Genomic DNA, 143,695 nt, shown 5'->3' with positions numbered 1-143,695 from the left:
AAGGTGTTCAAAACTAGAGAGCATAGGTTTAAGGTGAGAGGGGAAAGATTTAAAAGGGACCTAAAGGGAAATGTTTTCACACAGAAGGTGGTGCGTGTATGGACTGAGCTGCCGGAGGAAGTGGTGGAGGCTGGTACAATTACAACATTGAAAAAGCATCTGGATGGGTACATGAATAGAAAGGGTTTACAGGGACTTGGACCAAGTGCTGGCAAATGGGACTAGATTAATTTAGGAAGTCTGGTTGGTATGGACGCGTTGGAAAGAAGGGTCTATTTCTGCAATGTCCATCTTTATGACTCTATAAACTGAACTGGACTAACCAGATAAATGTAGTAGCTATAAGAGCAGGTCCATGAATTCTGCAGTGAATAACTCACCAGACTCCCCAAAGCCTGCTCACCAGCTACGAGGCACTAATCAGGAGTGTGATGCAATACTCCCCATTTGCCTGGATGGGTGCAGCTCTAACACTCAAGAAGTTCGACACCATCCAGGGTGAAGCAGCCCCCTCTTGATTGGCACCACATCCACAAGCATTCACTCCATCCACCACCAACACTCAGTAGCAGCAGTGTGTACCATCTACAAGGTGCACTGCAGAAACTCACCAAAGATCCTTACTCAGACAACACCTTCCAATTCCACAGTCTCTTCCTTGAAGGACAAGAGCAGCAGATACATGGGAACACCGCCCCCTGCAAGGTCCCCTCCAAACCACACACCATCTGACTTGGAAATACATCACCGTTCCTTCACTGTCACTGGGTCAGAATCCAGGAACTCCTTCTCTAAGGGCATTGTGAGGCTAACTACAGCACATATACAGCAGTGGTTCAGGAAGGCAGCTCATCACCACTTTCCCAGAAGCAACTGGGGACAGGTGATAAGTGCTGGCCTAGCCAGTGATGCTCACGTTCCACGAATGGAAATTTAACCCCTTCTCACACCCCATTCTCCTACCCCCTCGCTCTATGGCCCTGCTCCATGATGTTCAGAATGCAACACGCCAAGAGTTCACTGACCAGACTGGACCAGAAAATCCTAATTTCCTGATAATTTAGCAAAGTCTCAAATTCTGGCAGAACAAGCAAGAGATCTATTGAACAGGAAATCACTACACTTCACTCTTTTGTCTCATGTACACCCTGTGCCTGAAGAATGGCAAGTAAATTAAGTAAAATGTTTGCTCACTGGCTTGTGGGCTGCTGGAGTTGGAGGTATTAGGTGGAGAGAGATGTCACTGTGAGGCCACGTTCAAATAATCTCAGGAAGTGTCTCTCAGTCAGACAGGGAAAGTCAGCCTGCATGTAAGCCTGCATCATCATGTTCAGCAACTCAGTTGTGACACTGTCAGAAATGTACTTGTTAGGTAATACTATAGTATGTCACAATTGCTGTTTATATCGCAATTTGCATTGCATGTTGTTCCTGTGATGGGGCCTCATCAGTCATTGAGCTTCAACAACATCTGCCTCCCTTTGCAGTCAATACACGCTCTGTTTGAGTTTTTATCTAACACAGAGAACTGTTACAGTGAAGCAGTTTACATATGGACAGTACCAGGCAGGACAACTTCAACCCTGGTGAAGCACTTTTTGTATGGCAGAGCTGCTGTCAATAGTTCATGTTTTGCTTGAGAGACAGCTTTTACCAAGTTCTGAGAGGACAGTATTGTCTGCTGAAACAGGATGGCTGCGGGTTCGACGCTGGCTGTGGTAAGCAGTGTTCTGCATCAGGTTTTGTTTAAAAGTGAAAATCTGAAAAGTGTCTAAAAGCTTGATGCTGACTGTGAGGGGGCTGTTAGGAGGGAACAGCCAATCACTGCATACTGCAACAAGACCAAACTTAAAAGGCAGGTCACTATTGTTTTTTTAAAATAACAAACCATGCTGTCACTTCTTACACTTGGTGAAGGAAATTAATCTGATGAGGGAAATGAAGTCACTACAATCCCAGACAGCTGCTCTCTCATTAGAGCGGGTGGTTTAACCTGAGGGTGAGGGGAAGAGGTTGAGACAGAATCCTTCATGGTAACCTAGCCAGTGCAGGAATTGAAACCATGTTGTTGGCATCACTCTGCATCATAAACCAGCCATCCAGCCTACTGAGCAAGCTGTGACTTAAAGCCACAACCCAGGGTGCCCTCTCAGGATGTCACGGCTCAATCTCAGAGAAGAGCAGAGAGAGGGTTCTGGTCAGTAATTGTTTCTCATTAAACATCACTAGAATACAATTGGCCGCTATCTGTTTGTGGGAGCTTGCTGTGTACAATCGACTGCCTGCATTAGAACAGTGACCATCCTTTCAAATATGCTCTCTTTACTGGAAAGTGCTTTGGGTTATCCTGAGGTCATGAAAGGTGCTACTGAAATACAGGCATCAATTTCTTTAAGTGTTTGGGAACACTTGACATAATGTATGAAAATGTGCACAGCAAGATCCCACACACAGCCAACCTGACCATCTATTTGCATTGACATTGCTCAAGGATAAATATTAACCATAACACCTATTCTATCCCCATCACCCACATTCACCATGGCTAACCCAACTAACCTGCACATCCCTAGAAATGGCCAAAGCACCTAGCCTGCACATCTTTGGACTGTGGGAGGAAACCGGAGCACCCGGAAGACACCCACACAGACTCAGGGAGAAGTTACATACTCTACACAGATAGTTGCCCGAGGATGAAATTGCACCTGGGTCCCTGGCTCAGTGAGGTAACAGTGCTGAGCCACCATGCTTCACATTTAAGTGAGTTGATTGAATTCTTTTGATGAGCTAACAGATAAACCTAACATCAGTGGTGGGGCTAATTCTCAAATCCATTATCAAGGACTTTGTAGCAAAGCATTTAGAAAGCAGTGGCAGGTTCAGACAGAGTTAGCATAGATTTATAAAGTCTGCTGGAATTCTATGAAGATGTAACTAGTAGAGTTGACAAGGGGGAGCCTGTCTGTGTAGTATATTTGGACTTCAAGAAATGTTTGACAAAGTCCCACATGAGAGATTATTGTACAATAGAAAAGCACATGGGACTGGGTGAAGTGTATTAAGACGGATAGAAAGCTGGTTGGCAGAGAGGAAACAAAGCATAGGAATTAATGGGTCCTTTACAAATCGGCAGGCAGTAACTAGTGGGGTGCCCCAGGGATCAGTGCTTGGACCCCAGCTACTCACAATATATATTAATGATTTGGAAGAGGAAACAAAATGTAATATCTCCAAGTTTGCAGGTGATACCAAGTTGGGTGGGAGGGTGAATTGTGACGAGGATGCAGCGATCCTTCAGCATGATCTCAACAGATTGGGTAAATGAGCAAATCAATGGCAGATGCGGTATAATTTGGATAAACATGAGGTTATTCACTTTGAAAGCAAAAGCAAGAAGGCAGATTACTACCTGAGTGGCTGTAAATTGGGAGAGGGGAAGTGTGCAGCAGGACCTGGGTGTCCTTGTGTACCAGATGCTGAAGATAAGCATATAAGCGCAGCAGGTGGTAAAGAAGGCACATGGTATGTTGGCCTTCATTGCGAGAGGTTTCAAGTACAGAAGTGGGTGCCTGTTGTTACAGTTATACAGGGCCTTGGTGAGACCACACCTGGAATATTATGTACAGTTTTGGTCTTCTTTTCTGAGGAAGGATGGCCTTGCTCTCAAGGGAGTGCAACAAAGGTTTATCAGGCTAATTCCAAGGATGGCGGGATTGACTAGTTTGGATTGTTTTCGCAGGAGTTCAGATGAATGAGGGGGATCTTATAGAGACTTATAAAATTGAAATTGGATTGGATAAGATGCAGGGAGGATGTTCCCGATGGTGGGTGTGTCCAGAACCAGGGGGTCACAGTTGGAGGATTTGGGGTAGACCATTTAGAACAGAGATGAGGAGATATTTCTTCCCCCAAAGAATGGTGAACCTGTGGAAATCATTATCACAGGAAGTAGTTGATGCCAAAACATTGAACGTGATCAAGAGGCAGCTAGATCTAACACTTCGGGTGAATGGAATCAAAGGTTACAGGGAGAAAGCAGGATTGGGCTATTGAGTTGGATAATCAGCCATGATAGCGATGAATGGTGGAGCAGGCTCAAAGGGATGAATGGCCTCCTCCTGCTATGTTTCTATGTAAAGCATTAATGACACTGTTGTGATCTTCCAAAGAAAAGTTTGACAGAATGTCACACAGTGAACTTACCGGCAGGTAAAAGCCTGTGGAATAAAAGGTGCAGGAACAGCTTGGGGCTGACATCAGCTCAGAGCCGGGAGCAGATGCAAGTGATGCTCGTCAGTCCCTGGAGGGTTTATCACTGGATTCCAACCCCTCACCCTGACCTAGGGGTTGGGGTTAGGACCCTTACTTTTCTTCAGTGACATTAATGAGCTCCACTTGGATGTGCAGGTCACAACTTCAGCGTTGATGGTACCAAATATGGAAGGACTGTGATAGACCCCAAAAGGGACTCTGTGTCTGTCTGTCGCAGCAATGCTTTTGATCACAGTTACTCAGATGATATTCTTTTCCCCCCTCAGGGGTAAAAAATGGAAAGGCAGAATATGCAACTGAGTAGCCAGGGGATGTCATTCCTTATCTAGAAGTTAGAAAAAAAAACTAGCCAAACAAACTGATGGGCTTCTCTCGAGCATATTTTTAATGACACGCCTTAGAGGTGAAAATTGAACCATCATTCAGATTTAGTTTACACGAACAACATTGATTTGTGTGCACTGTTTGTTTTCTATACCGATGCATTTAGACTGAACACCCTGAGGGATAGTATATACAATTCCCACTAAGTTGAATGTCAGATTGAAAGAGTTTAGACGAACTGTTGAGTGGTGTGTGAGGAGGCTTGATTTTCAGCTCTGTGGAAGTCACTTAGTCTCTGCTAATAATCTTTCACTGAACCGTGACAAAGGTTCAAAACTCAAATGCCACTTGAGAGTTTGTTCATAAAAAGTCAATCTCAGAAAACTGGCTAACAACCTTCAAACCGCAGGATAACTGGACTTTTACAGTCTTGTAAAAAAAAGAACATGAAACATCTCTCAGCCACTAATCATGTTGTTATCTGGTGATCTCCCCTACCCCCACTGCCTCCAAGCTCAGTTCCCAACCCCGCACAACCCGTTTCTACCTCCGTTCCAAAATCCACACACAGCACTGCCCAGACAGACGCAGTGTTACTGCCTGCTCCTACCCACAGAACTCATGTCTTTCTACTGCAACTCTATTTTTTTCTCCCCTTGTCCAGTCCCTTCCCCCATACATCCGTGATTCATAGAATCCCTACTATGTGGAAACAGGCCCTTCGGCCCATCAAGTCCACCAGACCCACAGGCACCTCACCCAGGCCCATTCCCCTTATAACTCTCTCTGACACTTTACATCAGTTTAAGAATTTCCAGTTCATGGACTCCAGCTACCCCCTGTTTACCATGGACCTATAAAGGAATTGCACATCCACCCCCCATCAGGACAGTCTCAAGGCTGTCTGCTTCTTCCTGGAAAAAAAAAGGCCTGAGCTGGCCCCATCCACGACCATGCCAAGCCCAGCCTCACCCTGAGCAACTCATTTCTCCTGATCAAAGCTGTGGCACGGGCACCCGCATGTGCCCCAGGTATGGCTGTCTCTTTGTGAGGTACATGGAACATTCCTCGTTCCAGTCCTATTCCAGCCCAACCCACAACACATCCTCAGAACATCATTGATTCTGCTTCCCCCTCTCATTTGGAATTGCAAAAATTTAATCTACTTCTCTTCCAATTTTCACCCTGCTCTAGTGTTCACCTGGTCCATCTCTGACTCCTCCCTCCCCTTCTTTGACATCTGTTTCCATTTCTGGGATACTGTTGGCCAGCCTATCCCATTACAAACCCAGTGATCCAACAGTCACTCAATCCATTCTACAATATTTGCTGCTCACAGTCTGCTCTCCTCTACATTCGGGAGATTGTTTTGGGGAACACCTACATTCTGACCACAAAAACAACTGGACTTTCCAGTTGGGAAGGCTTAAACGGTCTGGCAGCATTTGCGAAGAAAAGAAATTCGGAGTTAACGTTTTGAGTCCGGTGACCCTTCTTTACAGATGCTGTCAGACCTGCTGAGCTTTTCCAGCAACTTCTGTTTTTGTTCCTGATTTACAGCATCCGCAGTCCTGTATTTACTGAGCTTCCAGGTGGCTGCTACTTTAACACACCACTGTGTTTTCCTGGCCAACACCTCTGGCTCAGGCTTGTTGCAGTGTTCCAGCAAAGCTCATTTGCCAACTGGGGACCCTGCAGTCTTCAGGACTCAATATCAAATTCAATGGATGTGAGTTTGCTCGCTGAGCTGGAAGGTTAGTTTTCAGACGTTTCGTCACCATTCTAGTAACATCATCAGTGAGCCTCCGACGAACTCCATCAACAAACACATTGGCTCCAAATCAATCTACCATCCACTGAGAAAAAGAACAGGAAATGACATCACCAACACAGGAAATGACATCACCAACCCAAGGAAACCTAAACAGTTAAATAGAAAGTGATGATGTTACCTAGAATGGTGACGAAACGTCTGAAAACTAACCTTCCAGCTCAGCGAGCAAACTTACATCCAGAAACTCAACCTGAGCTACAAATCGTCTCAAAACTCGCTATCAAGTTCAATCATTTTAAGGCTGGAACATCTTCACTCATGCCCTTAGCCCAAACTCCACACACCGGGCCATCACATGTTGCTACCACAGACAACCCATTCATTGTCAGCTACTAATGGTCTGCATTCGCATCTATTGATACAGCCAGGCTGACCTTTACCTACTTCCTTATCTGCCCAGATAACAAAGTGTGGAGCTGGATGTACGCAGCAGGCCAAGGAGCATCTTAGGAGCTCAGAAACTTTTGTGCTCCTAAGATGCTGCCTGCTGTATTCATCCAGCTCCACACTTTGTTATCTCAGACTCTCCAGCATCTACAGTTCCCACTATCTTTGTCTGCCCAACTGTTTCTCTCTCTCTCTCTTTCCCCACTGCCCCCAACCCATCTTCAGCACATATACCAACCTTTTCCCAGCTGCAGACAGTTCTGTAGAAGGGTCACAAAGTTAACTCTGCTTCTCTCTCCACAGTTGCTGTCAGACCTCTTCAGTTTCTCCACCAAATTCTGTTTTTGTTGCTAGATGTGAAGCATCTTCCCCAGTTGGAACTTTGTCTCTTTGAGACTCCTTCCACTGTCTTTTCGGATTTGATCTCTCCCTTTCTCTCACAGTTAATTGCTTTATCTTTCCCTCTTTGAGGAGATATTTTCACTGGAGCCACATTAGGACGGTGATGCTCATCCACTTCGTTTTTGACACAGCACTCAAACCAATCTGTTGATGGTATAAGGTTCTTGCATGCAGGAATTTACCAGAGTTTTGTACTGCAGAGACACACCAGTATCTCTGGATAAAAGCTTATGAAACCAAAAACACTTGAGAGACAAGACAACAAGGTGACAAGGTGCAGAACTGGATGAACACAGCAGGCCAAGCAGCAGAGGAGCAGGAAGGCTGATACTTCGGGCCTTGGCCCCTCTTTCAGGCCCGAAGCTGCAGCCTTTCCCGCTCGGTCTGCTGTGTTCATCCAGCTGTGCACCTTGTTGTCTCAGATTCTCTAGCACCAGCAGTTCCAACTATCTCTGAGAGAAACCACACCCTTTAAAAGAATCCAGTTAGGCTGGTCCTGGGAGTGTCTGGGGAAAATGTCAATTCAATGTGGCCAGGGCTCAAAGTCTAAGCACAAGTTAGTACCTGAAAGTATACAGGGACGGGACATGGGATTGATGCTCTCAGCAACAGCTTGTAGTGGCCTATTTCTGTTCTTAAAATGATAGGGAAGGAGAAGTAAAAAGAAAAGAAAAGGGGAAATTATAAACATTTTCAACTTTTCCTGAAGATTGATCTAAACAAAATTAAGTGCCTGACACTGATAACAGCATTACATTTGGAAAGACATCTTAGTTTGTTTTCAGGTTTCCATACGTTAACACATCTCTCAAGGTTCCGACTGGATACTCCGACATTGAGACAAATATAAAACAATGAGATATGGAATGTCACAATTAAGCAGTTGTTAATTCAGTCTTCGCACCACATTGACTCATGTCAGCAGCATTTCCAGGCTATTGCTTGTTCCCAGAATGGGACAAAGTGGTCAGCATGAATCTGACAGTTGTCAGAATGTGTGTGTCTGGCAGCAAAATGTGCAGAGACAGAGATGGATACACATTGCACAGGGGGGTTTGTGGAAAAAAAAATTATTTTGATAAATGCAGCGACACATATAAATAGGAAGGTTGCGCAGCAAACCAAATATTTCTGTTCCAATTGACATACGTGCAGAATCCTGAATGCAATAATCACAAAATTAACGTGCTGTCTTCCAGCAAAGCCTCTGACATAATACTTTACCATAAAACACAATCACTAATCTCTCTGACTGGATCTATCAATTCTCAAAGTCTGTTCTTTTCAGTGACTGAGAGCAAAAGCTTGGTTTGCTGGAAGTATGTAAAATATCAGACATTCAACTGCCCTTTTAGTTGTTTTACATTTAGAAACTTTAATTTTGTGAAACATTATGTAAATTACACTAACCAATAGAAAACGCAGTTCCTGCTGATACCAATCGCTCTAAGAAAAAGCTCAGTTTAGCAGATTAATTTAAAACATATTGAAGCAGAAACTACATGATATTTCCCAGAAATAAGATATTTATGACCAACATTACAGATTATGCAGTTATATTTTAGAAATTATTATTGATAGGAACACCTGTTTCATTGCTTCCAATCAATAAAGTTATTAATAAGTTATGAGTATCGAGAAATATATCTGTAATTTACAGATTCTAACTAGATTAACTATCTAATACAATCATTTGCTAACATTCCAATGGTTAATGCTTCTTTAAGACTAAAAGAAATGATGAATATAAATAAGTATCCAGTGTTGTATATAACACAAACCACACCATTCATGTTACATTCTACAAAACCTATTTACAGTCCAGACAATACCCTGATTAGTTACATCCCTTTTTTTAAAATATATACTTGTTAATGAGTTGTGCTGTCATTTCAGTGCAGAGGCTGTAGTGCATGGTATAAACAACACAAAAATTACTCCATTCAACACCGTTATGCTCCCACCCCACCCCTTTGTGTAGTTGCCCCACACGCAGAACAATCAGAATACATTATGCTGGCAGTCTCAGCGCTGTCATAAATTGGAATTTACTCCCGTCCTGAGTGCTTCCCCTAATTTCTACCCCAAGTGGACAATTCCCCGAATCAGTTACACTGCCAACGCCTGAACAATGGTTCCATGTTTCCTCTGGAACAGTAGATAATGGAGCCTAGCACCGAGGCAGCGCAGACCCAGCTGGCACTGCCATAGTGTGACGGCAAGAGTTTGACCAATTGATACAAAACGTCACAGTTCCTTCCGACAATCCCAAAAATATCCTAACCCAGTTTGGTCAGCTGCAAATCACCAAAGATTTTTATCTTATCAATTCCTGACAAGTCAGAGACACGATGGTGAAAATCAAAGAGCTGGTGCCCATCGACAAATATACGGAATCGCTGGTACTCGCAGTGCATCTCCAGCTGTAAAACATGCCAAACAAAGAAAGTATCTTTGAGAAAATCCCCAATTATCAAACAAGTGTCATTATTAAAATACATTCCATTTTTATATTCAACTCGTGTCTCCCTGCGATAGGAAGGAAATTGTTAAACTTGAAAGGGTGCAGAAAAGATTTACCAGGATGTTGCTGGGGTTAGAGGGTTGGAGCTATAGGGAGAGGGTGGATAGGCTGGGGCTGTTCTCCCTGGAGTATTGGAGGCTGAGGGGTGACCTTATAGAGGTTTATAAAATCATGAGGGGCACAGTTAGGGTGAATAGTAAAGGTCTTTTTCCCAGGACAGGGGAGTCCAAAACTAGAGGGCACAGGTTTAAAGTGAGTGAGGGAAGATTTAAAAGGGACCCAAGGGGCAACTTTTCCACACAGAGGGTGGTGCGTGTATGTAATGAGCTGCCAGAAGAGGTGGTGCAGGCTGGTACAATTACGACATTTAAAAGATATCTGGATGGGTACAAGAATAGGAAGGTTTAGAGGGATATTGGCCAAAAGGGAGTCGATGAATTTAGGATATCTGGTCAGTACGGTCAAGTTGAACCGAAGGGTCTGTTTCTGTGCTGTGCAGTTCTAAGACTCTATTTACCCAGAATATTAAACAGAAAATATTAGCCATAATTTCATGGGAACAAAATGCCATGCAGCAAGACATCACTGATCTATGCCCTAACTCCAGATACACTCAACTTTGTCCAACTCTCCTTAACACCTTCTAAAAACTGCTATGTCAGATTTCACATTCACAACTGGTCTAGCATCGACTCACATTTGCAGAACATCCTACAAACTTCCACTACCCTCTGAAAACAGAAAGGTTTCATCATTTCACTCTTAAATGCTCTCCTTCTGGGTTTAAGGCTACTTTAATTCGGTGCACTATCACAATACAAACATGACCAATGCGAATTCCTTCAGTCAAACCAGTGAATAGAAGTAATAATTAGTGTGGCACAGAGCCATACAAACTAAGGTATATGAGAGATAATGGGAACTGCAGATGCTAGAGATTCCAAGATAATAAAATGTGAGGCTGGACGAACACAGCAGGCCAAGCAGCATCTCAGGAGCACAAAAGCTGACGTTTCGGGCCTAGACCCTTCATCAGAGAGAGGGATGGGGGGAGGGAACTGGAATAAATAGGGAGAGAGGGGGAGGCGGACCGAAGATGGAGAGTAAAGAAGATAGGTGGAGAGGGTGTAGGTGGGGAGGTAGGGAGGGGATAGGTCAGTCCAGGGAAGACGGACAGGTCAAGGAGGTGGGATGAGGTTAGTAGGTAGCGGGGGGTGCGGCTTGGGGTGGGAGGAAGGGATGGGTGAGAGGAAGAACCGGTTAGGGAGGCAGAGACAGGTTGGACTGGTTTTGGGATGCAGTGGGTGGGGGGGGAAGAGCTGGGCTGGTTGTGTGGTGCAGTGGGGGGAGGGGACGAACTGGGCTGGTTGAGGGATGCAGTAGGGGAAGGGGAGATTTTGAAACTGGTGAAGTCCACATTGATACCATATGGCTGCAGGGTTCCCAGGCGGAATATGAGTTGCTGTTCCTGCAACCTTCGGGTGGCATCATTGTGGCAGTGCAGGAAGCCCATGATGGACATGTCATCAAGAGAATGGGAGGGGGAGTGGAAATGGTTTGCGACTGGGAGGTGCAGTTGTTTTTTGCGAACTGAGCGGAGGTGTTCTGCAAAGCGGTCCCCAAGCCTCCGCTTGGTTTCCCCAATGTAGAGGAAGCCGCACCGGGTACAGTGGATGCAGTATACCACATTGGCAGATGTGCAGGTGAACCTCTGCTTGATGTGGAATGTCATCTTGGGGCCTGGGATGGGGGTGAGGGAGGAGGTGTGGGGACAAGTGTAGCATTTCCTGCGGTTGCAGGGGAAGGTGCCGGGTGTGGTGGGGTTGGAGGGCAGTGTGGAGCGAACAAGGGAGTCACGGAGAGAGTGGTCTCTCCGGAAAGCAGACAGGGGAGGGGATGGAAAAATGTCTTGGGTGGTGGGGTCGAATTGTAAATGGCGGAAGTGTCGGAGGATAATGCGTTGTATCCGGAGGTTGGTAGGGTGGTGTGTGAGAATGAGGGGGATCCTCTTGGGGCGGTTGTGGCGGGGGCGGGGTGTGAGGGATGTGTCGCGGGAAATGCGGGAGACGCGGTCAAGGGCGTTCTCGATCACCGTGGGGGGAAAGTTGCGGTCCTTAAAGAATGTGGACATCTGGGATGTGCGGGAGTGGAATGTCTTGTCATGGGAGCAGATGCGGCGGAGGCGGAGGAATTGGGAATAGGGGATGGAATTTTTGCAGGAGGGTGGGTGGGAGGAGGTGTATTCTAGGTAGCTGTGGGAGTCGGTGGGCTTGAAATGGACTTCAGTTACAAGCTGGTTGCCTGAGATGGAGACTGAGAGGTCCAGGAAGGTGAGGGATGTGCTGGAGATGGCCCAGGTGAACTGAAGGTTGGGGTGGAAGGTGTTGGTGAAGTGGATGAACTGTTCGAGCTCCTCTGGGGAGCAAGAGGCGGCGCCGATACAGTCATCAATGTACCGGAGGAAGAGGTGGGGTTTGGGGCCTGTGTAGGTGCGGAAGAGGGACTGTTCCACGTAACCTACAAAGAGGCAGGCATAGCTGGGGCCCATGCGGGTGCCCATGGCCACCCCCTTAGTCTGTAGGAAGTGGGAGGAGTCAAAAGAGAAGTTATTGAGTGTGAGGACGAGTTCAGCTAGGCGGATGAGTGTCGGTGGAGGGGGACTGGTCGGGCCTGCGGGACAGGAAGAAGCGGAGGGCCTTGAGGCCATCTCCATGCGGAACGCAGGTGTACAGGGACTGGACGTCCATGGTGAATATGAGGTGTTGGGGGCCAGGGAATTGGAAGTCCTGGAGGAGGTGGAGGGCGTGGGTGGTGTCACGGATGTAGGTGGGGAGTTCCTGGACCAAAGGGGAGAAAAACCTGCCTGCCCTGGTCGACCCATCGTCTCAGCCTGCTCCTGCCCCACCGAACTCATCTCCACCTATCTGGACTCCATTTTCTCCCCTTTGGTCCAGGAACTCCCCACCTACGTCCGTGACACCACCCACGCCCTCCACCTCCTCCAGGACTTCCAATTCCCTGGCCCCCAACACCTCATATTCACCATGGACGTCCAGTCCCTGTACACCTGCATTCCGCATGGAGATGGCCTCAAGGCCCTCCGCTTCTTCCTGTCCCGCAGGCCCGACCAGTCCCCCTCCACCAACACTCTCATCCGCCTAGCTGAACTCGTCCTCACACTCAACAACTTCTCTTTTGACTCCTCCCAATTCCTACAGACTAAGGGGGTGGCCATGGGCACCCGCATGGGCCCCAGCTATGCCTGCCTCTTTGTAGGTTACGTGGAACAGTCCCTCTTCCGCACCTACACAGGCCCCAAACCCCACCTCTTCCTCCGGTACATTGATGACTGTATCGGCGCCGCCTCTTGCTCCCCAGAGGAGCTCGAACAGTTCATCCACTTCACCAACACCTTCCACCACAACCTTCAGTTCACCTGGGCCATCTCCAGCACATCCCTCACCTTCCTGGACCTCTCAGTCTCCATCTCAGGCAACCAGCTTGTAACTGATGTCCATTTCAAGCCCACCGACTCCCACAGCTACCTAGAATACACCTCCTCCCACCCACCCTCCTGCAAAAATTCCATCCCCTATTCCCAATTCCTCCGCCTCCGCCGCATCTGCTCCCACGACAAGACATTCCACTCCCGCACATCCCAGATGTCCACGTTCTTTAAGGACCGCAACTTTCCCCCCACGGTGATCGAGAGCGCCCTTGACCGCGTCTCCCGCATTTCCCGCGACACATCCCTCACACCCCGCCCCCGCCACAACCGCCCCAAGAGGATCCCCCTCATTCTCACACACCACCCTACCAACCTCCGGATACAACGCATTATCCTCCGACACTTCCGCCATTTACAATTCGACCCCACCACCCAAGACATTTTTCCATCCCCTCCCCTGTCTGCTTTCCGGAGAGACAACTCTCTCCGTGACTCCCTTGTTCGCTCCACACTGCCCTCCAACCCCACCACACCCGGCACCTTCCCCTGCAACCGCAGGAAATGCTACACTTGTCCCCACACCTCCTCCCTCACCCCTATCCCAGGCCCCAAGATGACATTCCACATCAAGCAGAGGTTCACCTGCACATCTGCCAATGTGGTATACTGCATCCACTGTACCCGGTGCGGCTTCCTCTACATTGGGGAAACCAAGCGGAGGCTTGGGGACCGCTTTGCAGAACACCTCCGCTCAGTTCGCAAAAAACAACTGCACCTCCCAGTCGCAAACCATTTCCACTCCCCCTCCCATTCTCTTGATGACATGTCCATCATGGGCCTCCTGCACTGCCACAATGATGCCACCCGAAGGTTGCAGGAACAGCAACTCATATTCCGCCTGGGAACCCTGCAGCCATATGGTATCAATGTGGACTTCACCAGTTTCAAAATCTCCCCTTCCCCTACTGCATCCCTCAACCAGCCCAGTTCGTCCCCTCCCCCCACTGCACCACACAACCAGCCCAGCTCTTCCCCCCCACCCACTGCATCCCAAAACCAGTCCAACCTGTCTCTGCCTCCCTAACCGGTTCTTCCTCTCACCCATCCCTTCCTCCCACCCCAAGCCGCACCCCCCGCTACCTACTAACCTCATCCCACCTCCTTGACCTGTCCGTCTTCCCTGGACTGACCTATCCCCTCCCTACCTCCCCACCTACACTCTCTCCACCTATCTTCTTTACTCTCCATCTTCGGTCCGCCTCCCCCTCTCTCCCTATTTATTCCAGTTCCCTCCCCCCATCCCCCTCTCTGATGAAGGGTCTAGGCCCGAAACGTCAGCTTTTGTGCTCCTGAGATGCTGCTTGGCCTGCTGTGTTCGTCCAGCCTCACATTTTATTATCTTGCAAACTAAGGTATATACCATGTTTAACACCAATCCACCCATAGTCACCTCCTAGTTCCTGTGTTGGAAGGTGCTGGCATGAGGATGTAGTGAGACAGTGACAATCCTTTCCATAGTTGAAGTGGTTTGTTAACACTGACTGTCTGGATTAACATGAATGAGCAGTAATGGGGGTTGGGGACTAGAGAGCTGTCAACAGAGGATATCAGTGTCTTTCAGGAGTGGAGACACAAAGTAGAAAAAGACAAGGTATTTCTGTAAGAAATTTAGTCATAATTTTTAAAAATTAACTTATTTCTCCATCCGTAAATATGATGTGTCCTGTTTTCAGGTCTCAAAAGTTAAGTACCATATCTTGTTTTCTGAAATGGAAAATTATTCTCACTTTTGACAGTAATTTATAATTATATTAAACCAATGTATAATTCCAAACAAGCAACATGTTCCAATTTGCTCTGTTTCAAGGTCAGCCACTATCAAAAATAAACCACCGCTACTTCTGTGCACTAAGAGCCATCACTCACAGCAGAGGATAAATTCACAGGAAGTGAGGGTGTTTGATCTATTACCCACAGTGCTCAGCTTTTCACAGGGTCTGGACCTTGTAGATACCTGAAGGGGAACAGTTGTTGTGTCAAGTTATTCTGCTCCTGGTTATGTCGCCCATATATAACATGTTATACAGAAACTCAAGGGCAGCTAGACACAGGCAATAAACACTGGCCTGCCAGCAGTGCCCACATCCCGTGAGTGAATGAAAAATAACACTTTGTTCTTACTACAAACAAAATCCAGCATTTGTAGAACTTGTGTCTCATGACTTTCCAAGTCTCAGCTGAACAATAACAAATAAAGTGACAAAAAAAAATTTTAGTACCAATAGTGAGATGGTTTAAGTATTTTCACATGAGCGTATAACTTCCAAGCCATGTCACTGATGGTTGACAATCTACAGGCTTTCTTGCAAGTTGTGGAAATGTTTTACAGTTTCTATAATCTTATTTTACAAGGCTCCTCAAACTTGGGATTTCACCCCTGCATGGTCAGGGGACGGGCGATGTATCAGACACACCCCAGCTAAGGTTCTAGGACAGAAGTCCCAATCTCATCAGGGCCAGTGGAAATACTTGAATTTAACACAAATGTAGAATTGAAAGCCAGTCTCATGGCAACCACGTAGGCACCGATCATTGTAAAACTCTCTGGATATCTGCCATCCTTACCTGGGCATAGAGTCATAGAGATTTACAGCATGGAAACTCACCCATACTGCTCAGGTTACACAAGTAATCCAGCCCCGTTTGCCTGAAATTGGTCCATACCCCATCCCATCCATGTACCTGTCAAACTGCTTCTTAAATAAAGAAATTGTACTCACTTCCATCACTACTTCTGGCAGCCCATTCCAGACACTTAACCACCCTCCGTGTGAAATAAACTGTCCCTCTAGACCCTCTTGTATCTCGCCCCTCTCCTCGTTAACCTATGCACAGTCTGACCTATGCGTCACTCCAGACCCTTGGCAATGGGGCCGAGTCTGAACTGTCCTTTGAAATGACTCAGCAAGGATATTCTGATCCAGAGCAATTAGGAATGGCCAATAAACACTGGCCTAATCAGTCATGACTGAATTAAAAAATTACTACAATGTCCTCACATAATGGGCCCAATTGTAACACTGCAAGTGCATGAGTTTTGGACGGGTTATTGTATAACCCTTTGTTATACGTATTGCTTTGCATCCACTCCCAACTCTCCCCTACTCCAGTCTTTCGCCATGTGAATCCTAGAGAATCATTAGAATAATGTGTTACATTGTTGTAATGGCTAACTTTTCTCATATCATTACTTACGGTGGAATGTGCAAATGCAGAGTCAGAGCAAGATTCCTCGGGTGAGGAATGCTGTTGTTAATTTCCATTCAATTACTGTATGGAATCAGAATCAGCCATCATGCCTCCGATTCACTCCCCAGTTTCCACCAGCACCTTCCAGGCAACGACAGATCGTCACATATTCTTGTTTGTCAGGCCAGCTCTGGTTCTTTGCAATCATCTTAAAAAGTGTTTCTGTGCTACACAATGTAAATAGGGAGCCTGGATCATCACTGATCCACTTCCAGACACTTGCACTGCAGACAGATGTAGTAAAAGTGACTGCGGAATTAATATGAGAACGTCAGTTCACAGATTTCTCTGTGAATCTGTAGACAATGTGCTCTCATTATCTGGATCAGGGCAGAAGGCCCTGTGTAGGCCAGCGAAGTGCAAGCCGTGGACTCAGCTGTAAGTCAGCTGAAAATAGCAATGAAAGGACTTTCAGCTAAATTAACTAAGATGGCCAAAAATACATTCATCTCCTTAATAGCTGTGTCATACAGATTAATTACATCTGGTGTTGTTTAGGTGTCTCAACATGACATTCAGAAGTTGACATAATTCACATTTAAGAGGCAAAAATGGTTACAATAAACTTAAATGCAACAAATAAAACAATATCATGCTAGTTAAATTCTGGAACGTTCTTTAGCCTTTAACCCTTAAATTCTGCTCAAAGAAGCTTCATGCGAATTCACCTTTCAATTGGTGATATTTTTTGTATTTGCGGCCTCTGGTTTTGGTTTCTTTCACTAAGTCGGAATATCCACTCTGTCGAGGAAATCAAAACCTTAACATCATTTTGAAGGTCTTTCTCAATGTGGAAGACGGGGATTTAGAGACCCCCTCAATTTGCACAAGTTTAAAGAAAAGACCAACCTAGTCACAGAAACATACAGCATGGAAACACACTCTAGGGTCCAACTCGACCATGTCGACCAAATATCCTAAATTAATCTGGTCCCATTTGCCAGCATTTGGCCCATACCCGTCTAAACCCTTCCTACTCATATACCCATCCCAGATGCCTTTTAAATGTTGTAATTGTACCAGCCTCCACCACTTCCTCTGGCAGCTCATTGTATACAGGCACCACCCTCTGTGTGAAAATGTTGCCCATTAGGTCCCTTTTAAATCTTTCCCCTCTCACCTTAAACCTATGCCGTCTAGTTTTGGACTTTCCGAGCCTGGGAAAAAGATTTTGGCAATTTGTCCTAGCCATGCCTGTCATGATTTTATAAATCTCTATAAGGTCCCCCCCTCAGTCTCCAACGCTCCAGGGAAAATAGCCCCAGCCTATTCAGCCTCTCCCTGTAGCTCAAACCCTCCAACCCCGGTAACATCCTTGTAAATCTTTCCTGCATCCTTTCAAGTATAACACCATCCTTCCTGTAGCAGGGAGACCAGAACTGAACGCAGTTTTCCAAAAATGGCCTAACCAATGTCCTGTACATTCACAACATGACCTCCCAACTCCTATTGTCAATGCACTGATCAATGAAGGCAAGCATACCAAACACCACCTCCGCTATCCTGCCAAGCTGTGACTCCACATTCAAATACTATGAACCTACACCCCAAGATCTGTGTTTGGCAACAATCCCCAGGACCTTACCATTAAGTGTATAAGTCCTTCCCTAGTTTGCCTTTCCAAAATGCAGCGCCTCACACTGATCTACATCAAATTCCGTCTGCCATTCCTTGGCCCACCTGATTAAGGTCCTGTTGCACTCTGAAATAACCTTCTTCGCCGTTCACTACACCTTCAATTTTGGTGTCCTCTGCAAACATACTAACTATTCCTTCTGTACTCACATGCAAATGTTTAATTTTTGATCACACTTGTAACTTCTCAATGCTAGTATCATCTGTGTCAATGTTTTGTTGTATGTTGGGTGTCTTACATGACATCATCCCCAGATTTACATAAGGAGACCAGAGCTCCCATCTGCTACAAACACATACTCACCCTAAATGGCTGGTCTGGGATGAAGGGGAAATATGGAATTGAAGTCTCCTCCTCTCCCCATTCTCCAGAGACAAAAGCATTTCGGACAAACTGCTGATCAGAAAATCTTGCCTGGAGTTCGACGGCAACATCAGCTGGTGATACATCCGAATCTCCACAGCACAGGCTGATCTCAAAGCTTCAACATTGGGGGGGTGGGGGGGGGGAGAAGAGAGGGAATGTTAGTGTCAGTCACCAAAATTCTTCCCGAAGCTTGCACAGGCTGAAACTGAGGAGCGTGTCTGGATCAACAGCATACTTTTACACAGCAGCCTTAACCTGGTAAATTATCCCAAGGCATTTCAAGAGAGTGATTATAAAACAAAGAGATCAGACAAAGCCATGTAGTAGATCATTTTAAAAGGAGGACAGAGGGAGAGCGCGAGCAAGCAGCACAGAGGGGTCTGTGAGGGAGTGAGTTCCAAAGCTCACGACACAAGTAGCTGAAAGCACGGTCCCCAAAAGCAGAGCAAAATGGGAAAGGGATTGTTTTTAAAAAAAACCAAGGATTGCAGAAGGCATTGTAACGCTTTCAAAAAGCAAGTAATTGAAACTCATTGTAAGTGGTATTTACACTGCTGTTTTGTTCAAGCTGTGTGGGAGGCCAGCACCAGGTGTGCATAAAGAGAGATTCAGCCAACAACAGGTTGCTGATTGGTTTGTGGATGGCATAAGCTATCGGCCTGACAATGATCTGATTGGCTCCTGCGTAGTTGAACAGCTTGTGGGTGTTAACAATACTGGCAGAAACCTCCAGCCAGCTGCAGGGGGAAGTCTTTCTCGAAGTAAAATGCCTGAAGAAAGCCAGTTCACGTTTCCTCACTAGTTGCTTAAGCTGTAGCCTTTAACCAGTAACTAAGAGACATTGCAGTTACTGAACCAAAGTGTAGTGCTGGATGAACAGAGCAGGCCAAGCAGCAGGAAGGCTGATGTTTTGGGCCTAAACCCAGAACGGACTTCCTGCTCCTAAGATGCTGCTTGGCCTGCTGTGTTCATCCAGCTCCACACCTTGTTATCTCAGATTCTCCAGCATCTGCAGTTCCTACTATCTCTGTTACTGTACCAATTGGCTGTACCTCCTGAAAAGTGACAAGAACGCAGACAGAGATTAAAGAACAGAAAATTCTGGCAGGCAGAAGGATTATCTCAGTGAACCCTGTGGACTGGGGCCAGTGTCAAGTTTTGTTTTTACTGCACTCATGAGTGAGTGGGGGAGGGGGGGCATGAAAGAAAGTAGTGCTTAGGAGGGGGTTAGAGTTTAACAAACAGATCTGTGTCAACACTTGACACTTTACCTGTGGTCAAAATTTATTTATAATAAATTGTAGATCTTGTTAAGTACAGAAACCTCGCCCATGTTTCCCCTTAACCTGGTAAATTGGGGACTTTACTAAGTAAACTGAAATGAGATGACATTTCTTCAGCCAGAGAGTGGTGGGCTTGTGGAATTCATTGCCGCAGAGTGCAGTGGAGACGCCTTCAAGGAAGAGATCAACAAATTCTTGATCTCAGAAGGAATCAAGGGCTACGGGGAGAGTGCAGGGAAGTAGTGTTGAAATGCTCATCGGCCATGATTTAAATGGCGGAGTGGACTTGATGGGCCAAATGGCCTTACTTCCACTCCTATGTCTTATGGTCTAAATGTGGTGACTCTGGCAATAATGGGGCTTGGTTTCCAGAATGGTACCACAGACAGGTGTAACAACATTCACAAAAACTTGTCTCTAGAGAGTGCCTTTCACATCAAAAACAAACATTCTAAGGAGCTTCATGAGTGCATTATAAAAATTTTTTTTTAAAAAATCACTGAGCCACAAAGGCTTCATAAACTGTATAATTAAAACTGGGGATGGGCAAGAGGCCAGACTGGAGTAAGGCAGAGGAGTGGAGAAGGTTGATGAGATTCCAGAGTTGGACACAAAGTCACGGGCAGATTTGAAAACAACAGTGAGAAATTTTACAATTACAGAGTGTAATATACAAGAATCTTTCAACACACAATGTACCAAAAAAAATTTAAAATAAAGATTCTGCAGTAACAAGTTAATACAGCCACGATCCAATCACAATATCTCTGACATAACTCCATGTGTGGACAAATTGCAACCAGTTTCTGAACCACATTAACCAGACTGTTAAAGGTCAAATGGCAAAACGTGAATATCTCCCACCTACAATGCAGCTCCATGTTTTTGTCTACTGGCATGACACTGCATGAAGGGAATAATTTCTGGAGGCAACTCCTTTCCTAGCTGCATACTTGAAATATTTGTCAAAAAACAAGATCAGTCCTGCAATGTCTTAGAAACACACAAGTTAAATCAAACTAAAGACGCTGAGTTCTTGTGGAAAACAAAAGGCTGGGGCTCATCATTGACCAGAAACTCAACGGGACTCACCACATAAACACAGTGGCTATGACAGCATGTTGGAGCTTAGGAATATTCATCTCCTGCTTCCCCAAAGCCTGTCCACCATCTACAAGCACAAGTCAGGAGTGTGATGAAATACTTCCCACTTGCCTGGATGGGTGCAGCTACACCATCCAGGACAAAGCAGCCCACTTGATTGACATCACATCCACAAGCATCCACTCCCTGCACCACCAACATTCAGCAGGTGTGTACCGTCCATGAGACGGACTGCAGAAATTCACCAAAGGTCCTCATAACGCCTTCCAGACCCACAACCCATCTCGAAGGGGAATGGCAGTAGATACATGGGAACCCCAAGCTGCCCTCCAAGCCACTCACCATCCTGCCTTGGAAACAGATTGCTGTTCCTTCACTGTCACTGGGTCAGAATCCTGGAATTCCCTCCCTAAGGGCATTGTGGATCACCCACAGCACATGGGCTGCAGCAGTTCAAGAAGGCAGCTCACCTCCCACCTTCTCAAGGGGAACTAGGCAATAAATGTTGGCTGTGATGTCATGCTGCAACTGTACAAAACACTAGTACAGCCTCACTTGGAATACTGCATGCAGTTCTGGTCACCCCATTGCAGGAAGGATGTGGAAGCATTGGAAAAAGTGCAGAGGAGATTTACCAGGATGTTGCCTGGTCTGGTGCGCAGGGCCAATGAAGAAAGGCTGAGGGACTTGGGTCTGTTCTCATTGGAGAGGAGGCCAAGAGGGGATTTAATAGAGACGTACAAGATGATCAGAGGATTAGATAGGGTGGACAGTGAGAGTCTTTTTCCGAGGATGATGATGTCAGCTTGTACGAGGGGGCATAGCTACAAATTGAAGGGTGATAGATTTAAGACAGATGTCAGAGGCAGGTTCTTTACTCAGACAGTGGTAAGGACGTGGAACGCCCTGCCTAGCAATGTAGCCACATTAGGGGCATTTAAACAGTACTTGGATAAGGATACGGATGATGACGGGATAGTGTAGGGGGGTGGGCTCAGATTAGTTCACAGGTTGGAACAACAATGGAGGGCCGAAGGGCCTGTTCTGCGCTGTATTGTTCTATGTTCCTTATCCCAGAAAGGAATAATAAAAGGGGTACCTGGTAGGGTTGGGATCCACTATTCCCATCACCACGATCTTCTTCCCAGGTCTCATTCCTCCCTTTATGGTCCCACCAAAAGGAACAGTCTTAAAAAAGGAAACACATTGGCCTTTGTAAGTGTGGCTCAGACACACCATATTAATGACACCAAACAAAATCTTAAAGGTATTGGTGAAATGAGTTGAAAACAAAAGATGCGTGTTCTTTTACCAAACGCGGAAAATCTTCTGACTCTGGAGAGCTGAGGGAATTATTCAGGTGTAATCCATCCTCCACCTAAAACAAGAGCAAAGTGATAAATTTTCAGGGATTATTACAGCACCTACCCCCTCTCCCCGGGTTAGTAAATACCATCAAAACAACCCAAATAATCCACAGGCAGATACCAGCCTGAGCTCCAGAAACAGAACCAGGATTCAGCCCAGAGATAATGGGAACTGCAGATGCTGGAGAATCCAAGATAACAAAGTGTGAAGCTGGATGAACACAGCAGGCCAAGCAGCATCTCAGGAGCACAAAAGCTGACGTTTCGGGCCTAGACCCTTCATCAGAGAGGGGGATGGGGAGAGGGAACTGGAATAAATAGGGAGAGAGGGGGAGGCAGACCGAAGATGGAGAGAAGAGATTACAAGAGAGTTGCAGTGGGAGCGGGGATTTCTCTCCATCACTGCGGCACCGTCTGTGATCAATTTCAGGAGCTGGCAGCAGGGAATTTCAATTCGACATGGAACCGGAACGGGAATTCCGACAGCTCCACCATCAATAGGAGCGGACACTCCGGGAGTTAGAGAGGGAGTCAGTAATCCCAGAGAATCCCGAAATCCCCGGGACTTTCTTTATTCCCCTTCCCAGGGTATAGTTAATGGGAAAGCGGCTCCTGCCCCCAGGACTGGGATCAGCCCCTCGCCCGGCCCATGTCCCTCTCCGCCCCGCTAATGCCTCCCCATTTCTCCCGGACCCTCTCCCCCCGCTAATGCCCCCCCCCATTTCTCCCGGACCCTCTCCCCCCGCTAATGCCCCCCCCCCCCATTTCTCCCGGACCCTCTCCCCCCGCTAATGCCCCCCCCCCCATTTCTCCCGGACCCTCTCCCCCCGCTAATGCCCCCCCCCCATTTCTCCCGGACCCTCTCCCCCCGCTAATGCCCCCCCCCCATTTCTCCCGGACCCTCTCCCCCCGCTAATGCCCCCCCCCCCATTTCTCCCGGACCCTCTCCCCCCGCTAATGCCCCCCCCCCCCATTTCTCCCGGACCCTCTCCCCCCGCTAATGCCCCCCCCCCATTTCTCCCGGACCCTCTCCCCCCGCTAATGCCCCCCCCCCCATTTCTCCCGGACCCTCTCCCCCCGCTAATGCCCCCCCCCCCCCATTTCTCCCGGATCCTCTCCCCCCGCTAATGCCCCCCCCCCCATTTCTCCCGGACCCTCTCCCCCCGCTAATGCCCCCCCCCATTTCTCCCGGTCCCCCTCCCCCGGCAATGTTCCACCCCCCCAATCTCCCCCGGTCCCTCTCCCCCGGTAATGCCCCCCTCCATCTCCCCCGGTCATGCTCACCCCCCGGCCCCCCTCCCCCGGTCATGCTCACCCCCCGGCCCCCCTCCCCCGGTCATGCTCACCCCCCGGGTAATGCAACCCCCTCCATCTCCCCCGGTACCCCGGCGCCCCGGCCCCGGTAATGCCCCTCCATCTCTCCCGGTCATTCTCACAACCCCCCCCCCGGTAATGCACGGTGCGAGCCGCACTCACGCTCCGCTCTCGGTTCGCCGCCATCGTGCTCCGGGCCCCGGGAGCGGGGGGAGGGAGAGACAGACGCTGCGGGGACGGGGAGGAGGAGGCGGCGCCGGGAGCCCCGCCCGGATCACAGGTGGCGGAAAAGGCCGGAGAGACCGCACGAAGCGGGCCGGATCCCGGCAATGTGGGGGGACCGCGAACCCGGAGTGGATCCCGGATCCGGCGCCACATCCAGCCACGTCACGCTATCAAATGGCTACATTGCGAGAAGGCTTTGAGGGCGAGCACAGAGACAATGGGCCGAATGTCCCCACTGACACATTGTGCCCACCCTTTCACCGTGGGGGGCCAGCATAGGGTCAGTGCTGGGAGCGGGCACTGTCAGAGGGTCAGTGCTGATCGAGCGCCACACTGTTGGAGGGTCAGTGCTGAGAGAGTGGGCACTGTCGGAGGGTCAGTGCTGAGGAAGCGGGCACTGTCAGAGGGTCAGTGCTGAGGGAGTGGGCACTGTCAGAGGGTCAGTGCTGAGCGAGCGCCGCACTGTTGGAGGATCAGTGCTGAGGGAGTGGGCACTGTCGGAGGGTCAGTGCTGAGGGGGGACCGCACTGTCCGAGGGTCAGCGCTGAGGGAGTGGGCACTGTCGGAGGGTCAGTGCATATGGAGCGGGCACTTTCGGATGGTTAGTGCTGAGGGGGCACCGCACTGTCGGAGGGTCAGTGCTGAGGGAGTGGGCACTGTCGGAGGGTCAGTGCTGAGGAAGCGAGCACTGTCAGAGGGTCAGTGCTGAGGGAGTGGGCACTGTCGGAGGGTCAGTGCTGAGGGAGTGGGCACTGTCAGAGGGTCAGTGCTGAGCGAGCGCCGCACTGTTGGAGGATCAGTGCTGAGAGAGTGGGCACTGTCGGAGGGTCAGTGCTGAGGAAGCGGGCACTGTCGGAGGGTCAGTGCTGAGGAAGCGGGTACTGTCAGAGGGTCAGTGCTGAGGGAGTGGGCACTGTCAGAGGGTCAGTGCTGAGGGAGCGGGCACTGTCGGAGGGTCAGTGCTGAGGAAGCGGGCACTGTCAGAGGGTCAGTGCTGAGGGAGTGGGCACTGTCAGAGGGTCAGTGCTGAGGGAGCGGGCACTGTCAGAGGGTCAGTGCTGAGGGAGCACGGCACTGTCGGAGGGTCAGTGCTGAGGGAGCGGGCACTGTCGGAGGGTCAATGCTGAGGAAGCGCCACACTGTCAGAGGGTCAGATCTGAGGGAGTGCCACACTGTCGGAGGGTCAGTGCATATGGAGCGGGCACTGTCGGATGGTCAGTGCTGAGGGGGCACCGCACTGTCGGAGGGTCAGTGCTGAGGGAGTGGGCACTGTCGGAGGGTCAGTGCTGATCGAGTGCCGCACTGTTGGAGGGTCAGTGCTGAGGGAGCGGGCACTGTCAGAGGGTCAGTGCTCAGGGAGCGGGGCACTGTCGGAGGGTCAGTGCTGAGCAAATGGGCACTGTTGGAGGGTCAGTGCTGAGGGAGTGCCGCACTGTCGGAGGGTCAGTGCTGAGGGAGCAGGCACTGTCGGAGGGTCAGTACTGAGGGGGCACCACACTGTCGGAGGGTCAGTGCTGAGGGAGTGGGCACTGTCGGAGGGTCAGTGCTGAGGGGGGACCGCACTGTCCGAGGGTCAGCGCTGAGGGAGTGGGCACTGTCTGAGGGTCAGTGCATATGGAGCGGGCACTTTTGGATGGTTAGTGCTGAGGGGGCACCGCACTGTCGGAGGGTCAGTGCTGAGGGAGTGGGCACTGTCGGAGGGTCAGTGCTGAGGAAGCGAGCACTGTCAGAGGGTCAGTGCTGAGGGAGTGGGCACTGTCGGAGGGTCAGTGCTGAGGGAGTGGGCACTGTCGGAGGGTCAGTGCTGAGCAAATGGGCACTATTGGAGGGTCAGTGCTGAGGGAATGCCGCACTGTCGGAGGGTCAGTGCTGAGGGAGCAGGCACTGTCAGAGGGTCAGTACTGAGGGGGCACCACACTGTCGGAGGGTCAGTGCTGAGGGTGTGGGCACTGTCGGAGGGTCAGTGCTGAGGGGGGACCGCACTGTCTGAGGCTCAGCGCTGAGGGAGTGGGCACTGTCGGAGGGTCAGTGCATATGGAGCGGGCACTTTCGGATGGTTAGTGCTGAGGGGGCACCGCACTGTCGGAGGGTCAGTGCTGAGGGAGTGGGCACTGTCGGAGGGTCAGTGCTGAGGAAGCGAGCACTGTCAGAGGGTCAGTGCTGAGGGAGTGGGCACTGTCGGAGGGTCAGTGCTGAGGGAGCACGGCACTGTCGGAGTGTCAGTGCTGAGGGAGCGGGCACTGTCGGAGGGTCAATGCTGAGGAAGCGCCACACTGTCAGAGGGTCAGATCTGAGGGAGTGCCACACTGTCGGAGGGTCAGTGCATATGGAGCGGGCACTGTCGGAGGGTCAGTGCTGAGGGGGCACCGCACTGTCGGAGGGTCAGTGCTGAGGGGGCACCGCATTGTCGGAGGGTCAGTGCTGAGGGAGCGGGCACTGTCGGAGGGTCAGTGCTGAGGGAGCGGGCACTGTCGGAGGGTCAGTGCTGAGGGAGCGCCACACTGTCGAAGGGTCAGTGCATATGGAGCGGGCACTGTCGGATGGTCAGTGCTGAGGGGGCACCGCACTGTCGGAGGGTCAGTGCTGATGGAGCGGGCACTGTCGGAGGGTCAATGCTGAGGGAGCGCCACACTGTCGGAGGGTCAGTGCTGAGGGAGTGGGCACTGTCGGAGGGTCAGTGCTGAGGGAGCGCTGCACTGTCGGAGGGCCAGTGCTGAGGGAGTGTCGCACTGTCAGAGGGTCAGTGCTGAGGGAGCAGGCACTGTTGGAGGGTCAGTGCTAAGGGAGTGCCGCACTGTTGGAGGGTCAGTGCTGAGGGAGCAGGCACTGTCGGATGGTCAGTGCTGAGGGAGCGGGCACTGTTGGAGGGTCAGTGCTGTGGGACTGGGCACTGTTGGAGGGTCAGCGCTGATGGAGTGCCGCACTGTCAGAGGGTCAGATCTGAGGGAGCGGGCACTGTTGGAGGGTCAGTGCTGTGGGGGCACCGCACTGTCGGAGGGTCAGTGCTGAGGGAGTGGGCACTGTCGGAGGGTCAGTGCTGAGGGGGCACCGCACTGTCAGAGGGTCAGTGCTGAGGGAGCGGGCACTGTCGGAGGGTCAGTGCTGAGGGAGTGCCGCACTGTCGGAGGGCCAGTGCTGAGGGAGCGGGCACTGTCGGAGGGTCAGTGCTGAGGGAGCAGGCACTGTCGGAGGGTCAGGGCTGAGGGAGCACCGCACTGTCGGAGGGCCAGTGCTGAGGGAGCACCGCACTGTCGGAGGGTCAGTGCTGAGGGAGCGGGCGCTGTCGGAGGGTCAGTGCTGAGGGGGCACCGCACTGTCGGAGGGTCAGTGCTGAGGGAGCGCCACACTGTCGGAGGGTCAGTGCTGAGGGAGCGCCGCACTGTCGGATGGTCAGTGCTGAGGGAGTGCTACATTAGCAATGGATCATTGGCAGCCCTCTGGTTGTAAAAATTCCCATGGCCTCATTCAAGGAAGATCAGAGAAGCTGTCCCTCATGCTTTGGCCAATATTTCACCCTCAATAACATCGGTGAAATGAATGGTCTGGTTCTGACATCAGTGTCACTTTTAGGAAGTTACTAAATGTAAATTGACAGCTATCTGTCTGACATTGTAACACTGACATGGCATTGAGACTGCTTTGAGGGTGTGTAGGATCTCACAGAAACACATGGCCTTTTCTATCTTCTTTTGTCAAACCTCAGCACAAGTTTTATTTTTTCTTAATTTTTTTCGTGGAATATGCATGTCACAGGCAAGGCCAGCCTTTGTCCCTTTTCAAGATTGCTCTCAAAGTTGCTGTTTCAGAAGATAGTTAGGTTTCATGCTCACTATGACTGAGACTAACTTTGTCATCCTGATTCGAAAACAGAAATTGCTGGTAAAATGTAGCAGGTCTGGCAGCATCGGTCAGAGAAAGTATAGTTAATATTTCAGGTTTGGTGATCCTCCCTCAGAGCATGTTACCTCTGCTCCTCCCCCCAACAGATACTGCCAGACCTGCTGCGTTTCTCCAGCAATTTCTGCTTTTGTTTCTGATTTGCAGCATCCACAATTCTTTTGTCTTCTCTATATTCCTGATTTATTAATTGGGGGTTAAATTCTAGCAGATGCTGAGATTGTAATTTGAATCCTTGTTCCCTGGCTCTCTCTGGGTTACGATCCAACTGACATTGCCACTGACTGGGCCGCTATCCACTCCGATATCCACCACCTATCCTTCCGTACATGATAACCACCAAGCTACCGTGCAGAAAGTGTGCTATCAATTTTAATGAACATTAATTTGACTTTGTCAGTGATTTAAATATAGATTTTTTTTAAAAAGGAACATCCCATGGGAATTGCCAGCCCATGGTAAAGCTGCCTCTTAAAGTTGTTTTTTTGCTATTACTGGGACAGAAGGGTTTTGAATTGTATCTCAATCAATATCCAAAGGCAATGAAGTGAAAGGAGCCATTCAGCCCTATGACTCTGCTCTGCCATTCAATGAGTTCATGGCTGATCTGATAATCCTCAATTCCGTTTTCCTGCCTTTTCCTTGATTCCCTTCTTGACTAAAATTCCTTCTAAGTCACCCTTGAATATACTTAATGACCCAGCCTCTACAACTCTCTGTGGTAAAGAATGTCACAGATTCAATCCCCTCTGAGAGAAGAAATCCCTCCTCATCTCTGTCTGAAATGGGTGACGCCTTATTTTGAGATGATGACCGTCTGGTCTGATGAAATCTGTCCGTACCCAGGATCAGCATAGTAAGGATCCTCCAGACCGCTTCTACTGCCAGTATACCTTTCCTTAGGTAAGGGGTCCAAAACTTTTCACATTATTTCAGCTGTGCTTTGGCAATAATTTTAGGAAGACTCCCCTATTTTTATACTCTATTCCCTTAGAAAGAACAGTCCATTTGCTCTCCCTGTAGCCCACTGAACTTGGACACTCGCTTTTTGTGAATAACTGGTGTAAATATGTGTGCCAGAACAGTGTTAAACTGTTAATGTTAATTCACTGTCAAAACAAACCACGGGGAAGTAATTCCATTCCGTAAAACTAGGCAATTAATCTAATAGGCTACACAGGCATATCTGTCTATCTGTCTCAAGATTAATGATATGTTCCTGTTTTTGTGCACGATAGGGAAGCTGGTCAAGTCATTTTACTCCCAGCAGCAAAAGTAGATCTGTATCAAAGACTGAACAGTAAACACCCAAAATTAAAATTCTTGATCATTATCATTAGGATATTGTATTGCTGATCATTGCTTCATCAAATCCTTTGCTTTAACTGTGTAGAAGGAGTAGTCTATATGATAGGTTGGCTATGTGTAACTCTGCAGTGCTGTGGCAGACATTTGGAGAGAGTACATATGTTTTACCTCATTGAGTGGTTGGAGGAGGAGATAATGCTGGAGCACAAAGCAGACATGCCTGCTGGTGGGGAGAGGCAGAGAATCAGACTTCCATCAGGGTTGTTGAAATGTTCTGACAGGATTGAGGTGGTCACCGGGGGAATGTTTGGGCACAATCCTGCATCTGCAATCAATCCTTCTCAAATGCGACATCATGTGTCAGTCAATCGTATAATATCAATTTACACTTTAAACTGAAAGACAAGCGGAAAGTGCTGGGAAAACTCAGCATCTAAGGAGAGAGAAACAGATTTAACATTTCAAGTTCAAAATGAAATGTTTGCATGTAGGATTCTGTGATCTCCTGACTGTATCTCTTCAACATTAGCAAGGGAGGATGTGAACAACAACACCTGCATTTAGATAGCACACCCAAGAAGCACATAGTGAGATGAGGCCAACTGTAAACTTTAATGATTTACTTTGTTGGTATGTAAGCCTGCCCACGTTTTAAGATGACACTGCCTTATTCCAGCTTTGCTCAGCAAAGGGAATGTTTATGCCTTGTTAAAACACTCTTGTACCGCACTGTCCCTTTAATTCAATTCAGGAATTGTTCAGTCCTTACCAGTGATTAAACTCTGCACAAGTGTTCAATACAGCAGGTTAATTGCTGACCAGAGAGAGGTGAGGCATTTACTTTTACAGTCAGGGTTTATTCCAACTTGCTCATCAGGAACATCAATGACATTGATCCTTTGTTCGCCATATGTTCATAAATACTTTACATCTACCTACGTCACATATAATGCCACAGAGCATGCAAAACAACACTTTTCACTGTATCTCAGTACATGTGAAAGCAATAAATCAAATCAGATTTCTCACCTGCAGTTAACATATCACTATCACGTGTATTACAGTTCCATTTGGCTTTAAGCACCTCGACCAGAATGTGCAGCTAATAACAGATACATTCTTGAAAATAAACCAACAGAAAAGTACAAAATGACAACATACTGTCCAGAATGATAACATACTTGTGTTTGTTAGTACACATTAAAGTTCCAAAGGTCCTTTTTCCCCCAGTATTTGTCATAGTTTCCGGGAGTTTGCTCCTTCCTTTGTAAGACCTGTTACGGTCCAGCCATTTCCATTCAAGGATTTCCCTGTTCTCCAACTTCTGTTTTAAAACTTCAAAATCAATCCTTTTTTTCATTCACACATTTCATTGAATGCATGTTATCCTATTTACTGATTATTTTGTTATCTACTGATCTATTTTCATTGCAGCACCAAGTATCATCACTGAATTTCTTTTTTAGCATTCCTTCCAATACTCTCACTGAGTAAAATGTCATACCTACCTACTCACTATAAACAAAATCCTCCACAGCTGAGGTATTTTTACTGCCCTTCTGATTTAGTTAGCTTCCCGGAGTAAAGGGCAACATTTACCTCCCTCTCCCACAAGAAAAAATAATAAACTTTCTTGCATTTGATAACACCTCACAGAGATTTGCATCAGAAGCATCACCAAAAAAATAACAATTCTCATGGTCTTGGTATTGCCTATTGATGGAAATTTAAAACACAATGCTCTACTCTTAATTCTTTCCATGTTCTGTTTGCTAGAATAATATCTTCCACATTGATATTATACGTAACTGTACTCTAATACTTTAAAATAAAACAAGAGAAAAAAGCTGTGGATGCTGGTGATCGGAAGCAAAAACAGAAATTGCTGCAGAACCTCAGCACGTCTGGCAACATCTGTGAACGGAGAGAGAGAGACAAAGTTAACATTGGGTCATTGGACTTGAAATGTTAACCCTGTTTCTCTCTCCACAAACGTTTGCAGATTTGCTGAGTTTCTCCAACAATGTCTGATTATGTTTCGAATACTTCAGAACTGCCATCTGGTCTTGTTTGAGTCCGCAGCCAATTCAGCTGGCCAATTAGACTTCGGCGAGCACGAGGGGGTATAGCTTTAAATTGAGGGGTGAAAGATATAGGACAGATGCCAGAGGTAGTTTCTTTACTCAGAGAGTAGTAAGGGAATGGAACGCTTTGCCTGCAACGGTAGTAGATTCACCAACTTTAGGTACATTTAAGTTGTCATTGGATAAGCATATGGACGTATATGGAATAGTGTAGGTTAGATGGGCTTGAGATCGGTATGACACGTCGGCACAATGTCTAGGGCCAAAGGGCCTGTACTGTGCTGTAGTGTTCTGTGTTCTATGTTCTATGTTCTAATTCAGCTGGCCAATTAGACTTCACGACTCCTCCAATTCAGTTTTGGAACCAACTACATCCTTTTGTAAGGCCCTACTTTGAAAAATAGCAATGGGACTAATATTTTCCAAATAAGATTGCTGATGCAGAGTGATATTTACTCTGATTTTGTCTGATTTCCAATTTAATGTAATCAAAAGCCCCTGAAGACTGACTTCCAATTTTGAGTTCTGCTTTAAGTCCACTTATGACAATGTTTTCAGACTCAATGCTCCCAAACCCATGAAGAAATTTCAACATGCATCATTAAGATGCCTGAGAGGTTCTTCTTCCAATGGCTCTACTTTCAACTACAGATGGCCCGAATTTAATAAGATGAACCTCACTGAGATGTGTCAAACACCAGAGGTATCATTTAGGTCAAAAATCAGATTTATTTAACATCCACTTTGTCTCAACCGCATTTGGCACTTCCTTTTGAAGGCAGAGAGTCACTTCCCTTGTAGTTGGAGCAGATCACTATTAGCTAAGGGAACATTCAGACTTGCAGCTAAAAGGTACTGATATGGGCTGTATCCCTGAACCGCGCACAGCCCACACTCCTGCAGTCAATCTGCAAACATTGGATGAACCGTTTTGTCTATTACTGCTTACTTCCTTTCACACACCCATTGTTTGAAAAGCTTTCTGCTGTTGTAATCATAACTACTTCATTAGCATTTCCACATATATCTCTCTTCACCACGAGCAAATTACCCCCATTATCTGTCAGAAATTTTTACCAGTGCTCCAGCTCCAGTCCTTACCACTTTTCCATCTCCTTATCCACAATTATTTCCTTCTATTTACTATGTATTATTGTTGATTGAATTAATCTGGTTGCCAAATCCACAAAATGTAAAACACAAATTCTATTTTCTTTGTTCAATGCCTTTAAATTCATAATCATAACCTCATAAAAATCCCTTGCTAAGCCAATATTTACTATAGAGTGTGATCGTGTTCTTTGGTACTTCAGCTCGAAGCTTAACACAATCTGGGACAGGGCAGCCCGTTTGATTGGCACCACATCCACGAGCATCCTCCCTCCACCATCGACGTTCAGTAGCAGCAGTGTGTACTATCTACAAGATGTGCAGCAGAAGTTCACCAAAGATCCTCAGACAGCACCTTCCAAACTCACAACCACGTCCATCTAGAAGGACAAGGGCAGCAGATTCATGAGAACAGCAAGTTCCCCTCCAAGTCACTCACCATCCTGACTTGGAAATATATCGCTGTTCCTTCACTGTTGCTGGGTCAAAATCCTGGAATTCCCTCCCTAAGGACAATGTGGATCTACCTACAGCACATGGACTGCTGTGGTTCAAGAAGGCAGCTCACCCCCACCTTCTCAAGGGGCAACCAGGGATGGGCATTAAATGCTGAAGTAATTTCATGTGACAAAGAGGCAGCACTCCAAAAGCTTGTGATTTCAAATAAACCTGTTGGACTATAATCTGGTGTTGTGTGATTTCTGACTTTGTATTTTAGTGAATTAATTCCCTATTTAGAAATGTTTAGTTCATGATCATTTAAGTTTGTTTGTTACAGTAAAAGTCTTAAAAAGTGAAGTTTTGTAGTTTGATCCATTGCATTCATAGCCAAGAAATTCATATTTCTTTTCAAAACTTATCAGTCTCCACAGAAATTCTAACACCACACTTAGAAAACTGGGTGGAGTTTTGGTCTCTTTATTTAAGGAAGGATGTGTTTGCAATGAAGACTGTTCAGAGAAAGTTCACTCAGCTGAACCCTCAGATGAATGAATTCTTTTTATGGAAATGTTGAGCAGGTTGTGCCTACAATCATTGAGGTTTGGAAGAATGGGAGATGATAGTACTGAAACATTGACAAGTCTGAGGGTGTTTCAACAGTGTAGATTCTGAGACGATGTTCCTCTTCATGGGGTGGAATTTCACATGAGGTTTTCCATTTAGGATGGCAATGCGGAGGAACATTAGGGTCCAAAGTGCTCCTTCCTCAGAGAATATTGGAGGTTGGGTCTGAGTATTATTTAAGTGAGATTTTTGATTGACAAAAGAGTCAAGTTTATGAGGGCCAGACAGGAAAGCAGAGCTAAGGTCAAGATCAGGGCAGTCATTATTGAATAAAGATCTTGCTTGATGGGCAGAATGGCCTCCTCCTGCTACTCATAGGCTCCTTTAAAGCCCTCGATGGGGCACCCCTAGGCCTTCTTTTCTGTCCTTTTCTGAAATAGATATCCTCACACTTTGTTCTGCATCTTTCCCAGTGCCTTTAAATCCATCTCATACTGTTGACCAGAACTGGACATTTGACATCCGAGTGCATTTGAACCAATCTAAACAGAGAACATGAAAACAGGAGAGGATGTTCAGTCCCTTGAGCCTCTTCTGCATGTCAATGGTGAATCTGCGATCTATATTTTTCTGTGTCCCCTAACATCTGGGATGAGCCATAACCTTCCAACTTTCCAGTTAACATGAACACTTGATCAAGCCTTAACCTCCATTGCAAAGTCCGCTACATCATTGATGGTTTGGAGCTTTTTTTAAAATTATTCACGGGCCCAATTAAAACAAAAGAGAAAACAAAATTGTCTCAAAACTATGTTACATGTTTATCTGTGGTAATATAGAACAAAATGTAGGCAATATCTAAATAAAAACCAAAGTAACTGTGGATGCTGGAAATCAGAAACAAAACCAGAAATTGCTGAAAAAGCTAAGGAAGGGTCACTGGACCCAAAACATTATCTCTGATTTCTCTCCACAGATGCTGCCAGACCCGCTGAGATTATCCAACCATTTCTGTTTTGGTTGCAAGTAACATCCAGCTATTGTAAGGCTCTTTCTCATTGGGAACGTGTCCGAAATGTTTGGTCATCTCCCTGGAGGGCTGTTGCACAAAGGCACCAACATCTTTGGACAATTAAATATGCAACTAGTCTAAATCTTCCCATTCGAATTGCTGACCAATCCCACACTCGGCAATGTGTTGTAGGAGTTATTAGGAATTTCTGCAACTCAGCGTTTCACAGATCTGTCATTTCACTTTTCAATAACAGTGTGATATCCGTGTGTATATGGAATTCCTGCAGTTTTCATTCTGGAATTGTTTCTGATTTTGTTGGGAATGTGAAGGAGGAATGATCTGCGTGCCTTTCTTGTTACGGTACCCTGTGGGAGTGCTTGTTCCCCGACTCCTTTGTCACCAGCACAGCTGCAATGTTTAGTGACTTTTCAGAGTGAACAAGCAAATGTGCATTTTTCTCGAACACTGTTCACATCAGCAGACCTGCAAGGTGTTTCGTGGTCAATAACTGGCCGTAGAGCAGTCAAAAGTGCTTTGTAGGAAAGTGCGATCTCCAATGTACATCCATGTAGCAGGATCTCACTGTGGCATGGCAATTAATACTGACTTCATCTGATTGGTGGTCTCTGCTGTTCTTAATGCAAAGCTTGGCATTGGATCTGTGTCGAGTCAGCTGCTGTGGGCCAGAACAGTTTGTGTGGGGATGAATAAATCACACCATAACACTTAGAGGCAGGAGTAGGCCATTCAGCCCATTGTTCTGCTCCACCATTCAGTGAAATCATGGCTGATCAGAAACCTTTGACTCAATTTTCCTGCCTTTTCCACATAATCTCTGATTCTCCGACTGACTTAAAACCTGTCTCTGTCAACCCTGAATACACTTAATGACCCAGCCTCGACAGCCCGCTGCAGTAAAGAATTCGACAGATTTACTCCCCTTGGAGAGAAGAAATTCCTCCCAAATATAGAAAGCTCATGATTCCAATAACTCTGCAGGTCTCCCATTTGAAAGTAACGATGGAGATCCAGTTAAACTGAATGATAAATACCCTACATCAGCCATGGATGAAGAGGATGCTGATATTAACCACCAAGTGTTAGTTCTTAGCCAAGTTGCCAAGAGAAGAATGCAGTGATATAGAAACATAGCAGATAGCAGGAGGAGGAGGAGGCCATTCAGCCCTTCAAGCCTGCTCCGCCAATCTTCACAATCGTGGCTGATTATCCAACTCAACAGCCTAGTCCTGCTTTCTCCCTGTAACCTTTGATCCCATTTGCCCCCAAGCGCTACATCTAGTTGGCTCTTGATCACATTCAATGTTTTGCATTAACTACTTCCTGTGGTGATGAATTCCACAGGCTCACCACTCTTTAGGTGAAGAAATATCTCCTCATCTCCATCCTAAAACACCCACGCCTAATCCTCATACTGTGACCCCCTGGTTCTGGACACACCCACTATCAGGAACATGGGAAAAATGTTGGGGGAAAAACAAATGAATTTTAATTCATATGTTTTCGTTTCTGTGTATTAAATAAGGTAATGTAACCTTTCACTTTATCTTGTCAACATTTTTAATGTAATCAGTACCAGCAGAAACACCTTCACTGGCTCTGAACCTGACATGCTAACTGTGCATTTGGATTACATAACGAAAATCATTGATCATTAAATCAATAACAGAATGTATTTAATCTGCTTTGAGGTTACCTGAAGGGGGAAACATTTGCAGAGGTAGGGGAAGGGGAAGAGAATGTCTCAGTTCTGCCATTGCGCCAGCACCAAACAATGGGGTTTGTGGCCTCCATTGATTACTGCATTGACCCATGAACCTACAGCCACCCAGCCTGCAAAATGACGTCTGTTCTCCTCACATTTCCAAATTCCCGATCTCATGCTCACCGGTAGACCCCATCAATAATTCACTGAATCGACCCCTCACTTTCTCACTTTGGAGTTAGTGAAATACCAGATCCACTGGCTTCTCATTTTAACAAGCTGAAGGAATGTGTACATTCTATACCAGTGAACTCCTTCTGGTTCAAACCTTACCCGTCCGGTAATTCCAGCTGTTAGTCCCCTATCACAGCGGTGAGAGAGAAAGAGAGAGAGAGCGTAGGATTTATAATCATCCAGAAAATAATAAATTGATTAGGGATAGTCAGCACGGTTTTGTGAAGGGAAGGTTGTGCCTCACAAACCTTATTGAGTTCTTTGAGAAGGTGACCAAACAGGTAGATCAGAGTAAACTGGTTGATGTGGTGTATATGGATTTCAGCAAGGCGTTCGATAAGGTTCCCCACAGTAGGCTATTGTACAGAATGCGGAGGAATGGAATTGTGGGAGATCGGAAATTGGCTTGCTGAAAGAAGACAGAGGGTGGTAGTTGATGGGAAATGTTCATCCTGGAGACCAGTTACTAGTGGTGTACCGCAAGGGTCGGTGTTGGGCCCACTGCTGTTTGTCATTTTTATAAATGACCTGGATGAGGGCGTAGAAGGATGGGTTAGTAAATTTGCAGACAACACTAAGGTCGGTGGAGTTGTGGATAGTGACGAAGGATGCTGTAGGTTGCAGAGAGACATAGATAAGCTGCAGAGCTGGGCTGAGAGGTGGCAAATGGAGTTTAATGCAGACAAGTGTGAGGTGATGCACTTTGGTAGGAGTAATCAGAAAGCAAAGTACAGGGCTAATGGTAAGATTCTTAGCAGTGTAGATGAGCAGAGAGATCTCGGTGTCCATGTACACAGATCCTTGAAAGTTGCCACCCAGGTTGACAGGGCTGTAAAGAAGGCGTACAGTGTTTTAGCTTTTATTAATAGAGGGATCGAGTTCCGGAACCAAGGGGTTATGGCGAAGCTGTACAAAACTCTGGTGCGGCCACACTTGGGGTATTGTGTATAGTTCTGGTCACCGCATTACAAGAAGGATGTGGAAGCTTTGGAAAGGGTGCAGAGGAGATTTACTAGGATGTTGCCTGGTATGGAGGGAAGGTCTTACGAGGAAAGGCTGAGGGACTTGAGGCTGTTTTCGTTAGAGAGAGGAAGGTTGAGAGGTGACTTACTTGAAACATATAAAATAATCAGAGGGTTAGATAGGGTAGATAGGGAGAGCCTTTTTCCTTGGATGGTGACGGCGAGCTCGAGGGGGCATAGCTTTAAATTGAGGGGTGAAAGATATAGGACAGATGTCAGGGGTAGTTTCTTTACTCAGAGAGTAGTAAGGGAATGAAACACTTTGCCTGCAACGGTAGTAGATTCGCCAACTTTAGGTACATTTAAGTCATCATTGGATAAGCATATGGACGTACATGGAATAGTGTAGGTTAGATGGGCTTGTGATCGGTATGACAGGTCGGCACAACATTGGAGGCCAAAGGGCCTGTACTGTGCTGTAATGTTCTATGTTCTTTAACTGTCTCTCAGGCAGTAAACAGCCTTGCCATCAGCAGGTCCCCAGTGGCTCCTCCTTGTGGGGACAAGGCCAGAAATCACATGATACCAGGTTATAGTCCAACAGGTTTAGGTGAAATCACAAGCTTTTGGAGTGCAGCTCCTTCATTAGGTGCAGTCGGACTGTTGAAGGGACTGTGCTCCGACAGCTTGTGAGATTTCAAATAACCCTGGTGGACTAGAACCTGGTGTCTTGTGACTTCTGACCTTGTCCACCCCCAGTCCAACACCAGCACTTCCACACCATGACCTGTGGGCACACACGGAAGCACAATCCTTTGTGGCCCTTCGGGGCAGCTTGCGGAGGTTTGTCCTGTAGATAGGCCTGACTCTGAGTCCACCTGCATGGAGAGCCAGTCTAACCTATCAACAACTGCCAGCTAAGGCGGAAAATCTCCAGCCTGCTAGATCAAGACATCTTTCAGGGCTAAAGGGGTAAGACCCTGACAAAAAAAATCTGGATTGGAGCCCAAACACAGCCTGACATCTAAATAGATCATCTCTCCAGTAATTCCTGCAGCTTAACGGGTACAAATGTAGTGCTTAAAAGTCCTTTAGGGGAAAGTCAGAGTGGGGCCTTCTGATGTTTGAGCTGATGTTCTCCATCGGTTAGGCCTGTGAAGAGAACACTCTGTGTCACTCAGAGCTGAGCGCTGTTGAATTAATCACTGTTTTACATTGTCAGACAGAGGCAACTTGTGTGAATGGATCGGAGAAGCCGATCACAGACTCACAGAACTGTTCCTGCACAGAAGGAGGCCATTCAACCCATGGTAATCGCTCTGGCTCTATCCCCAGTGCCAATCTCCTGCTCTTTTCCCCATATCCCACAGGCTATTTCAGTCCAAATGAACATCTATTACCCTCTTGAATCCCTCAGTTGAACCTGCCTCCACCACATTTCCAGGCAGAGCACTTCACACGCTAACTACTCACTGTGAAAAAAATCTTTTCTCACATCATCCTTGCTTCATTTGCATATCACATTAAATCTGTGCCCTTCTTGTTCTTTTCTCTTTTACAAACAGGAACAGCTTTTTTATCACCTCAATTCAGCCTGCTCATGATTTCAAAACCTCTATCAAATCTTCTCATGGTTTCTTCTCTTCAGGGAGAACGGACCCGACGTCTTCAATTTCTCCTCATCACTGAAGTCTCTCATTCCCAGGACCATTCTTGGAAACAGTTTCTGCATTCTCTCGAATGAATATTCTTTCCCGTAAAATGGTGCCCACAGCTATCCACAACACTGCTACTGAGATTCTAGAAGGTATCGTGTACAGGTTCCACATCACCTCCCTGCTCTTGTACTCTAAATCCTTAGTAATAAAGCCAAGAACAATGCCTGCTTTTCCAATTACAGACAAGACCTACATGATGCAGCTTAAATACTTCTATCTGACCAAGAGTCCTTAGTCAATTCCTGACAATATTTGAGGCACTTTTTTTGGCCACACAAATGTCCAGTTTTGACCACAAGAGGGCACTATTATGACATTTCCGCAGTCCTTGTCTGGTGCAGGCCAGTATTACTGGTAGATAATGGGTGATACGGGGTACCACAACATCTCAAACAGTCAGGCCAAATTGAAGAATGATAAACTTTCTGAGGCCTTGTTGACTGCATCATGAAGTCAGCAAGAGAAAGAGTGGATGTGCGAGTAGCGCATATGTTCACAGTACGGGCTGTTTGATTGATTGATTTGTTGCCAAGTGTACTGAAGTACAGTGAGCAGCTTTGTTTATGAGTGCTACAGGCAGATCACAGTAAGCAAAGGTTGTACAGATCAAAAACACAGAGGCGTCCAGGTTACATTGTACGGGGCACGCACTCAGTGAGACAAATGTTAGAAAGATCAGTGTTATTTCAGGCTAGAGCGTCCATTTATCAGTCTGGTAACAGCCGAGAAGCTGTTCCTGAACCTGTTGGTGTGTGTTCAGGCTTTTGTATCTTCTGCCTCACGGAACAGGATGTAGGAGATCATTATCAGGGTGCGATGGGTGTTTGGTGATATTGGCAGCCTTTCTGTGGCAGTGAGCTGTGTAAGTGGAAACAATGAATGGAAGAGATACCAAGGTGTGAGGCTGGATGAACACAGCAGGCCAAGCAGCATCTCAGGAGCACAAAAGCTGACGTTTCGGGCCTAGACCCTTCATCAGAGAGGGGGATGGGGAGAGGGTTCTGGAATAAATAGGGAGAGAGGGGGAGGCGGACAGAAAATGGATAGAGGGGCAGGTAGGTGGAGAGGAGAGAGACAGGTCAAAGAGGCGGGGATGGAGCCAGGAAACGTGAGTGTAGGTGGGGAGGTAGGGCGGAGATACGTCAGTCCAGGGAAGTTGGACAGGTCAAGGGGACAGGTGAGGTTAGTAGGGAGGAGATGGAGGTGGGGCTTAAAGTGGGAGGAGGGGATAGGTGGGAGGAAGGACAGCTTAGGGTTGTGCTGGTTTTGGGATGCGGTGGGGGAAGGGGAGATTTTGAAGCTGGTGAAGTCCACATTGATACCATTGGGCTGCAGGGTTCCCAAGCGGAATATGAGTTGCTGTTCCTGCAAGCTTCAGGTGGCATCATTGTGGCACTGCAGGAGGCCCATGATGGACATGTCATCTAAAGAATGGGAGGGGGAGTGGAAATGGTTTGCGACTGGGAGGTGCAGTTGTTTATTGCGAACCGAGCGGAGGTGTTCTGTAAAGCGGTCCCCAAGCCTCTGCTTGGTTTACCTGATGGGCTGCTTTGCAGAACACCTCCGCTCGGTTCGCAATAAACAACTGCATCTCCCAGTTGCGAACCATTTCCACTCCCCCTCCCATTCCTTAGATGACATGTCCATCATAGGCCTCCTGCAGTGCCACAATGATGCCACCCGAAGGTTGCGGGAACAGCAACTCATATTCCGCTTGGGAACACTGCAGCCCAATGGTATCTGTGTGGATTTCACAAGTTTCAAAATCCCCCCGGCCTCTACAACTTCCCAAAACCATCCCGGCTCGTCCCCGCCTCCCTAACCTGTCCTTCCTCCCACCTATCCCCTCCTCCCACTTCAAGCCCCACCCCCATCTCCGACCTACTAACCTTATCCCACCCCCTTGACCTGTCTGTCCTCCCTGGATTGACCTATCCCCTCCCTACCTCCCCACTTACACACACCTTTTCTGGCTCCATCCCGTCCTGTTTGACCGGACTGTCTCCTCTCCATCTATCTTCTCTTCTATCCATCTTCTATCCGCCTCCCACTCTCTCCATATTTATTTCAGAAACCCCTTCCCCTCCCCCATTTCTGAAGAAGGACCTAGGCCCGAAACATCAGCCTTCCTGCTCCTATGATGCTGCTTGGCCTACTGAGTTCATCCAGCTCTACAGCGTGTTAACTCAGATTCTCCAGCATCTGCAGTTCCTCCTCTCCATGGATGGAAGGCTGGCCAGCATGATGGGCTGTGCACACCCGCTTCTGTCGTTTCTCCACAATAACACTCAACACTGGAGCCCCAAAAGGATGTGTCCTCAGCCCCCTACTGTACTCCTTGTACACCCACCACTGTGTCGCCAAATTCCGAGAAAGAAGAAGCTGTTCCTAATCCTGTTGGTGTGGGCAGAGCAGTTGCCGTACCAGGCCATTATTGTGCCCAGATAGTACACTCTCAATGGTGCATGTGTAGCAGTTGGTGAGGGGCCTTATGGACGTGACAAATTTCCTGAGCTGCCTAAGGAAGGGGAGACATTGCTGTGCCTTCTTGGCCCTTGCATCTACATGGGAAGTCCAGGACAGGTTGTTGGCTATCGTCACTCTGAGGAACTTGATGCTGTTCACCCTCTGACCCACAGTTCAGTTAATGTAGGTGGGGGTGTGTTGTCCTCTTTTCTTTCTGAAATCAGTGATCGGTTCTTTAGTTTTGCCGATGTTGAGAGAGAGAGAGAGGTTGTTCTCATTGCCCCACGTCACCGAGCCCTCTATCTCCCTTCTGTATTTTGACTCATTGTTAGATATCCATCCCACTGCGGTGGTGTTGTCAGTGAACCTGTCGGTGTTCATTCGGAATTTGGCGACACAGTGGTGGGTGTACAGGGAGTGCAGTAGGGGGCTGAGGACACATCCTTGTGGGGCTCCAGTGTTGAGTGTTATTGTGGAGGAGGGGCACTTCCCTACCCTCACTGACTGTGGTCTGTGGGTCAGAAAGCTGAGGGTCCTGTTGCAGAGGGTGGAGCCGAGACCGAGGTCACAGAGTTTTGAGAACAGTCTGGAGGGGATAACGGTGTTGAGGGCGGAGCTGTAGTCAACGAGCAGGAGTCTGATGTATGTGTCATTGTGGTCCAGATGTTCCAGGGATGAGTGCAAGGCTCAGCATATGGCATCCTCTGTGGGCCTGTTACATCGATAGGCAAATTACAGGGGATCGAGGCAGGCCGGGTGACTGGGGTTGATGGGGACAATGACCAGCCTCTCGAAGCACTTCATGATCCAGATCCAGAACGTGAACCTCTAATCTTGTCTTGAATCCTGGATATTAAGGGGCAATTCAGCAATGGTAGGTCTATTGGACTTTCTGAGGATTCACTTCAATTCTGTCTTGCTGCGAGATGGTCATAGCCTGGCATTTGTAAAGCGTGAACTTCAGTTGCCACTTGTCAGCCCAAACCTGGATATTGTCCAGATCATGCTGCGTTTGAACATGGACTGCTTCAGTATCTGAGGAGTTGTGAATGGTGCTGAATGTTATACAATCATCGGCTGTTTTCTCGTTAAGTACAGAGACCTGGTGAATGTTTTCTTTTAACCTGGGTTCATTTTTAGGGAAATGGGGAACATTGCGATTCGCTGATAGGAATGGTGGGCCTCAATTGCTAGTGCCCTCTCCTGGTGAGTCATGGTAATAACATGAGTCCCATGTTTTATTGGAGATACTGCTTCGGGCTCACTGCTCAAAATGCCCTTCTGACCTTTAAAAAAACAAGTTGCCTTCAAACAACTGAAACCAAAATCCCATTCACTTCACCTTTAGAACCTAAGTTCCTAAATAATAAGGATATTATAAACCATCAATGCAGAAGCTTTAGATGATGGAGGAGAATATCTCAGAGAAATCTCTCTGTGTTGTATCCCACATGAAATTACCCACAGACACCAAGAAAGGCAAAAGGATCCAGCAGTGAGGATCCATCAGGGAGGATCCAGCAGGGAGGATCCAACAGTGAGGATCCAGCAAGGAGGATCCAGCAGTGATGATCCGGCAGTGAGGATCCAGCTGTGAGGATCCAGCAGGGAGGATCCGGCAGGGAGGATCCAGCAGGTAGGATCCCGCAGTGAGGATCCGGCAGGGAGGATCCAGCAGGGAGGATCCAGCAGTGAGGATCCAGCAGTGAGGATCCGGCAGGGAGGATCCAGCAGGGAGGATCCAGCAGTGAGGATCCAGCAGGGAGGATCCAGCAGTGAGGATCCAGCAGGGAGGATTGCTGCTTTAATTGTCAATCCTCATTTTGGGACATGCCTACATGGGCCAGTGCTCAGCTGCATTATGTCTTCCTCCTTTTCTGTCACCTCAGGCCCCTGCACCTGGCCAGGGGCTGCCCCAGCCCTCCCCCCACTGCCTCCCGCCTCCTCAGGTTTACACAGAGGGAGGGAGGAGTGGACATTATCCCCTCTGGATGCCATCCCCTCCCACATCCTTGCTGTGTTGTGGAACACAGAGGCCCCTCACAGGGAAAGCTCTACAGCTGTCCCTGAGCAGGACCAGCTCCTGGAGGCCAATTTTGAGTAAGCCAGGGGCCTCTTGCTTGGATACTCAGTGGGTACAGGGCTGTCATTCTGCTTTTTGTGTACAGGACTTACCTGGGCAATTTTCCACATTGTTGAGTAGATGCCAGTGTTGTAGCCGTACTGAAACAGCTTGGGTAGGGGTGCAGCAAGTTTCATATTTGTCACAAGGCTTGTAGTTTCAGCCCGTCCTTGCAGAGTTTACATTTTGAAAGCCTTTCCTGAGAGATAAGCTGCTCAGGTGCCTGCTTTTAAACAATGTGTTTTGTTTTGACCTGAGTTATTTCACCGAGCAGCATTTCGACATCATGATAACAATGTCATGCCGAAGTTCAGCAACGTTAAAACCCAAAGTTTACTTCTTTCTCTGGGTTATTTCGCTTCTATAATCCTGGGTCACGATCGCTCATATCCTTCAGCTCAGGAATTTGTTCGCTAATCCTTTGTTCTCTAACAAGCTCCTCAAAGTCTGTGATTATTTCACTGGTTAGGAACAGAATGGTTTTCTCTTTCCCAGATACAAAGGGGCGCATTTTGTCCTGGGATCTCAGGAGTGAAGTTCCTCCTCATCACAGTGCTCATACAAATCAGTATTTGTGCTGACTGCTTCACTGAAATGACCCACAACTTCAACATGTAATCAGAGGCAGCAAGCTTTATCTCACTGCACAGTCAGTGGATCAGTTGGAGCCACAGAGCTCTGGCCTCGAATCCCACTCAAGCATATACCTCTAGCCTGACACTCCACAGAAAGCTGGAGCTCCCGTCTTTCACACGGGGTCATTACCAGAGTCACACATCACAGAAGAGGCCCTTTGGTCCATCGAGCCTGTGCCAACCTACCATCTACACCAGAGCCACTTTTCACAACTAGCTCCAGAGCTTTGGGCGTTGTGACATTTCAACTGCTCATCCAAGTCGGTTTTGTTTTTAAGTTTACAGCGGTTCCTAGGCAGGGCATTCCAGAACCCCCAACAACCTCTGGATGAAAACATATTTACCCAAGTCAAAGACAGAAATTTCTGGAGAAACTCAACAGGTTGTAGAGTCATAGAATGATACAGCGCAGAAACAGACTCCTTCAGTCCAACTACTCCAAGTCAAACATAATCCAAAACTAAACTCGTCCCACCCGCCAGCCCCTGGCTCACATCCCTGCAAACCTTTCCCATTCATGTATCCATCCAAATGCCTTTTAAACGTTATAACTGTACCCACATCCACCACTTCCTCAGGAAGTTCATTCCACACACGAACCTCCCTCTGAGTAAAACATTTGCCCCTTATGCCTTTTTTAAATCTCTCTCCTCTCACCACAGAATGTGCCCCTACTCTTGAAACCCTTCATTCTTGGACAAGATAACTACTATTAACTCTATCTATACACCTCATTATTTTATAAACTTCTGTAAGGTCGCCTCTCAACCTCCTACACTCCAGCCCATTTTTATAACTCAAACCTTCTATACCTGGCAACACCCTGGTAAATCTGTTCTGAACCCTCTCCAGCTTATCAACAGGCCACCAGAACTGGACAAAGCATTCCAGATGACATCTCACTAATGTTCTGTACAACCTCAACATGACTTCCCAGCTCCAATATTCGAAGTGCTAAGCAACAAAGGTAGGTGTGCTAAATGCCTTTCCTGGCAGCATCTGTGCAGAGAGAAGCAGGTTAATGTTTCAGTTCCAGGGACCCTTCCTCAGGACACAATTCTTTCTTTTTGTTTTGTTAAATGCCCTTCAAATCTCCAGGCTTCCAACTTAAAGTTATGCCCCCTTGCTGCTGACCCTTCAACTATGGGGATCAGCTGCTTCCTACCCACTCTATCTGTGTCCCTCAATCTCTGACACCTCTGCCAGGTCCCCCGGTCAGTCTTCTCTCCTGCAAACAGCCCGAGCTTATCACAGCCTCTCATCGTCGCTGAAACACTCCATCCCAGGCAACGTCCTGGTGAATCTCCTTCTGCACCCCGTCCAGTACAGTCACATCCTTCCTACAGTGTCAGGACCAGAACTGCACACAGTACTCTAAGCTGTGGCCTGTACAGCTGCAACATACCTTCCCGCTCTACTAATCCATGTCATGATTGACAAAGAGCAACTGTCCCATACATCTTTAACTTGCCTATTAACCTAGCCTGCTGCCTTCTGCTTGGACAGGTATTAAACTGAAGCTCTGTCTACCCCCTCTGATGGATGTGAAACATCCCAAGGCCCTATTTTATGTGAGTCCTCCCCAGTATCTGGATCAAAACTTACCCTCCAATCAACATCACAAAGAGCAGATTATCTGGTCATCACCGTGTTACAGTTTGTAGGAGCTGGCTGTATGCACATTGGATGCTGGATTTCCCACTTTACAAGGGTGACTGCATCTCAAAAGCACTTTACTAACTTAGAAGCACCTTTGGGAGGCTTGTTGTTGGCAAAAAGTGCCAGGGAAATGCAAGTCTATCTTATTAAATTTTAATAGAGCTGGAACTAAACACTCCTCCCTTTGTGTTTTTCATTAATTGCTGAACACTCTTTGATCAAAACTGCAATCATTTCCATCAATCTTAGTGATGACGATGCTTGTGAAACTGACAAAGATGAGATAAGCCATTCTCTGATGATGTAATTTATGTATATATTAATATAAATTATTTTAGAGTTTGAAATTTGAACTAGTGATATGTAGCTTTGGTCTCTGTGTATGAGAGGGTTTAATAATTAACTTGTTAGTCTTTCAGGCACCATGTGTGAGTAAGAAACTCTTGGAGTGAGCTTGAGAATTTGTTTGCATTGGGCATTTTGCAATTGAAGAGATTAAACATTGGAAAGCGTGACCTTGCTCTTGGTTTAAAAGAATTCAAAGAATTGATTTTTTTTGCCTCAGAGAAAACCTGTTGGGAGAAAAGTATTTGGTTTCAGCTCCCAGAAGGGGTGGTTGAGGTTAGAAGAACAGTTTCTCCTGTAGAAAAGTATTTGGTTTCAGCTCCCAGAAGGGGTGGTTGAGGTTAGAAGAACAGTTTCTCCTGTAGAAAAGTATTTGGTTTCAGCTCCCAGAAGGGGTGGTGGAGGTTAGAAGAACAGTTTCTCCTGTAGAAGAGTATTTGGTTTTAGCTCCCAGAAGGGGCAGTTGAGGTTAGAAGAACAGTTTCTCCTGTAGAAAGGAGTTAGCTCAGAACAGTTGTGAAATATGTTACCTCAGTGTAAGGGTGTTACTTTACCAGTTCCATGCCAAAAGTGTTTGGTTAAAACTCTGAAGGGGTTATTTGAAGCCAGGAAAGTTTAAGCTCAGTCATGTGAATAATCAAGGAAAAAGCTATCAAACTGTCTAGACCAAGAATTGAAAGTGACAGTTGAGCCAAAGCTACAAATGTAATAGAAAAGGGAATTCTTTCTGGTGTTTGACCATTGTAAAGCGATGCTGCCGATATACATGGGCTTTTATTTTACACGATGTGTTTTGAAATCTTTCAAGATGTGTTATATGTGAATAACTTGGTTTGTTCTATTTTATCTTCATTTATTTTGCATAATAAACTCCTGTTTTATTGTTAAAACACGCAGCTTATGTTTCAATGAGTGACCCTTTGCTAAATAAAAAAAAAAGCCAGATTTCAAACTGCAATCCAACTTGTCCGATAGTCACATCTGCTCTTTGTCTATGTGTGTGTCTATGTGTCTGTGTGTTAGTGGGGTGGTTGCTCCTGTTACAGCCACAAACTAAAACTAACATTATAATGAACTCACACAATCAGTGAAATCAGTCTCTGACTCCAGCTTGTCGTTAGTACTTCGACCATTTATGTTCTCGAAGGTCATTGCTGGTTAATCTCTCAGTGTCACAATGAAGATGGAGTTTGATTTTCAGGTCGTTGAATTTAGATCATTTTACTTCTGTAACAGTGCCCCTCTGTGACCATGACCCCGCTCCCACCCCCCAATTCACATGCTGCTGAGACCATCATTCTCACCTCTCGACTATTCCAAAAGGGTGGTGTCAGCCTCTCACATTCTCCCCTCCACCAGCTAGAGCTCTCTGGAACTGCAGGATTGTATCCTACCTCCCATCAAGTCCCGTCATTCCCAGATCTCACTGATTTACAGTGGCTCCACTGATGACCATATTCTGCTCACCATCGGCTGTTGCCTTCATTATTAAATTCTTATTCTTGTTCTCAAATCCTCCAATGGCCTGAGATCTCCCTGTCTTCATGACCTCTTATTAGCCTTCCGCGATCTCTGAACTGCTCCAATTCTGCCCCCCTGTGCATCCTCAGCTTTGATCACATTACCATGGATGGGCTTGGTGTCAGTGGCCTCTGCCGTAAGCTCTCAAAATCCCTGCAGCTTCTCCCCCCACGGAATAGGAACCACAGGAGACTCAGCCACTCAAACCTGCTCCAACATTCAATAGAATCTCAGATAACAAAGTGTGGAGCTGGATGAACACAGCAGGCCAAGCAGCATCTCAGGAGCACAAAAGCTGATGTTTCAGGCCTAGTCTGATGAAGGGTCTAGGCCCGAAACGTCAGCTTTTGTGCTCCTGAGATGCTGCTTGGTCTGCTGTGTTCATCCAGCTTCAGACTTTGTTATCTTGGATTCTCCAGCATCTGCAGTTCCCATCATCTCTGATTCAATAGGATCTCAGCTGGTCTTCTTGACATTCTCACATTAACCTGTCCAGAGATGTTCTGACATTCCTCTGCACCTAGTGGGGCTTGATCTTGGGCGCCCTGGCTCAGAGGGAGGAACACTATCACTGTCCCACAAGAGCTCCTTGAAGATCTACCTTGACTCCACATCCTTGTGCATGTCTTTTGACATCCTTAAAAATCTCTCAACGTCTGTCTGAAAACCCACTCCTTTGACCAAGCTGTTTCAGTCACGTGTTGTAATATCTCATTTTGCTGCTGTGTCAAACTTGCTTTAGGATTTGCTCCTGTGAATTAATTTATTAAAGAAGGTGTGGCCCATTGTGAAAATGATTTCTCATGTATTTCCACGTTTTGGGATTTCACCATCTTTCTTTCTCTCAAATCAAAATAACTTTGAGCACCCAAGCTAAAGGGTGTCAATTCAGAAAGTGTACATTCACCTTAAATCAGGGGAAGGGGGTGAGCTGTCTCTCAGTGTCATTGTTCAATGTTTGCATTTCAGAAGTGCCTTCTGCAGCTGAAAAATGCTGATGTGTTTGACAAGCTCTGGCATTTAATCTGTGAACTAAGATGTGGAGAATGTAGAGAGCACACGCAAGGTGACTGGTATAGCTGATGGGCTGCAGAGTAGCTTTGTGTGATTGACAGCTGGAGTTTCAGCTCTGGTTTTAATGTGCTGGATGTAATGACAAGATGTCAGGGATTTGCTGCAGTTTTGGATACACACCCATGGAGTCTGAAATGCAAAGCCCAGACATACAAAGGCTGGGAGTCCTGTGAAGGCATGAACGTTGGAATTAGCCAGTGCCAACAACAGGTGCTGTAGACAAGAAGGTAAGTGGGAAGTTCCATACTTGTAGAATTTACTGAACTAATACAGACCAAGAAACAACTAAATAGACTGTGAATACAAGGTGCGAAGCTGGATGAACACAGCAGGCCAAGCAGCATCAGAGGAGCAGGAAGGCTGACATTTCGGGCCCAGACCCTTCTGAAGAACATAGCAGAAAGATCTCCAGGAGAAAACTGGCAAAGTTTCAGTAAGAAATAAAACTGTTGCTTGTTTTAAAATAAGGAAAATAATTCTTTCACAGTGGCCAAAAGCCCAATGGGAAGGAACCTGATGGATTAGTAAATGCTAATTTATTGAAATGAGGAGTTAAAGGATTTATTGGGATAATTTCAGGTGGAGTTTGAAAAGGTGCATGATTCTGCATCTGTCCCATTGTCATCAATACCCCAGCACCATCTCTGTGTCACAGGGCCTGAAGCTGTTAATGTTGAAGATCTAATCTGGCCCAGGGTAAGAAACCAGCTGAGGGACCCCGAGGGAAATGACATCCAGGAGGATGGAAACTGATGAAACCCTTGAAGTATATAAGCAAAGTAGGAAAGAACTTAAACAGAGTATTAAAAGGGCTAAAAGTTGTTAGCGAACAGGATTTAGGAGAATCTCCAAGGCTTTTAATAAATATATAAAAAGTAAGAAAATAGCCAGGGGAAGGCTTGGCCCACTTGAGGACAAAGGAGGGAATCTATGTATGGAGCAGAAGAGGTCAGTGAGGTCCTAAACCAATCCTTTGTGTCAGTATTCACCAAAGAGAAGGAATTGGTGGAGGATGATCTCCGGGAAGGGAGAGACAATTTTCTTCGCCAAGTTTCTTTTAAAAGGAAGAGTTATTGTGTGTCTTAAAAAGTACTAAGGTAGATGATTCCCCAGGTCCTGCTGAGATCTATCCCAGAATATTGAGGGAGACAAGAGAACAAATTGCAGAAGCATTGACATGCCACTGTCAATTCTCTTTGGCTGCAGGTGAGGTCCCAGAGAACTGGAGAATAGCCAATGTTGTCCCATTGTTGAAGAAAGGTAACAGGGATAATCCAGAAAGTTACAGGCCTGCTGAGATCTATCCCAGAATATTGAGGAAGACAAGAGAACAAATTGCGGAAGCATTGACATGCCACTGTCAATTCTCTTTGGCTGCAGGTGAGGTCCCAGAGAACTGGAGAATAGCCAATGTTGTTCCATTGTTGAAGAAAGGTAACAGGGATAATCTAGGAAGTTACAGGCCTGTGAGTTTCATGTCAGTGGTAGGGAAATTATTGGAAAAGATTCTCAGAGACAAGATCTATGCACATTTAGAAGCAAATGGACTTAATAACGACGGAGTAGTGAATAGTGAGGAGGATTGTCAGAGGATACAGCAAGATATAGTTTAGTTGGAGGCATGGGCAGAAAAATGGCAGATAGAGTTTAACCTGGACAAATGCAAGGTGATGCATTTTGGAAGGTCAAGTACAGGCGGAAATCACACAGTGAACGGCAGAACCTTTACGTGTACTGATATGCACAAGGATCACTGTGTGTAGGTCCACAGATCACTGAAGGTGGCAGCGCAGATAGATAAGGTAGCAAAAAAGGCCTATGGCAGGCTTCAGTGGAAGGGGCTTTGAGAATAATGATAGGTAGGTTATGCTGTAGCTTTATGGAACTTTAGCTAGGCCACACTTGAAATATTGCAGCACACTACCAGAAGGATTTGGATGATTTGGAGTGTGTACAGAAAATGTTTACTAGAATGTTGCCTGGAATGGGGCATTTTAGCAATGGAGAAAGAATAGACCGGGTTTGTTTTCACTGGAACACAGGAGGTTGAGCGGCGATCTGATAGAAGTTTATAAGATTGTGAATGGCAGTGATAGAGGGGAAGGTATGAGGCTTTTTCCCAGGGTGAAGGGGTCAATTACTAGGGGCCACAGGTTCAAGGTGCAAGGGGGTAGGTTTAAAAGAGATGTGCGAGGCAGGTTTTTCACACAAAGGGTGGTGACCATCTGGAACACACTGCCAGAGGGACCAGACACAATAGCAGTTTTCAAGAAGCACTTGGACAAGTACATGAACAGGAAGGGACTAGAGGGATACGGATCCTGTAAGTGAAGACAGTTTTAGTGCGGAAGGGCAAGATGTGTCAGCGCAGGCTTGGAGGGCCGAAGGGCCTGTTCCTGCGCTGTATTGTTCTTTGTTCTCCTTCACTGTGGTAATGCTTTAGCTCCTATCCGTGCATTCGCTGCAGGTTAGGATCTCAGGACAGAGTTATGTCCTTCGGATTTTCAAAATGACCTGAAAGTGAGCAGCTCGCTATTTGCTCAATGACCCAGGGCTGGCAGAAGAGGAATCATTGTTAGGGCCATGAGTTATAGGTTTAATTCTCCTAAAGCAAAACTTTAATCAGGTTAGACAGCCCCAAGTGGGACGCAGTTACAAAAGCTAAGAGGGATTTTTGTGGTGCAATGATAGTTTTTTCATTTGATTTGATTTGATTTATTAATGTCACATGTACCTAAGTACAATGAAAAGTTTTGTTTTGCATGCAGTACAGGCAGATCATACCATACAAAGTGCGTTAGGGTAATAGAACAGAACGAGGAATACAGTGTTACAGCTGCAGAGAAGGTGCACTAAGAGCGAAGTCAATATTAAATGTGAAATTAGAAGGATCCATTCAGCAGTCTAATAATGGCTGGGAAGAAGGTGTTCTTGAATCTGGCTGTCTGGCCCCGGAGACCCAGGTTCAAGGCTCACCTGCTGTAAGTGCGGATTATAGCCTGGCTGGTCCGGTTGCTTCAAAATATTCTTTTTAAAAACATGATTGAATGGCCAATGGAAACTTAGAAAAGTGCATCAGCCACGTATTAAATCGAACCAAAACACCATTACCCAAGGGGGAGAGATGGTTGGAGAGGGGTAAGGGGTTAACGCACTCCAAGCCCTGTGCCAGCCCTCAGTTCCTAAAGACGTGTGTTTTTATTCTGGTTACATTCATTCAAAGGTGACAAGGTAATGCTAGTTATGGAGGTAACTGGTTTCTGGTCAATGTTTGACATTGTGTGTGCATTTCTCAGAAGATTTTGATGAAAATAAACTCTAAATAACTTTCCCCTACAGGCAGGATGCATGATACAACAACTGTTAACATCATTCAGAGACAGAGTCTTGTTTTTTTGGTAATGTTGGTGCTTTGACTGGGTAAAGCTGAGGTGGAACTGGGAGAGGCATCATCTTCGGAGAAGCTTCTAATTTAAAGCCTGTCACTGGTAACTGGACGACAGCTGAAAATAGGGAAAAGAGAACCATAGCTTCATTCAGTGATCTGCAGCTGACCCGATGCTGTTTTGAGGGAGGTTGTGTAGCAGGGCGCTAACAGTTCCAAAAACAGGTACAAATCCCACACTGTCAATGTCTGCTCTTTGGTGACTGACCTTGATTATATGCCATTACTGTATGGAAAAGTGCCGAGCGACCAACAGGTTTTCCATGCTTTAGTATTTTGTTGCATCTCTGTTAGTAAATGAAACTTTAAAGAATTTGTTGAAAACTTCCAAAAAGGGATAATTCCAGGGGTGAATTTGGAGAGACTGAAGAAGCCGGGATTGTTTCTCTGAGAGCAGATGATTGCAGCATCCTACATTGTGTTTATTTGACAGCCACGTCACTCCAAGGAATGCCCACCCCGAAGATGTTTCGCTCTTCCCTCTCACAGGAATTCCAGCTGTCTCTTTCACCATGTCTCCCCCAGCACTCCACCTGCCCAATTACTGCAATAATGCTACTCCCCCCCAACCTCCACATCAGCTCTGATGAAGAGACATCTAGACTCGAAACGTTAGCTCACTCCTCTCTCCATGGATGCTGATCTCCTGCAATTTGTTGTTTTCAGCTCAGATTCCAGCATCTGCAGAAATCTGCTTGTGCATTGTGTTTAAGAACATGACGGATTTGGACTTAGCAAGATAGTCAGAGAAGCACAGTGCTTGAGGGAGAAAGTTTCAGGCCTAGGCAGTGAAAGCCTGGCCACCACTGGGAGACGAATGGAAATCTGGGATGTCCAGGACATCCTGCCAAAACTCATTCTGTACATTTATATGTCAAAACTGACCAGTAGACAACACTGTCAAGTAGGATAACATTTGAAGCAATGCCTCCAAAGGGGTGGTAAACATTGGAGATAATTTAGAATAGATTGCAAATAAAACAATATTTAGTAAGTGAGGAATCAATTCCTGAGTCAGAGAAAGGAAATTGATGTCTTGAGGTTTTCTGACAGTACCAAATTAAGTCGTTTCAGTTAAAAAAGTAAACATGAACAAAAATTGCTTCTCCAAATATATTCTGAGTTTGTCGTTCAGCAATAAAATGAGGGAACTGCGGAGGAAGTGGAAAGCACAGGTGTCCTGTAGGTTTCTAGGAGGATTTTTAAGGCACAGAGAGTGACAAAGAGAGCGAGTTTTGAGAAGATTTGTAGCTCAGGTTGAGTTTCTGGATGTGAGTTTGCTCGCTGAGCTGGAAGGTTAATTTTCAGACGTTTTGTCACCTTTCTAGGTAACATCATCAGTGAGCCTCCAACGAAGCACTGGTGTTATGTCCCGCTTTCTATTTATATGTTTAGGTTTCCTCGGGTTGGTGATGTCATTTCCTGTGTTGGTGATGTCATTTCCTGTTCTTTTTCCCCCCCCAGAGGATGGTAGATTCGCTCCAAATCAGTGTGTTTGTTGATGGAGCTCCAGTTGGAATGCCATGCTTCTAGGAATTCTCGTGCGTGTCTCTGTTTGGCTTGTCCTAGGATGGATGTGTTGTCCCAATCAAAGTGGTGTCCTTCCTCATCTGTACGTAAGGATACGAGTGATAGTGGGTCATGTCGTTTTGTGGCTAGTTGATGTTCATGTATCCTGGTGGCTAGCTTTCTGCCAGTTTGTCCAATGTAGTGTTTGTCACAGTTCTTGCAAGGTATTTTGTAGATGACCTTCGTTTTGCTTGTTATCTGTACAGGGTCTTTTAAGTTCATTAGCTTCTGTTGGGACAACACATCCATCCTAGGACAAGCCAAACAGAGACATGCACGAGAATTCCTAGAAGCATGGCATTCCAAACGGAACTCCATCAACAAACATATTGATTTGGAGCCCATCTACCAACCTCTGAGAAAAAGAACAGGAAATGACATCACCAATGCAGGAAATGACATCACCAACCCAAGGAAACCTAACCAGATAAATAGAAAGCAAGACATAACACCAGCGCTTCATTGGAGGCTCACTGATGATGTTACCTAGAATGGTGACGAAACATCTGGGGACAAACCTTACAGCTCAGTGAACCAGCTCACATCTCGAACACAATAAAGACCCGCTCTCTTGTGGACCGAGAGGAGGAGAGTGCAGTCTTGGAGGTGAAAGGAGGACGTCGGGTTGGCTGTGCACCCTTGCGACCAGTGGATCTTAATGCTGGCTTCGGCCTAACGCTGGTTCAGGGGAGCAGCCAACCTGCAACGATGGCTGCGGCAAGTGCTCGTGCCCCAGGTCAGGGGGTCCAGAACACCATCCGTGTTTCCGTAAAGAAGGTGGATGAAGGTGCACCTGTGGACCGCACCTTCTTCGTGAAGAGGGTCCTGTTGGACTGTTGTGGGTTCGCTGCTGCGGACATTTATTGCCTGCAGGATTTCCCCGGAGGAGGTTTTTATGATGTGACCTTCCGGAGTGCCAAGCTTTGCGAGCGCCTCCTGGAGGTTTTCAAGGAGAAAGGAGGGGAGGGCCCCCTCTCTGTATTGACCGCTGTCCCGCTGTTTGTGATGCCAGCGCAGAGGAGCCGTATGGTGACTGTACACACGTACAACCCGCATGTGCCAGCAGTTGATGTCCTGACCTTCCTGGGAAGGTACGTGATGGTGGAAGGGGACCTAACCGACATCATGGACCCCTTTGGCATCTGGACGAGTAAGAGGCAGGTCAAGGTGACGCTGAGGATGGGCGCAGACGGGAATGTCGCACACCCACCGTCCAGCTTCGCGATCGGCGGGAGCAGGAGCTACCTGACCTATGCAGGGCAACCTAAAGTCTGCCATGCCTGTGGTAGGTCAGGTCACATGGCGGCCGACTGCAAGCCACCATCTGCAGGAACTGTAGGGAGGAGGGATACCTTGCAAAGGAATGCCCACAAGAGAAAAGCTGCAACCTTTGCGGGGAAGCGGGCCACTTCTATAGGGCATGCCCGCAGCGGGGGACCACCTACGCCCAGGTCGCCGGCAGGGGAAATGCAGGGCCAGCCCCCCCGGAGGAGAGGAAGGCACCAGGGCCCAGCAAGGACCCCACTAATGTGCAGGAGGGCCAGGCCGTGCAGGAGGGCCCAGCCCTGCAGGATGGGCCCGAGGCCAGCAAAGCACCCCTGCAGGCTCCGATCCCCCCCGAAAACCCGGAGCCAATGGAGGCGGCGACAGGCGACCCAGGGGAGTGGACTACAGTCCGGAAAGCGAGGAGGAAGGTGCGTCGACGGGCCCAGGAACCGCAACAATCAGGAGGGAAGAGACAGCTACAGGGGGGCTATAAGAGCTCCTCTGACGAGGAGGATTCGGAGAGGGCCCACCCGAAGCAGAAGTTAAAGGTCTCGAGGGGGAAGGAAAGCAGCACCCCGCTTCCAGGTGACGGGAGGCGTCCTGAGGCTCACTCCGACACCCAGTCAAGTGCCGCTGGAGCACTGGAGGGCCCCCCGGAACTTCCAGGCGGGAAGGAGGAAACAGCACGTCCCCAGCCTGATCCAGAGCCGGACCCTCCTGCCTCCGCACCCCTGACGGGGGGATGCCACCCGGAAGGCAGCACAGACGGTTTCCTGAGCCCAGAGAGCGTCCAGCAGTTAGCCCGGGCAATGGGCATGAAGGGACAGATGGAGGGGCTGGACCTTGGACTTGGGGAGGGTACTGCGGTCACTGCCCACAATGGGGGTACGAATTGCGAGCATTAATGTGCGCAGCGTTAAGTCAACCACAAGATGTGTGTCCACGTTGGCCTACCTGACCACCATCAAGGCGGACCTCCTGTTTCTGCAGGAGTGCGGGATACCGCACCTCGACAGGTACGGGAAATGGTCCGGCGCCTGGACCTGTGGGCCTTCGATCTGGTCGGGGGGTAACGACTGTCGCTCCTCGGGCCTGGCTATTCTGCTGCGGGGGCGCAACTTCACCATCTTCAAGTTCAGGAGGCGGTGGGGAGGGGCGCCTCCTAGTGGCTGACATCACCTACAGGAACGCTCCCCTGAGGCTGATCAACGTGTACGCCCCAGCGGTATGGAGTGAGCGGTTGGACGTCCTGCAGCGGCTTCCACCCCTGCTGGCTACGTCCAGGCCGGTCATCCTAGGCGGAGACTTCAACTGCATCATTGATGCAGATGGAAGATCCGGCGTGGGGACAGCGGGTGGGGGGATTCAACTGGACGTCACGTCCAGATTCCTGATGGACATGGTGAAGGACGCCAAGCTGCTTGACGTCTTCAGCACCCCTGCAGACGGAGCGCAGCAGAGGTACACCTGGTCGCGGCCAGACGGGTTTATCCGCTCAAGGATAGACTTCCTGTTTGTGTCACGGACGTTCTCGGTCAGATCCACTCGTGTCGAGCCGGTGTTCTTCTCTGACCACTGCCTCCTGTTGGCCGACTGTCACTTACAGGACGACCAGCCGGCCGGCAAGGGGACGTGGAAGCTCAACACGACTCTGTTGACCCCAGAGAACGTCGAGGAGCTTAAGAGGGAGTACACCGGTTGGAGAACCGTGAAACCCCTCTTTGAGTCTCCAGGTGACTGGTGGGAGACGGTGAAGGAGAACATCAAGAGGTTCTTTGTCCTCAAGGGTGTTCAGAAGGCAAGAGAGAGGCGGGGAAAGCTGTCGCGACTCCAGAAAAGGGTGCAGAACCTGCTCCTTCTGCAGTTGATGGGGGTCGATGTCACGGAGGACCTCCGCGAGGTGAGAGGCCAGCAAGCCTCGCTCTTCGCCGCGGAGGCCTCCAGGATAATCTTCCGGTCCAGGGTCCGCTCTGTGGAGCAGGACGAGACGTGCTCGCGTTTCTTCTTTCAGAAGGTGCACAAAGAGAGCTCTGTGCTTAGCCGGCTGAAGGAGGACGACGGCTCGGTGACGTCGTCTCGGCCCGACGTTTTGAGGATCAGCAGATCCTTCTATGCCGGACTGTACGACACGAAGCCCACGGACAGCATGGCCTCCGAGTCGTTCCTGTCGTCTATCACGGAGGTCTTAGATGACGGCACGAGGGAGTGGCTGGACCGGCCGATATCCCTGGACGAGCTGGCCAGAGCCCTCAAGTCCTTGCAGAGGAATAGGACTCCCAGAAGTGATGGCTTACCGGTCGAGCTGTATTCTGCTCTGTGGGGCCTGGTCGGCCAGGACCTGCTGGAGGTGTACGATAGTGCGCTTCGGGCAGGGGAAATGTGCAAGTCCATGAGGAAGGGCATCATCACCCTCATTTACAAGAGGAAAGGGGAGAGGGAAGAAATTAAGAATTGGCGTCCCATTTCACTTTTGAACGTAGACTACAAAATCCTGGCCAAGGTCATTGCCAACCGGGTCAGGTCTGTCCTGGAGTCGGTGATTCACCCTGACCAAACCTGTGCTGTGCCGGGCAGGAAGATCGCTGAGAGCCTCGCGCTCATCAGGGATACCATCGCCTACGTACAGGACAGGCGGGTGGACACCTGCCTCATCAGCCTGGACCAGGAGAAGGCCTTCGACAGGGTCTCTCATGCTTACATGAGGGACGTCCTCTCCAAATTGGGGTTCGGGGAGGGCATCCGCAATTGGATCCGGCTGCTCTACGCCAACATCGTTAGCGCAGTCTCGATCAACGGGTGGGAATCAGACAGTTTTCCTGTTAGATCTGGAGTCAGGCAGGGCTGCCCACTCTCTCCTGCCTTGTTCGTGTGCTGTGTGGAGCCCTTCGCCGCCTCCATCAGGAAGGACGTGAGCCTGAAGGGCGTGACTATCCCAGGCAGCGGAGGCCTTCAGGTCAAGACCTCCCTGTACATGGATGATGTCGCCGTCTTCTGCACCGATCGTCGGTCGGTGAGTAGGCTGTTGGACATCTGCGGCCAGTTTGAACTGGCCTCGGGTGCCAAAGTCAATAGGGGTAAGAGCGAGGTCATGTTCTTCGGGAACTGGGACGACCGCTCCTTCATCCCCTTCACCGTCAGGACAGACTACCTGAAGGTGCTGGGTGTTTGGTTTGGTGGAGCTGGGGCATGCACTAAGACTTGGGAGGAGCGTATCTCCAAATTTCAGCAGAAGCTGGGCAGGTGGACGCTCCGGTCCCTCTCCATCGCGGGTAAGAACCTGGTTGTCAGGTGCGAGGGGCTTTCGGTACTGTTGTATGTGGCGCAGGCCTGGCCTATTACCTGGACCTGCGCCGCTGCGGTCACCCGGGCCATCTTCCACTTCATTTGGGGGTCGAGGATGGACCGGGTCCGCAGAGATACCATGTACAAAGACCTGGGAAATGGGGGAAAGGGCGTACCGAACGCCACCCTCACCCTGACGGCTACCTTTGTGTGTGGCTGCATCAAGCTGTGCGTAGATCCTCAGTATGCAAACACCAAGTGTCACTACTTACTGAGGTTCTACCTGTCCCCGGTGTTGCGAAGGCTGGGCCTGGCCTCGTTGCCGCGGAACGCTCCGAGTAGTTGGACCGTTCCGTACCACCTGTCCTTCGTGGAGAAATTTTTGAAAGGAAACACCTTTGACCACAAGGCCGTCAGGCAGTGGTCAGCACGTAGTATCCTCGGGACCCTTCGGGAAAAGAGAGGGTGGATCCCGTCGTGTGGTTCCCCACGCAGACTGCCAAAGTCGTTTGGCAGAATGCCTCATCGCCAGAACTTTCAAACAAGCACAAGGACATTGCTTGGCTGGCGGTGAGAGGGGCTCTGCCAGTGAGATCCTTTATGCATGCCCGGAATCTCTGAGCCACCGCACGCTGCCCTCGAGGTGGCTGCGGGGGGGAGGAGACTGTTGATCACCTCCTTCTGGAGTGTGCCTATGCGCAGGAGGTCTGGAGGGGGATGCAGTGGTATTTGTCGAGGTTCGTCCCGAGCAGCTCCGTGACGCGGGACTCCGTGCTCTACGGGCTGTTTCCGGGGACGCACACCGAGACCAACATCAACTGCGCCTGGAGGACCATCAATGCGGTGAAGGACGCTCTTTGGTCTGCCCGCAACTTGCTGGTCTGCCAGCTGAAAGAACTGACCCCGACCGAGTGTTGCAGACTGGCGCACTCCAAGGTCCAGGGCTACGTGCTGAGGGACGCGCTAAAGCTTGGGGCAGCCGCCGCCAAGGCGCGGTGGGGAAAGACCACCGTATGAGCCCCCTCGTCCAGAAAAGGGAAAAGAATCCTATCTGGTAACTGGGCCCAGCTGGCGCCTTCCCCAACTGGTCAGGGGGCCAACTGGGACTGTGCGGGGTGACGACTGCCGGGGCGGTTTCTTTGCTTTGTTTTTTTTTTCTCTGTTTTGTTTTTTTTTCCCTTTAGTTGGTGTACGTACCCCCGAGTAACCTGGAGTGGCTTGCATGACTGGGTAGGTGTATAAATGTTTTATTTTTTTGTACATTCTATGAATAAAGTATATTTTTTCAAATTAAAAAAAAGGTGACGAAACATCTGAAAACTAACCTTCCAGCTCAGCGAGCAAACTCACATCCAGGAGTGACAAAGAGATTTTAGCAAGTGAGCTGCAGAGGATGAGGACAATGTAGCTGATGGATTTTACACAGCACAAGAGTACGGAGTAAAACCTCAGATGCAGGGTGTGGATTAGGAACAGGATGTAGAACTGAAAGAGGTTAAAGAAATGCAAGAGGAACAAATTGGTGAGTGGGGCTGTCGATGGGGATTTTCAGGTTCAATAAGGAAATGATACTTTGTGCCAAATAGAATCTAAACTGTGCAGGGTTTGAATGACTTAAATTTATACAGAATAGAGTCCAAAAAGTTGCAGATTGTAATGGTGGCCTAAAACTGTGTTTATGCACAGCTTAATCTCCTGTGTAAATTGTTTAAAATATTGTTGTTGTAACAGAAGTGTTAGTTGAAGGCACATTTAGGGATGGCCCAAATAGCTCAGTCGGTAGAGCATCTGGCTCTCAATCTGAGGGTCCAGGGTTCATGTTCCTGTTTGGGCATGTCCTTTGGCATGGCTCAGTGATTAGCACTGCTGCCTCACAGCACCAGGCATCTGGGTTCAATTCCACCCTCAGGTGTCTGTGTGGAGCTTACGTATTCTCCCTCTGTCTGTGTGGGTTTCCTCCCAGAGTCCAAAGATGTGCAAATTAGCTGGATTGGCCGTGCTAAATTGCCCACAGTGTTCAGGGGTGTATAGATTAGGTGGGTTCCTGGGGGATGGGTCTGGATGGGATGTCTGAGAGTCTGTATGGACCTGTTGGGCTGAAGGGCCTGATTCCACACTGTAGGGAATCTATGAAATGCTGGCCTGGTTTGCGATGCCCACATCCCCGGAAAAGATCAAATAGATTTATATCTGTTCTTTACTGATTCTATTGGTGAAAGCCCAGTGGGACAGGAGTCATGTTCACCTCCCCTCTCTGGATATAACAGAACCTGTTCTATAAGAGAAGCAGGAGAAGGCCATTCAGCCTCTCCAGTCTGTTCCTACACTGAACAGGGCCCATGCTGATCTGATTGTAACCTCCATTCCACCCTCCCATCAAAACCGGATCACTTTCCATCTCCTCGCTTAATGAGAACCTGAGCAACCCAGAGTGAACACTGTTCCATGACCCAGCTCCACTCACACTCTGCACAGAGATAGCTCCTTTGGTTCATGACCACTGGAGGGAAGAGAAATCTGCCTCACCTCCATCTGAAATGGAACACCCTCATGTTTAAGTCATTCCAAACTTTACCACAAAAGGAAACATTCTCTCAGCACTCACCCACGGGATGGTAAATGTTTCAATAAGATCACCTCAAACTCTTTCACACTCAGGAAATGGACAGAGGACCTGTATGTCTGACCTTTCCCCATGAGTTAATTCACCAGTAAACCAGGAAGGAGTGGATTAAGTGTTCTCTGAACCTCCTTTGATCACAGTTATATCCCTTGCTTAAATAAAGAGACTAGAGCTGAACACATTCTGAGTCCACAGATAATACGAACTGCAGATGCTAGAGAATCTGAGATAACAAGGTGTAGAGCTGGATGAACGCAGCAGGCCAAGGAGCATCAGGGGAGCAAGAAAGCTGACGTTTCAGTCTTGGCCCTTCTTTCTGCTCCTCTGATACTGCTTGGCCTGCTGTGTTCCTTCTGCTCTACATGTTGAGTCCAGTCTTTTTCCAAACAAACCAGTTTCGAGGACGAGTCAAATCAGACTCAAAGTGTTAATATTGTTTTTCTCCTCACAGATCCTACCAGACCCTGCAGCGTTTCTCCAGCAATTTTGGTGCTGATTTCAGATTTCCAGAATTTGCAGGTTTTTGCTATTGTTCACTGGGGAAATCTCCTCCACTCTTCAAGTAGTACCACCAGATGTCAGTTCAGACTTGACAATATCTAGAGCGTAATATAATTCTACCTCTGTAAGTACACGAGACTCTGAGTTGTCTTACAACACACAACGTTACTGTTTCTATTTACACTGCACATTTACATCACATGTCATACATACTCTGGTATTTACAGCCCGGGCTGCTTCATGCAGGTTATTTCCATCAACAAGGTGTCATACTGTAACCTAACCGCAATGAACTTCTGTGGTGGCTTCTCCAAGCTATTCTTTGAACCTAAGCTCGTGGTGCAGCTTACAACCTGATGATAATTCCTCTATCGTGAACACGAGAGGCACCACAGTGAAGATCGAGAGTTCCAGAGTGTACCCATGCAGGGAACCCCCTCACTTGGAGACAGACAGTGTTGTTAGAATTTTTGAGCCTTCCATGTGGCTGAAGATTTGCCTCCTCATTGAGTTGGCTGTTTGCAGTTTCTGATCATCTGTCAAACTGGACAAAGGATTGGCATCAGCGAGAGAGAAAGAGAGAGCAGAAGAGACAACAAATGCAAAACGACAAGTTGAAATCAGAATGAATTCAAGACTATCTAGTAATATTAATAAGGTTGATTTATTTATATAGTTTTTACAAGAATATGTTAATTTATTATTGGAGAATATCAAAAGAACTGCACGTGTAATAGCCAAACAATATCACTTGGTGGAGTCACTTGGTCAGTGCTGGCTGATCTGTACTTCTCTCTAGTCACTTTCTGGTATTGAGAAGGACAATGAGGAGGACAGTGGAGAGGGGGATGGATTGGGCACTGTTGTGTAGTGGATGCCTCAGAGCAGACAAGCTGCAGTGGGCACATAGAAACAGTGCCAGAGAGAAACATCACATCACATGCTGGCACTGTGACAGCTGAGCTTCAGCAGGAGCTGCTGACAGTAATAACTGGGACTCCTGTTCTGCAGTGGGTCAAGAACCAACCTGATTAAGAACATAGGAATTCAGAAAAAAGAGGCCATTCGACCCCTTAGACTTGTCCACTGTTCAGTAGGATCCATGGCTGATCTTATAGCTCAATGCCTTTTTCCACACTATCCCAGTATCTGAAAGGGAATAGATTCTGCCTGAAACGTCAGCTTTTGTGCTCCTGAGATGCTGCTTGGCCTGCTGTGTTCATCCAGCCTCACATTTTGTTATCTTGGTCAATCACTGTTGTTGGAATTGAGTCAACGAATGAGTAAGAACAATCACGATTATTATCACAGTCTGTAATTTTGTATATCTCAGAGTGGAGACAGTGACTGATGGAGAAACTGCTTAATTAACGTGCAGGCCCCACTCACTGCTGTACATTAAACTATGTGTTAACTATTGCTGATAAAGATAAATTCTCTCCCGGTATGTTTGAATTTGTTTGCAGTTCTACCAAAATGGACAATGAGTTTCTCTGTAATTTCAGTTGTTTTGAAGTTGAAGACACTGAGGTGATGTATCCAGGGACAGACTGTAACATCAAACAGGCAGCCATTGAGTATCGAGGGGTCTGCCTCTCCTATGGGAAGCTAAATGTGCTCGATAACTTTAACCTGACACTACCACAGGGCCAGATGTAAGTACCCTGTTCGATTTCGATTGGTAAAAATTGTTGTAGTCTTGCAGGTAGGTACACAAGATTTAGGAGTAGGCCCTTCAGCCCATCTAACCCAGTTCAATAACTAACTGTGCCCTGAACCCCATGATCCTGCCTCTCCTTCTTAGTCAATAATCTATCCACCTCTGTCTTAAAAATATTCAACAACCCCACCTTCAATTCTCTGGGGCTCAAGACGTTCATGACACTTTGAGGGAAGGAAAGTTCTTCACAGAGATAGTAGGAACTGCAGATGCTGGAGAATCTGAGATAACAAGGTGTGGAGCTGGATGAACACAGCAGGCCAGGCAGCATCAGAGGAACAGGAAGTTGACGTTTCGGGCCTAGGATAAGTGTATTCAATGGTACAGGCTTAATTTTAAACTATGTTCCCGGGTGTTGTCCCTCCCTCCCACAAAGGAAAACATCCTCTCAGCGTACACCCTGGGAATTTCCCCTGAGAATTTTACATAACTAACCCCCCCCACCCCCGCCATTCCTCTAAACTCCAGCAGATACAGGCCCAGACTGTCCCATCTTTCCTTATAAGGTAACGTTCTTATCTCAGCAATGTGGCCAAGTGAACCACATCTGGGGAATTTAAGTCCTTCCTTTAGACACAGTGATCTGGATGTGATCTCACCAATGCTCCGTACAACCTCAGCAAAACCTCCCAATTTTTAAATTCTAGTCCCTTTGTGATAAACGAGAAGATTCCATCTCTGTTCCTAACCATGTGTTGTTCGTGTGAAACAGTGTGTTTGTGATTCATGTACCAGGACACCCAGCTCCATCTGCACTGCAGAGTAATGTAATCTCTCACCATTTAAATAGGATTCTGACTTTCTATTCTTGTATTATAATTGCAAGTTAGTTAAAACAAAATGTTACTTTAGTTAATTTATCATCAGGTTTCAGCCTTATAATGAATTAATGCTGTTCGTTTTATCTGGGTGTACCCTGAGCACCTTGTATCTAATCTTGGGCCATAAAACAGAATGACCCTGAGTTAGAACTTCAGGCAGACTTCAGTCCCCCTACATGAAACTTGTTTAAGGTGGGGGTACTCTCCCTGTGATTGCCCAACCCAAATCAGGGATCACTGCTGAATTCTGGGTGATGCTCAAACACAGGAAATAATCACAGCCCCTCTTTTATTAGCCTCTCCTGCCATAAACATAGTCAAAATCAGATGGATTTTCTCCAGCTGCGTTTAATCTCATTTTATTCAGGCTCAGCTTATTTTCAACAGTAATAAAGGGGGAGAGAGTGTTTCATTTAAGCCTCTTTGTACAGTGAAGAGTTAAATAAAATAGTTTGCTGCAGCATAGATGGTGATGAAGAGTATCATGTTTCCCAAAGAGTTGGCAGTGATATGTTGAATGTGGAAGGACTGTGACACTCATAAATCTTTCTCACACCGAATTGGACTGCTAGGTCCCAGCGAATGTGCGAAGGCACCCTTTTTCTGCTGTGCTTTGGGAAGATTAAATATCTCAAAGGGGACTATTAGAATCCTGAGGAAGCCTCCAGCATTCCCGGGTCACCAGGTACCGGGCAGGATTGTGGGATACATGCCTCAGGTATTAACCATCATGTTTCTGTCAATTTCAGACAAGTGACTGAGACAATGGCTGTGATAGCCAGTGATTTTTGGTACTGAAATGGAAAGTGCTCATAAAGCAGGGAATTAAAACTCACGTTCGACTGACTTGCTCTGGTTTTCAGTTAGATAACAGACAAGTTGATCAGGGTCATGCTGTTGATGTGATTAAAATGCTAATCTTACAGACATGTAAGCAAACAGAGCTCATGGAATAAAAAGGACAGTGACAGGCTAGACCCAAACTTTTAAGTGACAGGAAACAGGAAGTAGAGGCTAATGGATGTTTCTCAGGCTGCAGACAGGTCAGTGTTGAGACCCCTGCTCTCCTGATGTAGACATTGGAGTACAGGGCACAATTTCAAAACCTGCAGACGATCCAAAACTTGGACATATGGTAAACTGAGGAGGAGAATATAGAACTGCAGGCTGATAGGACAGGTTGGTGGAGGGGCAGGCAGAGGACACATGCAAGTTGTTGCAGAACATTATGAATGGATTAATTTGAGAAGGATAAAAGCAGAAATGTGACATAAAATGAGGGTGCAATTTGAAAGGGTAGACAGGAGCAGAGGGACCTGGGTGTATATGTGTATGGATCATTCACAGGAACAGGACAGGACGAATGAGTAATTGACAAAACATACTGTGTGCTGGAGAGCGCTATTAATAGGGGCACAGACAGCAAGGACAAGGAGGTGATGCTGAACATATGCAAGTCACTGTTCATACTTAGTGTTGTGCCCCAAGGGGGGAACGCACCAGTTGAGCCCCACCTTGATACAGATACCTTATTAGCTCTACCTACTAATCTACATCCTTCTCAGCAAACCGGGAACATTTGGGTATATTTATGGAGATCCCCAACAGGCTTTTGGCCACAATGGGATCTTTCGTCATCACTGTCCCTATCACCGCTCCTACCTTCAACCTTTGTCATTTTAAGTTGGCATTCCTTTTTCATTGCCTACCTTTGCAGTTCAAAAGATCTCTCTTTCTCCCTTTCTTCTGCTTTTAACCATAACTCAAACTGATTCATTTCCTTTTCATCCTCAAATTGTTTTAATACTTTTGCTCTTTATTCTGCTGCAATTATCTTTCTTTTGCTTTTGCCTCTGTCTTTCTTTTCTTTCCTGGCAGGAATATTCTTTCTTTTCCTTTTAATCCTCGAATTCCAGCTGCTTCATTTGCAAATGAATTTTAGCAATCTCCAATGATCCTGATTGCATTCCTGGCAATTGGAAATGTAGAGCTCCTGCTGCAATTATTTCTCCTTTCCTCACAGGCACAGACAACTCCAACTCAACCTGTTCACCAACTCCAAAGGCTTTGCCTTGCTCACTTTCTGTAAAACTCCCAAAGTGACATCTTCCACCCCCAGGAAATTCCCAGTGACTGAAACAACCATTATTCACATAGATAAGCTCCAGAGCTGGGCTGAGAGGCGGCAAATGGAGTTTAATGCAGACAAGTGTGAGATGATGCACTTTGGTAGGAGTAACTGGAAGGCAAAGTACTGGGCTAATGGTAAGATTCTTGGTAGTGTAGATGAGCAGAGAGATCTCGATGTCCATGTACACAGATCCTAGAAAGTTGCCACCCAGGTTGACAGGGCTGTTAAGAAGGCATACAGTGTTTTAGCTTTTATTAATAGAGGGATCGAGTTCCGGAACCAAGAGGTTATGGCGAAGCTGTACAAAACTCTGGTGCGGCCACACTTGGAGTATTGTGTACAGTTCTGGTCACCGCATTATAAGAAGGATGTGGAAGCTTTGGAAAGGGTGCAGAGGAGATTTACTAGGATGTTGCCTGGTATGGAGGGAAGGTCTTACGAGGAAAGGCTGAGGGACTTTAGGCTGTTTTCGTTAGAGAGAAGAAGGTTGAAAGGTAACTTAATTGAAACATAAAATAATCAGAGGGCTAGATAGGGTGGATAGGGAGAGCCTTTTTCTGAGGATGGTGACGGCAAGCACAAGGGGGCATAGCTTTAAATTGAGGGGTGAAAGATATAGGACAGATGTCAGAGGTAGTTTCATTACTCAGAGAGTAGTAAGGGAATGGAACGCTTTGCCTGCAACGGTAGTAGGTTCGCCAACTTTAAGTACTTTTAAGTCGTCATTGGATAAGCATATGGACGTACATGGAATAGTGTAGGTTAGATGGGCTTGAGATCGGTATGACAGGTCGGCACAACATCGAGGGCCGAAGGGCCTGTACTGTGCTGTAATGTTCTATGTTCTATCACACAAGGCACTCCCTGTTTAAAGCAAACGAATGCAACATCCCCAAAATAAAACTCACCAACACTCACTGCTCACTTCCTTTGAGTATATTAATCCTAAACCCAAGCCGGAATTAGAGATTTTGACCCCAACAAGAGCCCCCTGGCCTGGACCCTAACCCTATTTAAAGGCAATTGTAAAGTGCTGTGTTCCAGATGTTATTCAATTGGTTACACTATTCCGCTTTAGTAAAACATACTTTACTCTTACCCCCAGTTAAAATACAACAAAAGAAAGAAGAATTAACAAAACTTGTAGTCTATTGGAAAACTTAACAAAATAATAGATTATTTGACGACTAAAAAGTAACTGTTCCAATATAGTAACATCCCCTAAACACCCCCTTGGCAAAGGCCATGTCAATAAAACAGATTGTCTCACATGCAATTCTGTTGGCAGGAAGAGAACCCAAGCTTTTAGCTGTAACAGAGGGAAAGCGGTAACGTCCGCAACCAGCTTCAAAACCTCAATAAATACTGAAAGCTAAAGTAAAATCCTGGTTCTGTGGGAGCCTGATTCCACCAATTCATGCTGCTTCTATTGTTACAGCTTTAAAAATAAAACCCAAGGCCTCACAGCTGTTTACTTTGTTGGCTTGGAGGAAACAGCTTATCATCTCTGGCTCAAAACTCCTCTTCCAAAAAACCCAAGACAAAAAACACTCATAAAGCCATCGTATTATCATAAAAGCATTGGGATCCCAACTAACCAGAAGCACAGAGGACAAAAACCAGGGAGCTAAGATGTGCATTTATACAACACTCAGTGAAGTATTGTGTCCAAGTCTGGGGATCACACTTTTGGAAGGATGTGGGGATAATGCTGAGATAAGAGGTTACAGTTCCATCAATAGCCTGGGGAAGCCAGAGTTGTTCTCTTCGGAGCAGGGGAGGTGGGCGGAGATTTGAGCGAGGTGTCCAAAATTACAGTGTAATGAAAGAGGAACCATTCCCAGTGGTTGAAGCATCAATCATCAGGGAATAGATCTGAGAAGCTAGACAGAAGAACCAAAGGTCTCAAAAGGAAATCATTTCTGTGCAAATAGATTTAGCAATAACTTCAAATGGGAATGGGATAAATGTGAAAGGTAAAAGGTTTGCAAACATTCGAGACAGGAGAGAGGATGTGAGGGTTGGATCAACAGGATAACGGTTTGTCAGGGCTGGCACACAGCTGATGGGCCGTATCATCTCCTTCCATGATGGACTTTTCAATGATTTTATGAAATGGACTTAAAGTTTATTATTTCACCTGCAAGATATCAGTAATTATTGATTTGGATTTACCTCCCAAGGGAATTTGCCTTATACAGTGACTTTACTATTCGGGATACATGCTGGTTCTTTGGTCAAATTCATGGACTGACCCACAACAACATTGAATCTCGTCTCTCATTCCTCATAAACTTTCTCAATCTTCCTGAACAGAATAAACTTGTCAAACATCTTAGGTATGCAAATTTTATAGAATGAGAAATTTACGCGAATTAAAGAGAAAGCGGCTCAAATGAAGGACGGTTCCTGTCACAATCTCAGCTCGAGCTTCTAGGGCCTTCCATTCCTGCACAGCCCCAACACAGACCCAGTCCAACCCAGGCCCATCACGGGCCCAGTCCAACCCAGGCCCAACACGGACCCAGCCCAACCCAGGCCCAATACGGACCCCAGTCCAACCCAGGCCCAACACAGACCCAGTCCAACCCAGGCCCAACACGGGCCCAGTCCAACCGAGGCCCAACACGGGTCCAGTCCAACCGAGGCCCAACACAGACCCAGTCCAACCCAGGCCCAACACGGACCCCAGTCCAACCCAGGCCCAACACAGACCCAGTCCAACCCAGGCCCATCACGGGCCCAGTCCAACCCAGGCCCAACACGGACCCAGTCCAACCCAGGCCCAACACAGACCCAGTCCAACCGAGGCCCAACACGGGCCCAGTCCAACCGAGGCCCAACACGGGTCCAGTCCAACCGAGGCCCAACACGGACCCAGTCCAACCCAGGCCCAACACGGGTCCAGTCCAACCCAGGCCCAACACGGGCCCAGTCCCACCCAGGCCCAACACGGGCCCAGTCCAACCCAGGCCCAACACGAGCTCAAATGTGATAGGAGATAATCTTACACAGATCCAGCCCACAGCAGCTCACACACACACTCACACATGCCAACTCAGACTCACATACACCAGCATACACACACAGCAGCTCACACTGACACACACCAGCACACACACCAGCTCACACTTATACACACCAGTACACACTCACACACACCAGCACACACACACACCAGCTCACACTCATACACACCAGCACACATGCACAGATACCAGCACACACTCACACGTCTGCACACACACACACCAACTCACAATCATACACATCAGCACACACTCACAGACACCAGCACAGCTCACACTCACACACACCAGCACACACACACATGCACCAGAACACACGCACAGACACCAGCACAACACACACATACACACCAGCACACACTCACAGACACCAGCTTACACTCACACACACCAGAACACACACACACCAGCTCACACACATGCACAACAACTCACACACACTAGCATACATTCACACCCACCAGCAAACACTCACATACACCAGCTCACACTCACATACACCAGCTCACACTCACATACACCAGCACACACTTCACACACACCGGCTCACATGCACACAAAGCAGCACACACTCACACACACCGCCTCACACTCACACACAGCAGCTCACACACACACACTGGCTCACACACACACACACAGCAGCACACACACTCAGACACCAGCACACATATGCACACCCAGCAGCTCACACTTACGCACACCAGCTCACACTCATACATACTGACTCCCACTCAGAGATTCACACACAGAGACACAATTGCAGGAGTTCCAGGATTCTGACCCAGTAACAGTGTAGGAACAGTGATATATTTCCAAGTCAGAATGGTGTGTGGTTTGGAGAGGAACGTGCAGGGGTGGTGTTCCCATGCATCTGCAGCCTGGTCCTTCTGGATGGAAGCAAGCATTGGATTGGAACGTTGGCAGAGTTGGTGTGAGTTGGAAACATTTTGAATGGTTCTGGTGAAAACAGGCCATTTAAATTCCTGCTCAGGATGGGAACAGTTCTACGGAAATGAATTTAGTTGAAGGTTGGGGCGTTTCTTGCAGTTAATATGTTTTTTATTGAACATGTAGCTCGCTGCCTGTCACCTTGTGCAAATCCAGTTGCCTTGGTAGAGTTACATTTCTCTGCTGAGTTCTGTTAGAAATTTTGTGCAATCATCAGGAATATCTTATCGAGTGGATTGGTGGGATCTGTTTTCTTTTCAGCGGTGGTCAGAAAGGGCACGTACCCCTTGGAGCTGCTTTACTCCAGGAATCTCAGCTTCTCTCATTGGATGAGCCAACTGTTGGAGTAGATCCTGTTTTACAAGCCAGTTATTAATATTAAACGGGATTACCCAGGATTTCTCTTTGTAAACCAAACTGCAGTCTTTTTGTCTCATATGTATTTTTGGAAACAAATTAAACCATTTGGAATAAACCATATTTCAAAACCACTTGTAGCAAGTGCTTGGATTTGAAGTGTTTCAGTTTGAATCCAGAGCATTCATACAGTACGGAAGAGGCCCTTCGACCCATCAGGTCTGTACTGCCAATAGAACAGACTGTCTGTCTGAAATTGCTGCCTTGACCTGGTGCTGGGCGATATTTCTGCCTGAGCCGCCTGATCCCAGCTTCTTGGGAAATGCAGAGGGAGCCTTCAGTTGCTGACATGTTGGGGGATGGGAGAAGGTGCAGGAGATGGGGGTGGGGTTGTGAGTTGGTGCGTGGGGATATTAAACACATCCCCTTTATAAAGGCACTGACCGCTGTTGGGGAATCAGGTGGTCAGGTGTAACTTGGGTCGGGATGGGTCACTGGGAAATCAGGGAAATGGTCAGACTGTTGTTTGGGAATCACGGAGGAGGTGTCAGTCCATAGATACTGAGGGATTAGTCAAGGAAGTTTCTGTCTCACATTTCCTGACCAATTGCCCAGGTGAGCACCCACAAGTCCACCTCCAGTCTCCAACTCCTAACTCATTGATGGAAACATTGACAGAGAATCCTGAGGAGCAGGGAAATTACTCACCGGAAGCTCAATCATCCTGGGAATTCTCACAAAGGGCATTGTATCAGGACTTACACAGGCTCCCAACCTGAGATCTGGGTCAATTGTTGTATCATCTCCTATTGGATCATGATCTGTCTGTAAACTAACCAATAACTCATGAACTGATTTCCCAAGAATGGGGAAATTTAATCCCTGTGGCCAATGGATGCAGGTAACACAAACAATCGCATACAAGCACAGAACAAAAAAGCAATATAAAGTCAAATCTTTTCACTTTGCAGTCATCAGGACTGGGACACAAATTAACCAATCAGGGAGAGGGAACAGTAATTTATATATGGTATGAGAAGATGGTGCTGATTGGTTGGATGACGGCTGTCATGGAGATGTGACGGAACTGTTAGATACCAATCATAATTCAGATAGGCAGGCAGACTCTGATTGGTCAGGATATTTCCGTGGGAAATGGAGCAGTCATTGGCTGTCGACATAACCCTTTCCTCAATTAAGAATATACAATGTGTGGACAACTGCTTTTCGCTCTCTGAACAACAGGCTCCAGTGTGCGAATAAATGTAACTTCTAGTACATCCAAATGAATCGCGCTGTAAGCTTGGTTGATAATTTTAAATTGGTTTCCAATCTAATTTTTATTTATTTACTAAATGCTGTCCAATAGCAGAATCATGTCTAATGTTGGGCGTGGTGTTGTGGGGTTTGTAAGGATGGGCTGGTTGAGCACAGAGGGCACACAGTCTGTTGTGGGGAGTGAAAGGTAGCTGTTGTCTGTAAGTCATTGAGATGTACAGCTACATATCTGTCATCACTCCAGCCCCCACCAACATTGAAATACCAATGTACAATCTGTGTGGTTAGTGAAATGGTATGATGTCAGAAGCCTGTTCCTGTGTTGACTGTGAAGGAGCAGGGGAAGGTAGTTAGTTTCAGCTATTGCTCAGATTTCAGGTGTGACAGAGGGTTGGTACTTGGTGCAGGCTCAGATACGGACCGTCATCTTTCCTGTGACCTGGATGTACACAGATCAGCTTCATTCCATATGCTTCTGTTCCCAACCCTCTCCGTCTGTCTCTAACCCACAACAGGACCTCCCTTATTCCCACATTCAATCCACCAGCCTTTACAATTCAACTTGCCCTCATTACAGCCCTGAATAGTTCTTCTCCTCCCCTCCTAGCGTTCCGGTTCCCTCCAATATTCCCTTGTCCACTCTTCAAGCTCCATGAACATCCCTTCGCCATCCCACAGGACCTTCCCATGCAAACAGGGGAAGTGCTATACCTGCTCTTTCACCCTGACCCTTCCCACTGCTCGAGGACAAACCCAACTCAGCCCCAGGTGAAGTAACCATGTAGCTGTCCTGTCAGTTCAGTCCCAGGCCCGCTGTTTGCAACACAGGCAGGCAGGGCCATTGCCTTGTAGACCATCTGCACTCAGTCTTCGAGCCGCCTGTCAATGAAATTTTCCAGCTTGTTCCCACCCTGTCCTTGATGTGCCACACTCTCCCACTGCAGTCCAGTGTCATCGCAGGGAACAGCCCCCTACTTTCACATTCAACACTGTGTTCATGCAGTTTGGAAATGCCGCCCACTAGGTCTCTCTGTACTTGCGCCATCACCAACTCCTTTAGTCCGACTATCTCTCCTAGCTTTTAGCCAATCACAGACCTTCCCTTTTATAGACCTAGCCAAGCAAAGAGGCCACAGAAACCTCAGTTCAGTCTCGTGAGGAAGGGTCACCGGGCCCAAAGCATTAACTCTGTTTCTTCCTTCGCAGAGGCTGCCAGACCTGCTGAGCTTTTCCAGCAACTTTGTTTTAGCTCCTTTGCACTGTCTCCTCTGCCAGGAAAGGCCAGGTCAGACTGCAGCTCCTCCGCTCCCCCTGGTGACGGGAGACAGAGTTGTCTTGGGCAAGCTATCATCTCCCAAAATGTCCTCCCTTCTCAGCTTTTTCTTAATGAATAACATGCAAATTAGGATTGGGAGTGGGCCATTCAGCCCCTCAGGCTTATACCCACACTCAATGAGATCATGACTGATTTAATTGTAACCTCAATCCATATTCCTTTCACACCCTTCCTTAACAGAAGTCTATCCTCCCCCAATTTAAAAATATTCTCCCACTTTTCAGGACGAAAGGTACGGAGACACACAACTTCCTGAAAGAAAAAGTTTCACCTCATCTTAAACAGTGTCCCCTCACTCTCCCATAAGAGGAGACAGCTGCTGTACATCCTCCTGTTAAAGGCCCCTCAGGATCTTATGTCCCAGTCAGTCGCCACTTATTGCTGTAAACTCCAGCAGGTACAGGCCCAGCTTTTTCTCAGAGAAGGCAATCTGCCCATTCCAGGTGTTAGTCTAGTAAAGAAACCCAGCTCACAGTGCTCCCGATGAAGGCTCACTATAGGAACACAGGGACATAGCAACTGAGACACACGAGTAGGCCATTCAGCTCTTGAGCCTGTTCCACCATTCAATGAGATCTGTCACTTAACTCTGTACACCTGCCTTTGGATCAAATCCCTTAATACTTTTACTGAACAAAAATGTATCTATCTTAGATTTAAAATTAACAACTGGTCCAGAATACACTGCCATTTGTGTAGACATTTTCCTGACATCTCTGCTGATCAGTCTGGCCCTAATTCTCAGAGTATGCCCCTAGTTCTAGAATACCCAACCAATGGAGATAGTTTATCTCCGTCTACCCTGTCTGTTGCTGTTAATATATTGAAGACCAACAGTCTGAATAACTGAAACATAGCATTGTTACTTTTATACTCTATTCCCCTGGCAATATCCTGATTACTTGCTGTACCTTCTGGGATTTATGCGCTAGGATACGCAGATCCCTCTGCATCTCTGAGCTCTGTAATCTGATTCGATTAGATCTGTAACTAGATATTGTGCTTTTTTTATTCTTTCTACCAAATTGACAATTTCACAATTTCCCATATTAAACACAATTTTATCCAAACACATCTTTATCCAAACAGATAACTGATTTATATCTTTTGGAAGCCTCCCATGTCCACTTCACAACTCACTTTCCCACACATTTGTCATCAGCAGGGGTGGGAACCATACCATCAGACCCTTTGTCTAAGTCATATTTATAGAAATGTAAAGTGTTGAGGAACTGGCACTGACCCCTGCAGCACGCTGCTAGACACTTCTTGTGACCCTGAGAAAACCCCATTCATTCCTACACCGTGCTTCCTGACTGTAGCTAAGCTTCTATCCACACCAATACTTTCCTCCGACACCACTAAGACCTGTTCCACCTCTCGCCTTTTCCAGATGAAAGACCAGTGACTAGAAACTTAACATTCTTTCTCTCTCTAAAAATGTTGACAAATCTGTTAAGTATTTGCTGCATTTCCTGCTTTTTTAAAAATTTCAGATTTCCAGCATCAGTGGTATTTTGCTGCTGTTTATGTATGTATTTTTCTTTTTTTCTTCTACTGGATGTGGGCATCACTGGTGAGCCTAGTACCTTGCTGCACATCCCTAATTGCCCTTGAACTGAGTGACTCACCATACCATTTCACAGGGCAGGTAAGAGTCACCCATGTTGCTGTGAGTCATGTCTAGGCCATTCTGGGTAAGGGTGGTAATTAGAAATGTTCAAACTGGGATCAGGAGTAGGCCATTCAGCACTTTGCACCATTCAGGGCCGATCCTCTATCTCATTGTCATATTCTCACTTTCTCTCCACACCCCTCGATGACTTTAAAGTCTGAAAAATTAATCTGCCGCTTTTGTGAACATAGTCAGTGACCTGGCCTCCACAGCCTTCTGCAGGAAGAGAATTTCACAGGGTCAGTCCCCTCCTGAATGAAGAAATATTTCCTTCCCTAAAGAACCCCAGTGAGCCAGATGAGGGTTTTAGAACAGTTGATGTTAGTTTCACAATCATTGTGACCAACAACAAATTCCAGATTTACTCATTGAATTTAAATTCGACAAGATAAAACAATGAGATTTGAATATGTCCCTGGATCATTAGTCTGCACCACTAGATTACCAACCTAGTGATAATATGACTACAACACTGGCTTTGCCCTGTGTTTTTAAAATGTGTGTTAGGTTAGAATATCTATGTTTGAATTCCACTTTCTCTGTGCCTTCACTTTTGTGTGAAAACTTTTCCAGGACATTTTGACTTTTTGATTCAAACCATCCTCCGCTTCTCTGACAAACAGCCCAGTGCAGACTGATTTAACGATCTATTTAAAGTCTCCTCTTCTGTATTAATATTCCCCAGTGAGTAGGTGTTGAATTGTGATCAACACTTCAGTACAAAGGACTAATAAATTAAACACTTTGTCACATAGGAGGGTGCAGGAGTTAAAATAGCAGAGCCAAGTCTGAAAGTCAGTGGTGAATCAGCACCAGGCAAACTGTCACAATCACTTCTGCATAAAACAGGAATATAGCTGAAACGTTCCATCCATAATCAAACTGAACATTTATGCTGGAGGGAAGATTAAGAGAGTTTATTTTAAGCAGCAACGTTGCTGTGATCTGGAATGCAATACTTTAAAAAAAGGATTCAATAATAATTTTCAAAACAGAATTTGAGGAATACTTGAAAAGGGAGAATTCCAGAGAAAGGGCAGGGAGGAATAGGGCTAAACAGATAGTTCTGAAAATGTCAGCACAGGCACACTGGGCTGAATGGCCTTGTTCTGTGTTGTATGAGTCTCTGACTCTAAAATGCACCTCAGGTCAGTCCGAACCTGAGAGAGAAAGTCATCTACATCTGTCTGTCTTTAAACGACGATGCACCGCAGCAAACAATGTAGGGATGGAAGGAGGGAGGGTTGGAAGGAGGGAGGGTCAGTGGGATGGAAAGAGGGAGGGATGAAAGGAGGGAGGGATGGAGGGAGGGAGGGTTAGTGGGATGGAAAGAGGGAGGGATGAAAGGAGGGAGGGAAGGAGGGAGGCATAGAGGGAGGGAGGGACGGTCTCTGCTTGTTTCTCCTTCACTGCTGGTCAACGAGGCCAATCCTTGTGAGACCGTTTCTACCCTCTGAGTATCTCTGGTTTTGATGTGGCTGTAAATATCCACACTGCACAGCCATGGCAAACTGCCCAAGCGCATGCTAACCGGCATGAGGGTCAGCATTTTGAACAAAAGGTTAATATTAAATACACGGTGAAACTTCCGGCATCAGCAGATTGATTCTGTTTCCTGTCCTGTTCCCAGGACACTGTAAAAGGTGAAGGGCTCCCCGTGCTAAGGTAATCTTCTTTCACCATAACCCAGATCCAACACCTGTATCCAGAAAGTTAGACATCCAAATTCACCAAGAGACTTCCTTTAAAACATGAACATAAGAAGTAAGAGCAGGAAGAGGCCACTCAGGCCCTCAAACCCAAGCTGTCATTCAATGAGATCATGGCTGATCTTCTACTTCACTGTTTTTGTGCCCTATCCCTGTCTTCTGTGCATAGAAATCTGACAATTTCAATCTAGATTCCAAACACCCCCTTCCCCTGCCACCGAGGGGCAAACAGCTTTCCTGTGTCCACCCTGCTGAGCCCTGGCAGAATTCTGTACATATGAATGAGATCACCTCTCATTGTGCTTAACTGAAGAGAATAAAGCCCAAGATAACAAAGTGTGGAGCTGGATGAACACAGCAGGCCAAGCAGCATCTCAGGAGCACAAAAGCTGACGTTTCGGGCCTAGACCCTTCATCAGAGAGTCTAGGCCCGAAACGTCAGCTTTTGTGCTCCTGAGATGCTGCTTGGCCTGCTGTGTTCATCCAGCTCCACACTTTGTTATCTTGGATTCTCCAGCATTTGCAGTTCCCATTATCACAGAATAACGCCCAGTCTGGTTAATCCTTTCTCACGGGACATTCCCTCCATCCCCAGGAATTAGTTTGGTGAACCTTTGTTGTACTCCCTCTATGGCAAGAGCAAAGCTTACACCTAATCCTCCAGCTGTGACCTGACAGGGGTCTGTCTGATGGCAGCAAGATATCAGACCCTTAGTATCAACTCAGCGTGGGCCCAACTTAATGTTAAAGTGGGAGCCTTGTATTTCTTACTGAAAATGTTGTTTCTTGACAGTTTAATGATTCTCTGTGAAGTATTACAAATTCTCACAAATTACAAATGAATTTACTTGGGCAGCTATTTTAAATTGTCCTCTTATTAACATTCTTCTTTTATATTTGGAGGATCTGGCAACATCTGGCTGATGTGGTGAAAGATCGAAAGGTATCAGTGGTCATAACAACGCATTATATCGAGGAAGCAATCCAGGCTGATGGGGTAGGACATTCCCTTCCTTCCTGTTTGAAGGTGTAGCTACACTTCTGTCAATGTCTGAATGACCAAGAATGTCTGGGAGTGTTATGGAGTAAGCTTATTCTGTCCCAATACTGAAAAGTGTGTGAATTAATACATGTTACACAATTGCATTTAAAAGTGTAGACTGCAAATGGCGAATGATTTTCCACAGTGTCATCCCACTGGGCACCAGTAACTGTGAACATTCATGCCTGCAGCCAGTGTGTTACAATTTGGTGCAGAAATTTCTAGAAGGAGTGGAATTGTGGGTTTCTGGACAAATCTGACCCATTCCCCATTCCTATCAAAGCCCATGTTTCACATCCCCTTTTCCCACTATCCTCTCCAAATCCCCACTCCATTCCAGAGTACTTTTGAATTCTTTGCCGTTTGAGTGAAATTTTGTCACAGACCTATTGATTGTTGAGGTTTCGCAGCGAACAGCCTATGCGGTTTGAGTCATCGATTCTTCGAAGGAGGTGAGAGGTTTCCTCAGAGTGAGAGCCCTTTCCCTACCTGGAGAGGTAGGTGAGAGGTGGAGCCTCCCATTGGTTTCTGAGGCTCCTTTGTCTGGGAGGAGTTCTTTGGCAGGGCCCTGAGAGGCCTCACTCCTCATCAAGCCTGGCTGCACAGGAATCTCTCAGAGGGAGATTGGAAATAGGAGGAGGCCATTCAGCCCTTCATGTCTGTGCTCCCATTCGATAACATAATAGCCAATCTTCATCAAAACCATTTTCCTGTGTGATCCTCACATCCCTTGTTGTCAACCTCAGCCTTGAACATTCTCAGGTCCTGAGCCATTGCAATCCTCTGGGATGAAGAATTCCAAAGAGTCAGAGCCCCTCTCTGAAGGAAGGAATTCCTCTTCATCTCCGTGCTGGATAGTCTGACCCTCGTTCTGAGACTGTGTCCCCTGGTTTCCCATAGCCAGCTATGAGGAAGCAGACTCCCCAAATCTAGCCTGTCAATCGTTGTCACAATTTTCTGTTTTCATAAAAGATCACCTAAGTTTTCTAAACTCCACAAATGGAAAGCCCAGAATGTATTCCTTCATGGACTATCCCACCATCCCAGCTAGACAAACAGGAGGCTGGAAGAACACAGCAGGCCAGGCAGCATCTAAAGGAAAGGAGCAGTCAATGTTTCAGGTATTACCCTTCTTCAGGGCTGGATGTGGGGGTAGGGGGAAGCTGCAGATAAAGGAGGGGGGAGGGGGTTAGCAGATTGGTGGTGATTGGTGGACAACAGTAGTAGATACAACCTGGTTGGTCAATGGGAAAGATGAACCTAGTTGGTAGTTGGAAAGAATGGTCAGTAGGTGGAATGGAACCTGGCCTGCTGTGTTCTTCCAGCCTCCTGTTTGTCTACCTTGGATTCCAGCATCTGCAGTTTTTCTTTGTCACCCCACCATTCCAGGTCATTATTCCCAGGAATTGTCTCACCTGAAAACAAGTTAGACAACTCCAACCAGAATATTATGAATGAATGTGCCCAGGTGTTTCTACATTACCAAAGCAGTCAAACCACTACAACACAAGCCAATACCAATAGACAACAGTCTCAACTTTATTAGGAACAAAATTACAATAATATTTAACACTAAACATACTCAATACTTCCCAGGTTTCTTCTAGATTTATGCAGTCACTCCCTGGGTCCATGCAGTCTCAGTCTCTCAGTCTCAGTCTCAGTCTCAGTCTCAGTCTCAGTCTCAGTCTCAGTCTCAGTCTCAGTCTCAGTCTCAGCCTCAGTCTCTCCCTCTCGTTATGCTGGTCTCCTCAGAAAGCCTCACACAATTCCACAGATTGCAAGAGAAGGGAATGCAGGTGAACCCTATTTTTTATACCTTTTAGATTGTTTTCTGGAACTTTCTACAGTTCTAGCCAATCAAGGAGATAAACTTAATAGTTTGGAACAAGAGTCGATCATTTAGATATAAACCAAAAGAACTGCAGGTGCTGTAAATCAGAACAAAAATAGAAATTGCTGAAAGAGCTCAGCAGACTTGGCTTGCTACTGTTAGTATCTCTGTGTAGCAGGATTCGATGCCTTTCTGTCTGGGCCCTCCTTTGTTGAGTGAATAAGTTTTAGGGGATCTATCTGCCCAGGATAACTCTTACCTTTTACATTGTGCTAATGTTATTAGCACCGGGCTGCCGTGTTTGCGGTGTGGACTTTGTGATTTCAGAGTTTTATTTAGACGATGTACCCAGCAACCCTTGCTGTTTGGACAAACAGTCCTAAACAAGGCCTTACACCTAACACACATTGTCTGACCTAAAATGTCACCTCTTCTTTACACTGATAAAACCTTTAATTCTCTCAGGGCAGTGACTTGAAAGAAATTCAGGGATTTATGTGTACATATTATCAATTAAAACCTTCTAACTGATTAAAGGTTTAACAGTATCTTAGATTTGCTATAATACATCCTCATCAGTTGTGTGACCCTCTGATTTTTTACTTATAAATTCTGTGCCTGATACCTCCTCTCTCACCAACACCTGAAGAAAGAGCGAGTCTCTGAAAGCTTGTGGATTCAAATAAACCTGTTGGACTATAACCTGGTGTCATGTGATTTCTGACTTTGTCCACCCCAGTCCAACATCAGCACCTCCACATCATGTCTTCCCTTGGGAAGGAGACCAACGCTGAGCACTGACCTCTAGCTGTGGTCTCACTCAGGCCCCGTCTAAATGCACTGAGCTGCCTGCTGTTGGAAGGTGCTGAAAGGATTGAGGTTGATACTCCACCTGTTTCTCTGTTGTAAACCCACCCTCCTGGACCATCAGGTTGTACAATGCCAGAGCTTCTGGCTCAGAGACACAGTGAAACTACCCACTGCAACACAAGACCTTTGCTCCACTCAAATTCTTCTGTTGGATGGTGTTGAATGATAATTGTGGTACTGAGAATACTGTGGTTTTTTCCTGACAATGAATTCTGCTATTTCATCTGGACAGTCTGAAGCCTACACGCCCCACTACTCAGTGTCCATGAGTGTACTCTGGCTATTCTTTACAAAGGCCCATGTTCCCCAACAGCTGGACTTTTACAAAAATTTGTTCATGGGATGTGGCTGTCACTGCTTGTAGGTCAACCTTTATTGGCCATCCCTAATTGTCCTGGACCTGGTCTTGCTCACCAAGTTCAGAGGGCACTCAACAGTCAACCACATTGCTGTGGGCCTGGAGTCACATGTAGGCCAGACGAGGTAAGGATGGGAGTTTCTTTGCCTGCAGGACATTAGTGAACTAGATGGGTTTTTACAACAATCAACAATGATTACATTGCTATTAGGTTAGCGTTTTATTCCAGATTCTGATTGAATTCAAATTTCACCATCTGCCCTGGTGAGATTCAAACCTGTGTCCCCAGAATGTGAGGCTAGGCGCCCAGGTTACCAGTCCGGGGGGGCTGGCATATTGTCACTGCTCACCACTCAACCATACCGCACCCCCACCACCTCAGTGACCGAGCTGACCAACTGGTAATGTGTGCCCGATGTCAGATCTCACCCAGGTGAAGGGCTTCTGAGGAAAGCCTGGGAAGTTCAGGGACAGGGCACTTTCGGCAGCAGAATATCTGAAGGTGCAGATGGGAACTTCCTCTGCCATTAAATTCCTCACTTTGCAGTAAACGGAATCCCCAACACCCTGAAGATGATGTTCAGGGGATCTCCAAGGTCACTGAGGTCCATATTTGGAAGGTGCTATTTAAGGATCTTTGGTGAATTTCTGCAGCTCATCTTGTAGATGGTACACACTGCTGCTGAGTGTCGGTGGTGGAGGGAGTGGATGCTTGTGGATGTGGTACCAATCAAGCGGCTGCTTTGTCCTGGATGGTGTAAAATTTCTTGAGTGTTGTTGGGGGCTGCACTCATCCAGGCAAGTGGGGAGTATTCCATCACACTCCTGACCTGTGCCTTGTAGATGGTGGACAGGTTTTGGGGAGTCAGGAGGGGAGATATTTCCTCATCTCTAACCTGCTCTTGTAGCCGCTATGTTTATGTGGTGAGTCCAGTTGAGTTTCCAGTCAATGGTAACCCCCAGGACATTGATAGTAGTTGGGGGGGTTCGATACTGATGATGCCATTGAATATCATTGAGAGGTACTGGTTAGATTGTCTCTTATTGGAGTTGGCCATTGCCTGGTATTTGTGAGGAAAGTACATTACTTATCACTTATTAGAACGAAGCTGTATGTTGTCCAAGCCTTGTTCTATGTGACCAGCCCAATTTTTATTGACCTGGCTATAAGATAGATGCCTAGAGTAAGTGCCTCATGGGAGATGTCACATGACCATGGTAAACCAGGAGCCGCATCAGTGCAGAATTGCATTTCTATCCTAAACGTTCCTCTTTTCATTTAAAACATCTTGTGTGCATTATCCTTTAAACAGTGAGTTATCCATATCACTCACAATGCATTCACCAGTTCCTATGCATTTGCAGTTCACTGTTCTCATCAGTCTCTGGGCATGGGTAACACAAAGAGCCTTTAACTCATACCAGTCTCTTCATGACGTGCATTGTCATTGGCTGGTCAACTGAGTGATGCTCCATTTCCAGAGAATGTCATTCCATGGCACTATTCTGGCCATGGTATCTGTTGCTGTTCCATTTCCTTTGTTGAAATGATGTGTCTGCTTGGTTCTGATAGTGTCTGAGATAATGGGAACTGCAGATGCTGGAGAATCTGAGATAACATGGTGTGGAGCTGGATGAACACAGCAGGCCAAGCAGCGTCAGAGGTGCTGGAAGGCTGACGTTTCAGGCCTAGACCCTTCTTCAGAAATGGGGGAGAAGGGTCTAGGCCCGAAACGTCAGCCGTCCTGCTTCTCTGATGCTGCCTGGCCCGCTGTGTTCTGACAGTGGATCCTGTAGTTGAGGAACAGCTTTTCCAGTTGCTCCTGTGGTTGTGATAGTATTTCTGGTTCTGTACTTTCACCAGCAGCAGTTCAGGTGCTGACTGACATATGGAGGTTCCAATTTGCCCTGACTTGTTGAGGGCTGTCCAGTGCCCGACTCTGGCAATAGTTCAGAGGTTTCATTATTCACCTGCTGCTTCTGCTGGATTTTGTTATTCAAGCTTGTTACCAAACCTGACTTCAGTAGCTTTCCTCGCTATAGGAAGTGTAGCTTCAGTGTGGTATACACCAGTCTCTGTCCTGGACAGCTCTTCCTGCCTTCAGTCAGAGTGATTCTCCATTTCAGGGATGCCTTGTGATGAATTTGTTCCATTTCTTCATGATCCCTTTGGAATTTTCACTGCTACTTCAGCCTTTCCATTTGATTGGGGATCATGTGCACATGATGTCTGGTGTTGAATGTACTCTTGTACAGATATTGCATTTCTAATCCCAAACATTGTGCAGGGACACTGCCTGTTTCAGTGACAGAGGAGTTGGGAAATGGCAATGAACATCTTACAATCAGTAAACATCCCACTTCTAATCTGAGATAACAAAGTGTGGGGCTGGATGAACACAGCTGGCCAAGCAGCATTTTAGGAGCACAAAAACTTGACGTTTCGAGCCTAATCCAAGTGTTTGCAAGTCATTGAGGAAGCAACTGAAGTTGGTTGGGCCTAGGACACTACCCTGAGGAACTCCAGCAGAGATGTCCTGGAGCTGAGATGACTGACCTCCAACAACTGCAACCACCTTTCATGTTCCTGATGTAATTCCATGGTTGAAGTTGTCATTTTAAACTTTATTGAAAATGGTTTTGAAACTGTGAGTCGATGTGAAGGTTCCACATAGTGTTGAATATTCCCAGAGTCCTTTGTGCTTTGTTACAAATTTGATTACCGAGAGCTTTTGGAGTTTCCGGTTTTCCTCTCTCAATCTTTTTCATTCTGTGTTTGTCCTCCAGGTTAAGAGTCTCTCCTCTCCTTAAATGTCTACAAACAGTGCGAGCTTAGCCTGGGAATTCCTTCAAATCCGACTTCCTGTGGCACTGCCTCGAGTGACTTTGAGCTTTCTGACAGTGAGATGCCACAAATAAATTCCTGTATTTTTGATCAGACCTCGTCCTTCTGTCTCTCAGGTCGGGTTAATGAGGAACAGTAAGCTACTGGCCGAAACTCCACCTGGTTATTTAATAAGATTCCACAATGTTGCAGTAAGTCATTGGGATTGAATCGAATTGCCATGATGTGAATTGTACATGATAGCACACTGGTAAAAAAAATGTTCTGATTTCTTCCTCTCACTTATTTCAGACCTTGGAGAATGCCTTCCTAAAGTTGTGTAAAGCCTCAGATCAATCATCTGCAATGGTCTCTGCTGGTATCTACAGGAAGCGAATTGCCCAAGGGATCAGTGAGGAGGAAACTGTCCCCTTGATCCCGCAGGAAACTAGCCCCAAGTTCCCAGGTGAGGTGTAAATTTATCTCTCTGCCTCTCTGTCTGCCTCTCATGCGCATCCATCTCACTCTGGCATTGCCTTCTTACTCTGGTGTTGCCTTCTCACTCTGGCATTGCCTTCTTACTCTGGCATTGCCTTCTTACTCTGGTGTTGCCATCTCACTCTGGCATGGTCTTCTTACTCTGGCGTGGTCTTCTCACTCTGGCGTCGCCTTCTTACTCTGGCGTGGTCTTCACACTCTGGCGTCGCCTTCTCACTCTGGCATGGTCTTCTCACTCTGGCATGGTCTTCTCACTCTGGCATCGCCTTCTCACTCTGGCGTGGTCTTCTCAATCTGGCATCGCCTTCTCACTCTGGCGTGGTCTTCTCACTCTGGCGTCGCCTTCTTACTCTGGCGTGGTCTTCACACTCTGGCGTCGCCTTCTCACTCTGGCATGGTCTTCTCACTCTGGCGTGGTCTTCTCACTCTGGCATCGCCTTCTCACTCTGGTGTGGTCTTCTCAATCTGGCATCGCCTTCTCACTCTGGCGTGGTCTTCTCACTCTGGCGTCGTCTTCTCACTCTGGCGTGGTCTTCTGACTCTTGTGTTGTCTTTCCCTTCTCATATGAAGGAGGCATGAATATTCAGAAGTAAATGGACAAAAAGACAGATACAAGTACAAGGCTGCCAGTCCCTTTTCACATGAAATGAGCAAGTGAATGTCAGGGGCACCTGTGAGGGTGGTGGAGGGCAGTCATTGTGCCTGTGTGGGTGGTGGAGGGCAGTCATTGTGCCTGCGAGGGTGGTGGAGGCTGGAACCCTGCAGGCATTTACAAAGTATTGAAATCAGCCTTTGGAATGTCATAGTATACAGACGGTGGGGGGAGAGGGGGTGGGGTGGGGGGGAAAGTGATGGGAAATGGAATTAGAATAGATAGGTGTTTGATCACTGACACAGATGTGATGGGCTGAAGCGCCTCAGTTCATTCAGTAAAACTCTCTGACTCATTGATTTTAGATGGTGAAGATCCTGATGAATATTCGGGTCGATTTTGGTTAATCAGGTGATTTTGTAATAACAAAGTGTGAAGCTGGATGAACACAGCAGGCCAAGCAGTAACTGAGAAGCACAAAAGCTGACGTTTCGGGCCTAGACTCTTCAATTTTGTGAATTTGAATGCAAGTCAACCTTCCATCCATTGGCTCCATCTACACTTCCCGCTGCCTCAGAAAGGCAGACAACATCATCAAAGACCCCTCCCACTCCGGTTATAATCTCTTCCATCCCCTTCCATCAGGCAGAAGATAGAGAAGCTGAAACACGTGTTTCAACAGACTAAGGAACAGCTTCTTTCTCGCTGCTGGACTTCTGAATGGACCTCTCAAATTTCAAATTTAATGTTGATCTCACACTTTGTGCCCCTTCTCTGTAGCTGTAACACTGTATTCCTCGTTCTGTTCTATTACCCTAACGCACTTTGTATGGTATGCTCTGCCTGTACTGCATGCATAACAAAACTTTTCATTGTATCTAGGTACATGTGACAATAGTAAATCCAATCAAATCAAATTATTCATTCTAAGTCATGGTAATGTCTTAAACTCAGAAAGAGCAGATATTTCTCGAATATGCAGATGAGTGAAAGCTTTTTGACTAGAGTATATTAAACAAAAAGGGAATGTGAAAACCTGCCTTAATATACAGTGAAATTTACTGCAGGCAGGCTGGAAACACAATGAGTTTACCTGGATGGGGATGAAGTGGATCAGACTGAAGACACTGAGGACTTAAAGTAAACTCGATTTTCAGCTTCTCAGTAAGGCTGGTGGGACATTGAACAAATGTGCAATAGATGGTCATCATTAACATGTCGATCAGACCCATGTGGAAAACCGCAAACAACTCAAATTGCTGACAAAACAGGGAGACTACAGGTAAGACAGACAAAACTGACTGCTCCCGCAGGTCAGAGCTTGTCACATCAAAGGAGGGGCTGGAGACACGTGTGTTCTTCAGCGAAAGATACATTGAGGGGTAAACTGCTCGAAGTAAAGCAAGGTAGTACATGGCATAGCAATAATTAATTAAATTATTGGCTTGAAGCAAGCAGTGTAATACAGGAACAGGACGAGGCCATTCAGCCCTTGAGCCAGTTCCACGATTCAATGAGATCATGGCTGATCTCTGACTAACTTCCAAATAGCTGCATTCGCCTGTATCCCTTAATCTCTTTGCTTAACAGAACATCATCTATCTCTGCTTCAAAATTAGCAATGGGAGCATGATGAGGGACAAAGCTTCTCATGTTATAAAGGCAGCTCCAAAACTAAATTGAATCTTCCATGTGGAGAGAGTAATCAACATTACGAATTGTATCCTGGATGTGTACAAATTAAAATGCATTAAATTGTCTTTCCTATCCACACAAATCACTTCAGAATCTATATAGGTCCCAGCTGATCCCAGTGTATGGTCAGGTCATTCCCAGTACCTCATCTGGTCAATCCTAGTGCAGGGTCTGGTTGATCCCAGTATAGGAACAATAAACAGAGAGGCAGAATGTTGCCGGATTGTGATGTGGCAATTTTTTTGAGAGCCTCTTTGCTTTAAGACCCAGTAAATGTTCTCAGGCAGAATTAACACAGGACTGGTGTTCCTGTTGTGATTTCAGGATGATACCCAGATTGGGTTGGCAGTAAATTCACACACAGAGGGTCAAACACTGGCATCAGCTTCCTCGTGTGCTAAAGTGGCAGCGCTAGAAAGCAGCACTCTGTAACTGGCTGTTTCCTAACAATCCACTCTTCCTCATTCCCATCTCTGGCATCACATGGTTAAAGTTGACTCTCTGCTCAGCGATAAATCCAAGATCAAAAACTCACAGAGTGACAAATTCCTGCCTTTCATTTTCACATCGGTTTTGGAAGCATCAAAGCTTTTTGTTTATCACCAGCTAGTAGGGCTTTCTGACTGAAGTTCAAGTCATTGAGCACTTTCTAAATCTATAAAACAAACATGCACAACCCCCTTCTGCCTTCTAACCCACCGAGTCTTCAATAGAGAGGTAACAAAGAACCGTATTTCACCTAAACTGGGCACCAAACAGAATTTATTAATGTCAGCTGGTATTTGGTCCCAAGGACTGAATCTTTCAGTAATTATCACCAAACAGTGACAGGGAATCAACTCATAGTCACAGAGTAATAGGGCTGTACAGCATGGAAACAGACCCTTCAGTCCAACGCAGCCATGCTGACCAGATATCTTAAATAAACCTAGTCCTGGATGCCAGCATTTGGCCCATATCCCTGTAAACCCTTCCTATTCACGTACCCATACTGATGCCTTTTAAAAGTTTCCCCTTGGGTCTCTTTTAAATTTTTCCCCTCTCACCTTAAACCCATGCCCTCTAGTTTTGGACTTCCCTATCCTGGGAAAAAGACCTTGGCTATTCACCCCATCCATGCCCCTTCTATAAGGTCACCCCCTCAACCTCCGATGTTCCAGGGAAAATAGCCCCAGTCTATTCAGCCTCTCCCTATAGCTCAAACCCTCCAACCCCAGCAACATCCTTGAAAATCTTTCCTGAACCCTTTCTAGTTTCACAGCATCCTTCCTGTAGCAGGGAGACCGGAACTGAACGCAGTATTGTAAAACCAGCTTCTTTTATTTCCATTCATGATTGTTTTGAAACATTGAGTAAGACATTCCAAACACATTTTTGAATAGAAGAGCATTTTTTTATTGATAAATAAAGATTTGGAAAAAGAAAACAAACTCCTGAGTCTCGAATAAAAAACAGAAAGTGCTGGAGAAACTCAGCAGATCCAATGAGTTATCGTTTCGAATCTGATTGGGCTCTTCAGAACTGGATGTAGAAACTGAGGAGAAAATGTGAAGAGTTTGATAATCTGTCACAGTGAAAGGAAAATCCTTTAGCCTGCACCTTCCTAAAGACATTGATCTGCTCAGTGCCAGGAGCTATCTCACCGGTGTATGATCACAGCATTTCCTTTCCAACCCCTACATGTCCTTTTGAGCCATAGAGATGAAGCGCAAGGAAACAGACCCTTCGGCCCAACCAGTCCTTGCTGACTACATTTGCTAAACTGACCTAATCCCATTACCAGTTAGCAACAGGGACTCAGAATCCAGGAATACTTTTCCCTTTCCTGTTCCAGAGTTGATGGAATGAATACATAGAGAGAGAGAGCCACACTGTCCCCATGCTAGATGCTGAGACCAGTTCAGTCAACACAGACTAGGGAGTGAGGCTGCATCCTTGACTGAGTGGCTCTGGGTCCTGAGCTGTTGCTGACAAACTCCCAGCCCCACACACCACTCCCCCACCCACAGCAGCACCCCCACCCAGCCAATGTCTCTCCAAAGCAGGGGCTCTCCTCAGGGCTTGCTGCCAAATGACCGATTGCAGTGAACCTTGGAAACAGTCCTTGACTTTCGGGCAGATCATGGATTGATATTGATTATTCATTCAGCACTAAGATAAGGAGAAATGTCTTCACTCAGAGAGTGGGCAATCTTTTGGAATTCTCCCCCCGAGAGGGAGGGTCAGTCATTTCAGTCACCTGGTCCATATTTTTTCCAAGTTTGTGTTCTGCTGACAGATCAATTGGGAACTTTGCTCACTTTGATAAAATTTTCAACTTCCCAGGATGACTCCAGAAATGGTGGGGTTGATTTCTAGCATAGGCCCCCGTGAGGGGTAATATCCTTGTCACGGTAAATTATCCCAAGTGTAACTTTTCCAAACTCTAATCTCTCAGGAAAGTTCAGGGTGAAGGTTTGAATCTGATTTCTTTTCATCCGTTCATTTCTAGCGAGCTACAGGTTGTGGATGAAAAGCCTAATTCCTAAATGGAGGAATATTGTGGCTTTAATCATTAAAAACATTTACCAAAATTCGGAGGATGCCTGGGTGAGTTTTTAAGCAGCAAAAGGATCATTCATCTCTTCTGTAATTAATGATGTATGTTTCAAATTGACCTTGCATTTAAAATTCCAAGAGGAAAAAGTTGTATAGGATATGAGCAGGGGACAGTGATTTGTTTAATGAGTTTAAACAGACAGGGTAAAGGAATAAAGAAATGACTACAAGAATACTGAAGGTGTGGTTTTATGGACCTTGTTTGGCTGATTAACTGGAAAGTTTTGTTTACGAGCAGTTACAGGCAGAACATAGTAAGCAAGGACATATTGATTACAGGGTGGGAAAAAGACTCAGAGGCGTACAGGTTTGTTTCACAGGGCATGCACTCGGTGAGATCAATGTTAGCAAGATCAGCGTTATTTCAGGCTAGAGCATTCTTTCATCAGTCTGGTAACAGCCGAGAAGAAGCTGTTCCTGAACCTGTTGGTGTGTGTGCAGGTTTCTGTATCTTCTGCCTGATGGAAGAGGATGTAGGAGATCATTACCAGGGTGCGATAGGTCTTTGATGATATTGGCAGCCTTTCTGTGGCAGTGAGCCGTGTAAGTGGAAACAATGAATGGAAGGCTGGCTAGCATGACGGGCTGGGCTGTGCACATCCGCTTCTGTCATTTCTCACAGTCCCTGGCAGAGCAGTTGCCGTACCAGGCCATTATTGCGCCCAGATGGTACACTCTCAATGGTGCATGTGTAGCAGTTGGTGAGGGGCCTTACGGACGTGACAAATTTCCTGAGCTGCCTGAGGAAGGAGAGACATTGCTGTGCCTTCTTGGCCCTTGCATCTACATGGGAAGTCCAGGACAGGTTGTTGGCTATCGTCACTCCGAGGAACTTGATGCTGTTCACCCTCTGACCCACAGTTCAGTTAATGTAGGTGGGGGTGTGTTCTCCTCTTTTCTTTCTGAAATCAGTGATCGGTTCTTTAGTTTTGCCGATGTTGAGAGAGAGAGAGGTTGTTCTCATTGCCCCACGTCACCGAGCCCTCTATCTCCCTTCTGTATTTTGACTCATTGTTAGATATCCATCCCACTGCGGTGGTGTTGTCAGTGAACCTGTCGGTGTTCATTCGGAATTTGGCGACACAGTGGTGGGTGTACAGGGAGTGCAGTAGGGGGCTGAGGACACATCCTTGTGGGGCTCCAGTGTTGAGTGTTATTGTGGAGGAGGGGCACTTCCCTACCCTCACTGACTGTGGTCTGTGGGTCAGAAAGCTGAGGGTCCTGTTGCAGAGGGTGGAGCCGAGACCGAGGTCACAGAGTTTTGAGAACAGTCTGAAGGGGATAACGGTGTTGAGGGCGGAGCTGTAGTCAACGAGCAGGAGTCTGATGTATGTGTCATTGTGGTCCAGATGTTCCAGGGATGAGTGCAAGGCTCAGCATATGGCATCCTCTGTGGGCCTGTTACATCGATAGGCAAATTACAGGGGATCGAGGCAGGCCGGGTGACTGGGGTTGATGGGGACAATGACCAGCCTATCGAAGCACTTCCTGGCGATGGAAGTCTGAGCCACTGGGTGGTAGTCATTAAGGCACAGATATGTGTTTTCCTGGGTACGGGGAGGATGGTGGTCTTCCTGAAGCAGGTAGGCACTTTGGCTTGTAAGGGTGGAGAGGGTGAAAATGTCAGTGAATATCTCTGCTAGTTGGTCCGTACAGGATCTGGGTGCTTGGCCAGGGACACCATCCAGGCCCATCACTATCCTTGGGTTAATTCCTGATTTCTGAAGCAGTGACAGAGGGAACAGGTGCTCCTGGGGCAGGTGTCACCATGCTGGTGGTATTCTGCTCAGACTGAACATAGAAAGCATTGAGCGTGTCAGGGAGGGATGCGTCACTGTCTGCTATCTCAAGTGGTTTCATTCTGTATCTTGTGATGTTGTTTAGCCTTTGCCAGAGGCAGCGGGAGACTGTTTGGTCGGCCTGGGCCTCCAATTTGGCCCGGTACTGCCCCTTGGCCTCCCTGATGGCTTTGTGGAAGTCATATTCATATCTGGGTTTTCTGTATTAGTCTGGGTCACCCAACTTGATTGCTGCATGTCTGATCTTCAGTAAGAGGTGGATTTAATGGTTTATCCAAGGTTTATGGTAGGGAAACACGCCGATTGACTTCATTGGTATGCAATCCCCCACACATTGGCTAATGAAGACCATGATGGCAGTGTATTTGCCTAGATTATCCACTGAACACTTGAATAAAGCCCACTCCACCGAGCCCGAGCTGTCCCGGAGATGGTCTTCTGCTGCCTCAGACTAGCACAGTGCTTCCTTTTGTGAGGGATCCTCCCATTTCAGCCTCTGCCTGTCAGCAGAGTGGAGGGACCCTGCGCTGGGACCTGATTTTCCAAAGTGTGGGCAGGGGCTGGAGCGATAGGCAACTCTTAATGAGGCCAAAGGTTTTCTCTCTGAGAGCCATGAGTTTTCGGAACTCCCTTCCTGAAAAGGTCTCAAACTTTGAATAATGCTGATCTTGTTACCATTGACCTTGCCTGGAGCACATCCTGTGCAGTGTAACCTGTATGCCTTCACTCTGACCAAGACTGTTTTCACCCTATGATCTGTATGCTGCCTGTACTGCTCACAAACAAAGTTTTTCACTGTATTTAGGTACACATGACAACAAATCAAATCAAATCAAGGTGGTGGATGCAGTCCTTGAATATTTTTAAGGAGTAATAGATAAATTCTTGTTAGACACGGGGCTGTAGGGGTTGTGGAAGGTTATTGGGGTAGGCAGGAAGACAGATTTCTGATCACGGTCATATCAACCCTGATCTTATTAAAGGGGCCAGCATGGTCCATGGCTGATGGGCCGTCTGCTGGTGCTCGTTCATTGTAATGGTGCAGGGTGAACACCGCATGGACACACTCCTGTCTGACCTGCGTCTGTCTCATTGTTCAATGGATGCTCCATTGACTGGGCCTTCACACAGTGAGCAGATCCACACAGAAACCCTAGGATTTCTGAAACCCTTACACTTTGGTATTCATCTGGAAAAATGCAAACAAGTTCAGCGGAAAAATGTTGTTACATATTCCACACTTTGACTTTGTGTCACAATGGAGTTACTTTGCTAATTTTGTGTCAACAACGGTGGCCTGTATTAGTCATGATGAAGGTCATGCTTTCTCATGTATGACTGACTGTTTGTTCTTTCTTACAGATTCACACAAACCAGTTAGATGCCACTCAGGGAATAATCGGTGGGAAATACTGGGGTGCTATAGGCTCTAGAGCAAACTTTACACAAGAGCTTCTTTTAGGGTGAACTGCAATTGATAAGTGTTGTTTTATTTTGAGAAACTACATGGAATGGCTATCTCATGTTCATCCTTAGGATGAGGATATTGCTCACAAGGCCAGCATTGTTGCCCATTCCTAATTGCCCCTTGAGACACTGGTGGTAGGCACCTTCTTAAACATAATTGAGTGTCTCATTCAGCCATTTCAGAGGGCATTCAAAAGGCAACCACATTGCTGCGGGTCTGAAGTCACGTATAGGGCATTCAAAGTAAAGAAGGCAGATTTCCTTCCCTAAAGGGCTTTGGTGAACCTGGTGGGTTTGTTTTTACAATAATCTCACAGACACCATCATAGAGTCATAGAGATGGACAGCACAGAAACAGACCCTTCGGTCTAACTCATCCATGCCGACCAATCACAGAGAATTGATTTTATTTTAACGTATGAAGTTTCAAAGATGGTTATATTTTGAGACTATCGCCTTAATTTTGGGTAGAATGGAAGAATGAAGTGTATCTTGTGACTTATTTTGAATACATACTGACAAGAAGCTTGAGGTGGGGTTTGGGAGGGGCGGGGAGGGGTAAGCATGCTGGTCTCGTCACTGAGAAGGAACTTTAAGAATGGAGACTAGGCCAACTGTACCAATGGTGGAGGGATAGTTAGTTTCCAGTTCCCTGGGAGCACCAGGCAGTTATAATTTCAACTGTTGATTTAATGAAGATGAAATTGAGTTAAGGGTTTTAGAAGATAGTGAACCAGTATTTCTACCTGGGTACAAGGCCCATGTCATTCCTGTTGCCAGGGAGGGGGCATTGGGAAGGGAACAGGCTATAGAAAGTTCTTGGAGGATCATAGCTTTTAAAGTTTTCTTTAAACATAACTGAACCTCACATAAAGGTCAGTCTGCAAGACTTTGAGAGACCGAGGGAGCCTGTCTCTTTTATTTAGCAAACAGAATGCACAATCGAAGTGACAAAGGTCATGAAGTTTTAACTGAGACTGGAAGATTTGCCCAGACAGAGAAATTTCCAGCTGGCCCTCACTGTGAAGTCAGGTTGGGGTTTAGAAGCTATATGTTTAGAAAAATTTAAAAAAAGGAAACAAACCATTGGGAGCTAAGAATACCTTTGAAGTGGTTCCTGCCAATAAAAGCGCCGACTTAAGGCACATGATTAAGTACAGCAGCCGAAGATGATTCTTAGTCATTTTTAAATGTTAAATGTAGGTCTTTTCTGCAATCTGAGGAATAAGTTCCCTATGGAATAGTATTTAGATAATGTTGCTTTAAGTCTGTTCATTACAGTAAAAGTCTCGGAACTTGAAATCTTGCGTGATATCTTCAGTTGGTCACATGAATTGAGATATCTTTTTAAGAAAACTAACAGTTTCTTTAGTGATTGTTACAATTCCAGATTTATTTCATCAACTGCATTTCAATTTGAGATCTGCCTTGGTGGAATTTGACCACATCATTAAATGCAGGCATTTAGACTGTTAGCCCAATAACATATAATCATAGTGCTATCATTTGTGATAGATTATCATGCAATAAAAATACATCAAACACCTCATCTTCCAGCAGATAGACACAAGTCTGATTTCCTTTTAGGGCAGCTGAGAAGGTGGTGGATGAAAGAACGATTGATGGGGGTTCGGTCCATGTTTGGCTAGATATGACCAGTAAGTTTATGAAATGGCTCTCCCTGTAAACTGGCAAAGGAGAATGTTTGATCTGTGTTGTAGATATATGTTTCATGGCTCATGTTATATTTGAGAAGTAGTGGTCAGTTCTGGGAAGGTTATTGATGTGAAGGTAAGCATTATGATCACAGCTGGTTACCACTGGACACATCAGGTCTTAGACTAAAATCTGGCTTAAAGATTTAAATGTTTAAAGATTTCAAAGCATGCAGCAAACTATAATCCCGTTACTTCCAACAGCAAAACTTTAATGCACCCAAACACCAGTGAAACTTCCCCGCTCTATCACACAAAGGATGTGACTAAGCTATGGCTTCAAATCTCACTTCAGAGAATTTGATTGCCTCTTAGTTGAGCTTTCATATAATTGAGCGCAGACTTTCTCAGCTTCAAATAACCTCCTCAGGGTTTTAATCAAAGACTTCTGGTTTGGCAAGTTTAAACTAAACTCCTTACACTGAGGTAATCTATTTCTTAACAGCCTCAGAAGCAGCTGCTTTACTTATTGATTTATTCAGCCAAACTGTCTGCAAGCTTGCCAGGCTGAAAACCCAAATGTTTTTCCAAATTATGGATGCTCCCCTTACAGAAAGAAGAAAAAGCAATCTCTGACCTCTGACCAGAGGCTGTGGTCCATATTGGGACCAATGACACAGGAAGAAATGGGAGTGAGGTCCAGCAAGCAGCCTTTAGAGAGTTAGGGAGCAGGGCTTCAAAGGGAATAATCTCCAGGAAGAGATGTCCAAGGCAAACGGAAATTTGGACCGCAAGAGTCAAAAAGGTCAGGATTCAGAAAGAAAAAGCTTATGACAGACACCGAGGGCTCAATGTGGAACAGCCCCTAGAGGCATCTAAACAGTGAGCAGGGCGCACTTAGAAAGGAAAATTCAAAAGCAGAAAGAACGCGTGAGAGAGCATGAGTGTAGGGCAAGACAAGCCCAAATGGGTTTCTTAGAAATATTCTGGTTAAGAAAGAGTAGGACCCATTCGGGACTATAGAGGTAATGTGTGCGTGTATGGACCCAGAACATGTGAGCACAGAACTCAGTGAATACTTGGCCTCAGTCTTCACAATGTAAAAGGACGGTGCAGGTACAAACGTCAGGATGGAGAACTGTGAAATATCAGAACATATTAAGAATGTGCGTGAGAGAGATACAAATAGGACAGAGAGAGAGAGAAAGAAAGAGATAGTACCAGTGGGTATAGCAACCGTAAAAATGGTTAAGTCTGTAGGCCCAGACGGGATGAATCTCAGGCTTTCAAGGGCGATGTCAGGAAGTTTCAAATCTCTTTTGTATTTTCCACAGTTGAGATGCTAGAGCATTGGAGAAATACTAACATTATCCCATTCCTGGAAAAAGGAGGCAGAGAATTTATTGGTCTTTCTAATTATTGCATTTAAGACAAAGGCAGAAAGATTCTTGTTTAGCAGGGGAATTGGGGGCTATCGGGAATAAGAGGGAATGTGGTATTCAAAACACAAACAAATCTCATTCACAGAATTGTTATAGGGCAGAATGAGGACATTTGGGTCATTGTCCTATTCGCCCTAATCCCTGTTCTCCATTTCTACCCAAATAATGATCTAATTCCCTTCTGTATGTCTCAGTTGAACCTGTCTCCAGCACATTTCCAGGCAGTGCATTCCAAACCCTAAGTACTCGCTGAGCGATACAGTCTTTCCTCACATCACCCTCATCACTCTTGTACATCACTTTCAATCTCTGTTTCTCTGATGAACAAGAGCAGTGTCTGCCTATCTACTCTGTCCAGCCTCCTCATGATTTTGGAAACCTCAATTGACTGTGGAGAAGGCTGAAGGGGCTGAAGAGCCCAGTCCTGCTCCTGATTCCCAAGTTCTTGTGTAATGGTGCGTCATGCTTTAAAAGTGGGACTACATCCACTCAACAATGAGGTAAGTTTCAATTCTGACCCTCTCGATTGAATTCCAGTCCTTGTCTTACTAACCTCTACATTGTTCTCCTAAATAATCCAACACATGTGGAGCTCATCTCCATTGAATCTCTGCTCCAGATCTGTGGAGTTTCCTAAAATACGTTGAAATGCCCATCAGCCATGATTTAAATGGCGGAGTGGACTTGATGGGCCGAATGGTCTTACTTCCACTCCTATGTCTTATGGTCTTACGGTTCTACAGCAAAAACTGAAAGAACTGTGGATGCTGTAAATCAGGAACAAAAGCACAAGTTGCTGGAAAAGCTCAGCAGGTCTGGCAGCAAATGTGAGGGAAAATCAGAGTTAACGTTTCAGGTCCGGTGCCAGGTGGATTTAACAAGTGTCTTCAATGGGAAGAAAGAGATGGGGAGGTTTAAGGGGTTGGGACGGAGTTAGTTCTGGAGCTTAAGGACCAAGACAGCAAAAGGAGTGGTTGCCAATGAATTGGGTATCAGGGACTTCCCAATTCTGTGATCTCCTCAGCCTGACAAACCTCCAAACTGTGTGTTTCTCCATTTCTGGGCTGTTGTACTTCCCTGAGCTGCTCGGGGCCCTGTGTTCAGGAGTTCCCTCCTTAAACCTCTGCATCTCTGTCTCTCTCTCTCTTTCTCTTCAACCCAACTTTTGGTCACCTTGTGTCTCTTGGTGTCAGATTGAATTTGCTACAGTCCCTGACCAAAGGCTTGAGATGTTTCAGTCTGTTCAAGGCACTATCGAAATGCAAGTTATACAAAAGTGTTGTTTGATTAAAAGACGAAATGTGTCTATTAGTTTCATAGTTTTGTACTTCTGTTTGTGAAAGCAGTTGTAGTGAAATAGAATTAATATGTCGATGTGCTGATTTACTCTTAGACCAGGAAATTGCATTCACCATCAAACGAAAGCTGCAGGAAGCTTTCGAGGTACTTTTTGAAAAAACCATCATTAAGTTATCACAACTTTCAGTACCTGGTATGATGGCACACTTTACATCATCTGCCGGACCTTTTACCACAGAGGTTTGTTAAGGAGGTCCTGGGAAAGGCTTCATACCTCTTCTCTCCTCCACTGAAGGTAACGAACATGATTCGTCATTGAAATAGTTGCTATTATTTAACGAAGACCGAAGCGAGCCTTGGACACAATATAATTAAGTATGAGCTATCACTGATTGATGATGCTCAGGTCCCCGAATTGCTAGTTTTACATTTTAGATCATCAGACACAGGGACAGGAGTCGGCCAGTTTGCCCATTGAGTCTGTAACACCATTTGTGGAGATTGTGGCTGATCTGATCATCCTCACCTCCACTTGCTTGCCTTTTCTCCATAACCCTCCATTCCCCTTCCCAATTAAAAACCTGTCTCTCTGCGCATTGAATCCTTGCAATGGATTTCCATAGCCATCAATTTCACACGGGATTGGGAGTATCTTGCGGTTGAATCCGTTCATCCTTTCCTGCAACCTTTGGCGCAGCCGCAGGTAGAGCTCGATGCTGCTCACTTCCAGCTGGCACTTTGGTCACGAGCCTGCGATGTTTGCAGGTCAGTATTGTCTTCTCACTGGATACTGTCCTTTTATTTCTCATTGCGAGCACCAATCACAGTAACATGAAATCTCACTTTCTCACTTGCCCCTGTTCCTACCACATGGTGTCCCGAGGTCAACAGGGCACCCCGAGGTAAGGAGGGTGTTCCGAGGTAAGGAGGCTGTCCCGAGGTAAGGAGAGTGTCCCGAGGTAAGGAGGCTGTCCCGAGGTAAGGAGGGTGTCCCGAGGTAAGGAGGCTGTCCCGAGGTAAGGAGAGTGTCCCGAGGTAAGGAGGCTGTCCCGAGGTAAGGAGGATGTCCCGAGGTAAGGAGGGTGTCCTGAGACAAGGAGGATGTCCAGAGGTAAGTACGGTGTCCCGAGGTAAGGAGAGTGTCCCGAGGTAACAAGTGTGTCCCGAGGTAAGGAGGATGTTCCGAGGTAAGGAGTGTGTCCTGAGGTAAGGAGGTTGTCCCGAGGTAAGGAGGGTGTCCCGAGGTAAGGAGGGTGACCTGTGGAAAGGAGGGTGTCCTGAGGTAAGGAGGGTGTCCTGTGGAAAGGAGGATGTACCGAGGTAAGGAGGGTGTCCCGAGGTAAGGAGGGTGTCCTGTGGAAAGGAGGGTGTCCTGAGGTAAGGAGGGTGTCCCGAGGTAAGGAGGGTGACCTGTGGAAAGGAGGGTGTCCTGAGGTAAGGAGGGTGTCCTGTGGAAAGGAGGATGTCCTGAGGTAAGGAGGGTGTCCCGAGGTAAGGAGGGTGTCCTGTGGAAAGGAGGGTGTCCCGAGGTAAGGAGGGTGTCCTGTGGAAAGGAGGGTGTCCTGAGGTAAGGAGGGTGTCCCGAGGTAAGGAGGATGTCCCGAGGTAAGGAGGGTGTCCCGAGGTAAGGGGGATGTCCCAAGGTAAGGAGGTTGTCCCGAGGTAAGGAGGATGTCCTGAGGTAAGGAGGGTGTCCCGAGGTAAGGAGGATGTCCTGAGGTAAGGAGGATGTCCTGAGGTAAGGAGGGTGTCCCTAGGTATGGAAGGTGTCCTGAGGTAAGGAGGATGTCCTGAGGTAAGGAGGGTGTCCTGTGGAAAGGAAGGTGTCCTGAGGTAAGGAGGGTGTCCCGAGGTAAGGAGGGTGTCCTGTGGAAAGGAGGGTGTCCCGAGGTAAGGAGGGTGTCCTGTGGAAAGGAGGGTGTCCTGAGGCAAGGAGGGTGTCCCGAGGTAAGGAGGATGTCCTGAGGTAAGGAGGGTGTCCCGAGACAAGGAGTGTGTCCTGAGGTAAGGAGGGTGTCCCGAGGTAAGGAAGATGTCCCGAGGTAAGGAGGGTGTCCCGAGGTAAGGAGGATGTCCCAAGGTAAGGAGGTTGTCCCGAGGTAAGGAGGATGTCCTGAGGTAAGGAGGGTGTCCCGAGGTAAGGAGGATGTCCTGAGGTAAGGAGGATGTCCCTAGGTATGGAGGGTGTCCTGAGGTAAGGAGGGTGTCCCTAGGTATGGAGGGTGTCCTGTGGAAAGGAGGGTGTCCCGAGGTAAGGAGGGTGTCCTGTGGAAAGGAGGGTGTCCTGAGGTATGGAGGGTGTCCTGAGGTATGGAGGGTGTCCTGAGGTATGGAGGGTGTCCCGAGGTAAGGAGGGAGTCCTGTGGAAAGGAGGGTGTCCTGAGGTATGGAGGGTGTCCCGAGGTAAGGAGGGTGTCCTGTGGAAAGAAGGGTGTCCTGAGGCAAGGAGGGTGTCCTGTGGAAAGGAGGGTGTCCTGAGGTATGGAGGGTGTCCTGAGGTATGGAGGGTGTCCCGAGGTAAGGAGGGTGTCCTGTGGAAAGGAGGGTGTCCTGAGGTATGGAGGGTGTCCCGAGGTAAGGAGGGTGTCCTGTGGAAAGGAGGGTGTCCTGAGGCAAGGAGGGTGTCCCGAGGTAAGGAGGATGTCCTGAGGTAAGGAGGGTGTCCCGAGACAAGGAGTGTGTCCTGAGGTAAGGAGGGTGTCCCGAGGTAAGGAAGATGTCCCGAGGTAAGGAGGGTGTCCCGAGGTAAGGAGGATGTCCCAAGGTAAGGAGGTTGTCCCGAGGTAAGGAGGATGTCCTGAGGTAAGGAGGGTGTCCTGTGGAAAGGAGGGTGTCCCGAGGTAAGGAGGATGTCCTGAGGTAAGGAGGGTGTCCCTAGGTATGGAGGGTGTCCTGAGGTAAGGAGGGTGTCCCGAGGTAAGGAGGGTGTCCTGAGGTAAGGAGGGTGTCCTGTGGAAAGGAGGGTGTCCTGAGGCAAGGAGGGTGTCCTGTGGAAAGGAGGGTGTCCTGAGGTAAGGAGGGTGTCCTGTGGAAAGGAGGGTGTCCTGAGGTATGGAGGGTGTCCTGAGGTAAGGAGGGTGTCCTGTGGAAAGGAGGGTGTCCCTAGGTATGGAGGGTGTCCTGAGGTAAGGAGGGTGTCCTGTGGAAAGGAGGGTGTCCTGAGGTATGGAGGGTGTCCCGAGGTAAGGAGGGTGTCCCGAGGTAAGGAGGGTGTCCTGTGGAAAGGAGGGTGTCCCGAGGTAAGGAGGGTGTCCTGTGGAAAGGAAGGTGTCCTGAGGTATGGAGGGTGTCCTGAGGTAAGGAGGGTGTCCTGAGGTAAGGAGGGTGTCCTGTGGAAAGGAGGGTGTCCCGAGGTATGGAGGGTGTCCCGAGGTAAGGAGGGTGTCCTGTGGAAAGGAGGGTGTCCTGAGGTAAGGAGGGTGTCCTGAGGTAAGGAGGGTGTCCTGTGGAAAGGAGGGTGTCCCGAGGTATGGAGGGTGTCCCGAGGTAAGGAGGGTGTCCCGAGGTAAGGAGGATGTCCTGAGGTATGGAGGATGTCCTGAGGTAAGGAGGGTGTCCTGAGGTATGGAGGGTGTCCTGAGGTATGGAGGGTGTCCCGAGGTAAGGAGGGTGTCCTGAGGTAAGGAGGGTGTCCTGTGGAAAGGAGGGTGTCCTGAGGTAAGGAGGGTGTCCTGAGGTAAGGAGGATGTCCCGAGGTAAGGAGGGTGTCCCGAGGTAAGGAGGCTGTCCTGTGGAAAGGAGGGTGTCCTGAGGTATGGAGGGTGTCCTGAGGTAAGGAGGGTGTCCCGAGGTAAGGAGGGTGTCCTGTGGAAAGGAGGGTGTCCTGAGGTAAGGAGGGTGTCCTGAGGTATGGAGGGTGTCCCGAGGTAAGGAGGGTGTCCCGAGGTAAGGAGGGTGTCCTGAGGTATGGAGGGTGTCCCGAGGTAAGGAGGGTGTCCCGAGGTAAGGAGGGTGTCCTGTGGAAAGGAGGGTCTCCTGAGGTATGGAGGGTGTCCCGAGGTAAGGAGGGTGTCCCGAGGTAAGGAGGGTGTCCGGAGGTAAGGAGGGTGTCCTGAGGTAAGGAGGATGTCCCGAGGTAAGGAGGGTGTCCTGAGGTATGGAGGGTGTCCCGAGGTAAGGAGGGTGTCCTGAGGTATGGAGGGTGTCCCGAGGTAAGGAGGGTGTCCTGAGGTATGGAGGGTGTCCCGAGGTAAGGAGGGTGTCCTGAGGTATGGAGGGTGTCCCGAGGTATGGAGGGTGTCCCGAGGTAAGGAGGGTGTCCCGAGGTAAGGAGGGTGTCCTGAGGTATGGAGGGTGTCCCGAGGTAAGGAGGGTGTCCCGAGGTAAGGAGGGTGTCCTGTGGAAAGGAGGGTGTCCCGAGGTAAGGAGGGTGTCCCGAGGTAAGGAGGGTGTCCCGAGGTATGGAGGGTGTCCTGAGGTAAGGAGGGTGTCCCGAGGTATGGAGGGTGTCCCGAGGTAAGGAGGGTGTCCCGAGGTATGGAGGGTGTCCTGAGGTATGGAGGGTGTCCCGAGGTATGGAGGGTGTCCTGAGGTAAGGAGGGTGTCCTGTGGAAAGGAGGGTGTCCCGAGGTAAGGAGGGTGTCCCGAGGTAAGGAGGGTGTCCCGAGGTATGGAGGGTGTCCCGAGGTAAGGAGGATGTCCTGAGGTAAGGAGGGTGTCCCGAGGTAAGGAGGGTGTCCCGAGGTATGGAGGGTGTCCCGAGGTAAGGAGGGTGTCCCGAGGTAAGGAGGGTGTCCCGAGGTAAGGAGGATGTCCTGAGGTATGGAGCGTGTCCCGAGGTAAGGAGGGTGTCCTGAGGTAAGGAGGGTGTCCCTAGGTATGGAGGGTGTCCTGAGGTAAGGAGGGTGTCCCGAGGTAAGGAGGGTGTCCTGAGGTATGGAGGGTGTCCCGAGGTAAGGAGGATGTCCTGAGGTATGGAGGGTGTCCCGAGGTAAGGAGGGTGTCCCGAGGTAAGGAGGGTGTCCTGAGGTATGGAGGGTGTCCCGAGGTAAGGAGGGTGTCCTGAGGTAAGGAGGGTGTCCCTAGGTATGGAGGGTGTCCTGAGGTAAGGAGGGTGTCCCGAGGTAAGGAGGGTGTCCTGAGGTAAGGAGGGTGTCCCGAGGTAAGGAGGGTGTCCTGAGGTATGGAGGGTGTCCCGAGGTAAGGAGGATGTCCTGAGGTATGGAGGGTGTCCCGAGGTAAGGAGGGTGTCCTGAGGTAAGGAGGGTGTCCCTAGGTATGGAGGGTGTCCTGAGGTAAGGAGGGTGTCCCGAGGTAAGGAGGGTGTCCCTAGGTATGGAGGGTGTCCCGAGGTAAGGAGGGTGTCCCGAGGTATGGAGGGTGTCCCGAGGTAAGGAGGGTGTCCCGAGGTATGGAGGGTGTCCCGAGGTAAGGAGGGTGTCCCGAGGTATGGAGGGTGTCCCGAGGTAAGGAGGGTGTCCCGAGGTATGGAGGGTGTCCCGAGGTAAGGAGGATGTCCCGAGGTAAGGAGGGTGTCCCGAGGTAAGGAGGATGTCCTGAGGTAAGGAGGGTGTCCCGATGTAAGGAAGATGTCCTGAGGTAAGGAGGGTGTCCCGAGGTAAGGAGGGTGTCCCGAGGTAAGGAGGGTGTCCCGAGGTAAGGAGGATGTCCTGAGGTAAGGAGGGTGTCCCGAGGTAAGGAAGATGTCCTGAGGTATGGAGGGTGTCCCGAGGTAAGGAGGTTGTCCCAAGGTAAGGAGGGTGTCCTGAGGTATGGAGGGTGTCCCGAGGTAAGGAGAGTGTCCCGAGGTAAGGAGGGTGTCCCGAGGTAAGGAGGGTGTCCCGAGGTAAGGAGGATGTCCCGAGGTAAGGAGGGTGTCCTGTGGAAAGGAGGGTGTCCCGAGGTAAGGAGGGTGTCCCGAGGTAAGGAGAGTGTCCCGAGGTAAGGAGGGTGTCCCGAGGTAAGGAGGGTGTCCCGAGGTAAGGAGAGTGTCCCGAGGTAAGGAGGGTGTCCCGAGGTATGGAGGGTGTCCCGAGGTAAGGAGGATGTCCCGAGGTAAGGAGGGTGTCCCGAGGTAAGGAGGATGTCCCGAGGTAAGGAGGGTGTCCCGAGGTATGGAGGGTGTCCCGAGGTAAGGAGGGTGTCCCGAGGTATGGAGGGTGTCCTGAGGTATGGAGGGTGTCCCGAGGTATGGAGGGTGTCCTGAGGTAAGGAGGGTGTCCTGTGGAAAGGAGGGTGTCCCGAGGTAAGGAGGGTGTCCCGAGGTAAGGAGGATGTCCCGAGGTAAGGAGGGTGTCCTGTGGAAAGGAGGGTGTCCCGAGGTAAGGAGGGTGTCCCGAGGTAAGGAGAGTGTCCCGAGGTAAGGAGGGTGTCCCGAGGTAAGGAGGGTGTCCCGAGGTAAGGAGAGTGTCCCGAGGTAAGGAGGGTGTCCCGAGGTATGGAGGGTGTCCCGAGGTAAGGAGGATGTCCCGAGGTAAGGAGGGTGTCCCGAGGTAAGGAGGATGTCCTGAGGTAAGGAGGGTGTCCCGAGGTATGGAGGGTGTCCCGAGGTAAGGAGGGTGTCCCGAGGTATGGAGGGTGTCCTGAGGTATGGAGGGTGTCCCGAGGTATGGAGGGTGTCCTGAGGTAAGGAGGGTGTCCTGTGGAAAGGAGGGTGTCCCGAGGTAAGGAGGGTGTCCCGAGGTAAGGAGGGTGTCCTGAGGTAAGGAGGGTGTCCCGAGGTAAGGAGGGTGTCCTGAGGTATGGAGGGTGTCCCGAGGTAAGGAGGATGTCCTGAGGTATGGAGGGTGTCCCGAGGTAAGGAGGGTGTCCCGAGGTAAGGAGGGTGTCCCGAGGTAAGGAGGATGTCCTGAGGTATGGAGGGAGTCCCGAGGTAAGGAGGGTGTCCTGAGGTAAGGAGGGTGTCCCTAGGTATGGAGGGTGTCCTGAGGTAAGGAGGGTGTCCCGAGGTAAGGAGGGTGTCCTGAGGTAAGGAGGGTGTCCCGAGGTAAGGAGGGTGTCCTGAGGTATGGAGGGTGTCCCGAGGTAAGGAGGATGTCCTGAGGTATGGAGGGTGTCCCGAGGTAAGGAGGGTGTCCTGAGGTAAGGAGGGTGTCCCTAGGTATGGAGGGTGTCCTGAGGTAAGGAGGGTGTCCCGAGGTAAGGAGGGTGTCCCTAGGTATGGAGGGTGTCCTGAGGTAAGGAGGGTGTCCCGAGGTAAGGAGGGTGTCCCGAGGTATGGAGGGTGTCCCGAGGTAAGGAGGGTGTCCCGAGGTATGGAGGGTGTCCCGAGGTAAGGAGGGTGTCCCGAGGTATGGAGGGTGTCCCGAGGTAAGGAGGGTGTCCCGAGGTATGGAGGGTGTCCCGAGGTAAGGAGGATGTCCCGAGGTAAGGAGGGTGTCCCGAGGTAAGGAGGAGGTCCTGAGGTAAGGAGGGTGTCCCGATGTAAGGAAGATGTCCTGAGGTAAGGAGGGTGTCCCGAGGTAAGGAGGGTGTCCCGAGGTAAGGAGGATGTCCTGAGGTAAGGAGGGTGTCCCGAGGTAAGGAAGATGTCCTGAGGTATGGAGGGTGTCCCGAGGTAAGGAGGGTGTCCCGAGGTAAGGAGGGTGTCCCGAGGTAAGGAGGGTGTCCTGAGGTATGGAGGGTGTCCCGAGGTAAGGAGAGTGTCCCGAGGTAAGGAGGGTGTCCCGAGGTAAGGAGGATGTCCCGAGGTAAGGAGGGTGTCCTGTGGAAAGGAGGGTGTCCCGAGGTAAGGAGGGTGTCCCGAGGTAAGGAGAGTGTCCCGAGGTAAGGAGGGTGTCCCGAGGTAAGGAGGGTGTCCCGAGGTAAGGAGAGTGTCCCGAGGTAAGGAGGGTGTCCCGAGGTATGGAGGGTGTCCCGAGGTAAGGAGGATGTCCCGAGGTAAGGAGGGTGTCCCGAGGTAAGGAGGGTGTCCCGAGGTAAGGAGAGTGTCCCGAGGTAAGGAGGGTGTCCTGAGGTATGGAGGGTGTCCCGAGGTAAGGAGGGTGTCCTGTGGAAAGGAGGGTGTCCCGAGGTAAGGAGGGTGTCCCGAGGTATGGAGGGTGTCCCGAGGTAAGGAGGGTGTCCCGAGGTATGGAGGGTGTCCCGAGGTAAGGAGGGTGTCCCGAGGTATGGAGGGTGTCCCGAGGTATGGAGGGTGTCCCGAGGTAAGGAGGGTGTCCCGAGGTAAGGAGAGTGTCCCGAGGTAAGGAGGGTGTCCCGAGGTAAGGAGGGTGTCCCGAGGTAAGGAGAGTGTCCCGAGGTAAGGAGGGTGTCCCGAGGTATGGAGGGTGTCCTGTGGAAAGGAGGTTGTCCCGAGGTAAGGAGGGTGTCCTGTGGTAAGGAGGGTGTCCCGAGGTATGGAGGGTGTCCTGTGGAAAGGAGGTTGTCCCGAGGTAAGGAGGGTGTCCTGTGGTAAGGAGGGTGTCCCGAGGTATGGAGGGTGTCCTGTGGAAAGGAGGTTGTCCCGAGGTAAGGAGGGTGTCCTGTGGTAAGGAGGGTGTCCCGAGGTAAGGAGGATGTCCTGAGGTAAGGAGGGTGTCCCTAGGTATGGAGGGTGTCCTGAGGTAAGGAGGGTGTCCCGAGGTAAGGAGGGTGTCCTGAGGTAAGGAGGGTGTCCTGTGGAAAGGAGGGTGTCCTGAGGCAAGGAGGGTGTCCTGTGGAAAGGAGGGTGTCCTGAGGTAAGGAGGGTGTCCTGTGGAAAGGAGGGTGTCCTGAGGTATGGAGGGTGTCCTGAGGTAAGGAGGGTGTCCTGTGGAAAGGAGGGTGTCCCTAGGTATGGAGGGTGTCCTGAGGTAAGGAGGGTGTCCTGTGGAAAGGAGGGTGTCCTGAGGTATGGAGGGTGTCCCGAGGTAAGGAGGGTGTCCCGAGGTAAGGAGGGTGTCCTGTGGAAAGGAGGGTGTCCCGAGGTAAGGAGGGTGTCCTGTGGAAAGGAAGGTGTCCTGAGGTATGGAGGGTGTCCTGAGGTAAGGAGGGTGTCCTGAGGTAAGGAGGGTGTCCTGTGGAAAGGAGGGTGTCCCGAGGTATGGAGGGTGTCCCGAGGTAAGGAGGGTGTCCTGTGGAAAGGAGGGTGTCCTGAGGTAAGGAGGGTGTCCTGAGGTAAGGAGGGTGTCCTGTGGAAAGGAGGGTGTCCCGAGGTATGGAGGGTGTCCCGAGGTAAGGAGGGTGTCCCGAGGTAAGGAGGATGTCCTGAGGTATGGAGGATGTCCTGAGGTAAGGAGGGTGTCCTGAGGTATGGAGGGTGTCCTGAGGTATGGAGGGTGTCCCGAGGTAAGGAGGGTGTCCTGAGGTAAGGAGGGTGTCCTGTGGAAAGGAGGGTGTCCTGAGGTAAGGAGGGTGTCCTGAGGTAAGGAGGATGTCCCGAGGTAAGGAGGGTGTCCCGAGGTAAGGAGGCTGTCCTGTGGAAAGGAGGGTGTCCTGAGGTATGGAGGGTGTCCTGAGGTAAGGAGGGTGTCCCGAGGTAAGGAGGGTGTCCTGTGGAAAGGAGGGTGTCCTGAGGTAAGGAGGGTGTCCTGAGGTATGGAGGGTGTCCCGAGGTAAGGAGGGTGTCCCGAGGTAAGGAGGGTGTCCTGAGGTATGGAGGGTGTCCCGAGGTAAGGAGGGTGTCCCGAGATAAGGAGGGTGTCCTGAGGTAAGGAGGGTGTCCCGAGGTAAGGAGGGTGTCCTGTGGAAAGGAGGGTGTCCTGAGGTATGGAGGGTGTCCCGAGGTAAGGGGGGTGTCCCGAGGTAAGGAGGGTGTCCCGAGGTAAGGAGGGTGTCCTGAGGTAAGGAGGATGTCCCGAGGTAAGGAGGGTGTCCTGAGGTATGGAGGGTGTCCCGAGGTAAGGAGGGTGTCCTGAGGTATGGAGGGTGTCCCGAGGTAAGGAGGGTGTCCTGAGGTATGGAGGGTGTCCCGAGGTAAGGAGGGTGTCCTGAGGTATGGAGGGTGTCCCGAGGTATGGAGGGTGTCCCGAGGTAAGGAGGGTGTCCTGTGGAAAGGAGGGTGTCCCGAGGTAAGGAGGGTGTCCCGAGGTAAGGAGGGTGTCCCGAGGTATGGAGGGTGTCCTGAGGTAAGGAGGGTGTCCCGAGGTATGGAGGGTGTCCCGAGGTAAGGAGGGTGTCCCGAGGTATGGAGGGTGTCCCGAGGTAAGGAGGATGTCCTGAGGTAAGGAGGGTGTCCCGAGGTAAGGAGGGTGTCCCGAGGTATGGAGGGTGTCCCGAGGTAAGGAGGGTGTCCCGAGGTAAGGAGGGTGTCCCGAGGTAAGGAGGATGTCCTGAGGTATGGAGGGTGTCCCGAGGTAAGGAGGGTGTCCTGAGGTAAGGAGGGTGTCCCTAGGTATGGAGGGTGTCCTGAGGTAAGGAGGGTGTCCCGAGGTAAGGAGGGTGTCCTGAGGTATGGAGGGTGTCCCGAGGTAAGGAGGATGTCCTGAGGTATGGAGGGTGTCCCGAGGTAAGGAGGGTGTCCCGAGGTAAGGAGGGTGTCCCGAGGTAAGGAGGATGTCCTGAGGTATGGAGGGTGTCCCGAGGTAAGGAGGGTGTCCTGAGGTAAGGAGGGTGTCCCTAGGTATGGAGGGTGTCCTGAGGTAAGGAGGGTGTCCCGAGGTAAGGAGGGTGTCCTGAGGTAAGGAGGGTGTCCCGAGGTAAGGAGGGTGTCCTGAGGTATGGAGGGTGTCCCGAGGTAAGGAGGATGTCCTGAGGTATGGAGGGTGTCCCGAGGTAAGGAGGGTGTCCTGAGGTAAGGAGGGTGTCCCTAGGTATGGAGGGTGTCCTGAGGTAAGGAGGGTGTCCCGAGGTAAGGAGGGTGTCCCTAGGTATGGAGGGTGTCCTGAGGTAAGGAGGGTGTCCCGAGGTAAGGAGGGTGTCCCGAGGTATGGAGGGTGTCCCGAGGTAAGGAGGGTGTCCCGAGGTATGGAGGGTGTCCCGAGGTAAGGAGGGTGTCCCGAGGTATGGAGGGTGTCCCGAGGTAAGGAGGGTGTCCCGAGGTATGGAGGGTGTCCCGAGGTAAGGAGGATGTCCCGAGGTAAGGAGGGTGTCCCGAGGTAAGGAGGATGTCCTGAGGTAAGGAGGGTGTCCCGATGTAAGGAAGATGTCCTGAGGTAAGGAGGGTGTCCCGAGGTAAGGAGGGTGTCCCGAGGTAAGGAGGATGTCCTGAGGTAAGGAGGGTGTCCCGAGGTAAGGAAGATGTCCTGAGGTATGGAGGGTGTCCCGAGGTAAGGAGGGTGTCCCGAGGTAAGGAGGGTGTCCTGAGGTATGGAGGGTGTCCCGAGGTAAGGAGAGTGTCCCGAGGTAAGGAGGGTGTCCCGAGGTAAGGAGGGTGTCCCGAGGTAAGGAGGATGTCCCGAGGTAAGGAGGGTGTCCTGTGGAAAGGAGGGTGTCCCGAGGTAAGGAGGGTGTCCCGAGGTAAGGAGAGTGTCCCGAGGTAAGGAGGGTGTCCCGAGGTAAGGAGGGTGTCCCGAGGTAAGGAGAGTGTCCCGAGGTAAGGAGGGTGTCCCGAGGTATGGAGGGTGTCCCGAGGTAAGGAGGATGTCCCGAGGTAAGGAGGGTGTCCCGAGGTAAGGAGGATGTCCCGAGGTAAGGAGGGTGTCCCGAGGTATGGAGGGTGTCCCGAGGTAAGGAGGGTGTCCCGAGGTATGGAGGGTGTCCCGAGGTAAGGAGGGTGTCCCGAGGTATGGAGGGTGTCCTGAGGTATGGAGGGTGTCCCGAGGTATGGAGGGTGTCCTGAGGTAAGGAGGGTGTCCTGTGGAAAGGAGGGTGTCCCGAGGTAAGGAGGGTGTCCCGAGGTAAGGAGGGTGTCCCGAGGTATGGAGGGTGTCCCGAGGTAAGGAGGATGTCCCGAGGTAAGGAGGGTGTCCCGAGGTAAGGAGGGTGTCCCGAGGTATGGAGGGTGTCCCGAGGTAAGGAGGGTGTCCCGAGGTAAGGAGGGTGTCCCGAGGTAAGGAGGATGTCCTGAGGTATGGAGGGTGTCCCGAGGTAAGGAGGGTGTCCTGAGGTAAGGAGGGTGTCCCTAGGTATGGAGGGTGTCCTGAGGTAAGGAGGGTGTCCCGAGGTAAGGAGGGTGTCCTGAGGTATGGAGGGTGTCCCGAGGTAAGGAGGATGTCCTGAGGTATGGAGGGTGTCCCGAGGTAAGGAGGGTGTCCCGAGGTAAGGAGGATGTCCTGAGGTATGGAGGGTGTCCCGAGGTAAGGAGGGTGTCCTGAGGTAAGGAGGGTGTCCCTAGGTATGGAGGGTGTCCTGAGGTAAGGAGGGTGTCCCGAGGTAAGGAGGGTGTCCTGAGGTAAGGAGGGTGTCCCGAGGTAAGGAGGGTGTCCTGAGGTATGGAGGGTGTCCCGATGTAAGGAGGATGTCCTGAGGTATGGAGGGTGTCCCGAGGTAAGGAGGGTGTCCTGAGGTAAGGAGGGTGTCCCTAGGTATGGAGGGTGTCCTGAGGTAAGGAGGGTGTCCCGAGGTAAGGAGGGTGTCCCTAGGTATGGAGGGTGTCCTGAGGTAAGGAGGGTGTCCCGAGGTAAGGAGGGTGTCCCGAGGTATGGAGGGTGTCCCGAGGTAAGGAGGGTGTCCCGAGGTATGGAGGGTGTCCCGAGGTAAGGAGGGTGTCCCGAGGTATGGAGGGTGTCCCGAGGTAAGGAGGGTGTCCCGAGGTATGGAGGGTGTCCCGAGGTAAGGAGGATGTCCCGAGGTAAGGAGGGTGTCCCGAGGTAAGGAGGATGTCCTGAGGTAAGGAGGGTGTCCCGATGTAAGGAAGATGTCCTGAGGTAAGGAGGGTGTCCCGAGGTAAGGAGGGTGTCCCGAGGTAAGGAGGATGTCCTGAGGTAAGGAGGGTGTCCCGAGGTAAGGAAGATGTCCTGAGGTATGGAGGGTGTCCCGAGGTAAGGAGGGTGTCCCGAGGTAAGGAGGGTGTCCTGAGGTATGGAGGGTGTCCCGAGGTAAGGAGGGTGTCCCGAGGTAAGGAGGGTGTCCTGAGGTAAGGAGGGTGTCCTGTGGAAAGGAGGGTGTCCTGAGGCAAGGAGGGTGTCCTGTGGAAAGGAGGGTGTCCTGAGGTAAGGAGGGTGTCCTGTGGAAAGGAGGGTGTCCTGAGGTATGGAGGGTGTCCTGAGGTAAGGAGGGTGTCCTGTGGAAAGGAGGGTGTCCCTAGGTATGGAGGGTGTCCTGAGGTAAGGAGGGTGTCCTGTGGAAAGGAGGGTGTCCCGAGGTAAGGAGGGTGTCCCGAGGTAAGGAGGGTGTCCTGTGGAAAGGAGGGTGTCCCGAGGTAAGGAGGGTGTCCTGTGGAAAGGAAGGTGTCCTGAGGTATGGAGGGTGTCCTGAGGTAAGGAGGGTGTCCTGAGGTAAGGAGGGTGTCCTGTGGAAAGGAGGGTGTCCCGAGGTATGGAGGGTGTCCCGAGGTAAGGAGGGTGTCCTGTGGAAAGGAGGGTGTCCTGAGGTAAGGAGGGTGTCCTGAGGTAAGGAGGGTGTCCTGTGGAAAGGAGGGTGTCCCGAGGTATGGAGGGTGTCCCGAGGTAAGGAGGGTGTCCCGAGGTAAGGAGGATGTCCTGAGGTATGGAGGATGTCCTGAGGTAAGGAGGGTGTCCTGAGGTATGGAGGGTGTCCCGAGGTAAGGAAGGTGTCCTGAGGTAAGGAGGGTGTCCTGTGGAAAGGAGGGTGTCCTGAGGTAAGGAGGGTGTCCTGTGGAAAGGAGGGTGTCCTGAGGTATGGAGGGTGTCCCGAGGTAAGGAGGGTGTCCTGTGGAAAGGAGGGTGTCCTGAGGTAAGGAGGGTGTCCTGAGGTATGGAGGGTGTCCCGAGGTAAGGAGGGTGTCCCGAGGTAAGGAGGGTGTCCTGAGGTATGGAGGGTGTCCCGAGGTAAGGAGGGTGTCCCGAGGTAAGGAGGGTGTCCCGAGGTAAGGAGGGTGTCCTGAGGTAAGGAGGTTGTCCCGAGGTAAGGAGGATGTCCTGAGGTAAGGAGGATGTCCCGAGGTAAGGAGGGTGTCCTGAGGTATGGAGGGTGTCCCGAGGTAAGGAGGGTGTCCCGAGGTAAGGAGGGTGTCCCGAGGTAAGGAGGGTGTCCCGAGGTAAGGAGGATGTCCCGAGGTATGGAGGGTGTCCCGAGGTAAGGAGGTATCAGTCCTGACCAACAGCTATTACTCAGTCCTCATTAGTGGTTATTACTCACTCCTTACAGGCAGTTATTACTCAGTCCTCACTGGCAATTGTTACTCAGTCCGTCATGACAGGTAGTACTCGGTCTTCTCTATCGGTTATTATCCAGACCTTATTAGCTGTTAATATTGAATCCTCACAAGCATTTATTACTCAGTCCTCACTGGTGGTTATTACTCATTCCTTACAGGCAGTTGTTGCTCAGTCCTTATTGGTGTTTATTACTGAGTCCTTGCTTGTCATTATTACTCAGTCCTTACTGGCAGTTATTACTCAGTCCTTGCTGGCAATTACTTCTTGGTCCTTACTGGGGGTTTATTACTCAGTCTTTACTGGCAGTTAGTATTCTGTCTTTACTGATAGTTTGATCTCTCTTTCATTCTTGGCCTGGCGCACAGAGCCCAGTGGCGGGTCCAGGAAAGTCGTGGAGTTTGAACCCACAGTCAGTGCAGGCCGTCAGCTCAACCGGGGACACTATGTATTACTCTGTATTATTACTGTCACCAGCCCACTGCACCATGGGAGGGCTATAGAATTAACCACATTCTGATTTCTGATAGAGAGACTAAACCTACTCAGTAAATAAGCCCTTGGATATTCCTCTTCCTCCTCCTTCACAGCATTGTATATTACACAATATGACAGTATCTTTGTCGGAGGCATAAAAGTTTAGTTTCTGATGTTAGCAGAATCAGTGAATTATTTGGACAGTGTAAAACACATTGGAGTTGAGGCTCAGAGTTCAACATGAGGGTGTGTGGTAATGAGTGATTATAAATAAATATGTTATTAATAACTCCATTGTTTTGGTGTAGTTTGAAGAGCCAATTTGTGGGAATAAACATCCTGATTTTACAACATTCATTGTTCCTGGGACAATCTTAAGGTGAAGTATAAAATCGATCTTGTTAATAAAGCCCAGTTTATAGGTATTTTTCTCAAATAGAACAACAGAATATTCACACACTGTCAAATACTCTGATAGTAATCTGCTTTAATAAACTCACAGCAAATCAATGGGGCATGAATTCAATCAATTAACAAATCATAATTTCACCGATCTGGTGCCTGACTGAATCTGTAAAGGCTCTGAATATTTCACATCAGAATGAGGGTGTTGTTTTTGAGAAGCGATTACGATTTCTTTCTCTACTGCTTCATCATTTGCTGATTTTTGATATCTTAGGGATTTGCAGTTTCTAAAAGAGAACTGTTTGTGTCAGTGAAACTGAACCCCCTTCAGATAGTCCCTTCCACACCCTTCTCACTGATACTCCCTGAAGTATCCCCATCCCTAATGGCCCTGTCCCTAGTAACCTGCCGTCCCCAATAACCTGTGTCCCTAATGCCACTGTCACTAATGCCCCCTGTGACATCCCTGGTCACTATTTCACTGGGTAACACCCCTGTACCGCTTTGACAAAGATACAGCACCAAACCGAGCACCTGCGGCATTGTACATTTGGAGTGTTTTAGAGCAATAAAAACCGACGGAACCGCGGATGCTGTAAACCGGAAACAAAACCAGAATTTGCTGGAAAAACTCCGCAGGTCTGTGGAGAGAGAAATCAGAGTTAATGTTTCGGATCAAGTGACCCTTTCTGGACGGATGTTGACCATTCCCTCCTGTCACTAATGGCTGTATTAGATATCAGCATCAGGAAGGGCGTTCTAGCAAAGGGCTTTTTAAAAAAATCTTCACAGCATCAGTTTTTCTTGGCCCTGGGTTTGACGGCTCTCTCGTTTGTCATTGAAAAGCGGGAGGGCTTGCTGAACAGAAACTGGGCTACAGGTTGGTGTGACACAATTATTGTGGCAAATTGCTTTAACTTCTTAAGAAAATAAGAGCACTCTTTGTGAATCCTCCAACTACATCATTCATTAATTGAAACTGACTGGCTGTGAATATCCAGTTCCCCACAGCCAAAACATATCGTAGCCATTCTGTGCAACTCACCTCTGACTATAACAAAGCAAGTTCTCATTGGCTGTGCTGTCCTTTCTTGTCACAGTCATGTTCCTGAATAAATACAGTGTTGCCTGGTCTGTAGGTAACAGTGGGGTGAATGGTACAGTGATGAAGATATCCGCACTGGGGGACACAGCAGTGTAGCTAAACCAGAGTAAACCAGAGACCCAGGTGAATGACCTGGAGTCAAGTTCAAATCCCACCCCAGGAGCAAATGGAAATTAAATTTAACTAACAAAATGTGGAATTGAAAGATGGTTTGAGTGATGGTACCATGAAACTATAAGCGATTGTCAGAAAAAACTGACATGCTTCACCCATGTCCTTTAGGGTGGGAAATCTGCCATCCTTACTCAGTCTGGCCTACACGTGACTCCATACCCACAGCAATGTGGTAATTTCCTAACTGCCCACTGAAATGGCTGAGCAAGGACACTCAGTGGGTCATCCTCAGTTTGCGATGGGCACCAACTGTTGGCCTCACTCGTGGAAGAACAAATAAACAAAAACAATTAGAGTGTGGGTGCTGCAGACTTCACAATAAATCGTTCTCATTCAAAATATAATCCCAAAATTAAATCAGTCCACTTTCACAGACTGAGCAATGGAAAGGATCTATGTTAGAAATGTGTAAGTTACAAAACCAAACTTGCTAAACTCAGAATAAAGCTGGCCCCCGGCTGCAGCTTGTTTCCACTCTGCTACTTCTGAAGGTGACCGTAATGGAGCTTCCCACCTCTCTCAGTATGTGGCACTCGGCACATGGGGTGTTGGAGGTCGCCCACTGTCAACTGTCCTCCTCTGACTTTGCTTTGTCTGGGAACCACCTTGTGATTGGTGCTGGGTGATATACCCTTAGATTATTGACAGGAGAGGCTCTGCCTTAGACAACGAGAAAATCTATTGCATGATGACAATAAATACAATGATTTTGGGCCAGGCATAACAATAGCATCTAAGGAACTGGGTCAGGTACATCTGTTCCCTCTGTACCACGGTTGGAGCCAAGGCAACATGAACATTAACCCCTTCAGAACCATTACCTTAGACAACATCCACAGATCCTTCCACCTTCCACCCCAACCTTCAGTTCACCTGGGCCATCTCCTGCACATCCCTCACCTTCCTGGACCTCTCAGTCTCCATCTCAGGCAACCAGCTTGTAACTGATGTCCATTTCAAGCCCACCGACTCCCACAGCTTCCTAGAATACACCTCCTCCAACCTACCCTCCTGTAAAAATTCAATCCCCGATTCCCAATTCCTCCGCCTCCGCCGCATCTGCTCCCACGATGAGGCATTCCACTCCCACACATCCCAGATGTCCAAGCTCTTCAAGGACCGCAACTTTCCCCCCACAGTGGTCGAGAACGCCCTTGACCGCATCTCCCGCATTTCCCACAACACATCCCTCACACCCCGCCCCCGCCACAACCGCCCAAAGAGGATCCCCCTCATTCTCACACACCACCCCACCAACCTCCGGATACAACGCATCATCCTCCGACACTTCCGCCATCTACAATCTGACCCCACCACCCAAGACATTTATCCATCCCCACCCTTGTCTGCTTTCTGGAGAGACCACTCTGTCCGTGACTCCTTTGTTCGCTCCACACTGCCCTCCAACCCCACCACACCCAGCACCTTCCCCTGCAACCACAGGAAATACTACACTTGTCCCCACACCTCCTCCCTCACCCCTATCCCAGGCCCCAAGATGACTTTCCATATTAAGCAGAGGTTCACTTGCACATCTGCCAATGTGGTATACTGTATCCATTGTACCCGTTGTGGCTTTCTCTACATTGGGGAAACCAAGCGGAGGCTTGGGGACCGCTTTGCAGAACACCTCCGCTCGGTTCGCAATAAACAACTGCACCTCCCAGTCGCAAACCATTTCCACTCCCCCTCCCATTCTCTTGATGACATGTCCACCATGGGCCTCCTGCAGTGCCACAATGATGCCACCCGAAGCTTGCAGGAGCAGCACCTCATATTCCGCTTGGGAACCCTGCAGCCCAATGGTATGAATGTGGACTTCACCAGCTTCAAAATCTTCCCTTCCCCCACCGCATCCTAAAACCAGCCCAGTTCGTCCCCTCCCCCCACTGCACCACACAACCAGCCCAGCTCTTCCCCAGCCCCCACTGCATCCCAAAACCAGCCCAGCCTATCTCTGCCTCCCTAACCTGTTGTTCCTCTCACCCATCCCTTCCTCCCACCCCAAGCCGCACCCCCATCTACCTACTAACCTCATCCCACCTCCTTGACCTGTCCGTCTTCCCTGGACTGCCCTATCCCCTCCCTACCTCCCCACCTATACTCTCCTCTCCACCTATCTTCTTTTCTCTCCATCTTCGGTCCGCCTCCCCCTCTCTCCCTATTTATTCCAGAACCCTCTCCCCATCCCCCTCTCTGATGAAGGGTCTAGGCCCGAAACATCAGCTTTTGTGCTCCTGAGATGCCGCTTGGCCTGCTGTGTTCATCCAGCCTCACACTTTATTATCCACAGATCCCTTTCTCTTTAAATAATCCAGATTTACAGTTTGAGGGAATCATGTTTTATCAATAGCTGAGATTTCCGCTGACACCAGCGAACCCTTTGGCTGTATACAGAAACACATGAGGATGAATTCTTGAGATGGATGTAACCAGGTACCTGTATTACAGGCAGCAAGAACTGCCGATGCTGGAGTCGGAGATAACACGGTGTGGAGCTGGATGAACACAGCAGGCCGGGCAGCATCAGAGGAACAGGAAAGCTGACTTTTCGGGCCTTGACCATTTCTGAAGAAGGGTCTAGGCCCGAAAAGGTCAGCTTCCTGCTCCTCTGATGCTGCTTGGCCTGCTGTGTCCATCCAGCTCTACACCTTGTTATTGTATGATTGCGTTTCTTTCGTGCAGTAAAATCTTCCATATTATTCCATATATGATAGTATCATTTTAACAAAATTTGGATCAATTCTGCTTTTGTGAGTGAATTTTGTTTGTATTTTCTATATTTGTTGTGTTGTTTTTTATTCGGGCGCTACTTCCCTCGAGCTGATATTGGCTCACACCTTTTCCCACCTCCTGACAATGAGTGTTCAGATAACATTGTTACTCATCTTTACTTCCTTTGTTTTCAAGGTCAGTTCTTGACTTTTCTCCTGAAATTGTTACATGGGATATTGTTGAATAGTCTGCCCACAAACTGAACTGCCTGCAGCTTAGGCGAATACTATTGAAATATTGGCCAAGCAGTTAAATTATAGCCTGCAGCATACTGCATCTCTAATGTAGGTCCATTACAGGCAGAATTAACGGAATTGATAAATGGGGAGTAGAAAAATGCGTCACTTTCACTGAAGTAGATCCTAGAAATCTCCTAGAATTAGAGATACAAGTGGCTGGACAGGACTCTGGTTAGGGCACTTTGGGAATACAGCACTCAGTTCTGACCTCCCTGCTATCGGAAGGATGCTGCGAAACTTGAAAGGGTTCAGAAAAGATTCATAAGGACGTTGCTGGGGTTGGAGGGTTTGAGCTACAGAGAGAGGCTGAACAGGCTGGGGCTATTTTCCCTGGAGCGTTGGGGGCTGAGGGGTGACCTTATAGAGATTTATAAAATCATGAGGGACATGGCTAGGGTGGACAGACAAGGTATTTTCCCCAGAGTGGGGGAATCCAAAACTAGAGGCTATAGGTTGTAAACGAAAGGGGAAGGATTTTATAAAGGACCGAAGGGGCAACTTTTTCACGCAGAGGGTGGTGCATGGATGGATTAAAGATGTCAGAGAAAATGGGAGAGGCTGGTACAATTACCTGGATGGGTACATGAATAGGAAGGGTTTAGAGGGATATGAGCCAAATGCTGGCCAATGGCAATAGATTACTTTAGGAAACCTGGTCGACATGGACAAGTTGGATTGAAGGGTCTGTTTCTGTGCTGTACACCTCTATGACTCTATGACTTGGCAGACAAAGGAGTTAAAGGAAGTTACTGTCAGTAGGAAGGTGGTGTTGGAGAAATTAATGAAGTCAGAGTTTGTTAAGTCTCCAGGCCCAGATGATCAAAACTTCAAAGTGGTGAAGGAGGTGAAGAGAGTTCCAAAGACTTGAGACTCTCAGAGAGAAAACAATTCTCGTCATTCCCGTTTTAAATGGACGAACCCTGATTTTTAAACAGTGACCTCTCATTCTCAGTTTTCCCACAGGAGGAAACATCCTGTCCCCATGTACTCAGTCAAAACCTCTCCGGATCCTGTCTACTACAATCAAGTCACCTCTCACTCCTTTCAACTCCAGCAGATAAAGGATGACCCTGCTTAACCTTTCCTCATAAGACAATCTGCTCATTCCAAATATTAAGCTGGATTTCCCCATCTCGGCTCCCCTTACTCATTTAACTTTTCCAGTGTATATGTAGGTTACACTCACTCCCTAAGTATTGCCATACCTTTCTGTCAACTTCACATCCTTTCTTTCTTTCTTTATATTTCCCCCTATAGTGCAGTTATTGTTCGAGGGCCTGCACTGCACTCCCACAAGTGATTTCTTCCCTTTTGTCATTTTCTCATCTCTACACAAACAATTTCCACGTCCTGGTTTCCAAAGCCTACCTCATCCTGTGGTCACTCTACCGTTCACTTACAAAAGCTACCCCTCTACCTTCCCTCACTCCCACCTTTAGTGGCGCTCGGAGCTGGGGCAGGTGACAGTGAGAGTGGGAGAGCGGTTGCCTTGGTGATACGTGGGTCCAGTAGCAGGGATGGAGTGAGGGTGAAGAATCAGAGAGACGGATAATGCTGGTACTTATCCTGCTGAGAATGAAAAAGGTCATTGACCAGGGCTAGTCCTTCCTCCAAATGGCTGTATGGGGCCAGGGTGTGCACCAGGGTCTCCTCAGTTGGTCCTGGGGGGCAGGAAAGAGGAGACTCCTCCTCTGCAGTAACCCATCCAGCAGAAGCTCCAGGACCCTGCCCCCAAAGCCGGGCACTATTTCCCCTGTGTTTGCCATGACCGGGGCAGATGCCAGGGCAGCACTGGAAGTGCCTGCCCAAGCTTATAAAGATGACGCTGGCACTAGGGATACCAGCTGTTTCACAAGTTTCTGGCGAGTAGCAGGTTACTCCAGAAACACTGTGTGATAAAGTGAGGACAGAACCAGGCATGAGGGACATCTTTGGGTAGTTAATGAGCCAATATCAGTAGAACTCACTCGGCTTGCAATTAGAAACCGCTATAAAAACTCAACATGATGTGCACTTAGCAAAAAAAACCTAATAATCTGTTGACAGAAGCTGAGTGAGACCTATCAATCCTCCTCGAGGGCCTGGTGAACTAGTGAACACAAAGAATTGAGGTAAATGACCCTGTCATTTATTGAATCATCCTTATTGGCTGGGAGTCAAATTCTGGGCTTAAAGCCACTACCAACTGTTCCACAGTTTCACAAATTCATTGCTTAACTTTGAGTGAGAGTGACACTTGTTACAGGTTCTGCAATACCACATAAATTCACAGAGAAAACCTTGCTTTTTTTGCAAACTTTGCAGAGATATGTTCCTGCACTGTTGTGACTAATGCTGTGTAACTCCAACAAATTAGAAACTAAAACAGAACTGCTGGAGAAACTCAGCAGGCCTGGCCCAACTGTGAACAGAAAGCAGAGTTAATGTTCTGGGTCCAGTGACCCTTCTTCAGAACAATTCTGTTCTGAACAGAAAAGTACAGCTCTTCAGAACATCAATTTCTGTTTTTTATTTCTGATTTACAGCATCTGTAGTTCTTTGGTTTATTTTCCAACAAATATAGGTTGTATTTCCAAATAAACAACAAATAGCTTTTGAACTTGGCATATTTTGGAACAGGTGATTATTGAGGTTAGGGTTTCTTTGTTTCACCTGGCCCTCAGTTGAAGTTGAGAGCATGTTGTAGACATGTTTAATCAACGTGTGATAGGAATTAATTTACAATTTGCACTTGAAGATTAGAGTAGCTTTGAGCACAAACCACCACTTATACAGGAAACTGTTTTACATCATTGGATCATTCTAATCAAATTGATGGAAAATATCTAAAAGGCATATATTTGTTGGAAAATGAACCAAAGAACTACAGATGCAGTAAATCAGAAATAAAAACAGAAATTGATGTTCTGAAGAACTGTACTTTTCTGTTCAGAACAGAATTGTTCTGAAGAAGGGTCACTGGACCCAGAACATTAACTCTGCTTTCTGTTCACGGTTGTGCCAGACCTGCTGAGTTTCTCCAGCAGTTCGGTTTTAATTTCTAATTTTTAAAAAATTTGTTCATGGGACGTGGGCATTACTGGTGGGCCAAGCATTTATTGCCCATCCCTAGTTGCCCCTTGAGAAGGTGGGGGTGAGCTGCCTCCTTAAACCACTGCAATCCATGTGCTGTAGGTTGATCCACAAAGATCTTAGGGAGGAAATTCCAGGATTTTGATCCAGCAACAGTGAAGGAATAGCAATATATTTCCAAGTTAGGATGGTGAGTGGCTTGGAAGGGACCTTGCAGGGGGTGGTGCTCCCCTGTATCTGCTGCTGTTGTCCCTCTGGATGGAAGTGGTTGTGAGTTTAGAAGGTGCTGTCTGAGGATCTTTGGTGAATTTCTGCAGTGAATCTTGTAGATAGTACACACTGCTGGTACTGAGTGTCGGTGGGGGGAGGGAGTGAATGTTTATATATAAACGCTCTGGTTCTCTTTGTTTTAAAAGAGGTGTGCAAATAGAAATTGCCTGAACAAATTAAATTTTAATCACATGTCCTTCCACAGGTTCCCAATGAAGGCTCCTTGTTTCTGATAGTAATCCTGATCTTAATGCAAGGCATCACCAGAATGGCCTTGGGGATTGTCATCTCGGCTTTGTTTGATGATGAGCAGTCAGCAGCCCAGCCTTCCCTAGGTATCTTCTACCCTCGTATTGTTCTGAGTGGTAAGTGAAGTTTAACAGGATAACAACATGCATTTAAATAACTGTTTTCATGTCATGAAATATATGAAGATATTGTGAGGAGCGATCATAAAACAAAATTTGACTTTAAGCCACAAAAAAGTGAGATTAGACAGATGACCACCCGCATGGTCAAAGAGATAGGGTTAGTAAAAAGCATCATTGACAGGTGGAGAGCTTTAGGGACAGGCTCCTACAGCTGACAGCATGATGGTGGGCCAATTCAAAGTGGGAGTGGTCAAGAAGCTCATACTGGTGAGATCCTGGAGAGTCTGAAGGAGGTGGCAGAAATAGGGAGGGTTGTAGGGGGCTGGAGGAGGTGGCAGAGATAGGGAGGGGGTGTTGGGGCTGGAGGAGGTGGCGGAGATAGGGATGGGTGTTGGGGCTGGAGGAGGTGGCGGAGATAGGGAGGGGGTGTTGGGGCTGGAGGAGGTGGCAGAGATAGGGAGGCGGTGTTGGGGCTGGAGGAGGTGGCGGAGATAGGGATGGGTGTTGGGGCTGGAGGAGGTGGCAGAGATAGGGAGGGGGTGTTGGGGCTGGAGGAGGTGGCGGAGATAGGGAGGGGGTGTTGGGGCTGGAGGGGTTGACAGAGATAGGGAGGGGGTTAGGGGGCTGGAGGAGGTGATGGAGATATGGAGGGGGTGTAGGGGCTGGAGTGAGTTACAGAGATAGGGAGAGGTGTAGTGGCTAGAGGGGGTGACAGAAGTCGTGAAGGGGTGTAGGGGCTGGAGGATGAGAATGTTAAAGTCAGGGTGCTGATCAAGCAGTGGCCAACATAGAGCAGTGAGCACAAGGCTGATGGGAGGGAAACGGGGCTAGCTGCTGTTTCGACAATGGGCTGACATAAATAAATGTGATTGAATAAAATCAGTTTTAGCATTTATTCAATTTGGTGAGAAAGATTCCAGTCTTTAATTAGAAAATGCCTGGAGATAATGGTGTGTTGTCATTCAGAGTCACTTCAGTCTCATAGTCCCACTTTCAGTGAGGATGGGGACCATCTAATTCAGTTTGTGAAGACATTGTGTGACCTTCACTAGGCCACGCAGCTGTGTCCTCGCCAGCCTGTCATCACCCATATGTCTAAGATCCGAGAGTTGCCTCTTCCTGAGAGTCTCCATGACTTCCTGCTTTGCGCACTGTTCCTATATATTCCCATCTCGCTTTCCTGTTGTGTAACTCTTTGCAATAATCCTCACAGCAACACAATGACATCTTATTTCCCAGGAAGCTTTTTCCTACGGAATCCTAACAAACTGAGCAGGAAGTTTGACAACACGTTCGGTCCGAAGCAGATGGTGAATTTCCTGAACTGATTTTCCTCTTGTGATCTTTCTCCAAATCCACTTTGAAAGTTCTTCTTGAATGTGCCTCTGGGGCTCTTCCAGGCAGCACTGTCTGAATCACAGCAGGGTCCTGTGTAAAATAATCTCCAGCTCACTCTTCCCAGTATGGCACCCGGGTGTAGTGAAGGCGGAATCACAGGAATCTATCAAATGCCAAGTTTGGCTTTACCAAGCTGTATTGTGGTTTCACTTTCGGGAATCAGTTGGCCCATTGAAAGTATCCTGTATCCCCTGAGGTACGGTAGTTTTATTTTACTGCAAACATAGGCATCAGAAGCACTCCAAGGTGTAATTGATCAAGGTGAGCGAGCATTTTCTACCGTTTCAAAACACAACTTGCATTCATCTGAACAAATTAGTCATCTGGAAGCTAATTTATGATTCACCTTAATGGTAACTTTGCAACACAATTAGTGCAAGCTGCTGAAACAATTGACTCTGACTATGTTTCTACATTACACTGTAATCTGTCCAGTTAGGGTTTGGCAATTTTCTGGATGATGGGATGATGCTGGGGTATGAACCAGAACACACCGTAAACATAAATATTTCACCGACATCTAAAACAATAGTTTTACTCAATGTAACACTGTCTCCCATGTGTCCCAAAGGCCATGACTGCCCACATCCCACAAAACGAATAAATAAAAGAAAAATTCTGTAAGTTGCTTGTATTTGTTGTAACATTCTCCAGATAACTGGTGTTTCTGAGCAACTGATTTCTGGACTGAAGAGATGAATGATCTATATTCTAAACTCTGTTGAACACTTTCTTCAATATAACAATGAAAATTGGATTTTTTATTCCGTTTCATTTGACAACTATACGCAAGTTGTAATTTTTTTTCCTTTAGCCATTCACAAGTTACAGGCATCGCTGGCCAGGCAGCATTTATTGCCCATCCCTAACTGCCCAGAAGAGTCAATCACATTGCTGTGGGTCTGGAGTCACATGTAGGCCAGACCAGGTAAGAATGGCATTTCCTTCCCTCAAGGACACTAGTGAACCAGATGTATATTTCCCGACAATTGGCAATGGATTCATGGTCATCATTAAACTCTTAATTCCTGATTTTCCTAAATTCAGCTTCCACTAGCTGCCATGGTGGGATTCAAACTCAGGTTTGCAGAACATTACCTGGGACCCTGGATTAACAATCCAGCGACAATACCACTGGGCTATTGCTTCCTGTGTGTGGGAGAAGGTTGTTTTTCTGTGGCATTTTCTGACAGATATAATATTGGTGATTCTGGGTTAGTACTCAGCTTCATTTTTTTTAAGATTGCTCCACTATTTATTGGAGCAATAGGCCCCTGACAATTTCACACAGCCATTGCAGCAAAAGCAAACCATCACTTTGAAAAGTGGTTGAACCCTGGTGTAACAACAAGAAGACAGGTCTTGCATTTGTATAGCATCTTTCACACCCTGCAGATGTCTTAAAGTGCTTTAGGGTCACTGTTGTAACGTAGGAAATTCTGATACCAGTTTACACACAGCAAGATCCCAAAAAACATCAGTGAGCAGTTAATGACTTAATCATCCATTTCAGCAGCTGATTATTCCCGTATCTGCTCTGGGCCTTGTCAAAACTCTGTACTTGCACCCTTAAACCGCAACCACCCCCACCCCCCGCCCCGAACACACACACACATGCTCGCGCGCGCACACACACACATATGCACACACAGACACACACATGCACACGCACACAGCGTGTGCACACAGACACACATACACACACACACACACACATACGTACATATGCACACACAATCACACACATGCACATGGACACACACACGCACGCACATTTGTTCTTTACCATATACTAGTGACTCCTTCCCTTTCTGCAGGTATTTGTACAGGTCCTTGTTTTAAAAATTGATGTTTCCACTGCCCTTGCAGCCACACCCTCTGGATCATGTGCTAAAATGTGACAATTTATTAAAATGACAGTTTCTTCACCTACAACAAGAGAGTTGCGATAGCAGACCAGTGGAATCTCCCTAGCCATGGGCAGCCACTGAACAGATACAGTGCAGAGCTCCCGAAATTTGGGCCGTAATCAGTCCCGAACTGAAACTGGTCAAGGATGCAGAGAAACAGCAAATAACAACCAACAATAACCCGGATCCCATCCATTATCAGTCAAAAAGGAAACACGGTGTGGGGCTGGATGAACACTGCAGGCCCAGCAGCATCTCAGGGGCAGGAAAGCTGCGCGACTGAGAGGTGCAGTTGTTTATTGCGAACCGAGCGGAGGCATTCACCTGCACATCTGCCAATGTGGTATACTGCATCCACTGCACCCGGTGTGGCTTCCTCTACATTGGGGAAACCAAGCGGAGGCTTGGGGACCGCTTTGCAGAACACCTCCGCTCGGTTCGCAACAAACTACTGCACCTCCCAGTCGCGCAGCTTTTGTGCTCCTCTGATGCTGCTGGGCCTGCTGTGTTCATCCAGCTCCACACTTTGTTATCTTGGATTCTCCAGCATCTGCAGTTCCCATTATCTCTGATACAGTTAAAAAGGAACATTAGTGAGGTTGGTTCACGGAAGGTGTCAAAGAAATCATGCACAGTTTTCCGATCTCCCAGAACACAAATAAAGGAGATTCTGTGGACTAGGTTAAAAAAGGAGTGAGGTTACGGCTGCCATCCCCGTTAACCCGGCAGTGGGTCCTGCCCTGTCAGACAGCTGTCCTGTGTGTTTATATAATAGAGCAGGGAGATGCCATTCCTGAGCCTTTTCAACAGGCGCTTTATCAATAGCTTTACTGTGGGACAGGCAGGGCCCTGTTGCATTTGGCTGCTCTGCCGTTGTGTGAATTGCCAGAACAAATATATCTGCCTCAGTCCCCAAGCCCCATACATTCAGTCAGCAGCCCCTGTACTCACTGACCCACACAAGCTCACAGTGAGACTGTGTATTTGTATTAGAATCCCCCCCACGGTATCACCTCACCCATTTCCTATCTCTGTCATTTCTTCCAGTCCCTTCATCAATCCCAATCTCTACAGCTTTCCCCCCTCCCCATCACTCCACTGTCTGTGGCTGTACGTTCAACCAGGGCCCCCAGCTCTGCAGTTTCCTCTCTAATCCTCTTTTACCTGTTTCGCTCATTTAACACCTTCATTAAAAACTGACCTCTTTCACTAAGCTTCACTGACCTTTCGAAAGGTGTTCCTGTGATGTCTTTCCATCAGCAGACACCACAGACAGTAAAGTATGCTGTATAGCATCAATACAGTGTGCTGTATAGCATCAATACAGTGTGCTGTATAGCATCAATACAGTGTGCTGCATAGCATCAATACAGTGTGCTGTATAGCATCAATACGGTGTGCTGTACAGCATCAATACAGTGTGCTGTATAGCATCAATACGGTGTGCTGTACAGCATCAATACAGTGTGCTGTATAGCATCAATACGGTGTGCTGTACAGCATCAATACAGTGTGCTGTATAGCATCAATACGGTGTGCTGTACAGCATCAATACGGTGTGCTGTACAGCATCAATACGGTGTGCTGTACAGCATCAATACAGTGTGCTGTACAGCAGCAATACGGTGTGCTGTACTGCATCAATACAGTGTGCTGTATAGCATCAATATGGTGTGCTGTACTGCATCAATACAGTGTGCTGTACAGCATCAATACAGTGTGCTGTATATGATCAATAAAGTGCGCTCAACAGCATAAATATAGTGTGCTGTACTTGATCGATACATTTTCCGCTCCGTGTCTGTGCAGTGTCCTGTACTGCATCAATATCATGTTCTGTACAGGATCAATGAAGTATGCTGCAGATTGATGTGTACACATTCACTCCTCTGCGTGCCTGATCTCAACCTCACTGCTTTGTGAAAGGTCTGTCAGCACATTACAACACAGAGACCAGGAGTAACAAAACTAGAGGTATTTGGAGAAATAATGGGAACTGCAGATGCTGGAGAATCCAAGATAATAAAATGTGAGGCCGGATGAACACAGCAGGCCAAGCAGCATCTCAGGAGCACAAAAGCTGATGTTTCGGGCCTAGACCCTTCATCAGAAAAGGGGGATGGAGAAAGGATTCTGAAATAAATAGGGAGAGAGGGGGAGGCGGACCGAAGATTGATAGAGGACAAGATAGGTGGAGAGGAGAGTATGGGTGGGGAGGTAGGGAGGGGATAGATCAGTCCAGGGAGGACAGACAGGTCAAGGGGGCGGGGTGAGGTTAGTAGCTGGGAAATGGATGTGCGGCTTGAGGTGGGAGGTGGGGATAGGTGAGAGGAAGAACAGGTTAGACAGGCGGAGACAAGCTGAACTGGTTTGGGGATGCAGTGGGGGGTGGAGAGATTTTGAAGCTGGTGAAATCCACATTGATACCATTGGGCTGCAGGGTTCCCAAGTGGAATACGAGATGCTGTTCCTGCAACCTACAGGTGGCATCATTGTGGCACTGCAGGAGGCCCAGGATGGACATGTCGTCTAAGGAATGGGAGGGGCAGTTAAAATGGTTTATCAGTGTAAAGAAGAAATGACATTTTAGGTGACATTTTAAAACAAAAACAGATTCTAAACAAGATCTCACACCTAACATTGTGGGAGGTGCAGTTGTTTACTGCGAACCGAGCGTAGGTGTTCTACAAAGCGGTCCCCAAGCCTCTGCTTGGTTTCCCCGATGTAGAGAAAGCCACAACGGGTACAGTGGATGCAGTATACCACATTGGCAGATGTGCAGGTGAACCTCTGCTTAATGTGGAATGTCATCTTGGGGCCTGGGATAGGGGTGAGGGAGGAGGTGTGGGGGCAAGTGTAGCATTTCCTGTGGTTGCAGGGGAAGGTGCTGGGTGTGGTGGGATTGGAGGGAAGTGTGGAGCGAACAAGGGAGTCACGGAGAGAGTGGTCTCTCCGGAAAGCAGACAAGGATGGGGTGGGAAAAATGCCATACTCTCCTCTCCACCTATCTTCTCCTCTCTCCATCTTCGGTCTGCCTCCCCCTCTCTCCCTATTTATTCCAGAACCCTCTCCCCATGCCCCTTTTCTGATGAAGGGTCTAGGCCTGAAACGTCAGCTTTTGTGCTCCTGAGATGCTGCTTGGCCTGCTGTGTTCACCCAGCCCCACACTTTGTATTCTTATAGAGGTGTTTGGACTAGGTTGTATACTGTGCTGCAGGGTTTTCATCAGCTGCCTGACCCTCCTAAAAGAACTGAGGTTTTATTCGTTTGAAGAATAAGTAACAGTTTAGGTCAGACAATGCATGTTAGGTGTGAGATCTTGTTTAGAATCTGTTTTTGTTTTAAAATGTCACCTAAAATGTCATTTCTTCTTTACACTGATAAAACCTTTAGTTGACTCAGGACCATGACTTTAAAGAAATTTGGGGATTTATGTACACATATTATTCAATTCTAACTGATTAAAGATTTATCAGTATCTTAGGTATGTTTAGTACATTCTCATCAGCGGTATGATCCCTTGATCTTTTGTTTATAAATTCTGTGTCCGATACCATCTCACTCACTAACACCTGAAGAAGGAATGAGGCTCCGAAAGCTTGTGTTTTCAAATGAACCTGTCCGACTATAACCTGGTGTCATGTGATTTCTGACCTTGTCCACCCCAGTCCAACACAGACACCTTCATATTATGACCCTGCTGAAGGCTCTGGTTGGGGAGCAGCTGTGGGAGGACATGGATGGGAAGGAAGGATATACTGTATGTTTTCACTGCAGAGGTGTGACAACACTGTGCACATGTGACTGGTTGGTAAAGGCTGGGAGTGTTTGAACGGGAAGTCTCAGAAACTCTACGTTTGCTGAGTTGGTCAGTTAGAACTCTGTATTTGGTTTTAGGGTTGTGAAGGACAATGAGACCTGAGTTTCGTTCTGGTTGTCACCCATTGAGCTCAACTGGGAAGGGGCATGTGTACCAACATCACGGTTCAATAGCCAACCAACTGTCACTGATTTCAGGCACGCTGAAAGAATGGGAATGGTGAATTTACGCAGTGCTCCTTGTAGATGGTACACACTGCTGCTGCTGAGCGTCGCTGGTGGAGGGAGTGAATGCTTGTGGATGTAGTGCCAATCAAGCAGCTGCTTTGTCCTGGATGGTGTCAAGCTGCTTGAGTGTTGTTGGGGCTGAACTCGTCCAGGTGAGTGGGGAGTGTTCCATCATGCTCCTGACTTGTGCCTTGTCAATGGTAGACAGGATTTGGGGAGTCAGGAGGTGAGTTACCAACTGTAGGATTCCTGCCACCTAACCTCTTGTCAGCTCTTGTAGCTGCTGTGTTTATGGGGCAAGAGTCCAGTTGAGTTTCTGGTCAATGGTAACCTCCAGGATGTTGATAGTGAGGGGTTCAGGGATGGGAACATGATTGAACATCAGGGGACAGTGGTTACATTGCCTCTTGTTTGAGATGGTCATTGTGTGGCTCGAATGTTACCTGCCACTTACTAGCCCAGACCTGGATACAGGCCAGTTCTTGCTGCAATTAGGCCCAAAATAATTCAGGGTGAAGAGTCCTGAATGGTTTTCTCCCAAAGAGTGCTGCTAACCCTTCAGAGTTGTGTCTGAGTCTCCAGAAATTGAAGATTCACCTTTAGAACTCTGAACGAGGGAAGTTAATAACAATAATTGAGAGAACAGTCTCCACTCCCACATCAATCAGGAACTGAATAAATTGTGGGATCTTTCTGATTTGGATAGTAGGTGAATCATTGAAAATTGAATTAAAACTGACTTTGGAAAGTTGGCCATTTGTCATTTCCACTTTTAGATTTGTGAGAATGAAAAGAGTTTCAAAGTGAAAAGTAAATTGCGGTTATGTGGAATGACACCATGAATGTGAGCAGTGAAATAACTGCAACAACAACCTGCCTTTATAGAGCACCTTTAATGTTCAAGGCTTTCAAATGAACTTTTACACTGAGCTGCCTTTGCAGGTATTGGGTGACCAAAGGCACCATCAAAGATACAGGTTTAAGGAATAACTAAAAGGAGGAAAATGGGGAGGAGATATGAAGAGGTTTTGAGAAGAGAATTCCAGAGATTTGGAGTCAGGCAGCTGAAGGTACTGGTCCCAGGACAGAGCGATAGTAATTGGGGAATGTGTCAGAAACCCAGGTTGGGAGACACGCAGATCCTGGATTATGAAAACTCATGGGAACATCTGTGTGTTAAATGTGATGCATCCATCTTTATTTGATCAGTTTTATTCCATCCCTTGTCCAACTCACAATACGCTAGGCAGGAGGGCAGGAAAATTATCTGCCCAACTGCTAAAGCTGCCCTGAAGCTGTGGCTTGAAACTCTTTCTGACCCAACGAGGTTAAACTCCCTCTCTCTTTCTCGACCCCTCTCTCTCTCTCTCTGTGTGACCTGACAGGGTTTATATACTCTCTCTCTCTTCCTCTATCAACACCCCCGCCCAACTCTCTCTGTCTGTGCGACCTGATAGGGTTTATGCACCCTCTCTCTCTCTCAACTTGATTCAGAACTTTGTTTCTGCCTGTATGTTTGGGAAATAGAGATTTCAGGCAAAACTTAGAGGAAAACCATGAATTAAATATTTCAAGCAGAAAACATCAGTTTCTCTGGCCTGTCCACCTAGTCATCCCTGTTCTTTCCTGTGAGATTACACAATATGATTCAATATCATTTCTGACATGAATTAAGGATGAATCAAATAGCAGGAAGGTATTTGACTGTTTCCTTTTTAAACTGTGGTTTCCTGTTTGAACACCTGCACTGGGTTTCAGATTGAAATATCAATCAGACTTTTACGAAAGATATGTCTGACTTTAGTTTTTGAGCATGTATCCTTTAGTTGTGAATGTGGGCTTGTGTTTCTAACTAAACGAAGCAGAGGCAGGTTGGAATGTGATATCTGCAGATTCTATAATTATGCAGGTGAAGTTCAAGTTACTGAGGGCTGCTGCTGTAGGTTTGTAACATGACAATTTAACAGCTGCAACAGTGAGCTCTGAAACGTGCTGGTTGGCACTTGAAGCAAAAAATGCATCAACACCAAATTTATGATTCCTTTAGAAAATACAGTGTTGTTTAAAACTTGGGTTATTTGAAATAATAAAACAATTGTGTGAGCACAAGACACCATCTTACCACCAGCAATTACATCCCACCCTTCTACAGTTTATAATTTACAAGGATGTGGTGGCCCAGGAACAGTGTGACCAGATAATCATCCTGACACCCAGGTTAATGCTCTTGGCTCAATGCACAGACGGTGACACGTAAATTTAATTAACATAATCTATTATATTTTAATGGCTAATCCACTGGGAACAATGAATCTAAGGTCAAACCTATCTGGTTCATTAATGTCCTTTAGGGAAGGAAATCTGACATCCTTACCTGGTCTGGTCCTCGTGTGACTCCAGACCCAAGGCAATGTGGCTGACTCTTAGCTGGCCTGACTCTTAACTTTTGAGGAAAGGGTGGCCAAGCCAGTGACACCCTCATTCTATGAACAATTTTTAAAAAAATCATGAAACTATTTGCTAAATTGACAAGATTAAGCTAGATGTCTTAGAAATTTTGGACATGCAGCCAAGGGTCAAAAAAGTTGAACATTGATTTAACTCTATAACAGAAAGTTGGAATGATTAATTTGCTGGAGACAAAAGATTTCATGTTTTAAAGATGTTTCAGTTTTTTTAATCTGCTCTATGTCCCTTCATTATTTCAGGATTGGACTTCTCTCACAGGCTGGTATGGAGTGGGTTTCTAACTCCTCTGGCTTGCAATGTGTATTTTGTTACCTTGGCAACAGCAATAATGAAAATAAGAAAATAGCAGTGGAACGACACAGAGCCCCTGTGTAGCACTTAACTGGAAAGACCGTCTTCTGAGCAACTACACCTCCCAGCAGGGCTGCTGAGTTGAATTTGAGGGAGATTGTAAATGTGAAGATGAATATTTGTCCTGCTGCTTTTAACATTTTCCCTTGGTTTTATCAAATGGTCAGATGGAAAACATTTGTAATGAACATGAGTGTGTTGTCATTCTCATGATGTACATCTTTCATTTCTTCTGGCTGTTGCATTAGGAACTTTGTTGAACTGTTGTTGATTGATGGTTCCTGCTCAGCCGTCACCGTGATAATTCGGGAAAGGTGATGGTACAGAATTGCTTACTGCTGGAAAAAAAAGACATCACAAAACATCCTGTTTTACTCTCATCAGGACTGGCGCAGGAATGCCGAATGCCAAAGGGAACAACAATTCCTTGTACAGTAAGGTGCACCAGGCAATAATGGTTCCCCCTGGACACATTCTTTGTGTTTGCAGAGGACCACACCCAGCAGATGAGTATGACGGATTCCAACTGGTGGGAGTCAATCCCATTGCAAGATCAATTGATCTCACTGGAATGCATAATATTCATAAGGGTTTTGACAGGAATAAAAACAAAGTTGCTGGAATAGCTCAGCAGGTTTGGGAGCATCTGTGAAGGAGAAAACAGCGTTAATGTTTCGGGTCCAGTGACCCTTCCTGATTTACAGCATCTGCAGTTCTTTTGGTTTTTATTTAGGATTTTGACAGGGTTGGTTTTGTGAAAAAGTTTCCCTGGGATATCTGGAATATAGGTCACGGTCTCGGAATGAGACCTCACTCATTTAGAGCTGAACTGAGAAGAAATTTCATGACCTGAAGGGTTGGGAATAGCTGTAATTCTTTCACCCAGTGTGTTCTGGATGGTCATTCACCAGGTATATTTAAAATGGGGATCAATAAATTCTTGGGTATCAGGAGAATTGAGGGGGCTATGGGAACAGAATGGAGTTGAGGTAGAAGATTGGCCATGATCATACTGAATGGAACAGAGGGCTGTATTGCCTGCCCTAACATGTTTTTTTATGGCCCCAAGTGTCTACACAACTGGGATAGTGCCCCATAACAAAAACAGAGAGCACTGGAGGACCCAGCAGGTCTGACAATACCTGTGGAGAGAGACGCAGTGCTAACATCTCGTGTCAAGCCTAACTAAGAGTCATGCTGGACTTGAAATTTTAACTCTGCTTCTCTTTCCACAGTCACTGCCAGGCCTGCTGAGCTTCTCCAGTAATTTTTTGCCTTCACTTCAGGTTTCCCCAGTGGGCTAATGCCTACCTGCCTGAGTAAATGCCATAACATTTTGTCTTTTGAAGCAAAATGGCGCAGCCCACTAACACCACTTACTGATACACATCTCCCAGCTTGTTGCACATCAGTTACCCATTAGCAAAAAGACAGAACAAAATGAATAAATTACAATGGAGGTTGCATGCCTAGTGTGGTATAGTTCACTGGAAGAAACAAACCCCACAAGTAAACTGCCTCATGTGATGGTCCCATTTCACAGTACTGTAAACAGAAGCTCACGTTTCTTTCAATAGAATCATAGGATCTTCCATAAAAAGTTCTGAAACAAATGATTCCAGTGTTAGCTTTAGGCATGTCTGTGTAAATTAATGATGCCATAACATCTTCCTGTTGCTAAGGTGACATCCTAGTAAAGTGAACTATGTTGCTAAGTAAATAGTTAATAATGTGACATCAACACTGCTCTTGAATAGCTTTTGATTCCATGAAATTTTAAGAGAATGTTTAAGACAGCCTGGTGTTTCTATTCGAAAAGCAGAGAAAGGAATGTGTTAATTAAGCCTGTTCCAGACTACCATGTCTGGCATAAACTAGTTTCATGTTTGTCCGTTTGGCCTTACTGCTACAGTTTGGTGGAATGTTCTGAGATAGTGGGATTTCACTCAAGGTGGCAGAGCAGAAATTGACATCAAAAGCTGCTGCCGAAGCTGCACTCAGTTTGGTTGTTGTTTTAAGTTATTGTCACAGTCACTGATGGCTCCCATTATTCTCAGTTTGCTTGTTGAATGAGGCAGTAGCTTGCAAAGTGTGAAAAAGGGAAAGAAGAGATTTTACTGCTTTGCTCTAAAATATATCAGGAATTCGAAGTTAGTTTCTTGAAGACACTGTTCAGATAATTGTGATGCCTTCACATTGTGTTCATCACCTACACACAAAAACAGATTAATTGTTGGGACCAAGCTGTAATTTTAACTCAAAGTACTCAGTCTGATTATTTTCATGCCAATGTGCCTGACAAAGTGGACGCGATTTGAATATGGCCTGTTATTTTTAAAGCAATGTTCAGAGAGAAATTCTAGTGATGCAGTGTTAGTCAATAAATAGATTTATAAACAAATCTGTTACTGTCAAACTGATCTTTGAATAGGCTCCCATTTGCTTCAAATCTTCACATATCATGAGGGAACTTTATTTATTTCTATCTAGCGGTTTCATATTAATGACTAACTGTCAAAGTAATTTACATTTGCCTCCTGGTTTCAGTCTGTCAATCCATATTTCACATTTGCTCTGAGAAAACATTCACCTCCTTTCAATGTGGATCCTTGTCACCCTACAAAGCTTGGCACACCCACATTCAGCATGGAGAGGGCAATGTTGTCATGCAAGATATTTTCTCTCGGTGACATGATAGGTCTTGCATATGAATGGTATTGAGGATATTGCAAAGCCACTTCTGAAGTATGGGTACTGCTCTAACACGCGTAAACATCCATCACAGCCACTGATGCACAGCCAGGCCCCACAAGCAGAGTGAAGGTAAAAGTGCCCTGATAATCTGCCTTTAACTGGTCTAAGGATAACCAGTTACCAAGCTGGAGGGAATGGAACATCGTCACTTTAACTAACCTGCTCAAACATTCCAAGGCATGGCAGGGGTTGGGATCCTCAACAGCAGGAAGGCAAGTGTGAGGCTGGGAGGAGATACAGTAATCAGAAGTAGCAAGTTGAAGGAGCAGGTCAGGCTGGGATAGCTGGGAGTGAGGAATGACAGTTAGGCTGAATTGCATCTATTTCAATGCAAGAGGGCTGATAGGTAAGACCGATGAAGTCAGGGCATGGATAGGTACGTAGGGCTGGGATATTAAAGCCATTACAGAAACATGGCTAAGGGAGGGACAGGACAAGCAGTTTAAGGTACAGGTACTTTAGGCAGGACAACGGTGGAGGGATGAGGGGAGGGGGAGTTGCATTTTTGATGAAGGGGAGTGTCACAGCAGGAGTCAGAGATTAAATAACCGAGGGATCATCCACTGAGGCTTTCTGGGTGGAGCTAAGAAATAAGAAGGGGATGGTGGCATTATTGGAGTTGTACTACAGGCTCCCAAATAGTCAACGGGAATTAGGGGAACAAATACGCAGGGAGGTTGTGGACATTTGCAGGAGCAATAGGGTTGTCGCAGTGGGGGGTTTAATTTTCCGAACATAGACTGGGCCATAGCTGGAGTTCGAGGTCTCTATGTTCCTGTGAGGGTGAAGGGCAATGTCGGCAGGAGTAGGGAACCCTGGGTAACAAGAGATGTTCAGGCTTTGACCAAAAATAAGAAGGAGGCTTGGCTCAGGTACAGACAGCTAGGAGCAAGGGAATCCCTGGAGGTATATCAGGGATGTAGGAGTTTACTGAAGAATGAAATCAGGAGGGTGAAAAGGAGGCACGAGATAGCTTTAACTGAGAAGATTAGGGAAAATCCAAAGACACTCTTTAAGTGTATTAATGGAAAAAGAATAACTGGAAAGAGAATAGGACCCCTCAATGAGCAAAATGGACGTGTGTGTGTGTGGAACCACAGGAGATAGGTGAGGTCTTCCATGAATATTTTTCCTCTGTGTTTACCATGGAGAAAGGCATGAAGAATTGGGAACTTGGGGAAGCTGGTGACAATATCTTGGGGACAGTCCATAATGCAGTGGATGATGTGTTGGAAGTATTAGAATGTATGAAGGTGGATGAATCCCCTGGTCCATATATATCCAAGAACCCTGCAAGAGGCTAGAGAAGAAATTGTGGGGGCCCTGGCTGATATATTTGCATTGTTGTTAGCCACAGGTGAGGTCCTGGAAGGCTGGAGGGTAGCAAATGTTGTGCCCTTATCCAAGGAACGCTGCAAAGAAAAACCTGGGAATTATAAACCAGTGAGCTTACCATCCATGCGCAGTAAATTAGTGGAGAAGATTCTGAGGCATAAGATATATATGCATTTGGAAAAGACAGGGTTTGTTTAGGAGTAGCCAGCATGGCTTCATGTCTGGCAGATCATGCCTCACAAATTTGTTAGAGTTTTTTGATGAAGTGACCAGGAAAGTTGATGGAGCAGGGTGGTAGACACAGTCTATATGGATTTCAGTAAGGCCTTCGGTAAGGTTCCACATGGTAGGCTGTTTTGGAAAGTTAGATCGCATGGAATCCGGGGAGAGGTGGCAGATTGGATACACAATTAGCTTGATGCTAAGAAGCAGAGAGTAATAGTGGAAGGATGCTTGTCGGACTGGAGGCCTGTGACCCGTGGTGTGCCTCAGGGGTCGGTGCTAGGCCCATTGCTGTTTGTTATCTATATCAATGATTTGAATGAGAATGTACAAGGCATGATTAGTAAGTTTGTGGATAACACCAAAATGGGTGGTATCATGGAGAGTGAGGAAGGCTATCAGAAATTGCAGCAGGATCTTAATCAGTTGGGAAAGTGAGCAAAGAAATGGCTAATGGAGTTTAATATAACTAAGTGTGAAGTGTTGCATTTTGGAAAATCATATCAAGGCAGGAGTTTCCTGGTGAATGGTAGGTCCTTAAGGAGTATAGTGGAACAGAGGGACCTTGGAGTTCAGGTGCATAGTTCTCCAACATTGGAGTCACAGGTAGATAGGGTAGTGAAGGAAGCTTTTGGCACACTGGCCTTCATCAGTCAGGGCACTGAGTATAGAAATTGGGAAGGTATGTTACAGCCGTACAGGATGTTGGTGAGGCTGCACTTGGAGAATTGTGTTCAGTGTTGGTCACCTTGCTGTAGGAAGGATGGTATTAAACGCGAAGCAGTGCAGAAGTAACTTACAAGAATAGTGCCAGGACGAGGGACTCAGTTATAGGCCGAGGTTGGACAAGCTAGGATTTTTTTCTTTAGAGCGTAGGAGACAGATGGGGGATTTTATAGAAATATGTAAGATCATGAGAGTCATGGACAGGGTGAATGCACTCAGTCTTTTTCCCAGGACTGGAGTATTTAGGTTTAGAGGGTATCGGTTTAGGTAAGAAGGGAAAGAAAACTTGGGAACATGAGCAGCTGTTTTACACAGAAGGTGGTACACATATGGAATGAACTGCTCGTGGAAGTGGTTAAGGCGGGGACATTAACAAGATTTAAAAGGCATTTGGACAAATATATGGATAGGAAAAGTTTAGAAGGATATGGGCCAAATGCAGGGAAATGGGGTCAGCGTGGATGGACATTTTGGTCAGAATGGACTAGTTTGGGCTGAAGGGCCTGTCTCTGTACTGCAGGCAGATGGTACTTGAAGCGAGGCCTCTTGGCCCAAAGGCAGGACACTGCCATTGTGCCACAAGACCCTTCTGTGACTACAATGTATACTGTTTGGATAGTAATTTCAGGCTGGATCAAAATGCTTTGAAATCATGTTCCTTAAAGTAAAACCCACTGAGTTGTGATGTGGGAAGTTATTCCAAGAAGCCTTCTGATTATGCAGAGAGTTGTGAGAGCATGGAATGCGTTGCCAGCAGCAGTTGTGGAAGCAAGGTCATTGGGGTCATTTAAGAGACTGCTGGACATGCATATGGTCACAGAAATTTGAGGGTGCATCCATGAGGATCAATGGTCGGCACAACATTGTGGGCTGAAGGGCCTGTTCTGTGCTGTACTGTTCTATGTTCTATGTTCTATGTTCTATGCAACTACTGTGGTATGACACATATGAAAGCCTGCACCTAAAGTGATCCACAGCGTCACTCTTACATGTAAGGCCAGAATAAGTTCACGGCAACACTGTATTCTCTAAATGAAGGAGTAGTGTGGGTTTGATACATACCACTTGCAAGAAATTTCCAACCCTCACGACCATTATACTTGCCAATCCAGTTGAACAATTTAAAGTCTCACGTCCTGGTTATCTTGAGAATAAATGAAAGACACGAAAAGTAAACTGTGTTAAAATACTGATGATTCATTTTCTCTGCTCTATTGCAATGATAATGACATAATAAACATTGAAAATTACAGAAACTAATTGAATCAGCTTTTCTTTTTGCAGGAGCAAACATAGAAAGTGTTGGAGAAAATCAGTAGATCTGTCTGGCAGCATCTGTAGAGAGAGCAGCAGAGTCAATGTTTTGACTCCAGTCACCCTTCATCGCATTTCAAAGATCCATAGTTCTTTTGTTTATTCTCTTTTTGCAGGGTCAGTTCTGCTTCCAGTCATAGCTTCCCCCAGCCACACCCACTCACACCACTCCCCCCACCCTGTTCCACTCAGTGAGGGATCGTTAATTGCAGCCTTTGTCAATCAGTCCCTGGATACAAGCTGATCCTCCCAGATTTGACTTGCCTCTGACTCCTTTCCACAACCCTCTCCCAATAAATCCGTCATGTTCAGTTGGCTCAGCCGCTCCTTAATCTCCCAACGTCATTGCTCGGGGAACTGTGAGTTTTCAGCAACATTCAATGAGAACAAATCCAGCAAGAGACCACTCCAGCATCTGCAAAATATTCCTCTTTTATGTTTCTTTGCGGTTTATCGTGTATATATCATAATTAGAAAAGAACACTGAAACGTTGCAAAATTAGGACCATTTTTTACTTGAAATCAACTCCCTGGGAATGCAGAAGGTCTCAGGTCATTGCCTGTAGGTCTTTGCCAATTCGATGTTTCAAAACAGCTTTGTGTGTTTCACAGGGGACATGGCAGCTTTGCAGCAATATGTGGTCAGAATGTAAAGGCCTGATCTATATCATCCAGCAAGTGTTTTGGTCTTATCGTTAAACAATACTATTGGGAGAGTCAACTTAGCTCTTTTCATATTATCAGTCTAATAAATCAGAGATTGTGTTGGTGGCATTTCTTTTCCTCAAAGCTTTAAGTATGTAAAACAGCATGTAAACATTCCGTCTGCCTGGATACTGTATCCATGGTGACACAACAACAGATCAGAGTCTGTACCAAAACAACATGATGAGGAACACTGGTTACATTCAGATCATCTGTTGGAGTGACTCTGTGGTGTAAACATAGGCATCTATCTGACTGCTGTTCCATCGTGTAACTTTACCTAAAGCACTAAATTACTGCTTGCTTCAGCTTCAAGTTGTTTCCAGAGTAATTTAACGCACTTTGTTTCTGAAATGATAGTGACTGTCCAGACATATTGCCAGCTCAGGCAATTTTGTTATCAAGCTTTCTACTGAGTTTGTCCCTTTCTGATCTATTCTTTGTCTTCACTCCCCTAAGGCACCTTTGCTGGAACCATCATTGCCCAATCTGAAGAAAGCTAGAGGGGTCAATCATCTCCCAGAATACTCCCAATTCCATTTTATAACCAGACATACAATGATCGGTAATAACTTCCCTCCTTCTTTATGAAATACCTGTGCAACACATTGTATTTTTCAGGGAAAATGCTGAGAAACAATGGCGATTAATAGCTTGTCAGATGGAGGATGATGGGTTTGATAATTGTTTCAACATTCTGTGTTGGCTCGAACTGATGCACCGACACCACATTGTCCCCAGCTCGGCCTGTCCTCAGCAGTGTGTGAGGGAGAGCAAAGAAATGGTGTGGAACCTGGACTAAGTCAGATTCAGCTCGGGGTCAGAGCCAGGGACTTGTGGTGTCAAGTCTCAATCCAAAGACCTGAGCCCATAATCAAGGAAACAATTCATTGAGGCACCAAGAGACGTGCCATCCACTGCATGGGGAAATTCCACTGAGAACAGCCTGTCACGTCCGCCACCCAATGTTGGGGTCACCTTTGAAGAGAGGAGGTGTTATCCCTATACCAGAATTGCCAACGTTCAGACAATCAGGTTCTTTTTTATTTTGGTTGTGCTTTTGAGGTGCTTCCTGTGTGTAAATTGGCCATCATTTTTCCTCCATTACAATGGGGGGACAAAATGGCTCTCGCTGGCACCAAAACATTCCTTGGATGTCCTAAGAATATGAAAGGCTCAACAGCAATGCAAGTACTTCCCAGCATCATGCTATCTGCTGGCCAGTCACAGAATGGTCAAGGAATGGCGACCTTTTGAGAATTCATTCAGTGAACATAGGAGCTGCTGGCAGATCAGGATGATAAGTGACTTGGAGGGAAAATTGTGGCTGCTGAGATGTATCTGCTGCCCTCATCCTTTAAGGTGCTAGAGAAAGCACTGTCAGAGTGTCCCTTCAGCAAGTGGAAGTCTTCATGAGATACATGTAGATGGTAAACACTGCTGCTCCTGAACGTCAGTGATCAAGAGAGTGGGTGCTTGTGGATGTGGTGCCAATCAAGCAGCTGCTTTGCCCTGGATGGTGTCAAGCTGCTCGAGTGTTGTTGGGGCTGCACACATCCAGGCAAGTGGGGAGTATTCCATCACACTCCTGACCTGTGTCTTGTAGATGGTGGACAGGCTCTAAGGATTCAGGAGGTGAGTTACTCGCTGCAGTATTCCCAGCTTCTAGCCTGCTCTTGTAGCCAGTGTTAGTGTGGTGAGTCCAGCTGAGTTTCTGGTCAATGGTAACCCTCAGGATGTTGATAGTGGGGGATTCAGTGATGGTAACACCATTGAATGTCAAGGGGCAGTGGTTAGATATCTCTTATTGATGATGGTCACAGCCTGGCATTTGTGTGGCATGAATATCACTTGCTGCTTGTCAGCCCAAGCCTGGTTATTGTCCAGATCTTGTTGCACGTGAACATGGTCTGCTTCAGTATCAGAGGAGTCACGAATGGTGCTGAACATTGTGCAATCATCGGCGATCATCCCCACTTCTGACCTTATGATGGAGGCAAGGTCATTGATGAAGCAGCTGAAGATGGTTGGGCCTAGGACACTACCCTGCAGCAATGTCCTGGAGCTGAGATGTCTGACCTCCAACAACCACAGCATCTTCTCCATGCATCAGATTCCCAATTGTTATTGATTCCTGTTTTGCTCAGGCACCTTGAAGCCACACTCAGTCAAACATGTTTTGTCCATGTTTGAGCCAATGAAGTCCTGGAGGGGATTGGCTTTGGTGGAACTCAAACTGAGCATCAATAAGCAGCTTATTGCTGAGTTAGTGCTGCCTGATAAAACTGTCCTTGACACCTTGCAGCACTTCACTGATGATTTAAAGTCAACTGTTGTGAAGGTAATTGCCAGATTGGATCCACGTGCCTTTATTGGACAGGATACACCTGGGCAATAATCCATTGTCAGCAATGAACACCTTAGCTAAAGAAAAGTGCCTGACTTTAAGCATCCTAAATGAAGAATAAATAAAAGAACAATTGTTCTCTGAATATACATGAACTGAACAGTGCAACTAGCTGGTGTTAAAATGAGAAAATAGAATTTATATCTAAAATGAAATGGAGTTACAGTTACAAAGAAAACAAACCCTTGATGTCTGATCATTTTTTCCAAAAATGTCAACTTGCCAAAATTAATATGTTTAATGATTATATTGAAAACAGACAACGCTTCTCTGCAACAAACAATTACCGCTTAATTCAATTCCTTTCACGTATAAATTGAAGAAAACTGGGTTTATATAAAAATAAATGACTCCTGCACCATCTGTTGTGAAAATATTTAACTGTTTCCAGCAGGAATGGTGAGCTGTACAGTATCTTTGCAACCTGACACCATCCTCCTACAGATAACACATCTGTGACTTGCAATCTCCCAGTGGAACACAACTGCTAATCTGTATGTACAAAACAGGCCTGAGACATTGGGGCTGTGAGGGAGAGATGAGGGGTGCTGTGAAGGAGAGATGGGATGCTGTGAGGGACAGATGGGATGTTGTGAGGAGAGACAGGATATTGTGAGGGAGAGATGGGGTGTTGTGACGGAGAGACAGGGATGGGGGTATGAGGGAAAGACGGGTGAGTTGTGAGGGAGAGACAGGAGTTGGGGGAGAGACGGGTGCTGTGAGGGAGAGACGGGGGTGCTGTGAGGGAGAGACGGGGGTGCTGTGAGGGAGAGACGGGGAGCTGTGAGGGGGAGACGGGGAGCTGTGAGGGGGAGACGGGGAGCTGTGAGGGACAGACAGGATTGTGAGGGAAAGACAGGGTGTGTAAGGGAGAGACAGGGGGCTGTGAGGGGGAGATGGGCTGTGTGAGGGAGAGACAGGGGGCAGTGAGGGGGAGATGGGCTGTGTGAGGGAGAGACAGGGGGCAGTGAGGGTGAGACGGGGGTGTGTGAGGGAGAGACAGGGGGCAGTGAGGGTGAGACGGGGGTGTGTGAGGGAGAGACAGGGGGCAGTGAGGGAGAGACGGGGGTGTGTGAGGGAGAGACAGGGGGCAGTGAGGGAGAGACGGGGGTGTGTGAGGGAGAGACAGGGGGCAGTGAGGGAGAGACGGGGGTGTGTGAGGGAGAGACAGGGGGCAGTGAGGGAGAGACGGGGGTGTGTGAGGGAGAGACAGCGGGCAGTGAGGGAGAGACGGGGGTGTGTGAGGGAGAGACAGGGGGCAGTGAGGGAGAGACGGGGGTGTGTGAGGGAGAGACAGGGGGCAGTGAGGGAGAGACGGGGGTGTGTGAGGGAGAGACAGGGGGCAGTGAGGGAGAGACGGGGGTGTGTGAGGGAGAGACAGGGGGCAGTGAGGGAGAGACGGGGGTGTGTGAGGGAGAGACAGGGGGCAGTGAGGGAGAGACGGGGGTGTGTGAGGGAGAGACAGGGGGCAGTGAGGGTGAGACGGGGGTGTGTGAGGGAGAGACAGGGGGTGTGTGAGGGAGAGACAGGGGGCAGTGAGGGTGAGACGGGGGTGTGTGAGGGAGAGACGGGGGTGTGTGAGGGAGAGACAGGGGGCGTGTGAGGGTGAGACGGGGGCGTGTGAGGGAGAGACAGGGGGCAGTGAGGGTGAGACGGGGGCGTGTGAGGGAGAGACAGGGGGCAGTGAGGGTGAGACGGGGGCGTGTGAGGGTGAGACGGGGGCGTGTGAGGGTGAGACGGGGGCGTGTGAGGGTGAGACGGGGGCGTGTGAGGGTGAGACGGGGGCAGTGAGTGTGAGAGTGAGACGGGGGTGTGTGAGGGTGAGACGGGGGTGTGTGAGGGTGAGACGGGGGCAGTGAGGGTGAGACGGGGGCGTGTGAGGGAGAGACAGGGGGCAGTGAGGGTGAGACGGGGGCGTGTGAGGGAGAGACAGGGGGCAGTGAGGGTGAGACGGGGGCGTGTGAGGGTGAGACGGGGGCGTGTGAGGGTGAGACGGGGGCAGTGAGTGTGAGGGTGAGACGGGGGTGTGTGAGGGTGAGACGGGGGTGTGTGAGGGTGAGACGGGGGCAGTGAGGGTGAGACGGGATGTTGTGAGGGAGAGACGGGGTGTTGTGACAGAGAGATAGGGATATGTGAGAGAGAGAGAGAGACAGGAGTGTGAGGATGAGACGGGGAGCTGTGAGGGTGAGACGGGGGTGCGTGAGGGTGAGACGGGGGTGCGTGAGGGTGAGACGGGGGCAGTGAGGGTGAGACGGGGGTGCGTAAGGGTGAGACGGGGGCAGTGAGGGAGAGACGGGGTGTTGTGACAGAGAGATAGGGATATGTGAGAGAGAGAGAGAGAGAGACAGGAGTGTGAGGGGGAGACGGGGAGCTGTGAGGGGGAGACGGGGAGCTGTGAGGGGGAGACGGGGAGCTGTGAGGGAGAGACGGGGAGCTGTGAGGGAGAGACGGGGGCTGTGAGGGTGAAACGGGTGTGTTGTGACGGGGAGACGGGGAGCTGTGAGGGAGAGACGGGGCGTGTTGAGGTGGCAGCTGGGAGTGGGGGGTACACTGGGAGTGAGAGGGAAACAGGGGTGAGGGGGAGATGGGGAAAGGGGAGACGGAGGGTGAGAGGGAGGCTGGGGCGAGCTTGTGAGGGGAGGCTGGGGTGATGAGGATACAAGGGCAAGGATGAGACAATAATTGTAATTTGTTATTGAGCCTGAGGGATTTTTCATTGCTTTTAATGTGCAAGGCTGTAAGAATTACCAACAGAGGGATTCCCATGAGAATCTGTGGAATTTCTTTGGGCTCTAAAGTTGTCCTCAATCTCAGATTATCCCAGGAATAAAAGATTAATGTTCAGGATTGCTCCAATCAACAACTTGGGGAATTCACAGCGGTATCAAACAGCCAGGTGGAAACAGAATGCTGGGGACCCTGTTTGACTGAGTCGGATTGGGAATGAAAGACTCTGTTAATAGCCCAATGAGGGTGCCTCAAGGAATGACCATGTCAGGTGACCAATAAAGTGTGTGGGGCTCGGCACTTTGAGTTATCTGCTGATGAAATCAAACTCTTCGAATATGTCTACCCAGAGTTGTCAACACGACTGAAACCAGAAACACCATGGCAGCAGTGACAGGATAGAACATAAATATTTCAGCTTAGAGACACAAATTAAGTGTATCCTATAGAGGAAGAGATGACAGACCATAATTAACTATTGAACATGCTCAGGCTATATATGAGATTGAGCATTTGAGGATCTCATTTATTGTTCTTCCAGGCACAAGTATTCTGCAAATAAACTCTGCAAACGCCAACACTTCGTTTAGAAAGTAACAACTGCAATCTGCAGCCTTGATCTCAAATCACCTGGTACAGTTTAGAAGCTGGAACTCAAATAGTTAGTATTGTCAAGAAACAATTGAGGATTGAAATTATGTGATCACAAACGTGAGATTGTTCACAAACGTGTCAACATGTGCAGAACAACTTATTTTCTGGAATGAGATGCGTTAAAGGTGTAATTTACTCCTTCACCACTTATTGAAACTTAATCTGAATTAGGGAAACTGTACAGGTATGTTCAACAGATGTGCGCATTCCATTCTCAAAACCGTTTGGATCATGATTGCACAATTCCCTGCACCCATTCATTTTGTTCTGCGTCACTTCATTGGATTCCTGGATAATGACTGCATTTAGGAAAGTAAATTGCAGTCATCAGGAGAACAGGACTCCTCTCTCAGTCACGCTGGGAGAATCCCTAATCACAAATGGAGCTCATTCGGCCATTGTGCTTATTCTAGCCCTTTTTAGAAACTTCCCAATTCATCCACTTGTCATTACCAATAGGTATGTTCATCATGCAGGCCACTAGCCTGTGGATTAACGTGTCTCATGTACCTTTTACCTTATAATGATTCAAGTCAAAGCAATCAGCTTTTACTTAAACAGTTAATTTATGTCAAGCTATTGTTAAAGGTTCCTTTGAAAAAAAGACATTAATTTATTAACAAGAAAAGAACACTTGTAAATATTACTCTGTCTTATCTGTAGTTTCTGTTTCTTAACTTTGGTTTTTTAAGTTCCTGTGGCATACTGTCGGTGCTTGTTACTGAAATGAAGAGGTTATTATTTGAAGTCAGATCCAACAGCTGTGATGCATCTTTTAGATTCAGATTTAGAATTAGATTTAGATTTAGATTTTATTGTCACATGTACTTAAGTTCAGGATTACAGGAGTACAATAAAAAGTGTACAAAGTCACCATTCTCTGGTTCCATCTTTGAACACAAAAGACAATATTAAGAACAGAAGCAGAAGTAAAAGAAACAGCCAAAAGAAAAGGAAACATTCCTGTCAGAGCTAGTAAAAACTGCCGATGCTGGAGTCAGAGACAACACAGTTTGGAGCTGGAGGAACACAGCAGGCCAGGCAGCGTCAGAGGAATAAAGGTTCATACCACGCCCTCACCTGCACCGTGTGTCCTCACCACCAGAAAAACAAAATCACTAAGTCCATCTGTCAGTCTAAGAACACCCCAGTGCCAGGAGTTCCCTGCATGCAGCTGGAACACCACCTCCACCATCAGGTACCCCAAGCCTAGCCATGTCCTGGAGCTGTGTTATTGCTGTTGGAACCAGCTCACCGTTCCTCTGTGTCATCTTGCCTCCACCTCATCACCTCCATGAGTTCTCGCTGTTCCGACCTTGGCAATGCAGCTACTGCTCAACCTGCTGGCTCCCAAACTGGACTCGAACCCAACACTGGGCCCAGCATGTCGAAGC

At 47.6% G+C, this 143,695-nt stretch overlaps 2 protein-coding genes and 1 non-coding gene across 4 annotated transcripts; 2 read left to right on the top strand and 1 right to left on the bottom strand.

Annotated features, from left to right (window-relative positions):
• Positions 1–8,587: 8,587 nt before the first annotated feature.
• On the bottom strand, positions 8,588–43,666 carry LOC125455228 (galectin-related protein-like). 2 transcript variants are annotated; one of them, XM_048536963.2, is made up of 5 exons: positions 43,493–43,666; positions 22,202–22,267; positions 21,989–22,077; positions 18,440–18,617; positions 8,588–9,642 (listed from the first exon to the last, which is right to left on the bottom strand). In XM_048536963.2, the coding sequence occupies exons 1-5, from the start codon at positions 43,574–43,576 to the stop codon at positions 9,499–9,501; spliced, it is 561 nt and encodes a 186-aa protein (XP_048392920.1). In that variant the 5' UTR covers positions 43,577–43,666; the 3' UTR covers positions 8,588–9,498. The 2 variants fall into 2 exon arrangements, with proteins under 2 accessions (XP_048392920.1, XP_059504295.1); XM_059648312.1 differs by lacking the exon at positions 43,493–43,666 and adding an exon at positions 23,733–23,963.
• A 16,330-nt stretch (positions 43,667–59,996) lies between these two features.
• trnae-cuc (transfer RNA glutamic acid (anticodon CUC)) lies at positions 59,997–60,069 on the top strand. The gene has a single exon. It is a non-coding gene; the product is annotated as a tRNA-Glu (tRNA).
• A 1,365-nt stretch (positions 60,070–61,434) lies between these two features.
• On the top strand, positions 61,435–137,315 carry abch1 (ATP-binding cassette, sub-family H, member 1). Its single transcript, XM_059648810.1, is given in 26 exon segments — positions 61,435–61,483; positions 62,865–63,017; positions 64,462–64,632; positions 68,215–68,370; positions 70,273–70,377; positions 77,267–77,363; positions 83,432–83,506; positions 83,607–83,760; positions 88,572–88,630; positions 88,632–88,669; positions 88,917–89,103; positions 89,301–89,379; positions 90,092–90,261; positions 90,563–90,726; positions 93,532–93,602; positions 96,435–96,484; positions 96,579–96,635; positions 111,180–111,250; positions 111,790–111,871; positions 112,069–112,151; positions 115,357–115,465; positions 119,117–119,280; positions 120,032–120,034; positions 120,844–120,941; positions 129,947–129,986; positions 137,135–137,315. Coding segments are annotated over 25 exon segments (2,589 nt in total). The 5' UTR covers positions 61,435–61,483; positions 62,865–62,892.
• The last annotated feature ends 6,380 nt before the right edge of the window (positions 137,316–143,695 follow it).

This window comes from Stegostoma tigrinum, chromosome 9 (genome assembly GCF_030684315.1).
Source record: "Stegostoma tigrinum isolate sSteTig4 chromosome 9, sSteTig4.hap1, whole genome shotgun sequence".
In the NCBI taxonomy this organism is placed as follows: Eukaryota; Metazoa; Chordata; class Chondrichthyes; order Orectolobiformes; family Stegostomatidae; genus Stegostoma; species Stegostoma tigrinum.
Note: the sequence above shows the minus strand (reverse complement) of the source record. Positions and strands in the feature narration are given on the sequence as shown.

Coding starts and splice junctions, on each gene's coding strand:
- LOC125455228 (XM_059648312.1), bottom strand. CDS start 23,948: ATGTGGCGCCGGATCCGGGATCCACTCCGGGTTCGCGGTCCCCCCACA. Junction 22,078..22,201: donor CAGAAGATTTTCCGCGTTTG/GTAAAAGAACAC, acceptor TCCTTTTTTAAG/ACTGTTCCTTTTGGTGGGAC. Junction 9,643..18,439: donor TCCCAGACCAGCCATTTAGG/GTGAGTATGTGT, acceptor CATGTTTTACAG/CTGGAGATGCACTGCGAGTA.